Source organism: Convolutriloba macropyga, chromosome 11, assembly GCF_964194025.1.
Source record: "Convolutriloba macropyga chromosome 11, txConMacr16.3, whole genome shotgun sequence".
Taxonomy (NCBI): Eukaryota; Metazoa; Xenacoelomorpha; order Acoela; family Convolutidae; genus Convolutriloba; species Convolutriloba macropyga.
In genome coordinates this window covers 43,691,707-43,820,735 of record NC_134478.1, presented here as the reverse complement: position 1 = coordinate 43,820,735, position 129,029 = coordinate 43,691,707, and the positions used below count along the sequence as shown (strand labels likewise).

General features: G+C 35.0%; 3 protein-coding genes across 3 annotated transcripts in view; 2 read left to right on the top strand and 1 right to left on the bottom strand.

Annotated features, from left to right (window-relative positions):
- Positions 1-7,818: 7,818 nt before the first annotated feature.
- Positions 7,819-55,206, top strand: LOC142349835 (FAD synthase-like). The gene is made up of 5 exons (XM_075401639.1): positions 7,819-7,915; positions 8,041-8,326; positions 52,993-53,542; positions 53,904-54,118; positions 54,654-55,206. Exons 1-5 carry the CDS (start codon positions 7,872-7,874, stop codon positions 55,062-55,064), a joined length of 1,506 nt encoding a protein of 501 aa, XP_075257754.1. The 5' UTR covers positions 7,819-7,871; the 3' UTR covers positions 55,065-55,206.
- Positions 55,207-73,491: 18,285 nt separating this feature from the next.
- On the bottom strand, positions 73,492-77,744 carry LOC142349666 (uncharacterized). The gene is made up of 3 exons (XM_075401389.1): positions 77,579-77,744; positions 74,720-74,752; positions 73,492-73,891 (listed from the first exon to the last, which is right to left on the bottom strand). The coding sequence occupies exons 1-3, from the start codon at positions 77,655-77,657 to the stop codon at positions 73,680-73,682; spliced, it is 324 nt and encodes a 107-aa protein (XP_075257504.1). The 5' UTR covers positions 77,658-77,744; the 3' UTR covers positions 73,492-73,679.
- Positions 77,745-116,207: 38,463 nt separating this feature from the next.
- LOC142349137 (uncharacterized) overlaps positions 116,208-129,029 on the top strand; it is a 271,437-nt gene continuing 258,615 nt past the window's right edge. Inside the window, exons 1-2 of the mRNA XM_075400552.1 lie at positions 116,208-116,470; positions 120,066-120,277. Of these exons, the coding sequence (XP_075256667.1) occupies positions 116,398-116,470; positions 120,066-120,277 (285 nt within the window). The 5' untranslated portion in view covers positions 116,208-116,397. The remainder of the gene's footprint in view (positions 116,471-120,065; positions 120,278-129,029) is intronic.

Genomic DNA, 129,029 nt, shown 5'->3' with positions numbered 1-129,029 from the left:
GTAGTAGTAGTAGTAGTAGTAGTAGTAGTAGTAGTAGTAGTAGTAGTAGTAGTGTAGTAGTAGTAGTAGTAGTAGTAGTAGTAGTAGTAGTAGTAGTAGTAGTAGTAGTAGTAGTAGTAGTAGTAGTAGTAGTAGTAGTAGTAGTAGTAGTAGTAGTAGTAGTAGTAGTAGTAGTAGTAGTAGTAGTAGTAGTAGTAGTGTAGTAGTAGTAGTAGTAGTAGTAGTAGTAGTAGTAGTAGTAGTAGTAGTAGTAGTAGTAGTAGTAGTAGTAGTAGTAGTAGTAGTAGTAGTAGTAGTAGTAGTAGTAGTAGTAGTAGTAGTAGTAGTAGTAGTAGTAGTAGTAGTAGTAGTAGTAGTAGTAGTAGTAGTAGTAGTAGTAGTAGTAGTAGTAGTAGTAGTAGTAGTAGTAGTAGTAGTAGTAGTAGTAGTAGTAGTAGTAGTAGTAGTAGTAGTAGTATAGTAGTAGTAGTAGTAGTAGTAGTAGTAGTAGTAGTAGTAGTAGTAGTAGTAGTAGTAGTAGTAGTAGTAGTAGTAGTAGTAGTAGTAGTAGTAGTAGTAGTAGTAGTAGTAGTAGTAGTAGTAGTAGTAGTAGTAGTAGTAGTAGTAGTAGTAGTAGTAGTAGTAGTAGTAGTAGTAGTAGTAGTAGTATAGTAGTAGTAGTAGTAGTAGTAGTAGTAGTAGTAGTAGTAGTAGTAGTAGTAGTAGTAGTAGTAGTAGTAGTAGTAGTAGTAGTAGTAGTAGTAGTAGTAGTAGTAGTAGTAGTAGTAGTAGTAGTAGTAGTAGTAGTAGTAGTAGTAGTAGTAGTAGTAGTAGTAGTAGTAGTAGTAGTAGTAGTAGTAGTAGTAGTAGTAGTAGTAGTAGTAGTAGTAGTAGTAGTAGTAGTAGTAGTAGTAGTAGTAGTAGTAGTAGTAGTAGTAGTAGTAGTAGTAGTAGTAGTAGTAGTAGTAGTAGTAGTAGTAGTAGTAGTAGTAGTAGTAGTAGTAGTAGTAGTAGTAGTAGTAGTAGTAGTAGTAGTAGTAGTAGTAGTAGTAGTAGTAGTAGTAGTAGTAGTAGTAGTAGTAGTAGTAGTAGTAGTAGTAGTAGTAGTAGTAGTAGTAGTAGTAGTAGTAGTAGTAGTAGTAGTAGTAGTAGTAGTAGTAGTAGTAGTAGTAGTAGTAGTAGTAGTAGTAGTAGTAGTAGTAGTAGTAGTAGTAGTAGTAGTAGTAGTAGTAGTAGTAGTAGTAGTAGTAGTAGTAGTAGTAGTAGTAGTAGTAGTAGTAGTGGGGGACAAAATCCAACCTCACCTCCACGTGGTGTCCCCTGGGGGTAGGTCATGTGCTGCGGCTCTACGCTCACATGGTCGAGCTAACGAGGCACTGGTCTTCTAGTTTGTGGCGCAACTAGTCGTATCTCAGCCTTCAAACACCAAAGCAATGAGTACAATCAACCATGGCCCCGAGTCCCGGGTAAGGGGTGCTAAGAATCTCCCGAGGAACCAACTCAGAATTGCAACTTTAAACGTCAGAACACTGACCCAAGCCGGATCTCTAGAGGCTTTGAAAATGGATCTGGCGCGATACAAGTTGGATATTCTGGGAGTGCAGGAGACGAGATTGCAGGAGCAAGAAATTGATCTCGGAGACCACAAGCTCTACCTGTCTGACTCGTGGTTGTCTGGTGTAAAGTCGAGACAAGGAGGAGTGGGCGTTGCTGTAAAGAAGTCATTGATAAACAGCATCGTAGAACAAGTGGCTCTAAGTGAACGTATTTGCTACGTCAAGTTCGCGGCTCAGAGGAGAGCCAATCTAGCTGTTGTTGTCTGCTACGCACCTACGAATGAAGCTAGTCTCCAAGAGAAGGATTTGTTTTGGAGTCAACTTTCAGACCTAGTTTCCAGTTTCAAACATAGGGAGCGTATTTGTGTCATCGGTGACCTCAATGCAGAGCCTGGACACCAGTTGAATGACACCATGAGCTGCAGAGGCCCGTTTGGAATGGGTGAAGAAAATGAAAACTCTGAAAAGTTGTTATCATTTTGCACTTCACACAAATTACTCGTAGGTGGTACATGGTTCCAGCATAGACAAGTGCATCGGTACACCTTCAACCCTCCCGATCCGAGTTGTCGAAAAAAGATGCTGGATCACATTCTGTTTGCAGAGAGATACAGAGGATGTCTGACGAATGTGAGGTCCAGAAGAGGGAAAACCACAATTACCGATCACGAACTGGTCATTGCGGAAGTATCTATGAAACTTTTGTCTAAAAAGTCATGCTTCACGCCCAGAATCAGTTCTGCAAAGCTGCAAGATGAAACAACGCGTGACTTATTCACGCAGGAGGTCAAGTTACATCTTGATAAGAGCGGCGATTTCGAGAATACAGAGCAGTCTTGGGACAATTTTCGAAAAGCCCTGAACCAAGCAGCAGTGAAATGCCTCCTTCCGGACAAGCGAGTGAACAAACCTTGGATTTCTCCAGATTCTCTGGAACTTATCCGGAAACGAGCCGATCTACAGTTAAAGAAACACAGCAGCGCGGAGGCGCTGTTAGAGTTCACAAACTGCTGTAAGGAAGTCAGAAAAGCTCTACGTGCAGACAAACGGGCATGGCTTGAACGCAAAGGCCAAGAAGTGCAGAGCTTCGCGGATAGAGGCAACTTAAAGGAGGTTTTTGGGGCATCACAGCAGATTTGCCGAAACTGGAGTCCCCAGTTGACCAAATTAGTTTCAAGCACTGGCGTTAACTTACGGACGAAAGAGGAACGACTTGAACGCTGGACGGAACATTTTAGTCAACTCCTGAATCCCTCAACATTCAGTTGCAGTACGAGATTGGATCCCGAAGAAGCAGCTGAAAGCTTGCCGATTGACCTGAGCCCAATTCGATTTGAAGAAGTGCTTGAAGCTGTCCGCAGGTTGAAGAATGGCAAGGCAAGTGGACCCGATAACATTTCCTGTGAGATGTTGAAAGCACACAAGGGTATTGTCGAGTGGCTCTGGGACATCATAGATAAATGTTGGTCGACGGAAGTTCTGCCCGATGACTGGAAGGTAGCAGAAATTGTCCCATTATACAAGAGTAAAGGAAAGAGGTCAGAGTGTTCGAAACACCGAGGGATCTCTCTATTGTCAGTACCAGGCAAGGTGTTCGCTTCCGTTACTCTCAATCGATGCAAAGATTCAGTGGATCGCGTCATAAGGGAAGAGCAGTGCGGCTTCAGAAAAAGCAGAGGATGCGCCGATCAACTCTTTGCCCTGCGTCAAATAATAGAGAAATCAATGGCGTTTCAATTGGATATTAGCTTTTGTTTCATAGACTTTCGAGCGGCATTCGATTCTGTCGATCGTGAGCAGATGTACCAGATAATGAAACACTATGGTCTGCCGCAAAAAGTGATAAACATCATAAGAAACAGCTATGATGGATTCAAATGTCGAGTCAAAGCCGAAGGTGAGAAGGGACGCTTATTTGATGTCAGAACAGGCGTTAGGCAGGGTGATGTGTGGTCCCCAATCCTGTTCGGCCTTGTCATCAACTACATTTTAGCTAACTCGGTGCATGGAGGATTAGACATTGGGAGATTGGTGGCTGACTTAGATTTTGCTGATGATGTTGCTCTCGTGGGGGTCTCAGACAGTGAGGTGCAAGAAAACCTACATCGAATCGAGGCCCTAGCGGAAGCCGCTGGTCTGAAGATTAATGTGGCCAAAACAAAGAATATGGGCGTAAAATGCGACAGCCCAAATGTTGTTGCAGTGCCTAGTAGCCAACAGAACTAATACTAAGATGTCAGAACTGTCAGCGGCAATTCAGTACAGTTACCGGACGCAAAGTGCACCAAACAAGATTCTGCAAAGCCGGTTTGTCAAAGAATGTCGTCGACAAGTCAAAGTTCGAGCAACTAGAGGCGAGCCTCACCTGTGACAAGTGTGAAAGGAAGTTCAAAACAGTCAATGGCCGAAAAGTTCACCAATCGAGATACTGTGGCAAACCTAAAGCAGCTGCCACACGCGTGTTTTCCTGCAAAGTACAAGATGTTATCGGAAACGAGTTTGAAAACATAGAAGCGTTCAAGTATCTCGGATCATATGTCAGCCTCAAGCATGGAGACCTCCAGGAAGTCAATTGCAAACTTGCAGAAGGTAGACAACGGTTTGCTAACTTCCAAAATCTCTGGAAGAGCAAGCAGCTCAGCGTGCACCTCAAGTGCAATTTGTACAAAGCACTCGTTTTATCAGCCGTGCTGTACAGCTCAGAGACTTGGACTCTTTCGAAATTAATGGAGAGAAAACTTGAGAGTTTCCACTGTGGTTGTCTTCGGAGAATTCTACGTGTGTCATATCTGGAGAAAGCAACGAACGATGAAATTATGTCAAGATCGCGAATGCCCCAACTATCCACGATGATCATGCTCAAACGGATAAAATGGTACGGTCACATCCAGAGAATGGAACCAGGAAGATTAGCCCGCAGTGCCTTCGATTGGGACCCGCCCGATCAATACGCCCATGCCAGACGCGCTCCTGGGGGGCAACGGAAAACGTGGATGAGTCAAATCGAAGGAGACTGTGTACGAAACAAAGTATCGTTCACCAGATTGCAGGAGAAAGCAGCAACCGGGTCAAAGAATGCCTTCAACAATTTCGTCGTACAGCACTTCACAGAATAACCAAACAAATAACTCTTCTTGTTTTGTTTGTATTTGTATTTGTATTTGTATTTGTTGCCAACCGTGCCTTTATTTCATATTTGGAATTAAAGTGTTGAAACAGTAGTAGTAGTAGTAGTAGTAGTAGTAGTAGTAGTAGTAGTAGTAGTAGTAGTAGTAGTAGTAGTAGTAGTAGTAGTAGTAGTAGTAGTAGTAGTAGTAGTAGTAGTAGTAGTAGTAGTAGTAGTAGTAGTAGTAGTAGTAGTAGTAGTAGTAGTAGTAGTAGTAGTAGTAGTAGTAGTAGTAGTAGTAGTAGTAGTAGTAGTAGTAGTAGTAGTAGTAGTAGTAGTAGTAGTAGTAGTAGTAGTAGTAGTAGTAGTAGTAGTAGTAGTAGTAGTAGTAGTAGTAGTAGTAGTAGTAGTAGTAGTAGTAGTAGTAGTAGTAGTAGTAGTAGTAGTAGTAGTAGTAGTAGTAGTAGTAGTAGTAGTAGTAGTAGTAGTAGTAGTAGTAGTAGTAGTAGTAGTAGTAGTAGTAGTAGTAGTAGTAGTAGTAGTAGTAGTAGTAGTAGTAGTAGTAGTAGTAGTAGTAGTAGTAGTAGTAGTAGTAGTAGTAGTAGTAGTAGTAGTAGTAGTAGTAGTAGTAGTAGTAGTAGTAGTAGTAGTAGTAGTAGTAGTAGTAGTAGTAGTAGTAGTAGTAGTAGTAGTAGTAGTAGTAGTAGTAGTAGTAGTAGTAGTAGTAGTAGTAGTAGTAGTAGTAGTAGTAGTAGTAGTAGTAGTAGTAGTAGTAGTAGTAGTAGTAGTAGTAGTAGTAGTAGTAGTAGTAGTAGTAGTAGTAGTAGTAGTAGTAGTAGTAGTAGTAGTAGTAGTAGTAGTAGTAGTAGTAGTAGTAGTAGTAGTAGTAGTAGTAGTAGTAGTAGTAGTAGTAGTAGTAGTAGTAGTAGTAGTAGTAGTAGTAGTAGTAGTAGTAGTAGTAGTAGTAGTAGTAGTAGTAGTAGTAGTAGTAGTAGTAGTAGTAGTAGGGATTTGGCCATTCGATGTTGTCGGGCGCGGGGACCGTGTCCCTTTTCTTTGTCCATGGTTGCTGTTAAATTTTCCACGTATCGCTGACTAGTTCCTTTTAACTCGTTTCAAATTGTCGCCACAGAAAATTGAGCAGTCGACTTTTCAAACTCGCTGCATTTCCAAATTGTAAACTCTGTGGAAGTCTATTCACAAGAGCACAAGTTCTAAAGAATAAGCTTTGCTGGCAAATTTCAAGACGTGGTTTGGAATGGTCGAACTTCATATCGTTGTCACGTAATGAGCGTGTGGTGTTCCTCATGCAGACAAATTGGTCATTGTTAAAGTTGAAGTGACCCGTAAGAGATTTTGAAAGAAAAAATAAATCTTGTAGTTGTAGATATAAAGAAAGCGGTAAGATACGACTAAAATAAAGTAGTTCTTCATAATTTTTATTGCTCGTGTTGTTGATCCATTTCAAAGTTTTTTTCAGAAAACTTTCGAGTACTTTTGTGTTTGTTACATTAGCAAACCAACAAACACTTCCGTATAACAAAACGGGCAATACCATAGATTTGTACAAGATCAATTTAACTGACGGAGTTAGGCGTGGTGAGCTTCTTTTTAACATGAACAGAACTCCGAGCGCTTTGCTCGCGGACTTTTTATGTGGATGTCCCACTTGAGATCCCTTGTTACATAAACTCCTAACTCCTTCTGTATGTATATTTTTCTATCAAGGTTCCGGAGAAACTGGAGTGATGCATGGAATTAGACATTGAGATATGAGAGCATTTTTCAACTTTTAAGGGAAGTTTGTGTTGTTCACTCCATTTCATCACTCTAGTAAGATCCATTTGACAGATAAGTCTGGACCTGTTAACTGATATGAATTTAGCGTCGTCGGCACAGAGGAGAGGAACAACAGCTCTGGAAGTTTCTGGTAAATCATTGACGTAGATTACAAAGAAGAGAGATGCCAGAAGAGATCCTTGCGGAACTCCACTTGTAACCTTAACGCTTTCAGAAAAATGACTGTTGATTCTAACTCTTTGCGTCCTTCCGATTAAATAAGATTGCAATAATTTGATAATTTTCCCCGCGGACACCAAGATTGAATAGATTTGTTAAGAGAATACCGTGATCGACATCAAACATTTTCTCAAAGTCAGTATAAATTATGTCAATACTTTCTTTTGAATCAATTAATTTATAGATAGATTCTAGGTAAACTAAGAGTTGAACGACGCAAGACCGACCTTTTCGAAATCCATATTGAGCTTGGAAAATTGGTTCTAAGTGCCGGTAAAGACATGTAAACAAACAATGTTCGAAAATTTTAGATGCAATTGTAAGAAGAGAAACCTGCCTATAATTCTCTACATCAGACTTACAACCTTTTTTGTAGGTCCTCTTACAAAGTGCTGAGATATATACTTTTTCTAGCTATTTAACTCACAACTCATATTAGTAGTGGACAATTCTCTGCACTTGTGGAAACGGCAAACCCATCAAAAGATCAATGCTGCCAAAAACAAGGGTGCTGTACCCCCCAGAGACAAAATGGAAAGATCCCTAAAGTCTAATATTACACTAGTACTAAACTCTCCCCAAAAGTTGGTAATCTGTCGTTGAAAAAGGGAAGCTGTTATCGAAGGACGGAGCTGTAATTGTTCTCCTACGGTATATTTGTCTTTCATCTTCTGCTTCACCTTTATATAGTCCTTCTTTTTATATTCTTGTTCTTTTATTATGAGATTTGAAAAAATATTAAATGCTTAGAGCTAACCGGACCAGCCAACATTTACCCAGTGTTGTGGGTGAATGCATTCCTCGTTTAAATTCACTTCTGAGTGAGCACACTGACAGGCATCCAATTTCTTGAAGTGTGTATAGGAGAAAATCACATGCAAGCCCACCCCACACCTATAATTATTTTTAAATACATTACCTCCCTCTAAATATAAAGCTTCACTGTTTAACCTGTGAAGATGACATTTGTTGTGATCCACTTGGCCTTTTTCTCGCGGATTCGTTTCGTGTTAAATCTTGTCAGGCATTTTACGTCTTTGAGGTTCATTTTATACAGCAAGTGATATGGTTTGTGATGTTTGGCTGAATAATTTGTGAAAGAGAATTGGTCGCTTGGTTGTGGTTTTACGTTTTGAGATAGTCAGAGAGTGATAAGTATTAATTACATTATCTTTTCAGTTTCTTATAATGACTTCTTGCACCAAGGACATATGACGACTCTGTGGTTTAAACAAACGTTCCTGACCAAAATTTGGTAAGATATATTATTTCGAACAAATGTTATTTACTGTCTAAGCTGATAAGAAAGGAAACTAACGACAGAGCTACTCCGAATTATTGGCTTGATATTTATTGCGAAAACTTGATATCCTGTTTCAGTTTTCTGTCGCATGTTATGACTCCACTTTTGCGAAAACAAACAGTTGGATTAATTATTATTGGAGATGAAATTCTGAACGGACGCGTAGAAGATACAAACTCTCGATTTGCTCTGAAACAATTTTTCCAATGGGGAGCAAAGGTGAAAAGGATAACTGTATTGCCCGATGAGATTGAAAGCATCAGTGATGAAGTTGCCAAATTTGCTGCTCTGTATGATTTTGTAGTAACTACTGGTGGAATTGGACCTACAGATGACGATGTAACCTACCGGGCAGTTGCAAAGGTCAGAAAGTTCGCTTTTTGACTCTCTCTTGGGCTCATTTATTTTTCCTGTCTTTAATGTCGAGTAGTACCAGAGCGTTTATATATTCAATAGTTTTATAAGTTATTTAATTGCTATCGAACGAAGTTTGTAGCAATTATATTAGTCATGTGTTAATTATTTTTACTACTCAAAATTATTTTTACTATTTTATTTAGTAGTAATTACAGTAGTAATTATTTTTACTACTCGAAGAGGAGTATTGAGATTCTACAGATTTTTTTACAATCCAAAGTACTTGGATTGTATTGATATGCTGTCTTGTTTTAAAGATCTGTTCACACTTTCTTTGAATTTTTCACGTCAATGAGAGGTCAAATTAGAGTGGTGATTGTAGTCATGCTGAAGTAGGAAAGGGGTGTGAAAAATTGAGTAGTTGTGAGGCTTGATTTTTGCCAAATTGGCTTCAAAGTGGAGTGAGAAGTTCGTGTCAGAACAAATTTTCAGTTTTTCAGAGGAAATATTTTGACGTGCGTCATTTCAACTTGTGTTTTCAGTGTTTCTTCTCTTGAGTGCTATTAAAATGATACATACTGCGTGAATGAATCAATGGGCAGCTATAGCTTTTTATGACATAAAATATTAGTGAATATTTGAATTTTGCCCACTTCTCTAAATATTACTCGTCCTAGCACTTAGTATCATTAAGGAGTTAATAATTAGATATAAATGAATCTAATTAGACGTAAAGGAACCTAATTATTAGTGTGAGTCGACAGCTTGCGATTTTCTTGACTTTGACACTATTTGTTCTGAAAAAATTTTCGTTGAATTTTGAGTTTTTCGTAAATTTATTGATTTTTTTATCTTAACATTTAATCGCATTAGGAACATGAGTAGTGATGTGTCTTTCTGGGCAAACTACGGGGGGGGGGGGGTAATAAGTGTCTTCCCGTGAACACTACGGGGGGGACACAAGTGTCTTCCTGGGCAAACTACAGGGTGGGACACTTTGAAATTCTTTCTCCTTATTTCCCCTGCCATGCATGAAACTAATCTTAGGAAACCATTTTCCCTCCACTTGCGTGACTGGTTTGCCGCTATGGGCTTGAAGCCATTTTAACTACCACCGCTTTTGCTTTGAAAGTGAATTCGTCATATGTCTGCGCCAGGGTACTTTAATCTTGTTTGGGTCTGGGCAAACTCCGGGGGGGACATAAGTGTCTTCCCGTGAACACTACAGGGGGGGGGGGGGGGGGGGGGACACAAGTGTCTTCCCGTGAACACTACAGGGGGGACACAAGTGTCTTCCCGGTCAAACTACAGGGGGGGACACAAGTGTCTTCCCGGTCAAACTACAGGAGGGGACACAAGTGTCTTCCCGTGAACACTACAGGGGGGGGGGGGGGGGGGGGCACAAGTGTCTTCCCGGTCAAACTACAGGGGGGGGGGGACACATAGATTTTTTATTTGTTTTTCGCTGAGTCTTATGGAGGGGAGGGGGGACACTTGCATTTTTAAAAAAATCAGTTTAAGGAAACCAACCAGGAAGAACTTTAAAAACCTTGGGGGAAAAGGAGCTGTCATGTAGACACAAAAAAAAGTAATTATCATACCATGCAAAAGTCACCTAATTTTCATTTGTCTATAATGCTTGCTCAAAAACAGCATGACAACAACAATCGCGACGGTAGATTTAAAAACCATTCATGAAATCTATAAATTAATAAAAACAGACTATCCAGAACATAATGAAATATTTCTTTACTTTTTGGCAACCTGCTTGCACTTGGACCCTGATGTTAACCTCGAAATTGCACTAAAACTGAGGCCTTATGGTGGGATCATTGGAATAGATAACTCTTCATTGGATGCATATTTGAAATCATTTAAAGTGCTTCGCTTACATGCAATTCTTCATGATGCCTCTGGATTTATTGCAGAGTATAGCCAAAAGGGTCCAGGATACTCTTACGTTTTGCCTTGTCCAATCACAAACGCTTACGTTGGTCACCTGACAGGTTTATTCTTCTGCATGTTCGTGAAAACTTTTAAACGTAACTTATTCAGTTTGCTGGAATGTTGAGTCCGGAGATTGTTGTTATAGATTTTGAAGGTTTTCGACACAAAAAGAGTGGATTCATTATAAAAGAATTATCTATTTGTTCAAACAACTACTCAGACACGGTTCTTTTTTTTCCTCCAATTTCCTTCAACTCGCTGTCCTCGAGTGAGAGGAAATCGCATCAGTGGGTATCGAAGCATTTGCATGGTATTTTGTGGGACAGCGGCAGCTACCCTTACTGGTTTCTATCACAAATATTTATAGCAATCAAGATCCGTTTTCCTACTGCTAAATTCTACGCAAAGGGGAAGGAGAAGACGGAGACACTGCAAAAACTCCTCCAAAAAGACGTCACAAATTTAGAAACATTGCTATGTCCAAAAATTGAAGAAATCTTCACTCCAGTAGAGCACTTGACTTGTTCACTTCATTCATCTATACTACCATTCAAACAAAAGAAAAAGCATTGCGGAAAGAGAAAGGCACAGATGTACTTTTATTGGATAACACTACCAACTAATGAGTCGTCGTGTGGAGAAAGCAACTCCTTCAGTTCTTCAAGTGAATTTATCTCCAAATTTGACAGTATGCAGTTGCATTGCGAGTGATAACCAGTTGACAGTGACTTTTCTGAAAGAAGAAAAAATTGATTCTCGTGGACAAACTATACTGAGGAAGCAGCAAATACTTTGTAATACTGCTGAAATTGAAACACTAAAGAAATATCTTTCACTGCTGGAGTACTTTCAAATGTATCATGTCTTTACAAGAGAAAATGAAAAAACTGAAACTAACCCCTTTACCTACGCCCAAGTATCCAGTGCCAGTACCAGTACCCCTGGACGATGAGAGTCTCCCCGATGAAATCAAAGAGGTAGTCAGAGAAGGAAAGGTGGAGTCAATTGTCTACTATGGCAATGACTACGGATTCAAGCGAACTATAAAGTAAAATATAAGAAGGAAGACAAAAACTCTGAATTTATTACATACGAATTTTTTATGGTTGATGAACTAACTAAATAATAAACTAACAGAATTTTTGAATTAAATTCATTTTTGAAAATCCTTTGCTTTCAAAATGAGTCAATCAGGAGATCAATTAGATTGCGCTGGCAGTGGAGGAGCAGGAATCACTGATTTGGTTTTTGATGATCAAAACCAAGAGAGACGGTCTTGGAGGTTTTGCAATTCTAGATTACCGCGCTCTGAGGTAGTTTATTTTACACAAGTTTCGATAATAGTTTTTCTTATTGTAATTTCACTGACCAAATTAGTTTTTTTCCACCTCGATTGTGAAGAATCAACATTTTGGCTTTCATTGCTATCGCGCACAGTTAGATACGCACTTCCAAATCCTAAGTTATGATTAAAATAATCTCAACGAGTGATCGTCTCTTCATGGCAGTCTGTGGTCCTTCAGGTTGTGGAAAGACCGAAATTATTTTTCAAATGCTTCTTAAGAATACGTTTTTCCCTAATTTCAAGTCAATATACTATTTCTATCAACATGATCAACCAAAATTTCAAACGATGGAGCGTAACTTGAACATTTATTTTACCAAATTCTCGGGATTTGAATTCCTTTCACAGTTGGAAATCTGTTTGCTCGTCTTTGACGATTCTTGCGAGGAAATTTTCAATGACAAGGAGTTTTCAAAACTTGCAACAGCTGGACGCCACAAAAAGATCAGTGTTATCTATGTTAAGCATAATTTGTTTCAACAGAGTAAATGGTCTCGAACAATTGATCTCTACACAACACACATCATTTTGTTCAAATCTCCCAGATATATACAGCAGATAAGTTATATTGGAAAACAACTCAATAACACAAACTTTTCAAAAGACAGCTGTGATCTTGCAACAAAACAACCATTCGGACACTTATTGATTGATTTAGACCCAAAAACAACCGACTCACTACGTTATTGTTCAAATATTGTACCACCGGGGCCAACAATTTTCTATCTGCCATCTTCCAAAGCTGTAATTACCCACCTCACAAATGAGAGAGAAAGAGATATGTATGCTGAGGCGAATGGTCGAAATGCCGGAAAGCATGCTAAAAAAATTCATCAAAAAATCATCAAATAAATTTATAAAATTTCTCTGTGAATGCTTTCTCAATGTTATAGATGGAAACGTGCCCACAGATAAAAGTTTACTTGAAAACTACGAAACATCATTCCGACATTTTCTTTCCAAAGAGACAAGTTTGAGGAAAAAGCGTCAGCTATTGGTAAAAAATTTACATCTACTTCGAAGCATAAGTCTCTCTTGTTACCTTTACTTGAAGAAGTAGTAATGCATGCGGAAGTGTTTGTCTTGATACCGAAAAGAATGTTTGTGTCAAAACAACCGACTAGGACAGAAATTTTGGATAATCCCATTTATAAACAGAAAGCTGCTCAATTGTCACTCCTCCAACGAAACAACCCAACCGATTTTGAAAGCAAAGAGGCGACTGAACAGGAAACTAATAAAACTAATATCGTGAACAAGCGCAAAAGAAGAAGAACAAGTAGTGTTGATTTAAGAAGTGAATTGGATGATGGAAGTGAAAGTGTACAGTCTTTCTTTAGTGATGATGGCGAAATTGAGCCCTCATTGAAAAAAAGACAATCAGACTTTGACTCTATAATGTCAGAAGTAGAATTAATGGAAGAAAACAAAATCCAAAGAGCGGAAATCATCCTAAACAAGATATTAAGTTCAGAAACAGTTTCCGTTGAGGACCCGGGTGGTTTCCCTCATATTGAGGACAAACCTATGAGAGTTAAAGTGTCAACTTTTTTGTACAATTTGCAACAGCCGACAAAGAAAATTGACCTAGCCGTGTTCACAAATATTTTGCACGAACTCAAGATACCCCCGCACTTAGTATCCAACACATGCTAATAAAGTTCTCAAAGAAGTTTACAGCGATGAGGAGAAAGAAGAGGAAACCGAACAAATTCAAGGAGAATCAGAAAAACAACAAAGAAGCGAACAGAGAGGTGGAAGTCAAAGTAAAGCCTCCGGATCAAAAACTGCAGAACCAAAAAATCAAACAAACAAAAAGACAGAGCAGGAGACGAAAGGAACAAAATGGTCTAACTATAAAAGATGTGAAACTACTGGATAGACTCTATTCTAATGGTCCAGCATCATTCGGAAGTTCAAAGCGATTAAAAGATTTCAGTAAACTGCCAATGACAAAAGTCAAAATGTATTTGGAAACAAAACCATCACAAAATATCGTGCACAGCGGTTGAATTTTCCGCGATTAAAAGTAATCGTCAACGATCTGAATGAAATCTGGTCTTTAGATTTAGCTCATGTTGATAAACTTGCAAAATACAATCGTGATGTTAAATATTTGCTCGTAGCAGTTGACTGCCTCTCGAGGTATCTACGTGTTGAACCGTTGAAAACAAAAAATGCAACAGAAACCGCAAAGGTCTTCCGAAACATGATCAAACACAAGCAACCACAAAAAGTTTTGGGTTGATGATGGTACTGAGTTTTTGGGAGCTTTCAAAACACTCTGCAACAAACGAGGAATTCATTTGTATAGTACTTTCAGCGGAAAGAAGTCTGTGTTTGCAGAAAGAAACATCAGGTCACTTAAAAATATTATTTACCGATATTTGGAGGAAAAATGGACGTATTCTTATATTAACAATTTGGATCAATTCGTAAAAACTATCAACTCCCGTGTTAATCGTGTCACCAAACTTGCTCCTAACAAAGTTACCAAAAAAGATGTACCAAGACTTGTAGCATTAACTGTGGAGACACGTCGCAGTCAAAAACCAAAACTTTATGTGGGTGATTTTGTTCGAATCGTTAAAAAGGAAAAAACTTTCCGAAAAGGATACAAGCAATCTTTCACTGACGAAGTTTTTGAAATTGCCGGTATTCCGACGCTTAATCCACCTACATATTCTCTTATTAATTCTAATAAAGAAATTATCCAGGGCAAGTTTTACCAGCCAGAATTACAACTAGTACGAGAATCTCCAAATCAAAATGAGTAGTAACCGTTTTGAGGATGAGTTCACAGTACACGTTATATCATCTGCTTCGATGGACATTTTCCAGGAAAACACTTTAGCAAATTTCAGAAATTTTTTTAATGATGAAATTAATCTCACAGGAGACTGGAGAGTGGCTCTGAGTGAAATCATTTTTCCAACAAAAATTGAACACATACTTAATGGAGATTTGGTTGCGTTCAGTCTCAGGGGATATGAGGAATCACAAAATCGCGCAACTGGATCCAACGTCATTTCACGACCCTACAATGGAGAAAAATTAGCGTTTATGGCTGGCACTTATGATAGTTGCTCAACTTTTAGCAACTATCAAGAGAACAGTTGGACTGCCTAACTTCTCTTTCCGAGAAATCAAAAGCAGTGGGAAATACGAAATGATTTTTGGTAAATACGAGGGAATTACCTTTCCAAGTGAAGAAATACCCACTATAATTGGCTTTAAAGGTATTCCAGATGGTTACGGAATTCATATTGGATACAAAATGATTCCCACAACAGCGAACCGATTAATGAAAAATGATGATACGAAAGCCTATTATGGTGATTTTCCAGCAGACCTTTGCGCTGGAAAGCATTTAATTTTTATTTACACAAACATTATTGAGTATCAGTATGTGGGTGATGCGAAAGCACCATTGTTAAGAGTCATTGATTCAAAACAGCGTTTGAAAAACGGTAGCGTTTGTGAGTTGGAGCCCACTCACCGGATAGTTTTCACAAATTTAGACTACAAAAAACTATTTTCGAACACCATTCAGTCAATATCAATTGAGCTACGAACTGAAACGGGACAGTTAGTTCCCTTTTCGGGGACTGGTAAAGTTATTTTAACACTACAATTTAAAAAATTTGGTGATTAAATGGATTCCTACTACGCAAACCAAGCATCATCATTGCCTCACTTTTCCGGTCACTATAGACAAAGAGTTAGTGGTTTTGGAGCATTAGCTAGCGGTATTGGACGTGTTGCACTGCCACTTGCTCGGAAGTTTGTTCTGCCAGCAGCTAAACGCATCGGAAGAGAACTGTTGCTACAAGGCGTCCCTGAGTTGATGGATGTTATCGGTAAAAAGAAATCACCAAAGCAAGCTCTAAAGAACACCATTTCAAACACAGTGAAAAAACAAACAGGTGGATCTTTAGCCCTCCGAATGCGACGAACGAGAAGAATTAGAAGGAATTCAAAACGCTTACGCGCTGGACCAAGGAAAACAACCAAACGCAAAACCACCATTTCACGAAAAAGAGTACCCAAAAGAAGTCGGTCGGACTTCTTCGCCAAAGTAAAAGATGATCGGTAATATGTTACCAGCCGAAGCAACGCATAGTTCGTTGGATTTATTCGAGAAACCAGCTCTCCTTGTTACATTTGACGGAAGTTTTTGTCAGAAATTGGGACCGGTTTACAGCCCTAATGGACCAATGCTAGAGTTTGAAGTTGCAGGAGACCGCAACAATTTCATTGATCTCCAAAAAATTTTTCTTGAAATCAAGTGCAAGATTGTACAGTCTTCTGATGCTGATTTGAAATATGACAACACTGCTGCTGCAGTTGTGACTAAAACAGACGCGCCATACTTTTGCAACAATGTCCTACATTCACTTTTTTCTGATTGTACAGTATCTGCTAACGGTTTGAAAATTTCAAGTGCCTATGGTAACTATGCCCACAAAAGTTTCATCGAAACCGAGTTTTCTCACAATAAAGATGCCAAAAGCACGTGGTTGGCATGTCAAGGCTATTCTTATGAAGCAAACCCCGGGGGAATTGCAGCATCCGAAATCACCAGACGAAAAACTTTAGTCAGAGCATCTGCTGAGTGTACATTTTACGGAAAGGTGGCGGTTGACTTCTTTACCTGTGATCGACATCTTCTCAGTGGTGTAACACTCCGAATCTCTTTTCGGCGATCAATTGACGATTTTTCTTTAATTTCAGATGACGCTGCAAAATCCTACAAAATAAAAATTACAGAAGCTAACTTATATGTACGGAAAATGACGCTGAACGATGATGTTGTGTCAGCAATAGAAAAGACCCTGCTGTCCAGTCCAGCATCCTATCCTTACCTAGAAACGATTACTAAAACTTTTCTGGCTTCTGCCGGTTTGCAGAGCTGGAAGCAAGAAGATGTTTTTGGCAGAGAACCCATTAGAAGACTCGCCATTTGCTTAAACACGAACGAAGCTTTCCTCGGAAGCAAGCTGCTTAACCCATTTCACTATAGAAAATTCAATTTGGAACAAATTTGCATTTACCGTAATGGTCTTCCCGTTGCTGACAGTCCTATTTCAACTGATGATTCAAAACGTGTTTTCTTTAACACTATGTCAGATCTAGCCTATATCGACAATGGACATGGAATCAGTCTAGAAGACTACCCAAATCATTTTATTATGATTTTCGATCTGACGAGTACTCAGCAGGTGTCTCACGATTTTATTCACCCTGAACATACAAATTGTTCTGTATCAATTGACCTTAAGTTTTCTGCTGCCTTAGCTCATAATGTAGAAATATTCATTATTGGGGAAAAAGCAAGTACCATTTATATTGATTCGGCGCGGAAAGTTTCAAAGAATCATATTTTAACAAACTAGTGGACGAAGACAACTTGAACTCTCTAATTCAGAGATGTTCGGAACTCAAATACAAATTTTGTGGAGTTTATGCGGCTGATAATTTTCCAACCAACTTAACCGACAACAGCTTCATTATAGTCAATATTTCAACGTCTGCATCAATTGGAACCCATTGGATTCTTCTCTGCCAAAAAGATCAAAAAATTATTTTTGCAGATCCCTTAGGCCAAACTCCATCGTCATACAAACACTTGCAGAGCAGAATAGTCTCAAACTTTAATGTTAATACCGTATTTGAATTACTGAGAAACCAACCTATACAGAAAAAAAAACTCAATTTTGTGTGGCTTATTTTGTATTTATATTGCTCATATTATTTTCAGTGGACAAAAACTTGTAAAAATGAGTGATATTGATTTGCTTCATTTTGCGCTTCATATGATGTTCTAACATTACTAACCTATATTGAAAATAAATTTTTTTTTTCAAAATTTAATTTTTTCTTCATAAAGGAAACGAACACACAGAACATCAGAATCAATTTCCAACTTTCCATATCCACTAATAAAAATATCCATTACTTGACAAAAAGCACCAACATGCGGTCCAGAGAGAATCGACTGAAATCTTTTCAGAGTTTCAGTTGTTAGTTGATCAGTTTGAATTGGTTGATTTTTTTTGCTTCGATGCATTTAATTCCAAACTTTTGTGTCCAGCAAAGTTTCAGTTGTTAGTTGATCAGTTTGAATTGGTTGATTTTTTTTGCTTCGATGCATTTAATTCCAAACTTTTGTGTCCAGCAAAGTTTCGGTATAAGCAGTCAGGTTGTTGAAATTTGTTTGTGACGTTTTTCGTAAAAATTGGCAAACGCTTTTGAGTGGAAGCAGTAGTGTCTGCTTTTGAGAATCCGTTGAAACTGCTTTTTGTTGTACTCCACTGCCAGCAAGAGTTTTTGAAAAACATCTCCCTTTGCCTCCAGTGTATCCGAAGACGAGAACAGATACTTGAAAGTTGTAAAAAGACACGGAACTGAACACGGTTTTGTTTGTTTGAGAAAGTCTGCTGAGAACTCCGACACGTCGATAAGAACATGGTAATGATTAGTAGGGTTGTAATCACAGTGGACACTCTCAAAATGCATGCAAAAGGCAAAGTTCTTGAGAGAAGAAAAATTAGGTTTTTCTTCCGATATGAAATATTTAAAGTTTTTCTGAAACTGCTTGAAGAAACCCGGAGAACGCTCATACATCGCTTCCACCATTTTCTAATATATTATAATTAGTCTGAATTGTCGTGCTCGTCGTCTTTTTTAGTTTTACGTCTTTTCGCTGCTGGAGCTTTGTTAGCTTGATCGTTTTCAGTAGCTGTACCTACAGCAGCAGACCGTATTTTTGCTGACCTTTTTGACAAAAGCTCAAACTCATCTAAAGTTAGAGTAATTCGTTGTTGAAGTTCATATTCCTTGTCAACTTTTTTAAATAGCTTGAGAAATACATAGGCACCCGTATTTTCATAAGACTTCACTGTTGCGCGTATCAATCTTTTCTCTGTTCTAGAGATTTCAAAATACACGTCTCCAAACTCTGCGTCCTTATCAGCAGTAAATGGCATTTTCAAGAATTGTGTACTTAAACTGTGTCAAACTACCTGTTTTGAAAGAATTTTCGGAAATGATTTTTATTTACAAGTACCTTTAACACACAAAACACAAACAACACTTTAAATGCTTACTACTGATAAGAGCGCTCTTGGTTAACATTTAAGCTTCTGATTTGAATTTGAATGTAAGTCTAGGTTATAAAACTTGGCAATTTTGTCAAAATGTTAGACAAAACTCGTGACCCTCACTTAAACTGTTTTATTGCGTTGGTAATAAAGTTTATATTTGGATAATATTACTCAACATAGAGCAGGAACTAGTACAATTTAATGGAAAACAAATGTGACCTCTGGGTGTGTCCATAGATAAGAAAGAACTCACAATTACACAGCAAGCGTTTGATAGAAGGCTTTAGGCCTTTGATATAACACAGTCTATACTAAACAAAACTGGTTGTAAACTTCTTGCTATTGCATACATTAACGTAAACGTTAGTATACATATCAACATAATAAAACTGAAAACTATTGTGTTTAAGTCTGTGTAGATAAGACTTTCTTATACACTTTGCAACTAGTTACAAAAACATAAAACTATAACACAGACAAGTTCATGTAGAGTAAACATTCACAATTGCAGTTACAACCCTTGACCTGGGTGTGTTAAGTATTCAACAAATTTCACACACAAGTGTTGCTAATGTTGGTATTTGCCGGATTTTATTTATTCGTTTTAAATTCAAGACTATAGTTGTTCAGTTCTGCTCCATGTTAAAGAGAACAAACTGTAAAAGTGCTTTACAAATAATGTCTTACCACATTCTTTGCGAGTCTGAAGATTCTTGGGAGTGCAGTATTGTGTATCACACTCAATACGAAAACTACATAGTTTTTATACAGCAGAAGAAAAATAGCGAAAAAGGCTGTTGGAGATCAATTGAACATTGCATCATACCAAAAATGTTCGTGAATTTTGTTGCAACACTACCAGATAAATACGTATCTACAGAAGACAATGGCACGAAAACTGTGCTAACAGCTGGAGGATACAGTGTTCCTCGGAAAATGCCCCTCCTTTCCCCCTATGACATTGAGACACTTTCTCCAGACACAAAGAGACTTTTGTACCGATACGATTGTGACTGTGTGCCTATTTTTGAGAATCAACTCGACCAATTCCAGGCAATTGAAGAACTGGCTCAACTTTGGGGAATTCAACCTTCGCCAACTTCACCAGCTACTTCACCAATTGGATCACCGGCAACGAACGACCCAAGCCCCATTGTTACGCCGGAAACAACAGATACAAAACGAAAAACACTCATCGCTTCAATCATGGACAAAATGTCTTGGAATATGGGGTCAACCGAGCAGTTCGAAGCGGATTTCGATAGTTCTCTTCTTTCAGAGACAACTTTTGTGACACCAACGCAGAGTGAAGAGAATGCTACAGTATCCTTCGAAACGTACAGAACCTCAACCAACACAACACCCTTGAATTCAGAGACTCCCAAAGTATGCAATGCTCCACAGAAAAAACGTGCCAATCGAACACCACTTATAGATATATTTGAGGACTAATCTGAACTCGGAAAACTGAAACTTTTTGAAACTGTCACCATTTCTATGAACCTCTACATAAATTGTGTGCTTTAGTAATATTTTTTTGGTGTGAAAATGTAAAAAAATATCAATTTGCATTTCTAATTTTAATTGAACATCATAATGTCTCTTTTTTGTTTAGAGAATAAAACGGGAAAGAGAAGGCAGAATCAAAAAGTATTCCGTCAAGTTGTTAGTTAGTGAACGTTGGAAGAAAATCTCATATGTTAAAACATAAAAACACAGCAAGCAAGCAAAGTTCTGTTTAAAACACATATTGAAGAATGAAAGATTTTGAAACAGTAAAAAGTCAGTTTTCATATGAAGGAATTCTGTAAAAAGTGCAAAAAATCTCACTATTTAAGTAGTTATAATAAACTTTTTTTTATCCACCATATAGTAAAAAAAAAGGTTTTTAAATATTAAAAAAAGTCAATATTCATATGTAGGAATTCTGTAAAAGTGCAAAATTCTCACTACATAAGTAGTTACAAAAAAACTTTTATTTTACTAACCATAGGGTAAAAAAAAGGTTTTTAAATGGTAAAAAGTCAATTTTCATATGTAGGAATTCTGTAAAAGTGCAAAAATCTCACTACTTAAGTAGTTACAAAAAACTTTTATTTTACTAACCATAGGGTAAAAAAAGGTTTTTAAATGGTAAAAAGTCAATTTTCATATGAAGGAATTCTGTAAAAGTGCAAAAATCTCACTACTTAAGTTGTCACAAAAAACTTTTATTTTACTAACCATAGGGTAAAAAAAGGTTTTTAAATGGTAAAAAGTCTATTTTCATATGTAGGAATTCTGTAGAAGTGCAAAAATCTCACTACTTAAGTTGTTACAAAAAACTTTTATTTTACTAACCATAGGGTAAAAAAAGGTTTTTAAATGGTAAAAAGTCAATTTTCATATGTAGGAATTCTGTAAAAGTGCAAAAATCTCACTACTTAAGTTGTTACAAAAAACTTTTATTTTACTAACCATAGGGTAAAAAAAGGTTTTGAAATGGTAAAAAGTCAATTTTCATATGTAGGAATTCTGTAGAAGTGCAAAAATCTCACTACTTAAGTTGTTACAAAAAACTTTTATTTTACTAACCATAGGGTAAAAAAAGGTTTTTAAATGGTAAAAATTAAATTTTCATATGTAGGAATTCTGTAAAAGTGCAAAAATCTCACTACTTAAGTAGTTACAAAAAACTTTTTATTTTACTAACCATAGGGTAAAAAAAGGTTTTTAAATGGTAAAAAGTCAATTTTCATATGTAGGAATTCTGTAAAAGTGCAAAAATCTCACTACATAAGTTGTTACAAAAAACTTTTATTTTACTAACCATAGGGTAAAAAAAGGTTTTTAAATGGTAAAAAGTCAATTTTCATATGTAGGAATTCTGTAAAAGTGCAAAAATCTCACTACTTAAGTTGTTACAAAAAACTTTTATTTTACTAACCATAGGGTAAAAAAAGGTTTTGAAATGGTAAAAAGTCAATTTTCATATGTAGGAATTCTGTAGAAGTGCAAAAATCTCACTACTTAAGTTGTTACAAAAAACTTATTTTACTAACCATAGGGTAAAAAAAGGTTTTTAAATGGTAAAAATTAAATTTTCATATGTAGGAATTCTGTAAAAGTGCAAAAATCTCACTACTTAAGTAGTTACAAAAAACTTTTTATTTTACTAACCATAGGGTAAAAAAAGGTTTTTAAATGGTAAAAAGTCAATTTTCATATGTAGGAATTCTGTAAAAGTGCAAAAATCTCACTACATAAGTTGTTACAAAAAACTTTTATTTTACTAACCATAGGGTAAAAAAAGGTTTTTAAATGGTAAAAAGTCAATTTTCATATGTAGGAATTCTGTAAAAGTGCAAAAATCTCACTACTTAAGTTGTTACAAAAAACTTTTATTTTACTAACCATAGGGTAAAAAAAGGTTTTTAAACGGTAAAAAGTCAATTTTCATATGTAGGAATTCTGTAAAAGTGCAAAAATCTCACTACATAAGTTGTTACAAAAAACTTTTATTTTACTAACCATAGGGTAAAAAAAGGTTTTTAAATTGTAAAAAGTCAATTTTCATATGTAGGAATTCTGTAAAAATGCAAAATTCTCATAACATAAGTTGTTACAACAAAAAACTTTTATTTTACTAACCATAGGGTAAAAAAAGGTTTTTAAATGGTAAAAATTAAATTTTCATATGTAGGAATTCTGTAAAAGTGCAAAAATCTCACTACTTAAGTAGTTACAAAAAACTTTTTATTTTACTAACCATAGGGTAAAAAGAGGTTTTTAAATGGTAAAAAGTCAATTTTCATATGTAGGAATTCTGTAAAAGTGCAAAAATCTCACTACATAAGTTGTTACAAAAAACTTTTATTTTACTAACCATAGGGTAAAAAAAGGTTTTTAAATGGTAAAAAGTTAATTTTCATATGTAGGAGTTCTGTAAAAGTGCAAAAATCTCACTACTTAAGTTGTTACAAAAAACTTTTATTTTACTAACCATAGGGTAAAAAATGGTTTTTAAACGGTAAAAAGTCAATTTTCATATGTAGGAATTCTGTAAAAGTGCAAAATTCTCGCTACATAAGTTGTTACAAAAAACTTTTATTTTACTAACCATAGGGTAAAAAAAGGTTTTTAAATTGTAAAAAGTCAATTTTCATATGTAGGAATTCTGTAAAAATGCAAAATTCTCATAACATAAGTTGTTACAAAAAACTTTTATTTTACTAACCATAGGGTAAAAAAAGGTTTTTAAATGGTAAAAAGTCAATTTTCATATGTAGGAATTCTGTAAAAGTGCAAAAATCTCACTACTTAAGTTGTTACAAAAAACTTTTATTTTACTAACCATAGGGTAAAAAAAAGGTTTTTAAATGGTAAAAAGTCAATTTTCATATGTAGGATTTCTGTAAAAGTGCAAAAATCTCACTACATAAGTTGTTACAAAAAACTTTTATTTTACTAACCATAGGGTAAAAAAAGGTTTTTAAATGGTAAAAAGTCAATTTTCAAATGTAGGAATTCTGTAAAAGTGCAAAAATCTCACTACTTAAGTTGTTACAAAAAACTTTTATTTTACTAACCATAGGGTAAAAAAAGGTTTTTAAACGGTAAAAAGTCAATTTTCATATGTAGGAATTCTGTAAAAGTGCAAAAATCTCACTACATAAGTTGTTACAAAAAACTTTTATTTTACTAACCATAGGGTAAAAAAAGGTTTTTAAATTGTAAAAAGTCAATTTTCATATGTAGGAATTCTGTAAAAATGCAAAATTCTCATAACATAATTTGTTACAAAAAACTTTTATTTTACTAACCATAGGGTAAAAAAGGTTTTTAAATGGTAAAAATTAAATTTTCATATGTAGGAATTCTGTAAAAGTGCAAAAATCTCACTACTTAAGTAGTTACAAAAAACTTTTTATTTTACTAACCATAGGGTAAAAAAAGGTTTTTAAATGGTAAGTCAATTTTCATATGTAGGAATTCTGTAAAAATGCGAAATTCTCATAACATAAGTTGTTACAAAAAACTTTTATTTTACTAACCATAGGGTAAAAAAAGGTTTTTAAATGGTAAAAAGTCAATTTTCATATGTAGGAATTCTGTAAAAATGCAAAAATCTCACTACTTAAGTTGTTACAAAAAACTTTTATTTTACTAACCATAGGGTAAAAAAAGGTTTTTAAATGGTAAAAAGTCAATTTTCATATGTAGGAATTCTGTAAAAGTGCAAAAATCTCTCTACTTAAGTAGTTACAAAAAACTTTTATTTTATTCATCATATAGTAGAAAAAGGTTTTTAAGCACTAAAGAAGTTCATTTTCTGTAAATAGAATGCATTTAGTTATTCCACAACCACATTTATGGTTTTCACCAAATGACATTTGGTAAATGTGTTATCAGTACTAGTGGTAAATATCAAATCCTTAATTTCAATTGCTTTCGACCTATCTTTGTCTTATATATAGCTACAATTTACTTTTGCACAATGATAAGATAGAGTGTCTTTCATGGAATTACTTTATGTTCACATGAAACACGCTGATAATAGCAGTTAAGAACAATTTTAGTCAATGGTATAAGAATACTGCCAAGTATTCCAGAAACCTAAAAGTGAAAACTGATAATAAGGTTGAAAATAGAACGGAATTTCGATACAACCCTCGAAGAGTAGAGAAAGTCTAAAACAACTTTTGTAGAAGAGTATTTTGAACACTTGAACTGTTTCCCGAGAGAAAAGAGTATATTGTAAGTATACTGCGTTAGCTATGTTTCAGTTGTGGTAGATAACAGATATAACTAAAATTACACAGTAAACTTTTACCTTGCATGGAAATAATGGAAATGAGTAGTTCTGAAACATGAACACACCGCTTATTGGTCAAAAGTTAACATGGGTTAAAGTTGACCTACACTCCTACCAAGATTTGCGTTCCAAACCTGGCAAATGGTGTCAAAGTGCAAGCACACCCTTATAGGGAAATTTTTCTCGTGTAGAACACAACTTTCAACCAACTAACACTCCCTCTAATTGTACCAGTTAACTGTTGTTACAATTTGACTTCATTTGCTCAGTCGTTTTCTCAGTAAAGCAGTCAGTTGAATTTTCGAAAGAAAAAAATTGAAAAACTCAAAAATGACCCAACCGTGTGAAATTTGCGCAAAGGAACTGGCCGACAAAAGAAGCCTTCGAAGACACAAACAGCGCGTTCATGGAGTTCAACCGGAATTCCCAGCCTTGGAGTGTAGCACTTGTGGTTTTGAGACTCACAACATTCTGATAATGAACCAACACACCCGACGGGAGCACGGTGGAGAAGTCCAAAATCAGTGTGTCTACTGCACTCTGGTTTTCAACAACCAGAGTAACTTTCATCAACATCTGAAGAATGCTCACGGATTGTCTGTTTGGAACAGAGGCCAAAGCAATAATCAAGCAGTACCAGTACAGTCGGCAATTCGAGGTGCTCTGGAGATCTACGAGATTTAAGGTAATGATCACACTGACGTTTTGTCTTTCATGAACTCTTCGAGGTATCACATCAATGAACTTATGCGTCAAAAGACCCTCGAAGGTCCTCAGAAAGTTCAACTTTCTCTAAGCATTACACTCACTAAGGGGATTAATGAAGAAAAACACGTAACAATTTACGCTAACGCTGAAATGCAAATTGTGTACACGGATGCTCTCTCCGAAGAGCAGTTCTTTGAGTCCGTGCAGCATATTGTCAACGTGGTTTCAATGTATGCCACAAGTGGAAGTGGTTGGATTATTGAAAAGGTAGAAAAACTCGAAATTCGATTTGCAAAATTCAACCCTATTCGGGGATCAACCTATATAGCACTTCCAACTGAACTTAGCGCTCTAAAATGTCTGCTCAATATCCGAAACTTTAACGATCCAAACTGTTTCTTGTATTGTTTCACGGCTGCCTACCATTTGCAGGGGAAAGGTTGCCCCCTCACGCAACCTGGGGATCGGTACAGCAAAAAAACAAACCCAGCAACATACGCTCGCTCAAACCCTTTAACTCATCAAGCAGTAGGAGATTTCCCGATGCCGATGCCAATTGACAAAATAAGCGCGTTTGAAAGATGTAATGAAGTAAAAGTGAACGTTTTTCGATACGAAAAGAAAAGTTTGTATCCTTTCCGAATTTCAAAGCACAACTCTGATTTTGTCGTTGATCTCCTACTGATAACTGATGGTGAACGTTATCACTACGTGCTGATAACGGACCTGGTAAACTTAGTTCGAAAAGTGCAAGGGCGACAGATTGATGCACGCGCAAAAATCTGTCGCAACTGTTTTCATGTTTGCTCGAACAACGAAACGCTTCAAAAACACAAAAAACTTTGCTATCACTTCGAAACTTGTCAAGTTCTGCTACCTGAGCCGGACAGCAACAGTCTCGCTTTCAAAAAATTTCAAGCAAAAACAGCTCTTCCACTGGTTGTCTATTTTGACCTAGAGTCAATCATTGTTCCGGTATCATCAGTTGAACAAAACCCACAGACTTCAGGGACTCGTGTGTTGGACAAACACATTCCGAGCGGTTACTGTTATGTAGCCATTTCACATGGAAGTCCAAATTTGGAGTTCTTCCATCTGTACAGAGGTGAAGATTGCATGCAAGTCTTTGTGAAGCAAATGGAGACACTGGCAAAAGATATCTACGAGAAAAAGCAAAAACACAGGTACTTCACAGGAACAGTTGGACAAGCAAAAGAGCTTGCGACTCACTGTTGGATATGCGAAACTAGTTTTTCTTCGGACAACGAAAAAGTCTTGGATCACTGCCATTTCTCAAATCAGTTTCTTGGCTGGGCTCACTCAAAGTGTAACCTACAGCGCAGAACACAGAGCTTCGTCCCCATAATCGCACACAACTTGTCAGGATATGACTTGCATCATGTTGTAAAGAGTCTACATCACTGCAACCCTAACAATAAATTTTCAATAATACCTCAAACTGATGAGAATTATATCAGTTTTAGCTTTAAAGTTTGGATCAAAGATATTATGAACAAAAATCAAAACGTCATACCCATATACGAAGAACTTCGCTTTATCGATTCTCTTCGCTTCATGCAATCGTCTTTAGATAAACTAGTTCAGTCTTTGCCTGAAGACAGTTTCGATATACTCGATAACCATTTTGAATACTGTGACCAAAATGATGTGAAACTACTGCACGGTAAAGGATTCTACCCCTACTCCTACATGGACACCTTCAGAAAATTCAAGCTAAAAAAATTGCCGCCTAAGAAGTGCTGGGTCGACAAACTCAAATCAGGAAAAGTGACAATAACCGAAGCTGACTACGAAAAAGCAAAGCTGATCTTCGAAAAATTTGATTGTAGAAACATGGGTGAATATCACGATCTGTACTTGACAGTCGACACCCTACAGCTCGCCTGCTGGTTTGAGCGGCTACGAGCAGTCTGTCTGGACTCGTACAGCTTGGACTGTGCTCAATATCTATCAGCACCACACTTAGCGGGCGATGCCTTTCTGAAGATATGTCAACCCGACCTGGAACTTCTCACAGATCTCAACCATCTTGATATAGCAGAAGAATTGTTGCGAGGGGGTATGTCCTCGGTATACACAAAAAGACTGTTCACGCCAAACAACAAATATCTGGAACGTTTTGACGACACGCAAAAATAACATATGGTCTCACCATAGATGCTAATAACCTCTATGGTGGGATCATGAAGGATTTCTGCTTGCCACTCAATTCCTTCCAGACGGACACAGAAGTGACGATTGAACAAATTTTGCAAACTCCAGACGACGCTGAATTTGGATATATCGTCTGCGTCGACTTGGACTACCCCGACTCAATTCACGATGCTCACCAAGATTTTCCAATGGCACCCACCCGAGAACCTGTAGACAGCATGTGGTTGAGTAGTTACCAGTTGGACCTTTTGGAAGAATATCATCTCCCAAAAGTTTCAAAGTGCAACAAACTGCTTCAAACACTCTATGATAAGAAGGATTATACACTACACTATGTAACGTTGAAGATTTATGAACGAAACGGCCTTAAAGTTTCAAAACTGCACAAGGTGCTCAAGTTCAGACAATCAAAGTGGATGGCAAAGTATATCGAACTGAACACAAGAGTGCGGCAAGCAGCAACCAGCAAAATTGCTGAAAACTTCTTCAAACTCATGAACAACTCGGCTTTTGGAAAGTGTTGTGAAAGCATGCGAAATCGAGTTAACGCTTCCCTGGTCCGAGATGAACGAGCTCTCCTCAACCACACAGATAAGTTTAACATGAAATCCTTTAAAATTTTTGATGAAAACATGGCAGTCGTGACTACAAGAAAAACGAAAATAAACTGGGTGAAACCTACAATAGTTGGTGCTTCAATTCTGGATCTTTCAAAAGCATTCATGTTTCGATTTCACTACGAGAATATGAAACAGTGGTTCAAGTGTGAACTTTTATACTCTGATACGGACTCACTTACCTATGCTGTTGATTGTGATGACTTGTATGAGGAGCTAGCACGAGCAGAAGTCAACACAGAATTCGATTTCTCCAACTACCCTTCTGATAACGCATTGTGCAACACAGAAAATCACATGGTAACTCTCAAATTCAAAGACGAACTGGCAGGGGTGGTAATGGAAGAGTTCTGTCGCTTGAAACCCAAAATGTGTTCAATACAAACGAAGGGTATGTGTAACATTATATTTTATTAAAACAAATTCCAGTTTTGAAACTAACCAAATTCATGGAAGCGTATTTTTAATATAACAGGAACATTGAAACCTAGATTAGGAAAGCACATAGATTAAAATAGAAAATGGATTGATTGTAATGTTCTTTCAGACTGTCAGAAGAAAAGTGCAAAGGGAATAACACATGAGGGGCAAAAGCAACTAAAGCACGAGGTCTTCAAGAGAGTATTGAACAGCGGGGAAATTGTCCGCGTCAAAAATGTGACCATCAAATCAGAGAAACATGAGTTGATGACACTGGAACAAAACAGAGTTGCGCTTTCGGCCTACTGTGACAAGCGGTTTTACCTTGACCCAATAAACTCCCTACCATTTGGACATAAAAATATTAGAGAATTTGCATTTCACAATGTTATATTAAATGATTGGGATTGGGAGTCAGAAAACGAAAGCGACTTGGATTCAATTTCACAAGCAACCCCGGAAAATGTGATATCTGAAAACAATAGTTTTTCTCCCCCCGATCCAGGATTCAATCAGCCCGATTATTCAGAAAGTGAGCTTGATCAAGATATTGTTGACTGGAATGAACCCTACGCAATTTCCCCGCCAGCCCTTGACAATTCTTTTCTAGAATTGGAAGCAGTTGAAAGCGAAGCAAGCAATAATAGTGATATGTCTGATTTATCTTCAAGTAATAGTCTTATAATAGAACCAACACCAAAACGCAGACGTCTAGTATTATACAATTCAAGCAGTGAAGATAACTGATAACTTACATTTAGTTGTAGTTGAATTGCATGGATAAATTATAAAAGCATTCATATAAACTAAATACAAATTAATGTAAAAATTGAAACTTTATTATAAAAAGAAGACAAATAAAAGGTTTCTCTAACGCCGTTTTATCGGGATTCCACGACGACTAAGAATAATTTCCATGGGGGAATGACTTTTAACATGGTTAGTCAAACCATTTTGCTGGGTAAAAACTTTGAAACAAATTTTACACCTTAAAACAGGGTTTTGGATAATTAGAGGGGGCGCAATAACTGCTGAATTTTCACACTGGTGGTATCGTGTGTCAATTAAACGCCAAATTTTCTGATTGCAGTTTTCACATTGATATCTAAAATTGTTGGGGTGTATTTCTTCAAAATGAGTAAAAAGATCTTTAGAATTTAAAAGTTTGGAGCGACACAGAAAGCAGTCCAACAAGCAACGTTTTCGCCTTGGTGGCATCTGGAATTCGTATTCTGGTATTGGGTGTGTAGGTTCTGTATAACTGTGGGTAAAATGTTGAAATGGGCCCAGACCAAAACAAGATTAAAGTACCCTGGCGCAGACATATGACGAATTCACTTTCAAAGCAAAAGCGGTGGTAGTTAAAATGGCTTCAAGCCCAAAGCGGCAAACCAGTCACGCAAGTGGAGGGAAAATGGTTTCCTAAGATTAGTTTCATGCATGGCAGGGGAAATAAGGAGAAAGAATTTCAAAGTGTCCCACCCTGTAGTTTGCCCAGGAAGACACTTGTGTCCCCCCCCCCCGTAGTGTTCACGGGAAGACACTTATGTCCCCCCCGTAGTTTGCCCAGAAAGACACATCACTACTTTGAGTTTTTCGTAAATTTATTGATTTTTTTATCTTAACATTTAATCGCATTAGGAACATGGATCACAGGTTCCTAATAGAGAATACTTTTTTAAATTTTATAGCTATTGATTGCTCTGACTTTGACACTAACTGTTTTGAAGAAATATTTTCTTTTTCAAGAACCTTTTTTTTACTCCTGCGAGTTTATATCGTCACTTTGTCTTATTTCTTGGTTTCAATAATGACAGTTCGCATCAGTTTCTAAGTATGCATATGTGAATCGTTAGATGTCACATTTATTGATTTCTATTGATTACACTCTTCGTTTCCAAAATATTGGCGAATTTTTGAGTTTTGGCTGTAATCATTGTACTTGCTGTCTAATCACTTATTCTCAATAACGACAAGTCTCCTAGGTCGCTATTGAAGATTCTTTAAATAGAATTTTCCTTTCAGTGCGTAATTAATGCTTTCGGTGACTTCTATACTGCTTATGATCAAATAGTAGAAGTCAGTTCTTTGGTTTTTCGCGAAAATTGATTGTCTCATTATTTGGTCCCATTTATGACAGGTTGCATTGGTTGCTAACGAGTAAAAAGTGCATCTAATTAATTGCGTGATCTCATACAAATCAATTTTTTATTTTGACTTTTATAAAAATTGAAGGTCGATGTTATAGCCTTGCATTTCTTGTTGTTTTTCTTGTCTTGTCGCTGACTCTCAAAAATACTTTCATTGACATGACTCTCAGTAGCCTTTTAGTGCCGGTTATTTTTGGTGAATGTGTTTCCTTCATGTTGTAGCAAATTTTTTTTGACTGAGATGCCGTTTGCTTTCAAATTGTTTTAAGTGAATTTTCTAATTTCTTCCATTTTCCTTAGTTTTGCCTCAGTTTTGTGTTGTCTGCCATTGAGCAAAACACTAGATCATGGAAAATAAAATTTTCTAATTTTTTTTCTAGATTTTGGGATCATGGGATTTTTGCCTGATTTAGTTCAATTGTGCTCTAAAAATGTTAATTCTCAGGTCAATAGTTAATTTAGTTCTGTGGATTATAGTTCAGGACGTCTTGCTATGTTTTTTTTAAAGCTGAGGCAAGTTTGTTCATGACTTGAACTTCTGACTTTGTTTTTGAGCATCGACTTCTCGTTGAGAACATTGACTTCTGTTTTATAACGTTAGACTTTAACAGTAGCTGAATTTGTAATATATAGTAATTTTGAACTGCTGTTAATATTGAAGGTGAAAAGGCCACTTCGAGAATTTTTGATCCCATATATGGTCCTCTTACCTATCTAACCTACCCCCTTCCTCCGCCTACCCTTGTATCCTACTCCCCTCCATCCTACCCTCCCCCGACAACTGCATCCCAATCACAACCCCCGCAGCCCACCTACATCCTATACCTATGCGCCATACCTACCCCTGCACCTACTGCCTACCCATTCCTAACTGAAAATTGATTGTTTAATAGCTGCCGTCAGTGGGTATTATTTAGGCGTTCTCCTTTTTTCAATTCGCTTTACCTTTTGATCACGTTTTTCGTTTTACATAAGTCACAATTTTCACGTTTGATTTCTGGATTACTTCACTCACTGTTTCAACGCAATTTTTTGCTTGACCAATGACCTTTTGGTCCTCACAACGATATAAACAGCTAGCGCTCGGAGGATTAAGCTCTCATAGAGCCTTACTAGTCTCTAAGTATGCAATTCACTGAAACTTTTTTGATGAGAAAATTTGGATCGCACGTTACTATGTACAAAAATAGCACGTTCGCCTGGGGAGTAAAAGATAGAAGCCCACTAAGCTGGGGGCCAAAGAGAAAAGATCCGACAAATTCAGGGTGTGAGGGGGTGGTTCTTAGTATTAAAAATTTGACCCATCTCATGAGTCATCGCCCCTCACCCCAACCCGCCTCCCGACACCCCCATGCACCTTCCTCCAACCCGATGACTCCCTATCGTCCAGATCTCCCACAACCCTCCCCCCACATCGCTTAACCCTCCCCCACTCCGCTCACAACCCCCCCACCTTATGCTAGCATCCCTAAGCCCCAGCTGGCTGCTACCGAAGCTAACCAATCACCGGTTGTTTGAGAGCAATTTGTCCGACGTTAGTCGTTTATGATTGTTCCACTTAGACATTTTAAATATTTTATCTAACGGTTTTTCATCTCTTTGTAAACTATAAGTGAAGATATTGAGCTTAAGTGTGCATATCTCACTGTGTTTGGAACTTATTTGGGGTAGCTGAAATAAGCAATACTAGTTATAGTTTAAAGTGCGATATCTCAGCAATTAGAAAAAAATGAAATTTGTCACTTTTTCAATGTCCTTTTTGAATTGCATGATAAATGTAAAAACTGCCCTATGCGTAGAGGTACTGCAAAAAAAAAGTTGACAATTAATGGATTTCGGGCAAAAAATTTTGAGGAATTTTCTAAAGTACCTGATATTTAAGAAAACCGAAAAACAAATCGCCTGTTTGTGGTAGTGCTGATAAATTACATGCGCGCTGAAACCAATAAATTGGCTCTAAAGCACAAATATTGGCGGAAAGACTGCACTTCGTCGAAAAAGGGTTGGAGTCGCTAAGAAGGCGTACTTTTTCTGAAGGCCTACTTATTTTGACAAAGCTAGATAAATAAAAGAAATCGGCTTCCAGAAGCTATTGGTTCACAAAAAATAGTAGCAGGAAAAACTGCTCTTACGCAGTGGCATGGATATTTCAAGCATAGTTAACGTTAACAACTGATAACTTGAAGTCGCTCAAAACCTTCTATCAAGAACAACGAATAATTCAAGGTGTCACGTAACCATGCTTAAAACACTAGATTTACCACAAGGTTGTGTAATTATGCTTCTAGTTCCTGAAAAAAGTTTATCCGAGCGTGAAACTTGAATCGAAATTGTAATTGCGAGTCTATTATTGTTCTCTGTTGTCTTTTTTATAGATCTCTTCACAAATTTGAGGATTTTTATATCAAATTTGAATCATGATTTCGGTGACGCTGAAATAGGAAATAGCCAACGGTTTTGCTGCGTGAAATTTTATCGCTAATATTTTAAAGTAGAGAGAAAATAAATGGTGTTTGAACAAGCAATTTGCTTTGATAGTGTTTTTTTGTTCACATGAGGAAATTTGACGGTTTGATCAACTGTTTTGCTTGTTTTTTTTCTAAATTGTTTTAGAGTATTTTTGCGGTCAATGAAAATTCTTGGAAGCGTAGTTGAGGACTTTATGAAACGTATTTCAGGAGTTCGTTTTCTGCGTTTTAATTTGCCGTCTTCCTCAATTTTTTGTTACGACCATTTGATCACGCGCAGGACGTCAAAGGGTGAGTTGTACTCCTCTGCAGCTGAATTTCTGTGCGTGATTTCTTTTTTTACTGAAGTTTGTTTGGCCTTTTGGGCGCAACTTGTGGTCATTTTTTCAGCATTTAGGACTTAACTCCTTCAATAAAACGAGTTATGCACTCATTTTTTAAATGTAAATTAAGATAGGTGACTGCGACTAAATTTAATTTGAGTCCAACCAGGTTAGATAATTATGTTTATTTTGCTTGGGAGGCATCAGTGTTTGACATGGGATTTGAAAATAGATAGAAGTTCAAATTAATTTTAATTGAATTGAACTTTTTTTTGTCTGTTATCCTGTGTGATTAGTATATTTCGAGGCTATTGTCCGGTAGTCTGGTGGCTATGTTATTGTTATATTAATAGCCGCGGTCAGCCTCTCAGCTGATATTATTTAGGCGCTCTCATTTTACAATTCAAAGAATTTGAATTGTATTGGGGAGCTGTTTTTCACAAGATCTTTTCTCATATTTTCATGATTTTTGAAGTCTAATTGGAGTGGTGATTTTTGTCACGCCGAAAGAGGAAATGGAGAGAAAAAACGAGAGGTTTTGCGGCGTGAGTTTTCACTCGAATTATAAAGTAGAGTGAGAAAACGGTGTTTGAACAAAAACTCGCTTTCTCGATTGAGATTTTTTGTTCACACGCGGCAATTTGACTTTGATTAACTGCTCTCAATTGAAGTTTGTAATAATTATATTAGTCCTGTTGGTCTTTTTAGGCGATTTTTTGCTTGACCGATTTTTCGTCTGATCTTTTTAACTTTAAGCGGGCATTAAGTTCTCTTAAAGCCTTTCAGCTCACTAGTCTCCAAGTATGCGATTCACAGAAACTGTGAAACTGTATTGGAGACTTGTAATTATATGGTGTGAAGGGAGGTTCTTAGAGGTTGACCGAACCCCACCCCTCCCCCCCCCCCCCCCCCCGCACACACACATCAGCCCCCCTCTCACTTCACACCCCATCCCCATCCCTGCACATCGTTCTGGCCGTAAGGGCCCCGTGCAGCCAAAAGAACCCTCCTGCCGTTGCCCCACCCCTTCTCCCCTCACTGTTGCCCCCCCCCCCACTGTTGCCTCCTCCGGCAACTTGACGGCTATGTTTAAGTTAATTATGGAAGTATATTCAATATGAAATTAACACCATTGTGAACTTAACGAGTAAACTCAACGCTTTCTTCTGCAAAGCGATAGCTCCAAATCTAATCTGCTCGGTTGGTACCTAAATAATGCTTCAAATTTCTTATGTGGCGCTCGATAAAGAACTATTTGTATTTGGCTCTTTCTATTTTCCGCGGTATTTTTGTCTATCACGTTGACTTCTATTCGATCAAAAAGTTTCTGCACAATTTATTTGGTATCTACGTAATTTAAAATTTAGTATCGTCGAAAATGACGAATGTAATTTTCTTTACAGAATTATCGAATCAGCTCAAGTCAATTAAGCGCCGATTGAAAGCAGGTTACTACTTCTACCATTTTTCTATTCAAATCAAATCATTAGTCAAAAACGATCTTCAAGATTGGTATGAACTAGTTGGAAACATTTGATTGTCACTTCTGAAATCACTTATAGTACATCATTCCTAGCTTTGTTTCAACTGCTACCACCTTCGAGAAAAATGTTTTCATGCTTTTACTCAACAAGGAGTCTCACTATTGTTTGATGGCCCATGACGTTCCGACCTCACTCAATCTTGTCTCAATTGTCTACTAATTAAAGCAGAGATAGACACTGCCTTCATAGAAGTAGTTCATATTTTGTTATTTAAACTTCGATAGATCCTTAAAAAGAACAGACGGCTATACAAAAAGGGTTCATACCAGTGAGATCAAATTTCTTTATTTCACTGAATTTAACACTAACAAACGAAATGACAGATTTGGAATCAACTCTAATTTCTCAAGTAGAAGGAGTAGATAAGGTAGAAAATAATTCAATGTAATCAACTGTACAACTAACTTTACCAAAAAATGAGATTCAAAAATCAACATCTCCCATTGTCAAATTGAATTTCAAATCAAATGTTACTACGAGTAAGAAGGTAAGTAACAAGTGACCTCTATTTAGTTTCGATCATTTTATAAATTTTAAGTCTAAGACTTATAATTGAGAGCAGAAGTAAAAAATGACCTGTGCACTAAAATCACTAATCTATATTGAGAATGCAAACCAAGCTATATGATCATTAGGTAAGTCACGGTTGAGGTAAGTTATATCTGCCCAGGAACTTGCCAATCGATCATTCTATCAAATTTAATATTTAATAAAACTCACAAACGAAAATAAAAAAAGAAAATCCTGAATACTCCAGTTTCATTCAAAAATTTTTGGTGCTTAATTCCAAAAACCAAATGGAACCTGATAAAAATTCAGTGACTAAAACCACTAAACCAAAGGAAAGATGTTTGAGTATGAATCAGCTGGGTCATCTGACAAATGTGATGAAATTGCGATTGCACTAAACAGTATTGAAGGGCAAAAAACTTATTCCGAAATCTGTTATTTTGCGTGAATCAAAAACAATTCGTCAAATTGGCACAGTAAGAAGTTTAGCAAAAAACCAAATGAGTTTGAAGCCAAGTGCAAACGCTGAATTACGTCAAATTTTTATTGATGATAAGTTATCAATGGAAGACAAAGTTAGATTCAGACATGTCACACTATGGACTTATTAAGAGATTGACTAGAAAGAAAAAAACAAAAACGGTCAGAACTTAACTTTCACTACCATTTATTTGATGTGAGCTGCAGCCTTTCATGAGCTTCCTTTATGCCACTAATGCATTCATTGAGATCTTTCGTTGCTCATACTGTAACAAACCTACAGAAAAAACATAGAAGGTCGAAACTCAAAGTATGACAAATTGTTTCAAAGCAATCAACACCATAAAACTTAGAAAGGAAACATGTAGTTTTATTAGACCTCATTTGAACTTCAACAAGACCTCTCGGTATTGAGACTTAGTAACAATACATAAGAATGGACAAAATGTTAATGAAAACACGTAATGTCAAAGTCGTGAACAAAATCGGCAGTTCAGACAACCGCATAGATGCACCATTAAGTAAATACATCGCGTTTGCTAGACTCAGTTGTTCGCAATTTGTAATTGAAACGTTGATGAGTGCTTTAAAAAGGACAGACGTGTATACAAAGAAGGGTTAATAACAGTGAATTCAAATTTTTTTATTTCCCTAGAATGATAACTAGAACAAATTAACGCACATTCAATCAAATCTACTGCAATTTTGACGATATAAATACAATTTTTGTCAACGAACTAATTCCAACAAAAAATGATCCAGAAATCAACTTTAAACCACTTTCCAAAATAAATTTTGAGCTGTAAAGTCTCAAGTACCAACTTTGTTTTTACTGCGTGCTTCGCCTCTTTAAATTCTTAGGATTTATAATTTTGGACTGAAATAAAAAAAATGACAACTCGCCAATAAATCTAAATTGAGAAAGCAAATTCAAATTGAGGTCACCCAACCTAGCTACGTCAAGTAAGTGACCAAGCGAAGTTAAGTGAGAGATCTCAAGATTGCCCTTGGAACTTAAAACGATTGTTTTAACAAGGTGTTCATAAAACCACAATGCGAAAATGGATAAAATAAACAGAACAATTCTTTAGTAAAACTCCGATATCTCAAATTTGGTGTTTAAAATTTATTAAACCAAATATAATCTCAGAAACTTTCAAAAACTAAACTGCTAAGAAAAAGATCTCACGTTTTATTACGAAGCAGTTGGAACCACTTGTTAATGAAAATAGTATACAGAAGAATATTGAGGTCGACAAAACAATATTGAGGAATCAACTTTTCCATAATCTGCTATTGTTTTTGAAAAGATGTTTATAAGCAATTGCTGTGAAATGGACATATTGGACATATTAAGAAGTTTCAATGAAGCTCCCCCAAATAGCCAGTTCGTCTATAAATCCAATTGTAGAGAACCATATTTAACCAAGAAACCAATTGAGTGAAAAACCAAATATAGACTAAACTCAAATATTCGCCTTATTGATAGCAAATCAATTTGCTTCAATTTTTCACGATGATTTCCTATCAAAGAAAACGATTTTAGATTCGGATATGTCTCGTTCTTGACTTCTGAAGACTTTAATAAACCAGATTTAGGGCAAGGCAGCAAAAAGAAAATCAAATAGAACTCAAAATTCACTTAATATTTTTGAAAACATTCAAGTGTCCAGTCAAAAACCATTCGCTATGAAATCAAGCCAGCAATAAGTTTTTTGTTTACTCGGCTACTGAAATCAAAGAAGCCTTCGATTACTCATTTTGTTGCAAAAATGCATTAAAAAGATGTATAGTCAAAACTATAAAGTTTGAATAGTTGCAAAGTAATCATGCCATAAAATATTAACTAAGAACATTATTTATGTTCATTGAGAACTCGTTTGCAAGCTTTTCATTTACTCCTATTGAAATAAAAGAGACCCTTCGGTACTCATACTGTGACAAAAACGCAGAAAAAAAGCTATATTAAAAAAACTAAAAAAGTTCACTCAATTTTACCAAAATAAAGTCAGAACTCGTTAGAACTTTAGTGAGATCTGTCAGTATTGGGACTCAGTAGCAAAACAACATAAGACCAGAAAATGGTCAAAGTCTAAGTGATAACTTTAAGTTTCAAAATTATTGGTTGCCCACAGACCAATTCAGACAACAGCATATACTGCTTCGCAATTAGTATACTTCGGCTGTAAGAGAAACAGATGTCAAACGACCAGTTGAGCATATAGTTCCTCCCGCCACAATCGGAGCAATAAGAAAACATCGCGGCTGAAAGGAAGACCTCGTTAATGAGGTAATGAACTTCTGTCACTGCACTGTTGATGGTAGAAAACAATGTTAGCTTTTTGTAGAATTGTTCATTGCTCACATGATTGGATGACTAAAGTATAGAGGTTTAAAATGGATGTTAAAATTCTATTGGTTGATCCCCTAAAAAGTTGTTGTCTACTGATATTATTTTATTGAAAGAGTTAGAGCGAGTAAAAATTAGTTGGATAAATAAAAGGCTGAGAACCCGCATTTTTAATTTAATATACCAGCGAGAAAAGAAAATATTTAAGGGGTAGCACCAAAATATGATAGCCCGGCTGTTTTTATTTGACAATTTTGAACTCCGAGAGCTTCATTAAAAATTATTGGTATTGTTTGAATGTCCTCGCTGAGTAGAATTTAACTAGAGGAATTTTTGGTAATTAACTAGAGGAATTTTTAGTGATCGATGAAAACAATACTTACCAGAAGTTCTTAAAAATTAGAGTTGAGCAAGTTTTCTGGGCTGAACTGAAATATCTGTGACTTTGAAATATTGGAAGTTGGCAATTTTTTGCAATACTGTGATAGTCTAAAATGTGGTCATTTTTGAGCTACTCCCAGAAAACGGATCTTAAATCGTCAAATTGAAAAAATCTCTTGTTTTGCGCTTTCTGTGATTGCATTCCTTAAATATAACTGAGCTTTGAATTGATATGGTACCGCAGTTTTTTAAAACTGAAAACAAGTTTGAAATGAAAAGTCTAAAGAATGGAAAAGTTAAGAATGGTCATTTTTCCTCAAGAGCGCAATACAAATTCAGTTGCTCATATATGGATTGTTTTGATGCTATCAAGCGGGCAATTCGATCATAATGCGATCAAGAGAGCAATGCAATTCAAGTTGATGCATTGTTTGTTGATATCGGAAACCCGTCGGTTGCTTTCGATCACTGTATTGCCAAGAAGCTAAAAATTTGTTCTCAACTACCATTATTTAGGCGCTCTCCCTTTTACAATCCAATTCGAAGTCAGAAGTCAACTGTATGGATAAACCTATTTTTGTCGTTTTATTCGCTTCTTTTTGAATTCGAATACTGAGCAAGGTCTTATTCGACCTTCTTTTTTTCTCTGAAGCTGTTATATTACTGGGTATTCTTTCAAATCTCGCAGTTATTGGGTATCCTATCAAACGACTATCAAAAAATCTTTTGTTTTTTGTATTCATCCCGAACATTTTTCGTTTTTTTAAAGGCATCAAAAGAAGATATATAATTCTTATTGGGTATTCTGCCTGCTTCATCACCGGTGAGATCATTCCAATCTTATCTCTACTCAATTTTTTTTCTTAATTTCATTTTTAGTTCACAAACAAAAAATAAAAATGCTTTAGATTTTTTTAAAAGCCTCAATTAGAGCAAATACGCGTTATCACCATGTTTTCAAAAAAAGTTCTCCAGAAATGCAACAAAGAAGAACTAATTGCAAAGCTTTTGGAGACCTATGAAAAAATACAAGAAAAGGACAAAATCATAACAAAATTCGAAAAAGATCTTGGTAACTATGAAATGCTTGTTAACTATGACAATTTACTTGAGAGACAGTAGACGTCAAAAAGCAACAGTTGTATTGGTCCTCCAGTGTAAATTTATCAACCAAAAATGGTACCCCGATTTGCCAAGCAATTAGTTATATCTGATAGCACTTTTCGGAAAGTAAATCAGTATGACATTTCGCAGCAGACTGCAATCCACTCATTCATCTGCAACAATAGGAGACATTTATAATGTAGTTGATTGCTATTCCCCTGGAGCCAAAACGGAAACATTAATTGTACATGTCGGTGATAATTCAATTGACAAAGGTGTTTCTGGACAGGAGGCAGCGACATAACTCAAAGAAACAGTTGACAAATGTATGCAAAAATTCAAACCTCATCGTGTTGCTATATGCAAAATTGGTCCGGTAAAAGACGGTTGCTATGGAAGGAAAACAAACAACGAGGAAATATCTAAATTCAATGATAAGCCTGGAGCTTGATGGATCCTATCCTTGGTCACGGATTGCCAAGTTTTGGAAAATGCGCTATCAATTGATGATATATGTTTTGATGGAGTGCATCCAAATAATGGCGTAGAAAATATGGTAGAAAACATACGTCACTATAATATAACACATAACCTACCGGCATCACAGAATACAGTTCAACCTCGGAAATTACATAGAAGTTTGAACTTTGCTTGAGTTGAGTAACTTTTTTGTCATATTATTATCGTTTGTTTTAACTTTCTGGTTTTTTTTCGGAAATGTGAAAGACCAGGTATACCTTAAGCAACGTTACTTAACTCAAGTAAACAAGAAACATGATAATTTAGAAAATGTGCTGAATTTTTTCCAGAGAAAGCTGATTTTATTTTTCATTACGGCTGTTCGTTGTGTTTCACGGTTTCCTAACAGAAGTTTTTTGCTTCTTTGTGGTGACATAGAACAAACTCCTGGACCCTTTGATGCTTCAAAGCTTTCTACTTTGGATGATGCTATATTTGGCACTCAAAAAGGCATTAAATTTCTACTTTTCAACGCTCGCAGCATACAAAATAAGTATCAAGATATATCAAACTTGCTCCAGCAGCTGCATTCGTTACTTCAAAGACTACAAATTGACACAAAGTGCTGAATCATTTGTTTCATTTAAAAAGTATTGCAACCTTGTAAATCGAAAGTTAAAAGAAGCACAAAATCAATTTTCAGAGGAATTTTTTACGAAAATTGAAACCTCAAAAGAGAAATGGAAATTCATTAAAAAATCGGAAAGAAAAACAACATTCCAAACATCACAGAAATTGATGAGAATGGTACAAAAAATCAATATGTAACGCTTTTAACAGAGTTTTCAGCGAAATGGGCATCTACAGAGGGCAGATTGTTTCATTGAACTTCGAAAAAAACAGAGCGAAAGTTTCAAGAGTTTAACTTTAGACCTTTTACTTTGAGGGAAATCTATAAGGTTATTGACAATCTAGACATCAACAAAGCACCAGGGCCGGGATACATCAATGCTTGGGCACTGAAATCCGGAAAATATGCTCTTAGGACACATCTTCAGATTACATTTAACGATTGTATTCAAGAGAAAGTTTTTCCAACATTTCTTAAGGATGCGCACATCACACCAATTTTCAAGAAAGGAGATGTTTCTGTTTTAACTAATTATCGCCCAATTTCTGTAACACCAACTTTCGCAAAAGTTTTTGAAAGGCTTTTACTTAATCAGTTAGTAGAATATCTTGAAAAATTTGCGCTCTTCAACAAAAAACAATTCGGTTTCCAATCTCGAAAATCGTCTACTGATGCTGTGCTTTATTTTATTGAAAAAATAATAGGAAATTTGGAAAATAACAACGACACTGGTGCTGTGTTCTTAGATCTTGCAAAAGCTTTCAATTCAATTTCACATGAAATCTTTCTCAAGAAAGCTGAAAATTTTAACCTCTCTCAATCAACAATTTTACTTCTCAGATCTTTTCTCGAAAATCGAACACAATGCGTAAAACTGGGAATTGACTTATCAGATAAAATAACTATTAATCATGGTGTTCCACAAGGTACAGTGTTAGGACCTCTTATTTTTCTGTTATATGTCAACGATTTTTCTGAAAAGTTGGAAGGTGAAAATGATGTTGTTCAATTTGCGGATGACACTAGTATTATATGCAAATTTGAACGTAATGAAAATTTTCCCCAAAAAATTGAAAAAATATTAGAACAAACAGACAAACACCTGACAGAGAATCAACTCACTTTAAATGCCGATAAAACAGAGATGTTATTCTTTACAAATCATACTAATTCGGATCCAGAGTTTTCTTTTAAAGGCGAAGTTATCAAATCGGCTCATGCATGTCGTTATCTGGGAGTACAAATTGATTCAATCTTAACCTTTGAAAATCACCTGAACTCAGTTTTAAGCAAAATGGCTAATGCAATTCGTTCTTTGTATCTTGTAAGAAATCAAATACCTTTGAAAGTGAGAATTGATGTTTTCAAGTCAGTTGTACTCTCTCATCTTTCTTTCAGTGGAGTATTCCTTCAAACTCTTACAGTGAAAAACCGCATAAACAGGCAAATTAACTGGGGAATAAAAGTTTGTTATCTTCGTCAAAAATTTGACCACTCTTTTGATCTTCTCATTAAGGATCGTATCCTGCCAGCAGAATTGTTTATCTGAAAAGTCAGCCTAATGAAACTACAAACAGACATAAGACAATGGGAAACATCCGAAAATTTTAAAATGTTTTCTAGTCGCCATAACGCTAGACAGAACAAGAGAACAAATCAAATTATTTTAAAAAAGAAAACGAAAACGAAGTGGAGTAACAAATCCTTAATCTTTAAAAGCGTTCAAAAATGGAACAAATTGCCCTCTTCAATAAGAACTTTTAACAGTAAAACCTGCTTTAAAAATGTTTTAACCGAGGTTTTGCTCGATCAACACAAGAAAGTACCCGTTAATAGACAAATAGGAGCCTTCAAATCCTATTTTTACCTATAAAAACGAACAGCCACAATTTGAAGATCATTATATTAATAACAATGATGATTAATTTATTTAAAATTTTAGAGCATGTAGATATCTAACCTTAGGGTTATAGTGTGAGTAATTTACATGTTTCAAAAAAAAATGTATTGTTGCTTTGTCTTTTTTTACAAGTCAAAGAGTTTAAATTGTATTGGTGTGCTGTCTTTTTTTACGGTCTGTTCACACTATTTTTTGAACTCTAACTGTCAATGATAAGTCAGAATTGATTAGTGATTGTAATCATGATGGAGTAGTAAGAGGATCGATAAGCGAGTAGTAATAGGGCGTGCCATGGTTTCTAACTGGTTTAAAGTCAGTTGTGAAGAAGGTGTTTAAACAGATTCTTGGTTTTTGGGACCGCATTTTTTTCACGTGCGGCATTTTGAATTATGTTTAATTGCTCTCAAACGAAGTTTAGAGCAATTATATTAGTCCTGTTGGTCTTTTTTATGCGATTTTTCGCTTAATCGATTTTTCGTCTGACGCTTGTGACTTTTTGTCCTCAAAAAAGGGGTTAAACAGGTAGCGCTCAGTGGGCATTAAGTGCTCTTAGAGCCTTTCAGCTCTGTATCAGCTCAAACTGCTTTGGAGACTTATACTTGTGGTGTCTTAGAGGTTGAAGACACCCCCTCTGTTGACACCCCCACTACTGCCCCCACCCCCCACCGTACTCTTGCCCCCCACCCTTCTGCTGCCCAATCCGCACTCCTTCACCATCAGCCCCCAGGTGCACCGCTTAGTTTCCATAGTTAATGGAATGGTTATCATTTTGTTAATGACTCGAATTTTAGCAATTTTTTTAATAAAATTTAATAATTTTTTTTAAAACTTATGATCATGTTCCAAGCGTATGGATCTTTATGGGCCAGCGAAACTGTTAAAGGCTTGAAATAGGCATATTGGATAGTCTCTTGAGACAATAGAATGATGTTCTGAAGATAATAATATCACGAATTTTAGCAAGATTTTGTTATTTGCTGTTGTTATAAAATTTTTGAATATTTGTCTTTTACTGAGTTTAATGATCATTACTGGCCAACGAAGCTTTTTAAGTCGTGCAAATGGGGTACAGGACAAAAATCCAGAGTCGAACATTTTTGGAACTTCGATATGTGGAAACTTTTCTTCTGAATTTTGCACTTTCATTTTTTTTCTATATGATTTAGTTACTAACAAGGCTGGAAAACTTGAAGTTGTAATGTCGAATCTCATCATGGAAAAATTCCTAGTTCTCTCTCTCTCTCCTTAACTCTTTTGCTGATGCCACACTTCAGCGGCTGTTATGTGGCGTGACGTCAGCATCTATTACCCTAACCTCACACCCCTTCAAACAAGGTAATGCTAAACTCAAACAGTGGCTAGGTACTGACGAAGCCAACCGCCTGAGAGCGATTCGCCCGACGTTAGTCGGTTATGTTTTGCTGTTCTGTCTTCTTTTTCTCTGCGAATTCTTTCAAAGGTGATATGCGGGTTCTAATAAATCATTGTTGAAGTTGCTTAAACCTTACAAAAGAAATTACTATTTTTCAAGACTTAGAGGCTATTTGCCTTCATAAAATTTGATTTTTTAAAGATTTTGCCTGTTTTTGTTGGTCTTTCTGTTATGTTATTTAGTATGATTAATGAGGGGTATCAATGGCTGATAATTCTTATTGCTGATTTGAATAGAAATCGAACCGTTTTAACGAATTTGACACTACTTGTACCCAAAAAATTTGATATTTTGATTTCTTTTATCGTCCTCTTTTATCGTTCTGTGACTCAATAGCTCCCTTATGTGTCTCAATTTCAATCAATTGAAAGGTTTGATTCAAGTCTAACGTTTTTTACGACTTTGGTATGACTTGCTTTCAATAATTTTTATTTTTTATTGGTTTTGCCGTTTTAGTTTTATAGTTTTTCTGTCACTTCGTCTCAATAATTACGGATCCGATTGGCTTTTTTATCAAGCATTTTTGAGTAAATTTATTGATTTTAAAACTGAGGGTTTTAACGAATTCGACACAACTTGTTTTAAAAAAATATTAATAGCCACCCTCATCTTCTTAGCCGGCTTTTATAGTGCTCCTAATTTTTTTTAATTCGTCGAACAAAAAAATTTGTCTCGTTTTACCTTATTTTGCAGCTTATCGAAATCTTGCGAGAAATGTTTTTGGCTTCTCTATGCTAGTATCACTCATCTCTCATTGTGCCCAGTGCTTTTGAATAGCTGTTGCTCAACAATGCAATTCAAAATGGACAGAGTCAGTATAAAGCGAAATGAAAAATAAAAACGGGATAAACCCATAATACCCTATTTTAGATGCACGTTACTTGCACTTTGTTCTTATGTCTTAGATCAAAGCCTTCTCTAAGGCACCTTACCGTCTCTAAGGCTTATTGGTGTTGATTCTAGTCCCTCTATCCTCTCACCAAGAAAGAGGAGTATGTTCAACTAAAAAATGACATCTAAATTCTAAATAGTTCGGAATTTTAAAATGTTTTTATACATTTATCAGGTTTTTTTCCATTATTTTCTATTCTTTCAATCCCAATTTTGGTTATGGGAATCAACGGTGGCTTTTTTCTGGCAATCTGCCGGGTACGTTTAGTTTTGATAATCTTTGATTTTATGTTATTAGGCTGTCTAATAAGTCATCTTCGATTTTCTTGGCTAACAGTTTTCACGACTTTGACACTACTTTTGTAAAATTATAACTTTTTGCCCCTTTTTTGTAATTGTTTTTTTCCTGTTCGGTCACTTTTAAAATCACTTTTCCTGTTCGGTCACTCATTTAAAATAGCTCTTTTGTTCTCTAATCAGACATGAATACACTTAGAAAATTCTGTTTCACTGCTGATAGTTGTATTGACTTTGAGACCATCCGATAACCCTATTTCTCTAAAAATGAAATGAAATAAATTTGATTTTAGATTTTTGTAGTATTCTGTTCACTTTCGTGCACATCTTGGTTTAGACTTGTTCATTATCGGAGGCCCCTCTTTTGAGGGGGCTGATAGTGTTGTCTTTTTTTTCTATTCCTTGAATTGTAATTCAGGACTTTGTCCTGCCATGCTTTTTACACATTTTTCAATGACTTTGATCTTTCAAAACGGGATAAACAGGTAAAGACCAGTGGGCTTTAATTTTCATTAGAGGCTCAAAGCTGGCTTTAGTAGCCCTTCAAGAGCTTAGTGGTGCAGCTGCTGGAAAGGCCTTAACTCAAGGTTAAAAGGTCATATTGATGTTTTTGTGCCCAAAGTGCTGCAATTTTTTACGTTTTCTATTTTTGAGTTTTTTTGATTCATTAGTATTGAGTTGACGTTTGTCAAGTTTTGATAAATACAATAACTTTTTATGACCATTTTCTGGTCTATATGTTTTGGAACCCTCTAGGGCTCGATATATTCATAGTGGTAATGGAGGGGTTCTCAACATTTTAAAATATCAAATTTTGCTTTCTGTTTAAATTTATAATTGTCTAACATTTTCTTTTTTTCTTTGTTTTACTGTCATATATTCTGATCGTTTCAAGAGTTATCAAAATTTTGGTTGCTAAACATTTTTGTTATATATTTTTAGGTGTTTTTCTACTGCGCTGTAGTGTCACCATCGGCACATCTTTGAATCAACGTCATTTGTTTCTATTCTGGAAAATTGATAAAATCAACATATTTTATAAAAATGCACACTATTTTTTGACTTTTGTTTCACCGCTGATAGTTGTATTGACTTTGAGACCATCCGATAACCATATTTCTCTAAAAATGAAATGAAATAAATTTGATTTTAGAGTTTTGTAGTATTCTGTTTACGTTCGTGGACATCTTGGTTTAGTCTTGTTCATTATCGGAGGCCCCTCTTTTGAGGGGGCTGATAGTGTTGTCTTTTGTTTTTTTTTCTATTCCTTGAGTTGTATTTCAGGACTTGTCCTGCCATGCTTTTTACACGTTTTTCGATGACTTTGATCTTTCAAAACGGGATAAACCGGTAAAGACCAGTGGGCATTAATTTTTATTAGAGGCTCAAAGCTGGCTTTAGTAGTCCTTCAAGAGCTTAGTGGTGCAGCTGCTGGAAAGGCCTTAACTCAAGTTTAAAAGGTCATATTGACGTTTTTGTGCCCAAAGTGCTGCAATTTTTAACGTTTTCTTTGAGTTTTTTTTTCATTAGTATTGAGTTGACGTTTGTCAAGTTTTGATAAATACAATTACTCTTTATGACCATTTTCTGGTCTATATGTTTTGGAAACCTCTAGGTTTCGATATCAAGTTATTGAGTAATTTATAGTGGCAATGGAGGCGTTCTCAACATTTTAATATATCAAATTTTGCTTTCTGTTTAAATTTATAATTGTCTAACTTTTTCTTTTTTTTCTTTGTTTTACTGTCATATTTTCTGATCATTTCAAGAGTTATCAAAATTTTGTTTGCTAAACATTTTTGTTGGATGTTTTTGGGTGTCTTTCTACTGCACTGTAGTGTCAGCATGGGCACATCTTTGAATCAACGTCATTTGTTTCTATTCTGAAAAATTGATAACATCAACATATTTTATAAAAATTCACAATATTTTTTGACTTTTAATTGTCAATGAGAAGTCAAATTTGAGTAGTGATTGTAATCACGATGAAGTAGTAAGAGGATCAATAAGCGATTAGTAATAGGGAGTGACATGGTTTCAAAGTGCTTTAAAGTCAGTTGTGAAGGTGTTTAAACAGATTCTTGGTTTTTGAGACCGCATTTGTTTTTCACGTGCGGAATTTTGAATGATCTTTTGTTGTTTTCTCTGCCTTTCCTGTGCGAATACTTTCAAAGGTGATATGTGTGTTCTAATACATCTTTGTTAAGGTTGCTTAAACCTTACAAAAGAAATTACTATTTTTCAAGACTTAGAGGCTATTTGCTTTCATAAAATGCGATTTTTTAAAGTTTTTGCTTGTTTTTGTGTTTCATTTTGTTGTTATTTAGTATGATTAATTAGGGGTCTCAATGGCTCTCTGTTGAGGTTAATTCTTATTAATTTACTGATATGAAGGGAAATCGAACCGTTTTAAGGAATTTGACACTATTGATTTTTTCTTTTATCGTTCTCTTTTATCGTTCTATAACTCAGTAGATCCCTTATTTGCTTCAATTTCAATCAATTAAAGGGTTTGATTCAAATCTAAAGTTTTTCACAACTTTGGCGTGACGTGCTTTCAATTTTGTATTTTTCTCTAGATTTTGCCCTTGTTTCTAGTTTTTCTGTCACTTCGCTTTATTAATTATAGATCTCATTGGCCATTTTATTAAGAATTTTCGAGTTCATTTACTAATTTTGAAACTGAAGGTTTTAGCGAATTTGACACAAGTTGTTTTAAAAAGTTATGAATAGGCGCCCTCATCTTCTTAGCCGGCTATTATAGTGCTCCTAATTTTTTTTTCATCGAACAAAGAATTGTTTTGTGTTACCTCATTTGCAGCTTATCGACATCTTGCGAGAAATCGTTTTGGCTTCTCTATGCCACTCATCTCTCATTCTGCTCAAAGAGCTTTTAAATAGCAGTTGCTCAAAGCAATTCAAATTGAACAGAGTCAGTATAAAACGAAATCAAAAATAGAAACGGGATAAACTCATAAAGCCCTATTTTAGATGCCCGTTGCTTGAACTGTGTTCTTATGTCTTAGATCAAAGCCATCTCTAAGGCACCTTACCGTCTTAAAGGCTTATTGGTGTTGATTCTAGCCCCTCTATTCTCTAACCAAGGAACAGGAGTATGTTCAACTAAGAAATGACATCTAAATAGTTCGGAATTTTATAATGTTTTTATACAAGTATCCGGTTTTTTCCATCATTTTCTTCTATTCTTTCACTCCGAATTCTGGTTATGGGAATAAACATCAACGGTGGCTATTTTTTGGCAATCTGCCGGGTACGTTTAGTTTTTTTGATAATTGAGAATTCTGATTGTTGTATTTTTTGTCACTTAGTCTCTTTAATTTTATGTTATTAGGCTGTCTAATAAATCATCTTCGATTTGCGATTTTCTTGGCTGACAGTTTTAACGACTTTGACACTTTTTTTGAAAAATTATAACTTTTCGCCCCTTTTTTGTAATTGTCTTTGTAATTTCCTGTTCGGTCCCTTAGTCATTTAAAATAGCTCTCCTTTGTTCTCTACACTTAGAAAATTCAGTTTCACTGCTGACAGTGGTATTGACTTTGAAACCATTCGATAACCCTATTTCTTTTAAAATGAGATCAACTGAATTTGATTTTAGATTTTTGTAGTATAGTATTCTGTTTACTTTCGTGGACATCTTGGTTTAGGCTTGTTCATTAACGGAGGCCCCTCTTTTGAGGGGGCTGATAGTGTTGTCTTTTGTTTTTTTCTATTCCTTGAATTGTAATTCAGGACTTGTCCTGCCATGCTTCTAACACATTTTTCAATGACTTTGATCTTTCAAAACGGGATAAACAGATAAAGACCAGTGGGCATTAAGTTTCATCAGAGGCTCAAAGCTGGCTTTAGTAGTCCTTCAAGAGCTTAGAGTGGTGCAGCTGCTGGAAAGGCCTTAACTCAAGTTTAAAAGGTCATATTGACGTTTTTGTGCCCAAAGTGCTGCAATTTTTAACGTTTTCTTTGAGTTTTTTTTCATTAGTATTGAGTTGACGTTTGTCAAGTTTTGATAAATACAATTACTCTTTATGACCATTTTCTGGTCTATATGTTTTGGAAACCTCTAGGTTTCGATATCAAGTTATTGAGTAGTTTATAGTGGCAATGGAGGCGTTCTCAACATTTTAATATATCAAATTTTGCTTTCTGTTTAAATTTATAATTGTCTAACTTTTTCTTTTTTTTCTTTGTTTTACTGTCATATTTTCTGATCATTTCAAGAGTTATCAAAATTTTGTTTGCTAAACATTTTTGTTGGATGTTTTTGGGTGTCTTTCTACTGCACTGTAGTGTCAGCATGGGCACATCTTTGAATCAACGTCATTTGTTTCTATTCTGAAAAATTGATAACATCAACATATTTTATAAAAATTCACAATATTTTTTGACTTTTAATTGTCAATGAGAAGTCAAATTTGAGTAGTGATTGTAATCACGATGAAGTAGTAAGAGGATCAATAAGCGATTAGTAATAGGGAGTGACATGGTTTCAAAGTGCTTTAAAGTCAGTTGTGAAGGTGTTTAAACAGATTCTTGGTTTTTGAGACCGCATTTGTTTTTCACGTGCGGAATTTTGAATGATCTTTTGTTGTTTTCTCTGCCTTTCCTGTGCGAATACTTTCAAAGGTGATATGTGTGTTCTAATACATCTTTGTTAAGGTTGCTTAAACCTTACAAAAGAAATTACTATTTTTCAAGACTTAGAGGCTATTTGCTTTCATAAAATGCGATTTTTTAAAGTTTTTGCTTGTTTTTGTGTTTCATTTTGTTGTTATTTAGTATGATTAATTAGGGGTCTCAATGGCTCTCTGTTGAGGTTAATTCTTATTAATTTACTGATATGAAGGGAAATCGAACCGTTTTAAGGAATTTGACACTATTGATTTTTTCTTTTATCGTTCTCTTTTATCGTTCTATAACTCAGTAGATCCCTTATTTGCTTCAATTTCAATCAATTAAAGGGTTTGATTCAAATCTAAAGTTTTTCACAACTTTGGCGTGACGTGCTTTCAATTTTGTATTTTTCTCTAGATTTTGCCCTTTTTTCTAGTTTTTCTGTCACTTCGCTTTATTAATTATAGATCTCATTGGCCATTTTATTAAGAATTTTCGAGTTCATTTACTAATTTTGAAACTGAAGGTTTTAGCGAATTTGACACAAGTTGTTTTAAAAAGTTATGAATAGGCGCCCTCATCTTCTTAGCCGGCTATTATAGTGCTCCTAATTTTTTTTTCATCGAACAAAGAATTGTTTTGTGTTACCTCATTTGCAGCTTATCGACATCTTGCGAGAAATCGTTTTGGCTTCTCTATGCCACTCATCTCTCATTCTGCTCAAAGAGCTTTTAAATAGCAGTTGCTCAAAGCAATTCAAATTGAACAGAGTCAGTATAAAACGAAATCAAAAATAGAAACGGGATAAACTCATAAAGCCCTATTTTAGATGCCCGTTGCTTGAACTGTGTTCTTATGTCTTAGATCAAAGCCATCTCTAAGGCACCTTACCGTCTTAAAGGCTTATTGGTGTTGATTCTAGCCCCTCTATTCTCTAACCAAGGAACAGGAGTATGTTCAACTAAGAAATGACATCTAAATAGTTCGGAATTTTATAATGTTTTTATACAAGTATCCGGTTTTTTCCATCATTTTCTTCTATTCTTTCACTCCGAATTCTGGTTATGGGAATAAACATCAACGGTGGCTATTTTTTGGCAATCTGCCGGGTACGTTTAGTTTTTTTGATAATTGAGAATTCTGATTGTTGTATTTTTTGTCACTTAGTCTCTTTAATTTTATGTTATTAGGCTGTCTAATAAATCATCTTCGATTTGCGATTTTCTTGGCTGACAGTTTTAACGACTTTGACACTTTTTTTGAAAAATTATAACTTTTCGCCCCTTTTTTGTAATTGTCTTTGTAATTTCCTGTTCGGTCCCTTAGTCATTTAAAATAGCTCTCCTTTGTTCTCTACACTTAGAAAATTCAGTTTCACTGCTGACAGTGGTATTGACTTTGAAACCATTCGATAACCCTATTTCTTTTAAAATGAGATCAACTGAATTTGATTTTAGATTTTTGTAGTATAGTATTCTGTTTACTTTCGTGGACATCTTGGTTTAGGCTTGTTCATTAACGGAGGCCCCTCTTTTGAGGGGGCTGATAGTGTTGTCTTTTGTTTTTTTCTATTCCTTGAATTGTAATTCAGGACTTGTCCTGCCATGCTTCTAACACATTTTTCAATGACTTTGATCTTTCAAAACGGGATAAACAGATAAAGACCAGTGGGCATTAAGTTTCATCAGAGGCTCAAAGCTGGCTTTAGTAGTCCTTCAAGAGCTTAGAGTGGTGCAGCTGCTGGAAAGGCCTTAACTCAAGGTTAAAAGGTCATTTAGGTGTTTTTGTGCCCAAATTGGTGGAATTTTTCACATTCTCCTTTCGAGTTTTTTTTAATTAGTATTGAGTTGACGTTTGTCAAGTTTTGATAAAGGTCTAGGGAGAATAGAATTACTTTTTATGACTATATTCTGTTCTTAATGTTTTGGTACTGCGAACATAAACACAAAAATGATAGTAATTTTTCGATACTAATGAATATACTAATGATACTAATTTTGATACTATTTTTGGCGTTTTTTGTTACAAGTTTTTTGTTTTTTTTTTAAATATATTTTTCAGCCTCAGGGGCCATGAAACTTCCTCTAGGGTTCGATAGTAGGTTGCTGAATAGTTTATAGTGACAATGAAATAGTTGTCAACAATTTAATGTCTCAAATATTGCTTTTTGTTTCGAAGAAAATTTTAACATTGTCAAACATTTTCTTTCTTTCTTCTTTGTTTTACTGTCATATTTTCTGATCGTTTCGAGAGTTATCGAAATTTTGGTTGCTAAACATTTCGGGTATGTTTCTACTGCGTTTTAGCGTCACCATTGGCACATCTTTGAATCAACGTCATGTAATTTCTATTCTGAAAGGTTAATAAAATCAACATATTTTAAAAAATTCAATTATTATCTGGTGGGCGAAAAGTGTTGGGTGAAGTAAATTGTCGAGTTTTCAATGTTATAAGAACTTGCGTTTTTAAGCAGTTTGCCGTGTTTAATTCGTTTTGTGAATGTGGCTTGACTGATGTGATAATGGTAATGCTCTTTAGGTCGTCGCAACTTACATTAAAGATAAATTTTCGGTGATTGTTTTGAGTGGGCTGTGTCATTTAATGGAGTGGAGTCAAATGTGAGCTCATTAATTAATTTGATTCGGGCTTTTGTATGTCAATATGGTTGAACACTCATGATTGTCAATGAGCAATAAGGACGTCCTTTTTCCTGTATTTTTCAAGTGTTCGAGATTTTGTCAAATTAGCTCTTCAGTTTTTGCGATGAAGTTTCTTTGGTTTGTTTTTGTTGTTAAAGGCGAGGTTTTTGTATGAAGTCGAAAACAGAATTAAGATAATCTAACCTTTTACGGCATTTGTCATTTTGAAGCCCCTAGAGTCGATGTAGTTCACAGGATGTTTGTTTGACCGAATCATTTAGTTTTAAGTTCAGTTCTGAGCCGCATTCAATTGCTTTGAAGTTCATTAGAGAGTCATTTGACTTATGAGATATTAATTTATCATTTCAGGCTTTCAAAACAGAAGTAAAGCTAAACGACGAACTAGTTCAAGCTGTTGACGCCTATTTTGGAAAGAAAGACGAAAACGATTCAATTTATCGATTGGCAACTATACCTTCAAATTCAAAGCTCCTTTGGAACGAAAAACGTGACTACCCGATTGTTGTTGTAAACAACGTGTTTGTGCTTCCGGGAGTGCCTCAAATATTTGAACGGATTTTTCCAAACATTAAAAGCTACTTCAGAAACGGAGTTGATCATTCTGTACAGTTTAGCAAGTTTGTCTACATCGACAGAAGCGAGATGGAAGTTGCGAATGAAATTAATCAAGTGTTCAAAAATTTCGAAAGTGAAGATGTACATATCGGATCTTACCCCAATTTTGCCAATAATTATTATAAAGTTAAGGTCACAATAGATGCTGCAAATCAACAGCTCGCGGACGAAGTTGAAGCGTTTTTAAGGAACAGGTTACCAGGAAAGTCTATCAGAGAGAAGTTTGTTGAAGACTGTGTTGCTTTGCTACCTCAATCTGTGTACGAGTTTGATTCCCAGTTAGGTGAGTTACTTACTTTGTAATTAAGAGACCGATTGTAAACCCTGTTAGTCTTATGATTCATTTACCAAGAGATAGCACTTATGTAGCGCTACTATCTTAATGATTCTTTGCACTCGTTTTCGAAGCTAGGTTTTTGTAATAACTCGCGATTTATGATCTTTATGTTTTTCGTAACTAGCAAAAATGATTTATTGCGTGAAATTGATGTAAAAACATATTCTGGACCAGAAATCAGCAGAACATAAGTGGTCTAGCAGAATTAAAAATGCGCTTTTGCCGATTGTGTGAGTGAGCTTGAATTGCAATGGGACTGATAAATCAAATCCAACTGCAGAGACCATATCTTCTGAGTTCTTTTTAGTGAGACGGTCGCTGCAAGTGATAGAGGAGGCCTTATCCAAATACTCCCCTAAGAATGTGGTGCTATCCTTCAACGGGGGTAAAGACTGCACCCTCTTGTTGCACATGTATGCAGCTGTGTTGAAGAAATACTATCCTGATGAGAGGGTCAACTTGTTGTTTATTGAGACTGAAGAATCGTTTGAAGAGATGATGGCTTTCATTGAAGCCACCAAGGTACTGATTTGTTAACCGCTGATATCTTGATAAAAAATGTTCTTGAAAGTCTGGTGTTACTTAGGTTTTGGTCCAAGGGATCTTTTCCGTTTGTGCCCCCCCCCCAGCTCAGTGGGTGCATATTTGCATCTACCCAGAAGCACGTGCCATATTTTACCTAATGATTTACTGTGTAATGACATGTGCTCTGTAAATGGGGGGGAGGCATAACGTACTGGGGGGGGGGGGGGGGGGGGGCACAAACGGAAAAGATCCGGTCAAAGACCCCTGATGAGAACGTTGCTAAAGTGTGAAAATTTTTCCGGCGAACAAGCAAATTTTGCGAGAGCCAAAAAGGATTTGCTTGAAAATAATGTATTGTGGTTGTTCTCGCTCTATCTTTTTTTGAAGCTGACAAAAAAGGGTTGTGGCGATTTTCATTGTTAGTGAGCAAAAGAACCCGCTCGTTCTCAAGAATTTAATGTCAAATATAATTAGATGGGACTGATAAGCTATACTTATGGGATTCCACTGAACGACAAATCTTGCATTTTAGACACGGTATCCAATTGGTGCCTTCTACCATATCAAAAGCTCAAACATTATCGAAGGCCTCAAATCTCTGGGTCGAGAGAACCCAAACATATTTGGAATCATTCTTGGAACCAGAAGCACAGACCCAGGAGGCAAAGGGTCCTCGGAGTTCTTTCCATGTGACCCACAATACGGCAATTTTATGAGAATAAATCCAATTTTGAACTGGACGTACGCAGATGTCTGGAGCTTTATTAGGACATTGCAAGTTCCTTATTGTGTGCTGTATGATCAAGGTTACACCAGCCTGGGGTTCAAGTCAAGAACTAAAAAGAATCCAGAGTTATACCTTGAGACGCGAGGGAAAAGAGACGTATACAGACCTGCTTATACTTTGGAAAATGGAGAAACTGAGCGTTCTGCAAGAGATTGAATTGTTTTTACCACTAATTTGTATATCTTTAAAGAAATAGATGTATTGTACATAGAAAATTTCGCGAAGAGTTTGAGCAGTGGACGGAATATGAGTTATCTTTTTCTAAGGATCGTCTTTAACAATATATATTTTTTCTAAAGATGAACACAAGGAATGATTCAGAACCAAAAGTAACTTGACAAATAAGCGGTGTAGACTCTTCCGGATATTTTTTCAAGCGTAGTGGGTATAAATTATGTGCCAACCCTGCACGTGGTATATTTTAACAATGATTTACAATGTAAAAGCACGTGCTATGTAACGGAAAAGGTTTGGGCTTCCATTTGCTCAAATGCGCTAACGGGTGATGGCACCGCTAACCTTTTGCAATTTGTTGCTAATTATTTGCTCTCAAACAAAGTTTGTAGAATTTATAGTAGTCTTGCTGATTGCGATTTATAGTATTACCGACTTTGGTTTCATGGTTTTTTTCTGACCATTTGATTTATCGTGCTCAAAACGGGATCAACAGGTAAAGACATGAGGGTATTAAGTCACTGAGCTGTTCTCTTAGGGCCTTACGCCTTACTAGTCTATAGGAAGGCCATTAGCCGATACTGTTGAAGAGACAAGGACATGAATTTGTGTGAAGATCGTTTCTTAAGAGTTTGAAGCGTGATTTTTTCAAACCGCTTTTAAAGAGAGGAGTGAGAAATTTGTGTCTAAGCGGAATTTCGGTTTTTTTGAAGAAAAATTTTTTCACGTGCGCTTTGATTTTTCTTTTCAGTCTTTTTCTCTTGACTGCAATAAAAAAAGCAACACATGTTCTTCTAATTAAGTCAGTTGTCATTGTCTAAATCCCTCAAAGTGCACTAAATGCTTTTAAATAGCCGCTGTCAAACTTTCAACGGCTTTATTTAGGCGCTCTCATTTTTACAATCCAAACAAATTGGATAGCATTGGTGCTCCGCCTTTTTAAAATCCAAGAATTGGATTGTATTGGTGCTCTTGTCTTCTTTTTGTAAGATGTTTTCACACATTTTTAAAAGACTTCGATCTTTCAAAACGGGATAAACAGGTAAGGCACGATGAACATTGTTTCTTTAACAGCCCAAAGCTGGCTTTAGTAGTCCGTCAAGCTCTTAGAGACGTTTAGCTGCTGGGAAGAACTTAATTCAAGGTTAAAAGGTCATTTAGGAGTTTTTTTGTGCCCAAAATGGTGCCATTTTTCACATTTTAATTTTTCGAGTTTTTGTTCGATTAGTATTGAGTTGACGTTTGTCAAGTCTTGATGAAGGTCTAGGGAAAATACAATTACTTTTTATGACCATTTTGTGGTCTATATGTTTTGGTACTGCAAACAAACACGATAAATGATACTAATTTTGGAGTTCTCAAGTTTTTTATTGAGGTTTGAGTTTTTTAAAAAAGGTTCTTTTTGAGTTTTTCAGCCTCAGGGGCCATGAAACCTCCTCTAGGGTGCGATAGTAGGTTACTGCACATTTTATAGTGGCAATAGAACGATTTTCAACATTTCAGTGTCACAAATTTTGCTTTCTGTTTTGACGAAAGGTTTTATTATTGTCAAACAATTTCTTTCATTTTTGTTCTTTGTTTTTCTGTCATATTTTCTAATCGTTGCGAGAGTTATCGAATTTTTGGTTGCTAAGAATTTTTTATGATATATTTTTTTGAGATATGTTTCTACTGCGCTTTAGTGTCACCATTTGCACATCTTTGAATCAACGTCATGTTTGTATTTAAATAGTAATAGAATCAACATATTTTAAAACAAATCAAGGTTAAAAGTTCAATTTTAATTTTTTGAGCCCAAAATGATGCGTTTTTTTCATGTTTTGTCATTTTTTGAGTTCTTTGCTTGATTAGTCTTAAATTGTGCACTTTCAAATTGTTTTCTCTATCCCCCTAATCGCAATCGCTATGGGAATCGAGGACGGCCTTTTCCGGTAATCTAACGGGTATCTCTAGATTTTGAGCCTAAAATTGTGCAATTTTTCACTTTTATGCTCCTTTTTTGGCCAGTCATAGATTGACGTCTTTGAAAGTAGATAAAGGCCTTTTGCAAGATATAATAACTTTTTTGGCAATTTTGTTAGATATATGTTTTTGTAATTGTCGGGGCTATCCAAGAATCTGTGGAACCAATATTCACTGCTTGGTTCTCGAGTTTTGCACCGGCCTAGTTCTTAACTAATTTGGATTGGCTATTAATCTCGTCGGAACTGTCAGTCACTCGGTCGTATTAAAGAACTGTAACTTAGTTTGATTGATTTTAAGAATATCCTTAGTGATAAACTATTTTCAATCGCATGCTGAGGTTTGAAAGGCTTCAACAAAATGATAGTAATGTTGCTAACTGGTCAAGAAAGCTCAACTAACTTAAAATCTGTAGATGTGAAGTTCTAGAAAAACATGGCACTAAAGACTAAAGTTGATTGAGAATTAATTTATAGTCAATCTGAGAGCCAACGACTCTTTGTTATAGTTTCTAATGGTTCTCAATTTACTTTTGTTGCACTATCTAAGCAATTTTGTTAAAAGTAAATATGCAGTTGAATATCATTTCTAACATCATTGTTAATTGTTTCTGATTGGTTAATCAAGTAAAGTGATTTTAGTCAATCTTTACATAGTAAATATCAAATTTGTGCACTATGCTGTTGCTGACACAAGGAAGACTGATACATACATAACACTAATTGCCTCAAATGTATGGCATTTGAATATGTAGCCTGCTCAGCTTCAACTTCGTACACTTGGCACCACGGCTCTGACCATTTTTAGGGTCTTTCTGGAGCCAAGCCGGCCCGTTTAACCACATGGAGTCTTTGAGTCACTCGATGGACATTTCTTTAGTGCCGATATCCGCAGGGTTTTCGAGTTTTCGAGAATTTTTGCGGCCCTATCGGCAACACAGTTGTTGCTTCTTATGTGCTCATTGTAGCCCTATGGACGAATCTGTCCAATGATAGATTTTATCAATAGCGACGTCATTTTCTCCATAACTGGTTCCTGAGACGAACTCCGTAAACTGCGGCGTTCAGTTCGAATTTTAAATTATCATCTGTCTGATAGGTTCAACAAGGCATTTTACTACCATATAGGTCAGCTTAAACGTTGTTTCATTTTGTAGATGGGCCACAATGCATATTGCTCCTCCTGACGCGTCTGAAGATATAAAGTATTGAGATTGTGCATTCGTTTTCAAAAAAGAGTTTGTTTTTAACATCGTCTTTATATCTCTCAACTCAGGTCACCAGTCACTGAATAGTTTTGAGCGTTCTGCTGCCAACTAATTCCTCCATGGTTGTCACATCACTGCCCAAATGCTCTTACTTAGGGACTGCATTTGTACAGTAAAGGGTGATTGTTCTTAGTGAGTTGAACACCACTGCTGAGACAAATGATAGGACAATTCTCTGTCCTTGCTGGCACCACCTGCTCAGTTCCAAGACAGACAATGAAACTGTCCTCGTCAACATTCTAGTTCATTCCATGAAATGTAGATTATTGTGGTTCAACTTGAAAGCTAAGTTTCGTTGACCTGTCTAGGGTCTGCGGTCTGACTTCGTCACTTGTTATCCATTTCGTCAATTTGATCCCACCTTTGCTGAGGCTGTCCCTGACTTTCTGATAGACTTCAATTGCTTCTTGAGGGGCTCTGACATTCTTGATTAAGTCGTCAATTTAGAATTTTTTGCTGAACCGTTTTGACATATGTTCCCGGCAGAAAAAAAATCCGATCAGACTCTGCAAGGTCTCTGGTGCAGTTAAAAGTTTGTCAGTGTGGGCTTCCGCTCGATACTTTGCTGTTGCATTGAACACTCTTCTGACCTTTTAAGGTAAAGGGTAGATGACAGGATTGTGTAAATATCATTGAAGTTTTTCTGTGGTTCGATTCAGTTCAGTTTGATCGACTTTCTGATCAGATCCGGCGTTGACGTCCGTCTCAATTGTATCCTTAAAGCGCTTCTTTAGCCTATGGTACTTCTGAAGGCGTTGTTCTAGGGATTTCTGTAGTCCCATTGCAGACTAGAAGTCGAGGGCTGATCTTCAGATAATGCATCTTCTCAGTGTCACTTGTTTTTGATGAACAATGAAATCATGAGTTCATGCAATTATAACAGACCTCAAAATTTGGTTAACTTCTGTTTTGGTAATCCTCCGTATCCACTACTCATTACTGGCTGATGAATGACTTATGGGGTAGTTTGGCTCACTAGTTTGGTTTGGACTCTCCATGGATCTGTCGCGGGAGTTGTACTTGGGACTTTGACTTCTTTACCTAATCTGGGTGCTGGTGATCGTTGCTGTTGAAATGTCTTGGGCAACTGCGTTTGAGGGTCCGTCACCCTAATTGATTTAGGGTTTTCTGTGTTCTTGGGTATGCTCGGATCACGTTATGGTGCTGAAAGAGTGCAACTGGTTGAAATAGCGGGCTTGTTTTTATGTGCTGAAACGTTTGTCGCCTATTTTTGTGATATCGATAACCCAATTTGAAGATGGTGGTCTGCAGTGCCAAGAATGCCCGGCCAGTGATTTTAACCAGCTTGTCTCTGCTCTTCATCAGACTCTACTTTCTTTCGTTCGTTTTCTAGTTCTCGCTCGAGCTGTCCAGACGTAATTCTTGTAGTTGTAGACGTAGTTCTACTTCTGGTTTTTTTTCTAACTCTCTGCCGCTCTCGCAATCGTTGCTCTCTTCCTTTTTTAGCTCTTAGGTTTTTGTGCTCTGATTCACCAACTTCTCGCCTTTTCGATGAAAGTGAGCTGGCGACAATGTTATTTTCTGCCTCGGTGTGTAGCACAATGTCTAGAAGAGGTCACATATTTCTGTTCAACGTTTTCTGCTTCTCCAATTCATGTATCAACTGGTCTCGTTTGGTTGGTAATCACATGCCGATGTGATTTTTGCATACACACTGCATTCAGCTTTCGTAAGAGCTGCTCCAGTTGATTACACAATGTCTTTTGGAGTCGCTTGATTTAGCATCTTCCATCACATTTTGCGATCTTAACGTGTCCTCTCGACGAACAACTGCTTCGCGATGATTTTCATTGTTTTGGAGGTTTGTTACTTCAACTAAAAATCGCAAACGTTTACTTATCTTCCAACATACGCAGTGTCGTTATCGAAGTTCTCGAACTTTTTCGGTTTTAACAATAACATCTGCTTCTGTCTGTTGTATTCTAATCGATTTACTCTTTCTGCTCTCATCGTTTTTGTCATGTAGGCGTCTAGCTTGTTAAGATGGCTTGAGAACAACGTGAGTAAGTCAGCTTCCTCTTTCTTTAATTTGAACTGACAACTCTACTTCCAATCAACTGTTTTCCAGTGTTTGTCGTGACTTTTGCTGGCCATCGTAACGTTTCGTTCTGGTCCACCAAATAAAGTTGTTGCTGTTCGTGTTGTTTTCCAGGTCTCTGGACCAAATGATATGGCTGCTCAATTTCAATCGGACCCAATATTCACCGCCTGGTTCTCGAGTTTTAGACCGGCCGGTTTGTTCACTAATTTCGATTGTCTAATAATCTCGTCGAAACTTTTCGTCGTATAAAGGACCGTAACTTTATTTAAAGGGACTGTTTTGATTGATTTTAAGGGGCTGTAAGTTTGATTGAGGTTAAGAACATTCTTTGTGATAAATTATGTTCCACTCATGCTGAAGTTTGTAAGGCTTCAACAAAACGATAGTAATGATGCTTATTTGTCAAGAAAGCTCAACTACTTTCAAGTCTGCAGATTTTGGGATCTAGCAAAACTTAGCACAGAAGATTAAGTTGATTAAGAATCAATTTATAGTCAATCTGAGAGCCAACTGCTCTTTGTACCATTTTCTAATGGTTCTAAATACACTGTGGTTGCACTATCCAAACAATTAGGCTAAAGTAAATAATCAGTTAAATATTAATTACTGTTTCTTGTTTCTCATTGGTTAAAGTAACATGATGTAAATCAATATTTACATAGTAATTGTCCAATTACTAGACTTCTTGCATTTGTTGTCGTATGCAAGACTGATACATATTGACACTAAATGCCTCAAATGTATGGCATTTGAGCATAAATAAGCACCTAAAGGGTTAATGAATGAACAATTTAAGAAATTTAACAAAAAAGACAAAATGTCGAAGAATGCACTTTACGCACCATTTGAGCGGTAATAGCCACTTTTTTGTATGATTCGATACCGTTGATTGGGTCCATGGACAGGTTAAGCATTAGGCTAACCCTGTTCCAAAACCCTCGGTCGATTTTTGGTACAGATTTTCAATCGCTACTTAATAAATTTCATTTTTTGGCATTTTGAGTTTTACCTAAATTTCAAGTTTAAGAGTTTTGATTCTTTTCTTGGTTTTTTGGCTCATGCGTGACACCGACAATACCACACACAAACACGAAAAATGATACTATTTTTGCAATTTTTGTTTTTTGGAAATGTTTATTTTTAGAAAGTTTTCAGCCTCAGGGGCCAGAAAGCCTCATCTATTGTGATAATATGTCGCTGCAAAGTATTAGTAGGAATGAAATTGTATTCAGTTTTTTAATATCCAGAATATTAGTAATTTTTTGACAAATCTTTTCTTCCAGCTTTTTCTAGTTTTTTTGAAAATATTCGTCTTTTGTTCCCTTTTTCTTACCTAAATGGCCAGGTATCCTCTATACGGTTTGATAGTATGTTACTGCATAGTTGCTAGGTTCATTGGAATAGTTGCCAAGATATTATCACAAACTTTTGCAATTTTTTAATCTTTATGAGGCTACGAAACGTTTCAAGACTTGAAATTGGGCTACGGGATAGCCTCCGGAGACAATCAATTGGTTCTGAAGAAATTAATATAACAAATTTATTCAAAATTTTAATTTTCGGAATTATTTTTGAGTTTTTTTATTTGCCTTTTTCTAATTTTATCGATATATACGGGTTGATGAAACTTTAATAGGTCTTGCAGATATGTTACTGGACAGATTCCAGAGACAAAAATGGTTTTAAAAATGTTAGTGCTGCAACATTAAGGAGCGTTTATTAATTTCTGCAATTTTCAATATTTAGTGTTTTTTTTTGTTTCCCAATGTTTTCTGTATTTATTGGCCAATAAGCCTCTTTCAAGGCTTGTGTATGGGTTAATGTGTATATTTGATTGGGAGATATTTGGCCATTAGGATAAAAGCATCAACTTAGCAGTGATTATATTTTTGTTTGTCTTATTTGAGAATTTTAGCTTCTCAATTTTTGATTTTTTTATTGACTGGCCTTGTTCAATTGATCTGCTGGTCAGAAACAGTAGTTCTAAAATTTTGTTCAATGCTTTGGACTGTTTTTCAGGATTTGTCCTGCTATATATTTTCTGCAAGCTGTTTTACACCTTATTCATGACTGAGCTCAGCGAACATCAATTTTCACTGGAAGCCCTCAACTGGTTTTAGTATTCCTTCAAGTGCTTAGGGTAGTGAAGTTGCTGGGAAGGCAGCAATTCAAGGTTTTATAGGCCAAACTTGTATTTTTTGAATTTTGATTTGTCATTTTTTTAGTTTTCTAGCCCTGGGGGCCAAGGAACCTGAAGGGTCTGAAAAGAGAATATTGCATATTTGGTAGGGGCACTGGTATGGTTTAAACGTTTTGATATCACGCATTTTGCAATATTTGTTAAAATTTAAATTTTTGTCTGAAAATAATTATTTTCCGAGTTTAGCAATCTCTCTGGTTAAGTAAAACTTTTATAGACTTGAAATTGGATTACTGGATAGTTTCTGAAGACAATGAAATGATTCTGAAATTTCTGATATGCATTTTAGCAACAATTCAATAAAATTTGCAATTGTTTCAATTTTTTTGAAAATTTTTCATTTTCCGAGTATACCGATCTTCAATGGACAATTAAACTTTTTTAGGTGTTGCAGATGGGTTACTGTGAAGATTCAATAGACCGATAATGGTTTTGAATCTATTAAAATCCTGAAATTTGGGAACTTCCTATAAAATTTTCAATTTTCACTTTTTGAATTGTCATGGTTGTCATATCTCGAGTTTTTCCTGCTCCTGAGTTTTTTGTCTGCAGTGACCAATAAACAACTTTCAAGGCTTCTGTGTGATTTAATAGGTTTATTTAGATAGATAGAGCAATTAACAAAGAAGAGATTTTTTTCGATCTGTTTTATTAGTGTTAATAAAGTGTACAGCGGAGATTATACGAAAATTCGACAAGATCTAAGAGCTGCCATTGGGCAATGCAGATTGTCATCAAAGTGAGGAATAAGAAATGTGCTATAAATTGTGTTTATTTAACTCAGTTTACATCAAAAAGATAAAATAAAAACAAAAGCGCAATTAAAAATTTTTGTAAATTAAATTTTTGGAGGCAAAATCAAGCGTCCTGAATTTTCCCAATACAACCTAAAATTATTCTTTTTCGCTGAAATCGATGAAATTTTTGGTGACATTTTTTTAAAAGCAATAATTTCCGAAAGGAAGTAACGACTTCTTGTACTGCAATTGATTCGTTTTTGCATATTTCTTAGTGAAATGTATTAAAACAGCACTGTTTGCTTTGAATAACTTTTACCACAGATGGAATAAGGAGGCTCGGTAATGTGTGTTTGCACATGATGTTCCGACCCCGCCCATCCACGTTTTGATTTATTAGTCTACCAAATGAGGAAGAGAAGGGAAAGGTTCAAAAAGTTTCATATCCTTCAGCAAACAATTAAAGCTGGATTAGAGAGCAGATGAGATCTGCCCTAAATGATAGTAATGGACAAGTAACAGCCGAAAACAAATACTAGCAAACATTAATTACGACCAAAACTCGATGAAAAAATTTAAGAAACAGAAAATAACAAAATGAAGAAGGAATCCTATAATACCCGATCTAAACTAATCAACCTTAACTTCATTAGATGTTCATTGGATAAGATATAAGACCTCTCAATAATGAGACTCGGTGCCAGGGCGACAATAAGAGAGAAGAGGACAGAGTTCAAAAATACAATTCTCTTTTGAATACAACCAATTTCAAATTGATTGAAACGAAAGCACTTCCTATCAACTCAGCTCATTAAGAAGGCTAATTTATACGTTAAGCAGTTGAGACTTGTCGTTATCCGTAATATGCTGGACGACTGCAAAACTAACAGCGCCAATTGGGCCAACCCATTAATATGATAATGTGGAAAAGAAACAGAAAATTCAGAATGAGCGGTTATCCAAAAATCACACATTTTTTAAATAATAATTGCAAACACAAAAACCTATGGTTGAAGTTAAAACCATTATAAAGATTGGATCTTGGTCTACTGGAAATAGTAAGCGACCTATCGTTACAGAGACCCAGCTATAAAATTGAAAGAAATAATGTAAAAGTGGCATCAACTGATTTTTTTAGAAGAAATATTTTTAATAGTTCCCACAAATCAAAAGCTTTGAACTTTAAACAAGAACAGATCAAATTGCAACTGCTCGGGAAGCCAGTTGTGCTTTTTATTATTGAAGCCAAACCATAGGGCGGCAAAAACGGATAAACTCAAAATTCCACAAACAATTTATCGAAGCCACAGTGTTGCAGCCATTATATCTATAATACAATAAAAAACCATTAAAAATTTTAAACTGACGAAAGCCCTTAAATGATTTGCTTTAGTCCCTTTTGATTTTAACTGGGTCTTCTAGGTAAAGCGTTTTTGTGGAAAAGACAACAAAATGAACCACAAATACTGACCAGCATCGAAAACTCACAAAATTCTTATGAAAACACATTTCTAAGCTCTATAGACATCTATCAAAACACACACCAACAGCAGAAATGTTTAGAGCTACAGAAAATGGATGAGTTTTGTCAATAATTAGACTTAGTTACTTGCAGACGACAAAGATAACAGAAAATGGGAATAACAAAAATGATTTCTATAAGGAAAATAATTGAAAGTCTTTAAAACCGTAAACTATGAACTGACATCAGGAAACAGATTCAGCTGAAGAGTCGTGGAGGCGTTCAAAGCTTTGATTTTCATAAAAATACCGAACGACAACAAAAAGAACGACATTTAGAGGCGACAACAAAAAAAATCTTAATAAATTTTGCGAGTAGGGATGCGCAGCCGTTAAAACTGTAGGCTTTTAATTGAAGTATTTGAACAGGTTCTTTTGCGCATTTCTTCAATGCCAGTTTCCACTATATTTGGTGTGATAAGTTGAAAAAAGAACAAAAACAACTCCAGATACTGGAAAATGTGCAAAAGTTGGGAATAAAAAATTATTTTCTTAAAATAATTAACTGAAAGTCAGTAAAACTTTTAGCTCTAATCCAAAATCAGTAAATGGATTCATTTAACGGTCTATAGAAGCAATTAGGGTTTTTGATTGACAGGGATATGCCGTCTGCAAACGAAAAGAACCAAAATTACAGGCAAAGACACAAATCCAAGAAGTTTTGAGAGTACGGCTTCGCAGTCGTTAAAAAGCTATTCTCGGAAGTCATTAAAAAAGTTATTTTGCGCAATTTTTCAATGCTAATTGGAGCTATAATTAATATGATTAGTTGAAAAGGAATAAATAACCACCTCAAATACAGGAAAACATACAAAAATTCACAAAATTTTCAAATTTCGTACTGAGAAAGCCAAAAAGCATTTTTTTCAATTTTTTCTCCGCTTGGAATAAGTTTTGCCCTGTATAAATTGAGACTACGCTACATGTGGACGGAAATAAGATTAAAAATTGACAAATTTGAAAACTTATTAACATTCTCTTAAAACAAATACATATACAATACAAAATTATAAGAGGCATTAGATATTAACTGAAGGCATTTTTTAGGCTCACCTGCAGCTCGTTACGAACACATCTGAATCTTTAATTAATAAAACGTTGTCACGTGGCTGCAAAAAGTTTTACAAATGAATTCAAAGCAAAAGGAGAAAGTTTTAGAGTTTACGAAAATACATTTTCAATGCCATCTAAGCTATGAGCTTTTCTCTGAAGACAAACTATGTTTTCATATGGCCTTATTTTGTTGTAAATACGATTGATAGGCATTGACTGGGCGGCCATTTGAAATAATTCATGTCAGTAATCATTATGAAATGACAAACCTGCAAAAATTTGAAAATAACCGCCCTAATATAATCCGAATAATTATTTATTGTAAGAATCCATGATGAGTGTACTCCTAGACCTGATTCTTCTCAGCGTACAACAAAAACAAGTAAATAGTCCATATATTGGCAAAACAGATCATTTATTAAATGAAATATTTCAATAAACAACAAACAAATCATGCACTTTGTGTAATTTTTAGTCTTTTTTTTAAAAACCTGCAAAAATTTAACTTCAGAAATTTCTACAGGAAGCAAATTTACAGCTATCACTTTAAGGAGTTTTCAAAGATTGTGGCAACAGAAGTTAGGCCTCTACTTCCTGCAAATTTAAACGAAGTAGGAAACAAGTGCTGATTTGGAACCCTTTTTGAGTTAAAAAAAAGTATCAAATTCAAAAAATTTAGCGCAAATTTTAAACAAAAAGCTCGAAATTACGAATTTTAGCAAAATATCAAAAACAAAATCAAAATTTCATTAAAAATTACGAAAACCCAGAGTAGAAGCCAAAAGAAAACAGGAACGACTCTTTCAGAACTGATTTTTTGTTCATTGAGCTTCATTTGACTGTAAGTAAGGTTTGTCAATAACGGAATCTCGATATGAAAAGTGACTAGTGTATAAGTGATTTAAAAAAAACAAAAAAATTGCGAAGAGTTTTCTAAAAAATCAGCTCTCAAATAGAATTCGAGTTTTTTAGTAAACTTACCCATGAGACCAAAACTAGCATTTTTATTGCCTTTCGTCTATTATCGTCTATTAGGAAGGCAAATTTGTTTCATTTAGTAGCAGGAAAAGTAATCTTGAATTATTAGTTTTACATAAAAAATCTTAATTTGAACGAAAGTTATGCCAAAAGTGAACAAAATGTACTGTGTTCACACAAAACTTTAAACCTTGATAACTCCTCGAAAAAAACAAAATTCAGAAATATTTTTTTAATTTCGATCGAATTCTACGCTGGACCAGCTTTTTAATGATACCACTGACATTTCTCTACGATGAATATATCGAGAATATACCCCCCCCCACATGTGCGTCGGAACAATAATACAACAATTTGGCCATTGCTCACTTCTGCAGTCAAATGTGTTGTGCTAATTCAAGGAATCCTGATTGAAATGAAAAAGCTTTTGCAACATGGATACATCTTTATTAAGAAAACACTATTGCCTCACTATGATTTTTTTTTTCAAAAAGCGTATCAATGTTTCCTTCTTGAATGAACTAATTTGTGCTTTTTCTAAAAAGTATTTTAACTTGATAATATGAGAACTACTGCAATTATTCTATTATATAAAGGAGATGAAACAGAGCCATCAAATTGAGAGCCAATATCTTTTATATGGTGCAGAATGAATTGTTCAGAAAGTTTTCACTTTAGGTCGAGTATTTAAAAATAAACACGAGATATGGAGACACTAATCTTATCTAAGCAATAAACGGAGTTTGGAGTCTTGAAGTTGTCATTATAAGGTTTCGGCGTTATAGTATGACGAGCCTATTCTTAGTACCTTTTTTGTTTAAAATTAAGCTAGATTTTTTTAAGACCCGAGGGCTTGGATATATGCGCAAATCATGCTGTCCTATGCGCATTCCTGCATCAAAGATGAGCAGGAAAAAGAAACGAAAAACAATAATAATTTGGATAAAGTTCCCTATCCAACAAAAGACAAAGACTTGCAGCATGGACACAAAGTAGTTTTCATTTTTCCATAGGAAATATAGATTAAATTTCCTTTAAAAATGAAAATTAAGAATTGCACGTTCTTTGGATATTTGGTAATGTTTAGCGATAGAAATTAGAGATACAAAAACACGTGGGTTACCGAATATCTATTTAAAAGAGAAGTTCACGATTAAAGCACCCACAGTACATCGTTTTTAAAATTTGTCAGACGTTTTCATAATATTAGGCGACAGCAGCACAAGTTAGAGAAAAACAAAGTTTGATAGAATTCTGGGGCACCAAAAGTTCCCCAGAGGATAACATGTGTGGTGACATAGTATTCTAATTCTGCAAAGTACAATCGTGCCGTCTCAAAATTGTAGGCGCAATTACTCTTGCATAAGTACCTCGACATCCTATATCGGATTCAACGACTAATAATCGGTCCCAATTTACTACACAAAATTTTGTAGGTTGAACAATTTTCGAGGAAAACTAGGAGGCTTTGTAATGTGCGTTCGCACATGAAGTTGCGACCTCGCTCATCTACATTTTTCATTTAATTGTGTACCAAATGAGGAAGAGACCAAAAAAATAACATATCGTTAAACAAACTACTAAAAAAAGAAGCAATCTACATCATAGGCCGATGAGACCTGTCCTTAATAGGGCTACCAAAAAAGACGACGATACAATCTAATAATTACAAATAATAATTACGACCAAAACTCTTCCATTTTTTAAAGCCATTATTAACCAAATCAAAACGGCACCAGATAAAACTTATACTAAAGAGGATTAACCTAAACTTCATTAGAATAAATATAGGAGTTTTCCTCAATGTCACTCGGTAACAAGTCGACAAGCAATGAGCAAAAGAGCAATGTTTAATAAAATCTTGCTTTTAAAAGAATTAATGTCAAATTTATTAGATAAATTATGCATCAACTGAAGTCACTGAAAGATCATTTATTCCTCCATAGAGAGTGAACGATACCTTTCATAATCCAGAATATGTCATACGACTACAAAAAAACAACAAAAATAGGCAGAGAGAAAAAATTCAAAATTTGCACAAAAACTGTCCCAGCCAATTAAACATTAAGCTGTTCACTAAGGAAATAAGAAATAACAATGTTTGATGGCGTTTTTTTTTTCAAATGGCCAGAGGAGAGACCATTTCTGTGAAAAGAAAACATAAACCAACAAAAATGGGAGAATATGCAAAAATATCTTTTATGAAAACTCGTTTTACCAAAAACAAAGCCCATTTGAGGAAAACAAAACCGTTATAAAGAGCAAATTTTAGTCCAATAGATAAGGAATGTGACTTATCTTTAAAGATACTAAGCGACAAGTCAACAGAAATAAGACTGGCTAAGCTCAGAAATCCATTGTCTTTTAAAAACCGGGATTTCTGACAAACCAAAAGATAGAAGCCAGGATTTTAACTAGCTCTCCTTTGAGTTTATGTAGATTGTGTCAGCGGTTTCTAGGTCTCCAATTTTGGCAAACCTAAACAATGTGGACCAAAAAAAGCATACTTTGTGCAATTTTTCATAAAAAATGACTAAATTTTGAAAATGTTGTTTTTTTTGCCGAACAAATCTCCAATCAAACAATTCAGCAGCGTTCATCTACTTCTAACCGTAACAATTACACTCTTTTGTTAAAAATTTTATCTTATTTTAAATTATATTAACAAAGCAGTCAAATTTTAGCAAAAATTACGGAAAATGTGACTAAAAAAACTGTCGAAGATTCACAAAATTTAGTCCTCTATAACTACCTGTAAAAAACGAAATTCAAAAAATCTTTTAAATTCCATATTCTAGGATGTACGTGCTTTTTAATGAGACCAATCACAAAGCTCTACGATGAGTATATCGGTCGGCCAAAATTGTCTGAACAAAAAAACCCATTTTAGTATATAGTTCCTCCCTCCCCACTAAAGTGGGGGTCGGAACAATAGTACAGCTTTCTTTTTGTCAATTTCTTCTTTTTTTCTGTCTTGTTGCGATTAGTTAACCAACTTAATGAGACATCATAGTAGTTATCTCTTCCGATTAAGCGACGTGCCTTATAAATCTGTTTGTAATAAGATGCTGGAGATGTTAACTAGTAACATCTGGAAATAATTTGTGATAAGTAGTTTGCATGTTACAAAATTGTTTCATATATTGCTGTTGGCAACACCATTTGGCAAGGAGTTCATAAAGTTCCTAAAACAAAATTACTGAAAGGTTGTAATTAAATTTCAACGGCGAAAAACGTCCCGGCAGAGTTGGCACTGAACCGAGCATTCATCCCATATAACGATCATTCATCCCATATAACAATAAAGCAGCGGTATTTTTTCCCTCATTTTTCGAAAAATGGAAGAACTATTTCCTAGCCCCATTTTATTTTGTCCAGACTTTTTTGAGGGCGCCCCAGGCTAGCGTATGTATCAATTTGAAGCTCTATGCGTCTAAAATTCCGCCACAATAAGCAGTTTTCTTTTTTGGAAAAAGTTTCACTATTTTCTCACAATTTCAGGCAATTCATCCTAATTTTGCTAAAATTTCATCCACATTTAGCTAAAATTTTGATCAAATTTCAATCAAGTACAACAACTAGCGGTTCATTCGAGGGTACCTTTGTAATGCAAGTGGCTTATCGTTTTGCAAATGTCTTTATATAGTACAGAAGTACAAAAAATGCGTTTTTAGAGAAAAGTTTGCTACAAATTTTCAGACAATTTTTTGACACGTTTTTGAATTTTTAACCCTTCCCTCACATGCGTGTTAACCTTATTTTTCATCCAATGTTCAGTTCAATTTATTTTTTTAAAGTGTTTATAAACATGGAGAAAATCATCTAAATTCTGTCTAATAATGATTATTCGTCAAAATTTTTAAAATAGAAATTAAAGATTTTATCTAATTTTCGAATCTGAAAACTAACAGGAAGTTTACGTTTCAGTAAAAGCATGCACTTTTCCCGCATGCAAAATCGACTGAACACCAATAAAAAACAATTCATTCTGCATTTTGTGCTTTTTGGACTGCACATTTGAAAAAGGGATCAGATATTGTTCTTGACTTAAAAATTTTAATCAACCTTTTATGCCACTAATTAAATCGTTTCGCATGGTTGTGCTGTTAATTAAACAGACACCGAATACGATTTATTTGGGGCAGCCCCTCGTACTCAATATCTGTTATCGATTTCAATGTTCATATATTTTATTTTGTTTTTTATTGCAGTGTTTTTTTGATTTTGAGGTCAATGGGACAACTCACCAGCAAAAAGGCTAATCACACTGAAACAGCAGAGGTAACAAAAAACATTAAGACTCAGGGCGCGATGGCTATTCACGAGATAAAGGAGAAATCAGATTTTCGGTAGTCTTTAGACTTGCCATGCTATGACCGCCGCTTCTAGTTTTATCCCTTTTTCAATATCAGATTTCTGAGTCCATTGCCAGACTAAGAGTCCTTTTCGGTCTGCTTATCTTTCATGATAACAATTTTTTTGGAGTCGGTTGTTGGTGTATTCAGATTGAGTTATACTCCTGAAGATGCCTGCTTAGAAACGACAATTTTTTTCGAAACAGATTAATTTACTTGTTTTGTTTTGCTCTGACATGTTTTCTGCCTATTCTTCTCTTTTGTTCTTCTTTTTGTTGCCAGCTTCTTTGAGTTTTAAATGGGAGTATTTTTAAACAGTTCGGACTTCAATTGTTCCCTTTCTTAGGTTTTTAATATTTTTTGAATTTTTAGTTTTACGAATTAAATTTTAAAATCATATTTTTTGTAAAAAGATATAAAATTATATTTCACTATTCTTTCTTTTTTTCAGAAAGAAAAACAGTAAAGCGGTCTGGAATGCTCTCTGGTTAAATATATCGTCTTCTTTTTCACCCTTCTTGTACGTAGTTTAATGTTATATCAAAATTGAATTTTTTTGAGAGTGGAATTCTGATGTTTTGATGCTCATATTATAATTGTTATCTCTCTCGGAGGGTTAAAACGAAAATTTCAGCATAGACTTATTTTCTTTAGGGCGCGCTTTAAGCTTTTTTAAATTTAAACCGCACTGATATATAAGCTAACAAACTATCTTTCTAGTCCGCTGTCTCATAGAAAACCATCTCTCAAGATTTGAAGAAGAAAGTCCAAATTTAGTCGTATATGCGTTGTTTTTTGCTTTGCTTTTTGTTTTTGTTTTTTCAAAAGTAGAAAAATTAGTGGTTTGTGATCGTTATTAGGATTCTTAGCTCAATCTCTGATTTGAAAAAAAAACATGATTTTTGATGACATTAAAACCACAGATTTCAATACTTTTTTGGCCATTCTTTCCCAATTGTGTGAGCTCATTAGCTTTATCGTGAAAAGAACGCGTCAACAGTCATGAAATTAGTCGATTAGTCAAAATTGTATTTTCCTTGCTCGAGTTGTTTTCCAGGACTTGTCCTTTGTTTATGGATGTCTCAGCGAGATTGATTATTTTTAACTGCTTTTTCCGACTGATTATACAACTGCCTAAATACATTTTATTACATAAATATAAAAATTGTTTGAGTTTGCACTATGTTGTTTTCCTCAAACAATGTGTTTTGGTTACAAAAAGCTTGAAATGAGAAGGGTTTCACTGAGTAAACGACGTGGAGCGGTTGTTTCCTTAATAATTATTGGGTTCATTTTTGAATATCTAGATGAACACATGAAAATAGTTTTATTAAAGTTATTGTAAATTCTGCAAACATTTTTACCAATGTTTTTGACTATAATTTTGTAGGTGAGGAAATAAAAGAGTATTGAAAACAGTTATATTTAAATGGAAAATAATCGATGACTTGAGGATTGTTAAAAATTTTAATTTCTCAAACTTGTAGAAGAAGACAGATGAAGCTCATTCAAAATCGTCAGAAATCCGAATTAATTCAAACTTGAAGGGTCCATGTTTAGTTACAACACGTTTTTAGGAAAAGTTGTTTGATAATATTTATAAAAATTTACAACAAATTTCAACACGTTTTAGGAAAAGTCGTTTGATAATATTTATATTATTTTATGTGCAACTAAGTATTCTTTTAGTTGAAAGTTAATAAGCTTTTTTGGTTCCTCTGAAAACTCAATTGTTTTTCCCTGTTGTTTCAAACTTCAGCAGATAACTTTAGCTTCGTTCGTAACAGCTTGATAAAATCAATATTTGGTGCGACAATAAACGTTTCTGAAATATCATTTTCGATATATTGATATATAATATGTTTTGAAAAGCGAATATGGGAATATTCCGAGCCTTCTTGTTTCTTTTTGTGTCAAATTTGTGATTTCAAATCTGGAGCTTGAAGATATAGTGTTCAGTAAACATCGCAACCTGACAGATTTCTCAATTAACTTTTATACACAAAGAAAATTGTTAAGTTTTCCAGATATTGTTCGTTGTCTGTTTTCTGAGGTCATTGATGCTAGAGGCAACGCAAAGAATTCGTAAAGACCTCTTGGGTCTGCGGAGAGAGGTAAAACTTTTATGACAAAGTCAAAGTCTTATTATCAGCTTTTGTCATTGAGTTGCTGAGGTAAATGCAATCATTTTAAAATTAATGTTAAAAATCCACTGTTGATTATAATCTCAAAACTGTTGTTTGCCAGATAACGAAACACGGAATTGTCTTTTAAAGTTTTCTTTTGTACTAGCGTACATTAGAAATTCTAGTTTACAATTAGAATCATTGGAATTAGAAGTGTACAACTCTAGTCTACAGTTAAAAGAATTTGGATTTAAGTTCAAAAGCAATAAGAAATGCAGGGTGAAATTGACAGAAAATCACTCAATGGGTTTCATAAAACGCAGTTTCAATTCCGAATCAGTTTAATAGGATTTTCGGCTCCACCGAATTGCCGCGTTTGCTTGGTTCCAGTGACGATACCGACATCAGGCATTCTTCGCTGTCTGAGCTGAGTACTCTACACCGCTTCACAAGAAGGAAAATTGTCAATGCTATGAGGACTGCTAAGAACGTCAGGCCAACGACACCCACCGAAACGGCCACACGTGGTGAAAACTCCGTGAACACAGCTGATGGCGTGAACAAACAACAATCAGTTATAAAATTTCGATTGAAACTTCAGATTTTCTAATGGTAAGAAAAAAAAGTGATAGAAAAACAAAAAAATAGCAGTTGCCTGTTTTATGAAAGGCAGATTAATTTATAAGCGCTAAAATTTTCCAACAGCTAGTTTTTCAAAAATTTGTTTTTAACTTTGGCCCTTGCTCCACAATTCTAAAATGAATCTGATTCGGAGCAAATCAGAACAGCATTAAATCGCAACAATTACATTTGCTCGAAATAGTTTTACTCAAAAATTAAATTAAATTAGATTTCGATTAAATTTGCTCAGAGTAATTGCGGCTTTTTGCAAGCTGTGGTAGGCAAGGAAACTTGAAAAACTACCAGAAGTTGAAATACTTCATCGTTGTTGAATATTTATTACTCAGGAAAATGTTTAAAGATTAGATTTACTAGCGTGTGTGAACATTTGTGACGGAAGCAGAATTTTCAAATTGCTTCAAATTTGGAATTGTCTGTCATACTTAACCACGATGCCTGTTTTGAGAAACATTTGACAGGATGTGGTATTTGTTGTCCACCTTCAGCGTCACTGTTATCTGTACAATCTGTTGTGCACGGATAGTTTTTAGAGTTTTGCGGCGCAAGCTCAACCAGAGAACGTAAAGAATGTTCAACTTATCACTAATGTCTTCGAAAAGTAAATAAGTTTTTATGCTAATTGATTGATGCCATTATGCTCATCTTAAAATATTGTTTCGAATGGTTGCGTCTTTTTCAGTACTGGATTTTCAAAAAAAATTGGGTACAAAAAAGAAATTTCTGTGAAAACTAACAATCATTGGAGACACCGACGAAACACCGAGTACCTGAAACAGATAAAAGTTGGGGCAAGAAGCGAGAGAAACTTTGACGGCATCGTTAATTATATTTGTGTAATTTGTCATTACTGTCACAAATCGTCAATAAAACAAAATTTCGCTAAGCACACCATCTTATTGTTCCGACCTCTCTTGAGTGGGGGGGGGGGGGGGTGGGGAGGAACTATATACACTACTGGATTTTTTGTTCAGGCAATTTTGACCGAACGATATATTCATCGTAGAGTGTTGCAAGTGGTATCATTAGAAAGCTCATCCAGCGTAGAATATGCAATTTAATTTTTTTTTGGTTTCCGTTTTTACAGGGAGTTATCGAGGTTTAAACTTTTAAAAGTAGAGTGAATTCCGTTGATTTTATTCACATTTTCCGGAATTTTTGCCCAAAAGTTCAACAATTTTGCTAAAATATGTAAAAATTGTTAACAAAAACACTGCTGATTTTAATAGACAAAAAAAGCTGGCTGGTTGACTACATTGTAATTTTTTTGGCTAAAACTTTTGCTAAATATGCCAAAATTAGCCGTTTTCATCGAAAATTTCCCGAAATAAGCTTCTTTAGTCCACTTTGATTAAACTTGACGGAAGAACACATCAGAAAGCATCTAACATAATCTTTGTAAACTACAAAGGGAACTAGCTCTTCTTTGAATTGCATTAAGAGTTGTCTGGATTTAAAATTTTGCCGTTTTTGTTAACTTTATTCAATGATTATCAAAATCACACCATTTATTTTTGATCTTTTAACAAACAGATTATCTAGATCTAAAACATTTGATACAAATGAGTGTTCTTAATTGACGAAGGGCACTAAAAAGGCTGGTGTTGGTTCAACCTTGGACCGTTACAAACCAAAAATAATTCAGATTGTATTCAGTCGCGTCTTTAAAAAAAATTTGATATTTTTATGTTAACAAGAAGAGAACAACTCAAATCAAAGCTCACTGTTGATAGGTCCAATTGGCTTCCTAAACAGTTCCAAATTAATATATCTAATTTCTTCTCGAAAGATTATGGTCGTTTTGACTTCTAAAAATGTTTGAGTTTTAAATAAAAATAGCTTATTGAGACTTGCCACTATTTTACTTGTAATTTGGTCAGCTTTTAGCTTAGTGCTAGCAAAGAAAGAAAGCTTTTTCTTTGTCTTTTTTCAACTGAACTGAAATTTAATTTTTTCTGCTGTTTTACGCGTTATGTTATTGTTTTCTGGCTTTGATACTACCGGATTTCATAATTTTTTTATTTTAGGGCGATGGCCGAGTTTTTCTCGTTTTTTTTATATTATCACGTTATTAATATTTCACCAATTGTTTGTCACAATAAGACACAATTGAACATTTAAATGTCTTTAAAGGTATTGATTATGGTTATAATGGCTTCGAGACCCCTTTCTGGAAGAATTTAATGAGTTTTTTACATTTGTATTAAACTGTAGTTTTTACTTTGTCTTTTTAGTAGTATAAAATTTTCTGGATAATGACTTGTCTCATTGGGTTTTATGGAACAATATTTGAGCCAATTTTTTGTTTTGAGCAGAGAGCTGATGGCTTCCATGACTTCGAAGACAATTGTTTTTTTTTTAAAACAAAAACAATTTTTAACTGCGCATTTTTGGTCTCTTTTTGTCTATTTGTTTCCTAGTCTTGTTATTCAACGATCACATTTGACATTACTTTAGCCAGTTGGCGGCGCAAGTGTACAAAATCTAATGTTGTTAAATTATTCGTTATGAATTTACTGGCTTCGACACGGGTTTTCCGCAAAAAAATATATTAATTGTAATTTTGATTTTTGTCTATTTTTAACATTTTTGTAGGCGTACAACATAGTCCAAAAAATTACAAGTCTCAAGTGCATTGTTTGGACGAACAAAGGAATCTATTTTTTTTCTTTTCTAATGGCTTTCATGACTCTAAAAATAATTGTTTGCGAAAAATGCAAAACTATCACTTAATTTTTGCTTCTTTCTCTTTTTTGTCAACCTCTTTCCTATTCTCATCAGTGAGAAGTCGCATAGCACATTATTGGCGTCCAAGAAAGGCTATATTAAATAGATTTTGTAGGGCAAAACCTGGCTTTACGGCTTCGACAGCGTTTTCTCGCAAGTTTTAATTGAATTTTTGTTTTTTGTCTCTATTTGTTGTTCGTTTTGTGACCACGTAGAAAATTGAATAATAACAGGTCTTAATGCCCTCCTAGAAAAGCGTATCTGACCATAAGCACGTTGGATGTTTTCATAAGCTATCAAATGGTTTTCATTTCTTTGAAATGAATTGTTTTTTAAAAAGCCATTTTTTGTTTTTGTTTTTTGTTCTTTTTTTGTCTAATTGTTACCGAGCCTTTTTATGGAGTGATCCCATTTCTTTTCAAGTAGAGTAAAAGTTACTTTTTATGGTTTCAGTTTTATCTGAGGCTATATTGACCTGTTAATAAGTTTTTTTTTAAAATGGACATAAAGTTTTGGATGTAATTATTGTTTGTTGTTACTTTTGTTTGTTTTTTGTTGTTCGTCTTGACCTGCATTCTTAATAATGGCTGATCTCATCAATCTAATGCTGAATTTGTTTTTACTCCACTGAGTCCTTTTCGTTGAAGGCGATCTTTTTGCTCATACACATTTCTTTTTGAAAAATGCTGTTCGTCAAAAATCCAAAAATGTGGATGAGCGGGATCGGAACTTTATGTGCAAACGCACATTACCGAGCATCCTTATTTGTTTCTATTGTAGCTAATAAATTATTTGATAATAACCCCGCCTAATAAGATGTCGGAATTTCAATAATCTCATACCATTTTTTTTTCAAACTCTATACTTACAGCCTCTACCATCCTGCCCAAAGATGTTGGGCAAACATAAAGCTGAAAAAATAGCGCCAATGACAACATAAAAGCGCATTTTTCGTATTTGTTGAACTACTTATTGTCAAAAATTTGAATACAGATTTTAATGGACTTTTCTAACTTTTTGGCGTAATTATCTAAGTTTTGTAATTTAATTCGTAACAATTGTGTAATTTTAGTTGTCGGTACACCAATAGACTGTACATGTACAAACAGAAACAATTAGATCGATCTCGTCTATTTTGTTCACGAAAGAGACGCCCGTTTTTGAAGTAGTGCTGAACAGATAGAATAACCTCATTTGAACTAGTTCAACAAATACGTAAACTAAATTCTCGTTTCAGAGAAATTAACTGTCTTTTATTGTTTTTACGCTTGATTGAGCATCATGTTTTTACTCTAATGAGCATCAAAAGTAAGCTAGCACCATACAGTTTTCGAATTCTACTGAAAAAGTTGGACAGGGAATAGCACAGCCGTTTATCAAGTGTTGGAAAGACTTTCTACACCCCTGCTTCTCTAAATAGTGATTTTGACTGAGCGTCACATTGGCATGCAACAAAACGCTAACTAAAAGATGGGAAATAGTCCCGTCAGTCCTGTAACTTCCAATAGTGGTCCTATTCTTCCTCTCTCACTCCCAAATTCGATAATCCGCTAAAAATCGCAGGATCTTATCATAACTTATAGCTAACTAACCATCCCAATAGAAATCAAGGTAAGGTCCCACTGGGAAATGAGGGAACATCATCGGGAAAATTTACCCGATGTTATCATTTCTACCGGGAATCGACGCACTGGGTATATACTGGAGATCAAATTTTATGCTGGGTTGCGTTTTATACTGGTAATTTTCAGCGTCAAATTTGCCAGCGCAAGTGAGCAAAGATGGGAAAATACTTCAAAAAATTATGTAACTTCTCGTTGAAAACCAAAACTGGTGTGGTAAAACTATAGAGTGATAACTTATTGTTATTGCTCTAATTGTAAGTGACGTAAATCTCTCCTATGACCAATTTTTTTCAATCTACGTGGCCTAATTAAATCTCATTTTGAACTTAAATTAAATCTAACCAACAATCGGTTTTTAGATTGAAGATACGAAACGGTTCCAACAAAAATAGGAATTTATTAGTCATCGCACACCCATTGCAACCCAATTTGTTGGCTATAAGTACCAAAATTTGATGAGTTGAGTCTTATTAGCGAAATAAACTTAGTGAGATATAGTATGAGTCTATCATTTTTTGTAGATATAATAACACAGCAGATATCAGCTGAAAACAAAGCTCAGAATAACGAACCAACTTGTAGATTCTTGTTGAACGCCCAAATGAAGACAATTAAGACCATTCGAAATTGGAGTGCCCAAATGAAGACAATTTAGTTTTTGTATTGCGAAATGGACCGAACTCTCTTCGTAATTTTTTTCTCTTTTTTTTATAAATTGTCAACACAGAAGCAAAATAAGGTTTCGCCATGGAATTTTCCCATCATACCCCCCCCACAGTTTAGTGGTCAGCAGTAAAACACGTGTACACCTGAACTCAGTTTTCGGCTGATTCTCATTAAGCATGTTTCGGCTTAATGGCAGATGCAAATTTCTTGAAAATTATTTTCAAATGTTAGGTTTGTCGCCTGAATACTTAAAAGACATACTCTATCTCCATCTTAATGTAGACAGATTAATACAGTTTAATTCCTCCATTGTTTATTTAATCTCCCCAACAAAATTTCTTGACGGTTTTCTCGTGACTCAAAGGAAACCAAAAACGAAGGGACCATAAATTTTTTCTACGGACAGCTCGGAACTCTTATTTTGTTTTATTTGTAAAACGTACAAATCAGTGTTAATAACAAACAAAAAATTATCCTGAACAGCTTTTAAAGATCTAAGAAGACAACATTCTGTTTTCATTCACTATAAATAGTTTTGTAAATGCACCCGTTCAACACTGCTTCCCGGGTCACCATATACGTACATCTATGTTTTGTATTGTTAGGATATCTGGATCTTACTGTAAAAGCATTGATAGAAGATTAAAGCATTCTCCTCCCATATAACGACTGTTTTTGTCACAAGACTCTCAACCGTGGTGGAAATGGGCAACATCCACAGAAATTAGCACTTACTGGACAAGCTTTGTCGCTTTGCAGGCGGCTCTTCCTCTATTTTAAAATTGATAGGTTGACATCCTCAGAACGGCATTTATTTGGCATTTCTTCATCGATGGACTGGAATTGAGAAGTTTGCCAGAAAACATGATCAAGAGGACAATCAGAAGTTTCTTCCACCTGACTATCCAGTTCTTCAGTTGTAGTGCTGAGGTTCGTTTATCTGAAAGCAGCACTTCAGAGTTTTGTCTGAGGCTTCTTATAATTTTGATCAACTTAGTAATGACCCTACGCATACTAATGAACCCAATCATTTAAATATTTAAGTTTGTTGTCGAAAACGCACAAGACCATTTTGGTAGACTCTGTTTTGTTAAGACTGTGTTTGTCACTACTTAAATATGTAAAATGTTTTTGTAAAGGTGAAGTTGATTTGAACACATTTTTCAACTTATCCCAATAAAATGTCTTATGAACATGTTTGGTCACACTTCTGGCCCAATGTCAGACTGTTTGCAAAGTGTTCACTGAGTAGGATTTGGTTTTGAAACGATATCATACGTCAAAATATAAATCTTCAGCTCATCTGATAACTTTCATCATACTTTTACTATTGATTTCGTCATGCATTGACATTCTTTTGGTAATCACTCAAATCATGTATGTGCTTCAGTTGCACATGGTCTTCGTTAATGTCATCCGTGTTATTATCGGAAAAAAGAGAATCAGTGTCATGGAACATTACACGAGTTTTTGCATCAAACAAAGTGTTTTCTTTCTGTATAATGGAACCTGTACTGTTGTAAAATTGACCCATACAAGATAGCAGCAACCAACTAACCTATTTGTACCAATATCTCAAGTTCACTATCTCCATTCGGAAGCATAAAATTGTCAACACTTTCACAAAAACCTTTTCAAACCTGCTTAAACCGGGTTCTTGGTTGTCATTGCAACTTTGTTTCCTGTTCAATGTAGTTTTTCATGAAATAACTCTTTTTGAAATTTAGAAATTTATACAGTTTTTTGATCTTTGTTCGCTGCTGGTAACCAAAATTTTAAAACTGAAAGGGAACAATCATAGTTTTGCTTTGATTGAAGCGTTTCGTGAAGTTTGAGGGGAAAATATTGCTACTGTGTGTAAATTCCTAGGATAAATCAAGTCCAGAAGCACAAAATTCCCAGCATCAATTTCCTTAGGTGTTCGCATGATCTCAACCAAACTGATGTCTGTTAAATGAAAGCCTTCATTTGGCCGTTTTTTATCATTCTCTACGGTATATCATGATTACACCGAAAAAAGTCCATATGGGCTTGGTTTTTTCATCATAGCCATCGCAAAACTTGTTGTGGACGTTCATTAATCTTTTCTCACCAATGCCAATTGGTTCTTTGGGATTCTTCTCTCACAGAGCAACAGCTTGTCTATATCAGAGAGCAAGGCCAGTTTTCTTGAGTTGATTTCAGATTGCATCCCATGAAATTTTGGATGAACTCTAGTATTGGCAGGGGTTCAAACAGCTGACTCTAGTCTTCGAACACATCAGCCTGAACAATGACGTCAGTTTTGACAAACAACACGAGATATTCACCAAAGTTCTTCCTTTCAAGCAAAATTCAGACTTCGTTAGTATGCTGAACCTCCTCCTCAGAAGCGTCTATTTGACCGGAATGTGGATTAAAGGATTAAATCTTTGTCCATCATAAATAGAACGACTTTTCTTTGACCTTCTCAAAATTGGCTGCAAACGAGTAGAAGAGAATCCCTTTATTCTGCAGAATGCTTACATAATTTGGGAACTGTTTGGATGTTTTGAGTGTAGTTTTTCGTTTTACCCGTTCTTACCAAGGTTTCAAGACTCCCGGATAAAAATACGAAAGCTGTCAAGGAAACGAAATTTTTCGTATAGTAGCTAGTGATCTTTCGTTTTGTGATCAAAAGGTACAAAGAACGTTAATGAGATAGATATACCTCTCGCTGTTGCAGTAAACGACTGTCAATTTTGCTTCAGCATAAAACAGAATCACGTTTGTCCTCTAATAAAAGTTTTATCCACATTGTTCGCACACATAACTTGCTGTTTTCTCATAGTTTCTGTTTTCATTTTCTTTTTGTTTTTTTTGCCTGATCGTGCAGTAATTTTTCGCCTGCTGTACTGCTCTTAGCGATAGTCGCAGTTGAAAGTCTTCATCTAAAATACAGAAGTTCTGAATAAGTTTTTGTTGCTGGTAATATCTTTCAAAAGTTTCCAAAATTACTCACCCACTGATCGAGAATATGTAACTTCTTAAACCAGAAATTCGTTTTACGTTTAATATTTTCATTGAATGGCAAGTTTTTCTGCAATGGAATAAGGAAAAATTTTTGAAACTTAATTGTTTAACCTATTCAGTTAAACCTCTCCAAAAAAAATTATTTTTGAAAACAGTGGGTTAATTGATTTTGAGATAGTAAAAATTTGGTTTTGGTATTATTTTTTGCAAGCTGACAAGGAAAGGCGTGATAAAAGTAGACTTTCCAAAAATTTAACAAAAAATTATAAACAGACAAATACGTCAAAGTGTGAAAAACAAAGTGACAAAACTAAAGTGGTCGTAATTATTCTTACAAAAAACGTAGTTTTCTGGTTTTCGAGGAACTGCTAATATATTAAGACATATTCTACTGATAAAAATATGACAGTTTTTAAATGGTTTTCATTTTTTGAAATGCCTGTATTTTAAAATTAAGGTTTTCTGCCCCATCTGTTAAGTCCGTTTGTAATACTGTTCCTGCAGAAAAAAAATATATTATAACAATGCTCCTGCAGGAAAAAAGAACTTGTTTGAAATTAATTCAAACAACTGGTTGGCAGTTTTCTAGTGGTTGAAATCAATTAATTGTGATTGGAAGTTTCGCTTTTATAGTTTAAGTTTGCTTTCTTAACATGACATTCAATCTCGAGATAACATGTATCAAAGTCCTTACGGCTTAGTTACCTATAAGCTTCTTCACAAAAGCCAAACAAATACTTTTTGAGCTAGAAGTTCCTGCAATTTGCTAATTTATAATCTGAGAATTTTTAAGTAGAATTCCAGGCGAAGCGTCCGGATTTCGCAGAAAAACGTGAATTGCAAGCGACTGGTCTTAATTTGTTTAACCTCAAAAAATTTATAATAAAAACATATATAGTCAACATTGCGTCCTTAAAATAAGTGCATAATTATAGTAAGGAAGCAAAAAAATAGCTGACAATTCAATGTTTTTGAGCCAATTGCATCAATTATTTTCAAGTTTAAGAGAAAAAACTTTTTTAATAATGTTTATCTTGAGTCGATTTTAGTAAGTTTCTTTGGATGAAAGTTAGGTCCTTGGATAAGAAAACAAGCAGGCGACAAACTTACAATTATGAGAAGTTTCAAAATGAATTCTTAATGAAAAACTGTTTGTGTTTTTTTACTTTGTTTTCATTAAGACTGTTCTGAAAAATCAAAATAGGTCTTTATTTAAAACTCTACGAATAATGAGTTGATACGTTATTGTGCGGAATCTGTGGGGCTATTAAATCAGTATTCTATTTACCTGCTCTGTTTTACTTCTGGCTGCAATTAAAAATTAGTTTTCTGTGACTGATTTTGCCTTGATTTTTTTCTTCTGGATAACAATTGTTCTTTTGCGTTTGGGTTGTATTCCAAGTATTTGTCAAACAAATTTTTTACGTGAGGTTAATTAGTTTTTTCATCATTATTTATCTTCTGTTTGCTTTTGAGGCTAAGGGGAACCATTATGTTGAAAGCAAACTGCGAAGAGTGGCATTAGAAAAGTACGCTCAAAAATTTTTCATCGGTTTCAGACTTTGGTAAAAACCAAAATAATGACAATTTAAGTTGATATAAAGTTCTTGATGTCTTTGAGCAGGCCATAGGAAGTTTTGACAGCTACAAGTAATCTAAACAATGTATGCAATAGCTCAAATGTTTCCAACGACAGAACCTTAAAAATGATTAGTAACGCAGTGTGACCTATGCATTCAAATAAATAAAAAAGTTGGATGGATCTAAAAACTGATGTTTTTAATCATACAACTCACAAAGTTTTTTTAATGTTTCGAAATAATTTACTTTAAAAGCCAAACGAAAATTAAGTTTATTACTGCTCCGCTGACAGAATACTTGACGAGAAAGTCGTGTAGTTAATTGATATATGTCTCAAAAGAAATCTCCTTATTACCGCACAATGCATAATAGTATGAACAAATATGGTTTTTTGTAGACCTTTAGTTTTTGTAGAACAATTTTAGATGTACAGTAGACCTTTCAAGACTCATATTCGCTCTATATGGGGAATACCGACATTTTTGAAATAAGTTTGTGTTAGTTTTAACTGAAGACCCAGAGTTCATTTAAGAATTTTTTCTCTAACACTTGTACATTAAGCGAGAAAAAAAAATATGCAATTGACCTTTTTGTGACTTATATATCTTACATATACTCTATATAAGCAAAATTGACATTTTGGATTTTTTTCATCATATGAAACAAAGTTTTTTCCAAATTATTTCTTGAACTTGTACATTAAGTGGAAAAAAGGATGTTAAATTGTGACCTTTGACTGCTCATTTTTTCTCTATTTGAGCAATCATGAATTTTTCCTTAAAAAATTTTGTTTGTTTCAACTGATGAAACAATGTTTTGTTAAGAATTTTATTTTGCGCCTTGTGATTTAAGAAGCGAAAACTATGTACAATTGACCGTTGATGACTCATATATAATATAAATTTGCCAAATTGATATACGTTTGAATTGTTTTGTGTTAATTTTAACTTAAAAAACAACTTCTGAGAAACTATTCCCTTTAACTTGCACTTCATGAGGAAAAAATGTAGAAATGGCCTCGGATGACTCACATAAAATCTATATAAACAAAGTTGACATTTCTCCAATTGTCTTGTGTTAGTTTTAATATATGAAACAACTTTTAATAAAGAAGATTTTCTTGGATGTACAATTGACCGTTGATGACTCATATATAATACAAATTTGCCAAATTGATATACGTTTGAATTATTTTGTGTTAATTTTAACTTAAAAAACAACTTCTGAGAAACTATTCCCTTTAACTTGCACTTCATGAGAAAAAAATGTAGAAATGACCTCGGATGACTCACATAAAATCTATATAAGCAAAGTTGACATTTCTCCAATTGTCTTGTGTTAGTTTTAATATATGAAACAACTTTTAATAAAGAAGATTTTCTTGGATGCTTGCACCTTGTACATAAGAGGAAAAAACTAACGTACCATTGACTTTTGATGACTCAAATATAAAAATTAGTTTATAAAAGACTTTCATTTATGTAATTTTGCCCGAGCACTTGTACATTATGAGAAGAAAAATGATGTAAAACTCAGCATTGATGACGTGTTTTTAATCTATATGAGCAAAGTTGAAGTTTTTTTGAAACATTTTTCGTTTTAATTGAACTGATGAAACAAATTTTAATTAGAAATTTTTATTTGGGACTTGTACCTTAGGAGGAGAAAAATATTGTACAAATGGCTCTGATGACTGATCTTTACTCTACGTGAGCAAAATTGAGATTTAAAGATAACTTTCGATTTTCGTGTTTGTTTTAACTGGTGAAACAATATCTACAAGAAAAATTTCTCTCTGGACTTCTGTATTAAGATGAAAAAATGATGTAAAATTAACATTTAAGGAATTATATAATGTCTATGTGAGCAAACTTTAAATGTTTTTAAATTAATTTTATTTTATGAAACAATAGCTACTTTAGAAATTCTACACTGGCATTTCCACATTAGGAGACAAAAATAGAGTACAGACGGCGTCTGATGACTCATGTATACTCTAAATAAGCAAAATTAAGATTTTTTAAAAAAACTTTGTGTTATATTTAACTTATGAAGCAACCTTTATTCAAGTAGTTTTCCCCTGGTACGTGTATAAAATAAATAAATAAATTGAGGTACAACTGACCTTTGATGACTCATATATACTCTATAGGAGCAAAGTTGATTTGTTTTAAATAGTTTTGTGTTAGTTTTAACTTATTTTTTCTTGTGCATAATGTGGAAAAGAGTGTTTTAAAACTAATCTTTGATGACTCATGTTTACTCTATGTGAGCAATCAATATTAAATTTTTTCTCTTTGAGAATTTTGTTAAAATGTTAACTGATGAAACAAGTATTAGTCAAATTTATCTCTGGGACTTGTACAATAAGAGATGAAAAATAGAGTACAATTTACATCTGATGGCGGATATAATCTTTAAATGTGCAAAATTGACATTTGTAAATAATTTTGTAACAATTGACCTTTGATGACTCCAATTTACTCTGAAGGAACAAAAACAAAAATTTTTAAAATAATTTTGTGTTGATTTCAACAGATGACGCAGAATTTACTTAGGAATTTGTTTCTTCTGATACTTGCGCATAAAACGGCAACAATTGATGTACAATTGTTTTCTGATGACTCATGGTTACTCATGATAAGAATTATTAATTTTTTTAAAGGTTGTTTTAACTTTAACTGATTCATAACTTGATGATAGCCCTGATGATAACTTTGATATCGATGAGGAAAACCACAATTTTGAATAAAACTCTAGAGAACGTTAAAATTTCATTTATTTGTACTGAATATCACTGATTATCATAACCAGTACATATATTGTTAACTGTTATATAAACGGTGATTTTATAAAAATTTTATTAGTGCAATTTTCAAATTTGTCAAAAAAGGGAAATGTTGTACACAGTAATATCATTTTATTTTAGTGCAGTAAAATTTATATACGAAGTACTTAATTTAATGATATACCTAATTTGATGGGCACTTATTATAAAATCAATTTTAATTCAATCCGTACCCCAAGTTAACTTACATTGTTCTAATATATGTTGTTTATATTCCCGCACTGGGAACACTTTTGTTCATGACTTTATTATTTCTTGCTCTTGGAGATTCTTTCTTTTAATGTTGCTGCTCGTGAATAGTCGCTCAATTTAATCCATTTATTCTGCAAGTCGTCTTCATCTTCAAGTTCAGCAGACAAGGTTTAGCTAGGCAATTTGCCAAGCAAATCACCCTACTAGAATTTTTAAAGCGTACGCGCTGAGCGAAATAACAATCCTGATAAACGAAAGCTCTTTTGAGTCTCAAATAAAGTACAGAAATCTGTTTGTGTACGACAAAGAGTGACAAAGATGTAACTGATGTACTTTTGACTTTTGATGACTCATATATACTCTATATAAGCAAGTTTTATTTAGTTTGAAAACTTTGTGTTAGTTTTAATTCATGAAAGAGCCTGTACTTAATTTTTTTCTCTGGGACTTGGGCATTAAGAGAGAAAAATGATGTACAGTTGACCTTTGACTACTCATTTTTACTCTTTTTTACCCCTATTATGTATTGTTTGATTAGTCCAACAGTTGAGAAATATAAGTGGCGTTATATCTAAAAATAGTTGACGAAAGGTGTTAATGAGGCCCAGGGAACAGTTGAAAGCCATATAATTGTATTTTGGGGCTTCTGTTATATATTATAAGTGACATGGTCATTGCAGATGTGACTATTGCAGAGGCAAATAATGCAGATGTGACTCAAGGTAGATAACAAAGCTACTCTTTGTTATTTTAGTTTTTGACAAGTTTAGAAATTCAGAAAACAGGCCGGTAACATATTTCGCTCACCAAAACACCCCAATTCTGCCAACGAATTTGAAAGCACGTTTCAATTTTCAAAAAAACAAAGCGATTCAATTCCAATAAAAAACTGGCCTACAAATTGCTGAGCGTTTTCCGTGACCAACTTTAGCATGATTTTTGGTTTAGATTAACTTCTTGTCTGAAAATTTTTTTCATTTCATGCATATCGCCGAAAACTTTTACGAAGAAATTCTGGAACGTAACACAATTTTAGCTGGTAAAATATGCTGAAAACAATGGGTAGTTTCGAAATTTGCGGAATACTCTTGCAGAATCTTTGATCGCAGACAAGAATCAGCTAAGTAATCAGCAAAAACTATATACTTCGTTTTAAAAAAATAAAACAAAGCTACGGTTTTATTGTTTAAATTAAAGGACTTTAAGTGTAGTTTTTTTAGTATTTCACAAAATAAATGTTTTCATATCAAAATGATGAGTGACTTTCCTGCGATGGAAAGTAATTTTTTTTAAAAAAATTTTTAATTCAGTTTGAATTTTTTTGCTCCAACTCAACCAATTTTTGCTATCTTTACTGCCCTAGCGGAAAAGCACTCCCCAAAAACTGATAAGAGTAGAATTTGATAAAAATTGCCTACAAATTCTCTAACATTATTTTTTTCTGGAAACATCATTTCAGACAGCGAGAATTGTTAACACTTTTCAAAGCTCTTTGTTAGTAAAACTAAATCACAAACTTTGCGTCCTTATCATCCCATCTTTTCCTCTTGGAAACTGCAAAATAGTAACTTTCTGGTTTTTTGCAATTTTTACGTCTTTTTCATCATCCTGCAAAGTTTTTCATCCATTTTTCTTGCTATGGTATTCTTTGATCTCATTTATAAGTAACCCAAAGAAATTGAATACAGGTTTTAAGCCTCATCGACCAAAAGACTTTTCCGGTCGATTTCGAATAATTATCTTGCAAGATTTCTGCCAGAATCTTGCAAGATAACCATTCATTCTGCCAGAATCTTGCAAGATAACCATTTTTTGCAATTTAACCATTCTCTTTTGTCTTGTCAATTTTTGTTGATGATTGCCAAGACGGGCGGTGCTATAATGCAGATTAAAGTGAACCACTTTCGTTGACTAATTTCAAATTTTGTTCACGTTTGCTTTGCAAAAAACGAAGACAACATACGAAGACGAACCGCTAAAACGTGAACAATCAGAGCTTTTTATACTGAACAGCCCTCAAGTTTGCATAGAGAAGTTTAAAGCAACTGTAATCCTGCAGAATTGCACCACGAACATCACAAACACGAAACAATCTACTAGCGAACTGTAGAAGCACATTAAAGAAAAAGTTAATGACTAAAGAAGATAATTAAAAATAAAAAGTAAACAAAAACTGCACAGGAGGATGGTCTCTTTCAAATAGTCTCAGATGACTGGAGCGAGACGTAGCTTCAAAGATGGCTGAGACTAGCCTTTTCTTTTTAAATGTTATCTTTAACAGACATTCGTAGTAATAAAAATGTCCATACTTAAGCATGTAATAATTTTTGATGTACGTGTTCATTGTTCTGGAAAACCGCTGTTACAGTGGGCGTTTAGCGTTTAACTATCATATAAATAGCTCCGATTTTCTCTCATTTTCATTCTGGATCCAAAACGCCAACTTTCGTATATAAAACTATAAAAAAACCAAACCAACTTGCTCTGGAAGAAAAACAATTGGTAGTCACCAAAAATGAATCTCAATAACATTTTTGTGGCAGCTGTATTTTCAGCAACATTGTCTGTGGTTGCGGGGCAGGGGGGCTGTAAGTTTTGTTCAGTTGTTTTCTGCCAATCTATTCCTTAACATCAAATTCAAAGTTCACTCATTATCGTCGCAAATTTCTATTACAATAATTTAGAATTTAAGTATGAATAATGCTTTCTCTGCTCTGTTTTAGGCTCTGGGTGTTTCATGGGAGTTCCAGAAGATTGTAAGTGGGTAACATAAATATTTAACGTCGACGCATAATTTATTTTCTAACTATGATAAACATTTGTTGTAATTGATCAATCTTAACTGGCCTTGTTACTAAACTTAAGTTATGTCTGTTTTGTGCCTAGCTCCACTCAACCACTTGGTCTACCCACTTGGAGCTGGACTGGCTTTGATCGCCTTGGTGACCTTGATTGGAGTGGTTGCGATGAAACGTCGTCAAACAGATGCAAACAAATACGAAGGAATGGTGAAAGCCTGAAAACGGAACAGCACATGAAATGAACTGTAAATAAAAGTCATGAGAAAATCTCTGTCTGTTCGAATAGTTCGTTTTGAGTTGTTCGAGAAGTGTTCAAAACATTGCAGTCTGTTTGCTTCCATGCCGATTGTTTTGTTTAGATCAGTTGTGTAGAACTCCTCTTGACTCAAGAGGAGTTCTACGCAACTGATCTAAACAAAACAACAATCGTCGTGAAAGAGAACAGACGGCAATGTTTTCAACATTTCTTGAAACTCCGGTGGAAAATGAACTATTTGAAATATTAGCCGTTTTGGGCTTTGTGTACTAGCGAAATTTATCGTGCGTTTAATCAACAGAACCATTATCATTTTAAGCAAAATTTGGATCTCTTTCTTTTCACCCACTCCCTAGCAAAAAAAGGTTTGGTGTAAAGCTTTTCTTCGACTTCCACTATAAATTGTTACAGGTTTCTAATATAATCTGAAAAAAATTGTACAGATAGCATTTTTGAATATTTACGGATAGTCAACGTAAAATTTTTTTTGTCGCAGATGACATGAGTTTTTGAAAGTGGACTATCAAAACGAACGCCATTAGAAAAAAATCAGGTCCAATTATTAAAAAATCAAGATAATGGTTCTGTGTGTTCTGATGATTATTATAACAGTATGTACATACATTGAAGAATATATGCTTGTAATCATCTCTCCTTTTTCTTGTTAGTCAAATCCTTAGTTGATGTAGCCTAAAAATAGCACCCACTAAATAATGAGTTTGATTGTTCAATGCTATTTAAATAGTTATCGAAGTTTCGAAAACCGTCCATCTCAACACAGAGCTGTTAACAAAATACAAAAAAATGATTTCTCAGAGAAATCTTAGTTTTTTCTCTTGTCTGTAAAACTGTAAAGATTTTTTGACGATTGACTCTGACAGAAACTGAGCAGCAGTGTCAACAGAGATCTATCAGTAAAACACAAAAACTGGTAACGAAATGCAAAAAATTGACTTGTCCAAGAAATCCTAGTTCTTTCTCATGTCTAGTGACTGAGAGTGTCAACAGAGATCTATCAGTAAAACACAAAAAACTTGTAACAAAATGCTGCAAAAATTGACTTCTCCAAGAAATTTAGTTTCTTTCTTGTCTCTAGACTTGTAGATTTTTGTTGATTGACTGTGACAGAAATTAAGCAGCAGCGTCAACAGAGAACTATCAGTAAAACACAAAAACTGGTAACTAAATGCAAAAAGTTGACTTGTCCAAGAAATCCTAGTTCTTTCTCTTGTCTATAGACTTGTAGATTTTTCAACGATTGACTTTGAAAGAAATTAAGCAGCAGTGTCAACAGAGAACTATGAGTAAAACACGAAAAGCTCATAACAAAATGCAAAATGGTTACTTCTTCAAGAAATCTTAGTTCTTTCTCATGTCTATAGACTTGTAGAATTTCTGACGATTGACTCTGACACATAATAAGCAGCAGCGTCAAAAATTAACTATCAGGAAAACAGAAAAATTTCGTAACAAAATGCTGCAAAAATTGACTTCTCCAAGGAATCTTAATGCTTTCTTAAGTCTATAGAGTTGCAGATTTTTTGACATTTGACTCTGACAAAAATTTAACAGCAGCGTCAAAAATGAACTATCAGTAAAACAGAAAAATTTCGTAACAAAATGCTGCAAAAATTGAATTCTCCAAGGACTCTTAGTGCTTTCTTAAGTCTATAGACTTGTAGATTTTTTGACAATTGACTCTGACACAAATTTAGCAGCAGCGTCAAAAGACAACTGTCAGTAAAACACAAAAAAAACTCATAACAAAATGCAAAAAATTGACTTTTCCTAGAAATCTTAGTTCTTTCTCATGTCTATAGACTTGTAGTTTTTTTGACGATTGACTGTGACAGAAATCAGGCAGCAGCGCCAACAGAGAACTATCAGTAAAACACAAAAACTGGTAACGAAATGCAAAAAATTGACTTGTCCAAGAAATCTTAGATCTTTCTCAAGTCTATAGACTCGTAGATTTTTCAACGATTGACTTTGAAAGAAATTAAGCAGCAGTGTCAACAGACAACTATGAGTAAAACACAAAAAACTCATAACAAAATGCAAAAATTTGACCTCTTGAAGAAATCTTAGTTCTTTCTCATGTCTATAGACTTGCATATTTTTTGACAATTGACTCTGGCAGAAATTAAGCAGCAGTGTCAACAGAGCTATCAGTAAAATACAAAAAGCTCACAACAAAATGCAAAATATTGATTTCTCCAAAAAATCTTAGTTCTTTCTTATGTCTATAGACTTGTAGATTTTTTGACGATTGACTGTGACAGAAATTAAGCAGCAGTGTCAACAGAGAGCTATCAGTAAGACACAAAAGGCTCAAGAACGTTGAGACACCCATTGGTGTCCAATAGCACGTGATTTCTTAGTCCTCAGGTTTTGAGAAATTTTGCGTTTAAGGTAATTTGTTCTGAAGACAATCAGTAATCATTTAATGTAAATGTAACTTTTTCGGACAATCGTATTTTCGAAATAGAAGAACTAGTTGAAGCTACATTTTTTCCTGAAAACTACTTGTCGACAAAAGTCCAATTTCAAAATTATTCTTATAAACAAATTCGAATCTGCTAGTTTAACTGAAAATACTTTCAAAACATAGGGTAATTAAGTACAACATTCATAGTTATGCGCGATTATTGATCAAAATTTCTCAAAATTTGCGACTCTGCTCAATAGAATATTCAATAGTAAAGAAAAAAGTGTATAAAAGTTTTGAAATATAAATTAATGACGAGCTATTTTTCTCTCAAAAAAAGGTTTTCTTGTGTATTCAAACCTCAACTGATTAATATTCAAGCTTTTGTTAACTTCTAAAAATAATTGACACTTACAATGTTTAAATACGAAACTTAATTCAGTGGACCAGAAAAAAGCTGCGATCTTTTGTTAAAATCATTTTTTACTCTTTTCTTTTAATCATTTTTTAAAAACAATTTGGAAAAAGGATTTTTGTTGAATGCTTTTCAAATGATTGGAAAAATTAGGCCTTGAGGACACGTATATGCAGTAGTCTCTCTTACCTTCAATAAAGCTGGCAACGGTAAATATTTTATCCATCAGAACCTCAAGTGACTTCTGCATTTTTGCTATGTATTGAATCATAAACAGAGCAAATATGTGACCAAAAGATGTTGTTTAATTTTGGTAATTCGCAAGTTAATTTTTGTAGAATTCCTTTTGAGTGCTTGCCTTTCAGAATGTTTTGTGCAGCTTAACAAAGACATTTTTTTGTTCAGGAAAACACTGATAATTCCCTCTCAGATGCTCGTATTCAAAATTTTTAAATGTGCTAATAAGATTGCCATTTAAGAAAAATGGATTACGCGCTTTTTGTAATATGACCGATTTTTCATGCGAAACATATTCAATTTAGAAAACCTCAACAATTGACACACAAAGAAGGTTCGAATATTATTGTCACCAAATTCAACGTATTGATTTCTAAGTGATTATTTCACAATTTTTGCTTGTGAATTTTGTATCGCTACTCGGCTATCATTTGAGCTAACGTACAACTGATTTGTAGATTTCTTGAAAGTGTCTCAAGAGTCCAGTAATTGCAATGCTATTTCTGGAGAGCCCAAAACCAAAGGGAATTTCAGCACCTATTTTTAAAGACAGATTATTTTCTTCAGTAGAAATTGATCACATAAAATCAAAGGCAAGAATTGGGAGGAAAGAGTTGATTTGTAATCATTATTTCAATTTATTTAATTGATTCGACGCTTTCTATATCCCGGTAACGCTTTCTATCTGTGTCAGTAAAAATTTACAAACTAGGCGACGTTTTTCAACATTCTGCTCCCTTAAAGCAAAGTTTCCATCAAGTTGCAACAAATGATGACTTTTCATTTCGTTTCATAACAAAGCATGAATCCTTATAAGTCCTCAAAATGCTAAACCCATCTAAACGTTTAGGACCGACAACATTGCCAGCGTGGGCTTTCAGTGATGCTTCAGCAGTTTTAGCAAGACCACAGAACAGAATTCACAGAACTATTCAATTCTTGCCATAAAGAAGAAAAGTTTTACTCAGAATTAAAAATAGCGGATATGATTCCCCTGTGAAGAAGGCGAGACAGATAATCCAACCAACTATAAACCAATTTTTTTACACCCGCTCTCTCAAAAATTTAGAGAAACTTTACAAAGCGCAGATGGAAGACTATTTGCATGCAAAAAAATTATTCATGAAAAGGCAATTTGATTTCCAGAGAATATCCCACAGAAGACGCATTATTTCACTTCACTGGGCGCATTAGCAATGAATTCAATGAATTCAAGTTTACTACATGTGCTCCTCATGATCTCTCATAAGCCTTCGACTCAATAAAGCATGCTCTACTATTAAAAAATTGAAATGTATTGGCCCCAATGATTCATCAAAAAATTTATCAAGTTTCTTTAAGCGGTAGGATGCTGTGATACGTATGGATACCTAAATATATATCGAAACCTTTATGTGTACTAAATTATTTACCCTCTATGTCTATAATTATATCATGTGTTTTATAACTAAAAGTTATGACTTCTATTTATTCACCTATATTAAAATTCCCGTTAAGTCTACTAAATTATTTCATATTTTGTTCATGCTAGTTTATTATAAGTAATCATAATTTCATTTAGTCAATCTGAATTCAAGTTACTCTGCAAACGCTCTTCATAAACCTAAGTTAAACTTAGCAGTGGATCCGCACCGCGTTTCCAATAATCAGAATTCGTAATACACAATTAGTTGTGTATTCGCCCTGCAATTGCTAACACATTCTTGAGACAAAACATTCGCAACGCGAATCCTAAACTATTCAATAAGATTGAGTATAACATGGCGCAGTCAGCGACAAAGGACAGCGGCAAATCCCCACTTGGAATTCAACCCTTTTGGGAAAAGGCGACACTAGAACCCCCAATTCGCTGGGAGTTTTGGAGAATACAATTGAAACTCGCAATCCTCGCCCGAGAGGGAATTGAAGTGGACCTTCTCTTGGTGGACCCTCCAGAACTTGTTCTCTTACCTCCTGAACCAGCATATGAGGACGCAGTTGACAACCCGACGGCACAATCAGAGCGAGATCGACGTACCCGCAATGAGCAGGCAAAAACAGCGTGGAAAAATCAATGTCAACGTGTTATTACAGTCGGCATACTCTGCGGTGACAAACCGTGGAAGTTATGTGATCGAAAAGCATCTTCTTTGATGTACTTGAGCTTAGGCATGGAAGGGCGGCGCGTATTCAACTCAAAGAATTCAACCATCAACCTCGAAACAATCTCAACGAAGGATCTTTGGGATGTTCTAAATACAACTTTCATTCGGATCCATAATATAACTTTCGATAGATACCTCTTCCTCACACGAAAAGAGCAAAAGGGAGAACCTATTGAGAAGTTCTATGGACATCTCAAAGAACTTTCGGAAAACTGTGATCTAGGAGATAAAGGAGACACTATCATCCGGGACGTCTTTATCGCGAATATGCAAAATGAAGACATTCAAAAGGAGCTTCTTAAAGAAACAGTAGACCCGGAAAAAGCATTGGCAATAGCAATTAATATCGAGATGGGTACGCTCAACCAACTAAAAATGAATGCAAGCAAAACCGAGTCACATTCAACTGTTAACCAAGTACAACGGATGCGCATCGCGAATGCTACCCCTTTCTCCAATATGAATACAACAGCACGGAAAAAGCCTACAACCTGTCATTTCTGTGGATCTAGTTGGACTTCCGACCACCGTAATAATATTCCCGCTCGGGGAAAAAAGATGCAATAACTGTGATATTGAAAACCACTTCGCAAAGGTTTGTCGCAAACCTAAAGATCCCAATTCGTACCCAAAACCTAAGCCGCGGGTCAATAACGTAGAAAAAGATGATCAAAATGAGGATCTCAATCAAATTTCGGCCAATTTTGATCCTGTTTTGGAGTCAAACTATTCTTCAGATGAAGATAATTGTGTAGCAGTAATATCTTCAACAGATTCCGCAACTTCGGTGGACGCAACCAATCTTCCTGTAATTTTCGGCAATACATCAACAAATGTTTTGGTGGATTCGGGCAGCGTATGCACAATAATAAATGAATCCTTGGCGAACTCAATCATTTCCCATGACTCAAAGTCGAAGTGGATACGCGAAGCGAATCCTAAACAATTGAAAACATTTTCAAATGAGCCTATTCATACGGTGGGCATTCTCCAAACTTCAATTCAAAGCAGCAATTGGTACGCGAATCCAATAGAAATTCAAGTAGTGGCGGATGGACATCGTTCTCTATCGGGTAGAGATTTGTTTCCAGCTATTGGACTCTCAATACATCAATCAAGTAATCATGTAACAATCAATCAGGTAGATCAAGAATATTGCCCAATCAAAAAACAGATTGCTATTGATTATCCCGACCTAATCTCCAGAATTGGTGAGTCCAAAGTACATACAGTTCGTTCAAAATTCCACAAACATTATACCCCATAACACCGAAAAGGCCGCCGTGTTCCTATAAACTTATTAGACAAAGTATCCGCTGAGCTAAAGAAACTTTCTGAACAAGGACACATTGAAAAATTACAAGAATGTTCAGATAAAAACTTCATTTCTCCCATTGTAATTACGGTTAAAAAGGACAAATCTGTAAAATATTCCTGGTACCAGAATGGGCTTAGTTGATTATATTTCGCGACAACCTAATCAAAACGCTAAAAGTGTCAATCAATACGATGAGGAATTCATGGTAGCAACAATTTCCCGTATCCGCGACGCAATTACATCTTTATTTAGTCACGCGAATAAAATTCCTTTCCAAAAGCGGCACATAACCAGTAATTATAAGCAACAAGTACACACGACGCGCGTCCACTCTTGCAAACCTGCTAAAATTAGCACGCATAATTCAAATGCCTCAATTAATCCATTCATTCCTCGAGCACAAGTAAACAATTACAATTCTGAATTCATTTCTAACTTTAATTGCCGTGCAAATCAATTGCTTAAATCTGATAACACACTCGCATCGCGAATCCAGTCGCAAAATTCTAATTGCCATTTGATAGCTAGCTCCACACAGCAAATACTCCACATCAAAATGTCAGCAAAAAAGGCACCACAAAACAATCCACCTACTTCACCACACACCCCAAGACTGACATTCCGTACCCAATCTACCACCATCTCATCTACAAGAGCCGGACCCAGCAACACCCAAGCATCATCATCACCCGAGGAATATGACATCGAGCTCTCCCGGGAAGAGGTATTTGAAAATAACCTCAACCAGCTCTTCACCAAATCTTTCCTGGCGGTCCTCACTAGCAAAGACGCGGTGTTGAAAGAGATCCGCGATTGTGTACTGCAGGATGATGAGGCCCGTTGTAAAGAAGTGAGCACATACAACCACTCCTTTTGTAAGGACTTACATGTGAAATCTGGGTGTCTGTGTGTTGATCAACGCGTGGCCATTCCAAACTCTATTAAGGAGGCGGTGCTCGAATCCATCCACATGACGCACACGGGTAGTTGGGGGATGATCTCCCTTTCTCAATATGCATGGTGGCCCTACATGCATAGGGAAATTTTAGCAAAAACATCTGATTGCGTCCCGTGTACGGATATTGGTAAGAATCTGAAACCTATCATACCGAAGTCTAAATGGCACCCACACAAAGCTTGTCAAGAACCAAACGAAGAAATACAGATTGATTTTGGGGGTCCGATAAATAATGATAAAGATAAAGACATTTATTTCTTAACATGTATTGACCGTTATTCAAAATATCCAACAGTTAGAATATTCGACGATGCTAATGGGGTAAATGTAGTAAAATTTCTTCGTGATTATGCATATACTCATGGAATCCCGCGAACAATACGCTTAGACCAAGCAACTTGTCTTGTAGGTAAACAAGTTATAAACTACTGTAACGAAACTAATATCGACATTCTCGACGCTCCGGTCGGTGATCATAGAGCTATTGGATTGGTGGAGCGAATGATCCAAACAATTAAAAGACGTTTATCTTGCATGAAAGCCGAAAATAAAGATACATTTTCCACAGCTAAAGCAATAAAACAAATAGTCTCTGATTTACGATTAACTAAACAGAAAACAACAAAGATAACACCTTTTGAAGCTCATTTCGGTCGTCCTGCAAATACTCCTTTAAGGAATATTAGCACACTTCCATCAAGTCAAAATCTAACTTATGAAAAAATTGTTAATCACTATTTAGATGCTGAAACAGTTTCTGCGGAGGACTTGCTGGACGAAAAGGGATGGATCAGTGCCAACAGAAGTGACATCGAAATTGAGCAAAAGATGTGTCAGGCTTCTTTAGTTGCAGGTCAGCGCTATCGGGAATCCGACAACAAAGAGTCCCGTTTCATTACTCATCCGTAGATTACGGACCCTATACCAAGAACAGAACAGTCCCTTAAAGTCAAACAGGCCCGAAAACTACCACAAAATAAAAGAGCAAAACGACAGTTGGCGGGTCTGTACGAAGTACTAAAGCCTGGATCTTTCGTTACAAAGTCGTCACGAACAACGACGATCATCAACGAGCCTGGCAGAGCCCCAGTAAAGGTTCGAGATAGTGATCTCGCAAAATTTGGAACCAAAGCTGAAAGATCCACCAATTTGTGGGTATATGCTCAGCGACGCCCTGCTCCCTACGAAAAGACCACAGAATTTAAGATCGCGAAACATAGTAACGATCTTAAGAAACAGAAGAGGGGCGAAATAAAAATCAGACACCGCCAACGGGACACTACATCGGTAGTATCATCTGTAAACTCGAATGTATCGCGTGCGCTAAAAGTACGCAAACCGACCAAACCGCAGCTCAAAAGACGCCACAATGTTCTCACAGATGATATGCACGAAGATGTACCAGCTCAAGACCAACCCTTAATTTTGATTGTACCGGCTCCACCTACACCTGCATCACAAGTATCCCCCGCACAGGCACAGGACGACCAAACAAAAGGCCGCAAGCGCAATCGACCCCAATTTTATGGCTTCACAGATGCAGACATTTCCCCAACAAGTTCCCTGGCTTCATCAAGTTCCGCTCAACCAAAGAAGCGCAAGAATAAAAAAGATAAGAAAATATCAAAACAAACAGATTCAGTGGTAGCTCTTATTCAAACTGCCGAACAATCAAGAATCCCGTCACCACCCCGACCCGACTAACAATTGGGGCAAGTTTCACCACCGGACCCCAGAGTTAGATATTTTGAATATGAGCAAGAACGGGAAATGTCGGTTTGGGATGTAGAGAATGAAATTTAAGTCCAAAAACTCAGCAAAACTGTCTTAAACTACAATCATTTATTTAGTCTTGTTCCCGCCCCTCTGATCCAATTTTAATGTTAACTTTGCTTTTAATTTATTACAGTTACTCTTCAATTGTTAGCCTTTAATTTCTTCCATTATTCGCCCTGCGAATCCATTTATTTCTGTGTGTGCATTTAAATTATTCAGTATAATGTATTCAGTTTACATGTTGAGAATTTGACGCGTATTCGCTTTACGCTTCCAAAATTATTTAACAATTGTAGTACCTCTACATTTTGGGTTAAGTTATGTTCATCCCATTCAATTTCATGTTTTGTGTTGATTCTAAAAAATTGTAATTACATTAAAATTTTTTTTGTCACGAGGGAAATGTGATGCGTAAGGATACCTAAATATATATCGAAACCTTTATGTGTACTAAATTATTTACCCTCTATGTCTATAATTATATCATGTGTTTTATAACTAAAAGTTTTGACTTCTATTTATTCACCTATATTAATATTCCCGTTAAGTCCACTAAATTATTTCATATTTTGTTCATGCTAGTTTATTATAAGTAATCATAATTTCATTTAGTCAATCTGAATTCAAGTTACTCTGCAAACGCTCTTCATAATCCTAAGTTAAACTTAGCAGTGGATCCGCACCGCGTTTCCAATAATCAGAATTCGTAATACACAATTTGTTGTGTATTCGCCCTGCAATTGCTAACACATTCTTGAGACAAAATATTCGCAACACGAATCCTAAACTATTCAATAAGATTGAGTATAACAGATGCAAAGAGTAGTTGTGAACGGTAAAAATTCGGACTGGATTCAAGTACATCATGGGTCCCCTGGGGTACAGTTCTCGTACCGCTTTTAGTGAATCTATATGTAAACGATTTAGAACTAAAAACGTGTGGAATCATCCAATACTCTGATAATAATGTTCCTTTGACATCACATTGCGACCTTGATGTTTGTAAAAAGTCACTTGAGCAATAGAAGATATAATTGACTACTTTACGCCACTGGCACTTAAATTGAGTGCAGACAAAACTGAATTTATTGTATTTGGGAACGAGAATCAACCACAATCACTACAAAATGGAGAACAAAAAATTGAAGAGACAACGCAAGTGAAAAATGTGGGTGTAACTATAGAGAATAAACTCAACTATCAAACAGAGGTTAAGAATCTACTCTCGAAAAAAGCCCAAATTATTAAATGATTATACAAATTGAGAGACTGCCTACGAAAAACCTACTTCCTGATATGATTAATTCTTTAGTAATTAGCCATTTATATTATCCAGCCGTCCTATTGAGCACAGTTGATAACAATTAACCTGTTACTTAGAAAAGCAATTAAGTTGAGCAGTAAAAGGTCTACAGAGATTAAGGTCCAAGATCATCTACAGATATTAAGATTCAACAAAAAATACTACCCGTTCGCCTCCTGCTTGACTGCAGAGTAACCTGCTACCTCTTTTTCTTAATTATTAATCGAAAACTAGCATTCAATGGTCCAAATGGAGTCTTGCTACCTACCTTTGACTGCTATAAACATCAAAGAACTGGAAAGATTTTTCATCGATCAGTTACTAGGAGCAAACACTGCGATAAAAGCGTAATCCGAAGAAGTATGGATGTTTTGAATAAGTAACCAAAAACTCTGTTATTCTGCCTATGCAGTTACTCCACACTTAAAAAAAATCTTAGAGATTTTTTCTTTAAACAGTTTTTTGCTAACTTTACAAATTTTAGTTTTGGTAAGGTTTTGAAGGCGTGGCTTCAAATTTTCGTGACTTCTTAAAAGCTCTAATTATGAAATCAGTTTTGGATTTGTTTGCATTGGTAATTAATGTAAATGTAATTTCTCACTGTACTTAATGATTGAGTATAGAGAGAAATTGCTTTATTTCTTTTGAAATATATAATTTTCTTAATATTGTAATATTTGCTCATGTAACATATTACCCTAAAATACACTGCCTTGAACTTTACATTAGTCTGTAATTTCTCAGGTAATTCAGTGTTCTTTTTTTTACTATTAGCTACCAAAGAAGTGAAATTCTGTCGAGAATTCCTATGTGGTGCCACAGGGTAATCGGGGAAAATTTGCACGTGAAATATCTCGAAATTGGCTATTATACAGCAATTTGATAAATAAAGTATCAATTGTTGGCTAATGCGCTGCTATTGAATTAACAGCCTGATCGCGGGCAGCATACTTGATTCTCATGCCGCCATGAAACTTCTTTATACCGCAGAGGTCGCCATGAATTCCGTCTTGCCCTAGATATGAATCCGGTTGGTGTCACATGCATTGCCATGGATTGCAGAGTCAACTGTATCATGCTTAACATTGAGCTCAATATGAAATTGTTGGATTGAAATTTTGATGTGTCCCTATCATATCAGTCATTTGTGAGGTGAGGTTGTCGCTGCATGCATGTCCCTGTTCCGAAGCCAAATGTGTGTGCATGTGACTTGAGTTTAGTTGGTTTCCATAATCATCTGACCGTGTGGCTGTTGATTTTATGTTTGGATTTGAAGTATGACTTAATAGAGATAATCCCGTAAAGTCCAGCAAATAATTGTTAATGTTGAAAACATTAAGTATAGATAGAGTTTTTTCATAAGTGCAACAATGTAGGTAAGCTTATGTTTTTCAAATTCTTTTGTACTGACAGAGGTCAAAATTATCTTCTATTCCACAGTTTTTGAGATAAACAAAATTTGCCAACTGCAAAATGATCAAATCATTTTGCAGTTGGCAAATTTTGTTTATCTAAGCAACTAAGGTATAAAGCAACCATAGTCGCATTATTTTTGTCTACAGGTAATCAGAGTGTGAGTCAGGATTGTCCTTAAATATTTATTAATAGAAATAATCCCTCAAAACACATTGAAAATTTTAGAATAATTCTCTGAATTCAAACAGCAACCCGAGAAACTTTAGACTGTAACCCCTGTCCGTCAGTTTTGCCACTGGGGAAGCGAAACTTGAGAGATCATAATCGGTAGAGATTTTTCAGTCCTTTTTAGAATTGTTTTCCTCCAAGATTTAAGGGAAAATTATGGAAAAAATTGTCAAATCGAATGGAATGGAAATGTATTGTATTAGAACTAAGTACAACACAAAACGATGCCATGACGGACCCAGATTTTGGTTTATTTCTACAATTTTTTGGGCATGTGAGTGTCCAAATGTCACTATAATATGTTTTTCAATTTGATTCTGTAGGTGTTCAGAATAGAGGTCAAAAAAGTAATTTCAGGAGGCGAGAAATTAAAATCCTTAGTTATTACAAAATCAGACGAACACAGAAAAGCTGTTCTAATTTACGATCCACTCTATGATTACAAAGAGACGGGAATAAGTGGCAAAATATTTGTAAGAAGACTGTTGAAAATACGTCTTAGCAAATAAAATTTTTGAAAACGGACTTAGAGATACATTTGAAGGCTTCAAAGTTCACAATAATGAGATCTCTATGTTTTGTATGGCAACTCATAACGCATTGTGACAAATTTTTGAGCAAAATTGTTCTGAAACCTGACAAAGTAAATATTTTCAGAAAACTCTTCAACCAGAAATTTTGTTTTTGCACTTCTTTAGCTACATTCTTGAGTTTTATCCAGACCACCTTCTGATGAATTTCTGAAAATTGATATTGACAGTTGCAACTTCCAGATACCCGCTATGTGTTAAGAATTGAATCCAAGCTAAGCATGGATCCGCAAATAGTGTTTCTTTTGTTCTGTGAGTTGTCTAGTTTTGCTAACCTTGCTAGTGTGATCGCATTTATACGTAGTTTTTCAGTGAATTTCAGAGTGGAAGTAAAAAAAAAATTATCGGACGGAATGCAAATGGTTCTACAAGTCATAGTTTCTTGTCCACGGATTTTAGTTGGGATCCGGAGGGGTAATCTTGGACAAAAAATACCGTAGAGTTTGTAGGAAATGTTTTTCAAACCGTTTCTGCTACCATCTTTACCTATGATTGCAAATCAGACACAAGACCCTTTTTTGGAACAGAAAACGTAAATCCCGGTCGGTTTTAGGTTTCTCTTCTCAGCTTCCCCTTATGATTATTTCTTTCATTGCATCTGCGTAAAAGTTTTCCAATTTTTTTTCTCTGAAACGCCAGTTTAAAGTCAAAAATCCCAAATTCACAAAAAGGTTGATATAAAGCACTTTTATTCCTTGTTCGCTTCCCTGATAACCAGACCTGTAGTCCGCTATACTAACTTTAGCTCATGAGATGGCTGAACCTTTCTAGTTACCATCTTGATCTACATTCTAAACGAATGTCGGATCAAATATTGTAATGACCGTTGCGTTTTCATCTGGTGTGCTTAGCTTATTGAAGCTACCTTCTTGTTCATGTTGGAAAAAATTGGCTATTTATCTCAAAAAATGTACAATTCTCGTATTATTATAATGAAATTCAAGTATCATAACCACGATCACACTTTATTTGAAAAAACTATGAGGAAAAGTTAGACAGAATATATCTTCACAAGTGCTGCAAAAAAAATGTGTCTCATCCAAATAACCCTTTATTGAACTACAGGTGATCTCCAATATAAATCTTTATAGTAAAGCTTATCTAACTCGATGGTATCCTTTGCTACATTCTCCCTCACTTGACCAATGAAAAACTCATCATTAATATCACGTGACTTTACTAAAAAATAGAAATGACATAAACATTAAATCAATTTCTACACCATTTTCATTGGTTTAACAAAATGTTTAATAAGATCATATTGGCTACGAATTTTTTGTTCCCAATTGTTATCGTTTTTACACAACTGTCAGTTGCTCGATATATCGAGGATATTTTGAAGATATTTCGGTCAATTGTTTCTTTCCCATTACAATTTTCAGTTACCCTTATTCATCCAGGTTTTCTAATATTTAGCTTCCAGATCCTACCTTTTGCCCAATTCACCAAAATTAACTACCAAAAGTAGTAATTCCAATTATATCTTTTGGTAGTTTCATTCTTGTCAATGTATTCAAATGATACGGAAGCATACTTTCAATGTTCCCTAAAAAGAAAAACGCAAAAACTATTTCTTAGCAGCCTGTATAATTTGGGAAGAAAGAATAAATTTGGAGGAAGTTAACCTAAAATTTCATCAAGGAAGACTCATCGCTTACGGAAATTCCTTCTTTAGACTTTTTCTTTGCTAGATTGAAAATTTTTTGATTACATGCTATACTACAGGGTTCGGCTGGAGCGGTTGAAGCAAGTACAGACAAGGGTCCAGGATACTGTTACACGTTACCAAATTTTCTCACTTCATGTTTCGCGGGACAATTAACAGGTTTGACCTTCAAATTTTAAAAATGTCGGACTGCTACTCATTTGTTAATAATCTAACCTAGAAAAAAGAATGCCTCTCGTTGCATGTGCTATTGAACGCTTGGAAGGGAAAAAAATTAAGGAGTTTGGTGTGTTCAAGAACGGAATTGTATTGGGATACAGTTTCCTCCCACCCAGTGACTGCATACCTACTTCTCAAGCAGAGTGGAACAATAAAAATCACATGGGATTAAGTGGAACAATGGAAAACTTGAATACATTGAGTTGTCGTCAATTTTTGACCAACGTTGCTCACTTACAAGAAAATTCATTGCAAAATGGGTCGGAGAACCGTAATCTCCTCTCAAATTACTTGTCTAGATGTGGAGAATCTAGAGGATCTTGGCTGTCCAAAAGTTTCCAAACTTTTCAACAAAATGGATACTGACTGGGATTGTAGCAACTATCTGAATCGACACAAAAAAAATTTAATTGTGCAGAGAAGAAAGCTTATGCTTACGGAATATGGACTCTTGATTTTTTTGACATATAATGTTTGGATTTTCTAATTGTACATGTGATCATTCTGCAATTGATTGTTTTTGTTTTACTTTTTTTAAATCAGAGAAAACTCCCATTGGAAGATGATTAGCTGGGTGCAGATTATATGGTTGGATAAAAAAAGTAGAAAAGGACGTTTTCACAAAAATTAAAAACCGCTTTTGAATTTGGGAAACAAAAAAATTAGTTTCAAACGAATCAGTGAAATGACATTTTAAAAATTAAATTAAACTAAAAAAATACTTAAAAACTTCAAAACTGGTAAATGGCAAAAAGAAAAATCGGAAAATTCAAATTAAATAAATTGTAAGACTTTTCGAAAATTTTAAAAAAGTTCAGGCTTTTTAAAAATTTATTTGGAAATTTTATCGCTTAAAAACATCAAAAACTAAAAAACTAAAAAATCTAAAATTAAAAAAATAAAAAAAACATTGTTTGTTTAAAACTCTATGTAAAAGCACCAATTCTGAATAATTAATTTGTTTAGTGAAACCACATTTTAAAAAAATTAATTGTGAAAAAGATCCCTTCAAACATCAAAAACTAAGAAACCGTAAGGCTGAAAAATAAAAATAATCAAATTAAACACTTTTGTTGAAAACCCTATGTAAGAGCGCCATATTTGAATCTATAATTATTTTAGTAAAACCACATTTTAAAAAACTAATTGTGCAAAAAATCGCTTAAAACATCAAAAACCAAAAAACCGTAAAACCGAAAATTAAAAAAAAAATCAAAATACACGCTTTTTGTTCAAAACTTTATGTAAATATCTCCGATTTTGAATCATTTATTGTTTAAGAGAAACCACATTTAAAAAAGTTAATTGAATAAAAAAAATCTCTGAAAAACACCAAAAACTAAAAAATTTAAAAAAAGACACTCAAATAAGCAATTTTTTTGTTAAAGAAGTTATGTAAAAAACCGACAATTTCGAATCAAAAATTATTCAATAAAACGATTTTTTGTGAATGCAGAAAATGAAATAGCGAAAAATTCAGTGACATATAGTTTAATCACGTGATCCTGTAAAAAAATGAGTCATCCTATCTAATTTATCATTTAAACAATGTCTTGCTAATCCCCTTGGAGTGAAAAGCTTGGGTATCATGCTGTGAGGTACGTCTTTGAAATTTTAAATTTGTAAAGTGTATTATGGTAAAGGGTAAATCAACTACTTAATTTAATATATAGTGATCATTTTGCTAATCACTTTCGTGTGAACAGCTTGGTTATCATGCTGTGAGGTAGGTCTTTGGAAAATTGAGATTATTAAAATGTAATATGGGAATGAGTAAAGGACCCTAATGTTTTGTTATTAAGGGATTATTTTGCTAATCCTCTTCGTGTGACCAGCTGGGGTATAACACGTAGGAGATTAGATAGATAATTTTTTATTATTTAATTAGATAGGATGATTCATATACAGTTATGTTCGTCCTGTATGAATCTCAGCAATGTAACTCACAGCATGATACCCAAATTGTTCACTTGAAGGGGATAAGTAAGATAATCTCTTAGTAACAAATTAATAAGGTCATTTTTCCCCCATATCACACTCTACTAATGTAAAATTAACAGACGTACCTCGCAGCACGATACCCAAACTGTTCACTCCAAGGGGATTAGCGAGATAATGTTTAAATGATGAATTAGATAGTATGACTCGTTTGTTCATAAGATGACGTGATTAGACTATAACTCACTGAATCTTGCTTTATTTCAGTTTCCGCGTTCATAGAATGTCGTTCTCTTGAATAAATTTTAATTCGAAAATGTCGTTTTCTACTTAAGGTTTCTAACAGAAAAATAATTATTTGATTATCTTTTTTTCGTTTTTTTTTAGTTTTTGAAGTTTTTGAGCGATTTTTTGTTCAATTACATTTTTAAAGACTGGTTTTACTTAAACAATTAATGATTCAATAATGGAGCTGTTTGGATAAAGCTCTAAAACAATGCGTGTATTTTGATATTTTTCAATCGTCGATATTACGGTTCATTAGTTTTTGATGTTTTAAGCGATTTTTTGTTCAATTATTCTTTAAAACTGTGGTTTTACTAAAATAATTACTGTTTCAAAATTGGTGCTTTTACTTAGATTTTTAAACAAAAAAAGTCTGTTTTGATTTTTTTTGTTTTTCGATTTTTCTGTTTTTAGTTTGAAATGTTGTTATGCGATTATTTTTTCAAGTAAATTTTTAAAAAATCGTCTTACTTAATGAATCAAAAAGGTTGTTTTAACATAAGGTTTTCAAGAGAAATTGTTGTTTCTGGTTTTTCTTTTTTTCATTTTGCAGCTTTAAAATTTTTAATTTTTTTTTTCAATTAATTTTCAAAAAGTCATATTACTGTGTCGTCCTCAACTGATTTTTTGTTTCCTAATTTCAGAAGACGTATCTATTATTTTTTGTAAACGTCCATTTCTAGCTTTTTTTAATCCAACCGCATAATCTGCACCCAGCTAACCATCTTCCAATCCGACTTTTCTCTGATTTAAAAAAAAGTAAAGTAGAAACAATTAATTACAAAACGATCAACAATACAATAAGAATTTACAAACATTATACGTTATCAAAAACAACAAGAGTCTAAGTTCGTAAGCATAAACTTTGTTCTCTGCACAATGAAAGGCTTTTTTGTGTCGATAAGGATAATTGCTACAATCTCTGTCAGTATCCAATTTGTTGAGAAGTTTGGAAATCTTTCGTCTAACAATATCATCGAGCTTCTTCACATCTTTACACAAGTATTTTGAGAGGAGATTGCACATCTCCAACCACTTTGCAAATCATTCTGTTGCAGGTGAACAATTTTGTTGAAATATTGATGACAACTCAGTGTATTCCAGTTTTCCATTTTCAAGTTAATCCCATGTTTTTTATTGTTCCATTTTGCTGGAGAAAAAGGTTTGTAGGCTTTGGGTGGGAGGAAACTGTATCCTAGTTAATTTCCGTTCTTGAAAACATCGAACTCCTTAACAATTTTCTCCTCCAAGTGCTTAATATCAAATACAACGAGACATTTTTTTTTAGATTATTAAAAACTGATTAGCAGTCTATCAGTTTGAATATTTGAGGATGGTAAAGTTTAAAAAAACACAAAAGATCAACGCTGTTAAATATCCCACGAAAAATGAGCTGGTAAAATTTTGTAACAGTATCCTGGACCTTGTTTTAGTTGCTGCAATTGCTCCAGCAAAAATGTTTAGTATAGCATATAATGGAAAAATTTTCAATCTAGCAAAGAAAAATACAAAACCAAAAAAGCGGTTTTCCATAAGCGATAAGTCCTCCGTGAGGAAATTTTTGGTTAATTTTCTCCAAATTTATAGTTTCGTCCCATATTATACAGGCTGCTAATAAACAGTTTTTGCATTTTTTATTATAGGAAAACATTGAAAGTATGCATATAATATATATTTTTTATATTTTGGATGTTTTATAATATATATTCATTGTTATATGAAATATATATTTTATAATATATATTTCGTATAACAATGAAACTACCAAAAGATATAATTGGAAACACGACTTTTGATAATTAATTTGGTGAATTGAGCAAAAAGTGAAATCTGGAAGCTGAAAATAAGAATCCTCCATGAGTAAGGGTAACTGAATAGTTTAAGGGACAGAAAAAAAATAAATATCTTCAAAATATATTGGATATATTGAGAGAATGAAATTTATTTAAAAACGATAACAATTAGGAACAAAAAACTTCGTAGCCAATAAGATATTATAAAACATTTCGTTAAGCCGATGAATGATGTGTAGAATTTGATTTAATGTTTATTTCATTTCTACTTTTTTTTAGTAAAATCACGTGATGCTAATGATGAATTTCTCATTAGTCAAGTGAAGGACAATATAGCAAGGAATACCAGCGAGCCAGATAAGCCCATACTCTAAAGATTTATATTGGAGAACACCTTAAGTTCGAGAAATGGATTTTTGGATGAGATGATTGAGTGTCATCATAGTCATTTGACTTTTCGCGGCTCGAAGGCCGAATAAGGTCTTCGGAATTGGGCAAATTGAAGCCTTCTGATCTTTCAGAAAACGAATCAAAACGCTTGGAGAAAATGTCTTCTACCCACTAATCAGCGTCGTGATTTGTGTCACGAGAGTACGGGAACAAAATACCTTGTGGTTTTTCAAAGCTTGAAATCCTTGTTTTTTTTTCGAATTCATAATGGTTTGACAAAAAATTTGGAGAGAAAGCAATTGCTAACTTTTTCATCAGGCTAAGTGGAGGTGATGATGTCTTGTCGCCTCTAAAGTTCTTCAAAAATCCTTCGGAAATGTCAAGTTAGTAGTCTGTGTTTTTATTGTTTCTCTAGTGCAATCCATTTTTATTGTTATTGGTTACTAGTGTTTTAGATGTTGGAACTTTCTTTTTAGGAAGGTAATCTGAATCTGAATGAAGTGTTGAAAGAAAAGACGTTGAAGGAAGTAAAGGAGGAATTGGAAGTTTTTTGGTAGGTTTGTCGGCAAAAATGTCGTATTTTTGGAAAGAAATAAGTTTTTGCAGGAATTTCAAGAAATGGCAATTTTTTGACGAAATTTGGGTGTTTCTTTGGGCATAATTGAGTGATTTTAGGCAATAATTGGGTTTTTTGAGAAGAATTGGTTTTTTAGCAAGAATTGGGCAATTTTGATGTAAATTGGGTATTATTTAGCGAGAGTTGGGTTTCTTGATGAAAAATTGGGTATTTTTTCCAACAACTTGATAATCTTGCTGTGAGGTATATCTTTGGCAATTAACATTATTAAACTGTAGTATGGGAAAGGGTAAATGACCTTACTAACTTGTTTTTGAGGGATGATCTTGCTGATCCCCTTTGGGTGAACAGCTTGGGTATCAAGCTTTTGGGTACATCTTTGGCAATTGACATTAGTAAAGTTTAATATGGGAAAAGGTAATGGCCTTACTAGTTTGTAATTAAATGATTATCTTGCTAATCCCTATCGTTTGAACAGCGTGAGTATCATGCTGTGTGGTACGTCTTTGGAAAGTGTACGTCTTTGGAAAGGTACGTCTTTGGAAAGGTACGTCTATAATAAATTGTAAAATGGGAAAGGGTAAATGACTTTACTCTTTTGCTAATAAGGGATTATCTTGCTAGTCCTCTTCGTGTGAACAGCGTGGGTATCAAGCTGTTGGGTACGTTTTTTGCAAATGATATCAATAAGGTGTAATATGGGAAAGCTTAAATGACTCAACTAATTTGTTAATAAAGGATTATCTTGCTAATCCCCTTCGTATTTGTGTCAATTCAGTGACCATTTGTCTAATGACATGAAAAATTTGTGATCAAGGACTTCACAAGAGATCATTTACCTCCAAACAAAATTAAAGCGGTCATTTGAGAGTTTTCTTTATTGAATTAAAGATGGTTGTGAAATTCTCAAATCGTGGGAAAAATGCTGGAACATTATAACAATTTAGGATATAATTGCTTAATTTTCTTTCAATTTTAGCTGACATTTCAGAATATTCTGATAGAACTCGGTATTTTTAGCTCAAATTGGTCATTTATCGGGCAAGATTGGGGCAATTTTGGCCAGAATTGTGTTTTTCGGCACGAATTGGGTTTTTTGGAAATAATTGGGTGTTTTTTTTTTAGCAAAAACGGGGTATTTTTGGCTGGAATTGTCTATTTTTCGCCACGAATTGCTTTTTCTTGCTAAGAATTGGGTTTTTTTGAGAAAATTTGGTTATTTTTGGCAAAAATTGGGTATTTTTTTGCAAAAATGGGGTATTTTTTGGTAAGAATTGGGTATTTTCTGACGATAATTGGGTATTTTCTGGCAATAATTTAGTAATTTTTGGCAATAAATGGGTAATATTGGCAGGAATTGGCTATTTTTTTTCAAGGAAGGATTGGGTTTACTTTGCCAAAAAGAGAGTATTTGTTGGCGAGAAATGAGTTTTTTATATAATAGCAAGAGTATACAAAAAGTTTTCAACATATACGCATTGAAAATCATGTAGGTCGTACGTAACTGTCAATGAGTCGTCCTATCTAATTTATTATTATATTGTCTTTAACATTATCTTGCTAATCCTTTTCAAGTGAACAGCTTGGGTATCATGCTGTTAGGCACGTCTTTGAAAACTGACATTAGTAAAGATCTTACTAATTTGACATTAAGAGATTATCTTTATGATTCCTTTCGTGTGAACAACTTGGGTACCATGCTGTGAGGTACATCTTCCGAAATTGACACTAGTAGGGGTAAATGACCTAACTAATCTCTTATTGAGTGATCATCTTGATAATCATTTTCGTGTAAACATCTTGGGTATCATTCTGTCAGGTACGTCTTGGGAAAATCGACATTATTAAAGTGCAATATGGGAATGGGTAAATGACCTTACTTTTTTGTTATTAGGGGATTATCCTGCTGATCCCCTTCATGTGAACAGCTTGGGTATCAAGCTGTGAGGTACAACTTCGGCAATTGACATTTTTAAAGTGTAATAATGGAATGGGTAAGCGATTTTATATTTTGTTATTAAGGGATTATCTGGCCAATCCCCTTCGTTTGAACAGCGTGGGTATCACGCTGCGAGATACGTCTTCGGAAATTTGATGAAAATAGGCTATACTGAATCTTTATACATAGGTTCGTGTTTTTACCCCCCCCCCCCCCCCACCTGTCTTGCTCAAATATTACTACTGTTATATTTGCTTAAATTTTTAAAATCAAAAACAGTAAGCAGTGTGACTCAATTATCAGGTATTTATATTGAGCAACACATCTCTTTGTCAAGATGTTTTTCTCGAAAGTATCCAAAGAGCCAACAGTGTGGCTGGGAGTTCAGTCAATTAATCATGTAAATTGTGAGGATAGTTAATCCGATTGTGAGGTTGTTTGTTTAGGGAATTGGTCAAAGAAATACTGTTGTGAATGGAAAATCAGTTACCAATTTACGGACAAACAACCGATTTTGAGGTTGTTTTTATTTTAAAAAATATCAAAATCCGATAGCGTGTTTGGGAGATCAAATACTGAATAGGTTTAAAAAAATCGATTTTGAGTCTGCCTGACAAGGAAATAATCACATAACCAATTGGCGGTCTTGGGCAATTGCTTAGTTAATTGCGTAAAAAAGCCAATCTCTAGGCTATTTGTCGTACAGGTTTTCAATCCGTAGATTTGAATTGTTTCGTAGTGCCAATTAGTGTTCTTTACTTCGGCCAATTTAAGGGTGAATTGGCGGAGCGATTTAATGCTTTATTTTGTTATTTGAAAATTGACTATTTGAGTTACAAATTTTAGGCTGAATTGGCGGAGCGAATTCGTGTTCAATTATTTGTAGTGTATTTCGCTTAGCGAAAGATATCAAACTTTTGATGCGTCTGAATTTAGACTTTGGCGAATCGAAATCTAGTTAAGAGAGAGAGTCAACTATTTTGAATTACGAAATTGAGAAGAATGAAATTAGGCAAAATTAACAAAACTGCTTCACAATTTGTTCACGAGATAAGATTACTAAATGCGGCAACTTACAATCACGAGACAAGGTGAACAGACAAAAGATCATGCATAGGATGTAAACAAATTAACAAGTATGAAATCATAAGATTTGATCTTCAAAATTAAACTAAATGGATGAACAAATTAAAAGTAGATAAATTGAACTAAATTAAGTTAAACAGAAATTGAACCAAATTGGTTACACCAAAATAATGAACTCAAACTAAAAATGTACTATTGTACCACATTTCCCCCTTGGCGAAAATAAATAACATGTTATTTATCAGAAAATTAATAGTCAATATGTACTTGTTAAAATAATTAATACTGTAATGTTTTAATCAGAGTTTTGACTGCACAGTTTTACTCATTAATCGCTTTCACTTTCATAATATCTCTCCGCTTCGCCAACTGTCATAGACAACTCTGGTTCCTCGTAATTGGGAGAGACGTAGAATTGAGTTGGATAGGAGGTTGTTGGAGAGCGTGGGCCGACTGTAAAGTTTGACTCCTCTTGATTGGACTGTGCTGCAGCAGTTTGTATTGCTGAGCGAAAAGCAGTCTGAAAGAAGCCCCATCCCAAACAAGGACACTCATTGTTCAAAAGCAGTTCTACCAAATTCTGTTTTTTTTCGCCTGCGCGAGAGAGTTAGATATGAAGTCAGAAAAATTTGTTGGTGGGTTGAATACAGCAAAATTTAAAAAACTTTGTTCGTTTAAAACTTCGTGATAAGGTTTCGTTGTCTGCGATGTTCAACATTGTTTTTGTGTTGGACTCAACAAATTGAGAATTCGTTTATTTAGAGTTTTTTTCGTTACAAAAAGCCTTATCACTGCTTAGGATTAATTATGAATACATTTAGCTGTCCCGAAGAATTAACATTGCTTAACATTTATCAAGGAACTGATAGTATGGCTCAACGATGTGTCAATTAATTAGATGCATAACAATTTCCGATTGTTGGGTTTTTCTTTTAGGAAATAGTCAAAAAGCGATTTATGGACCCGGAAATCATTTATTTAGTTAATAATAAAGAGTCTATTGTGAGGTTTTTTGTTTCACAAAACAGCCAAGAGTACAATATACTGGCTGTTATATCAGCTAGGCAATTACGTATAAATGCTGTTTGGTAAGCTGTTTGTTTTAGGAACTGTTCAAAAAACCGATATCTTGACTCAAATCAGTGAGTTGTTTACGTACAAACAACCGATTGTGAGCTTGCTCGGTTTTTTAAAAATGGCAGAGAAGTCAAAGGAGTGCCTAGGAGAACATTAAGTATTTGCATGAAACAGTCGATTTAAGGCTGTTTGCGTAAGAGTTTAAGTAAGAGGTAATAAAATTGCCTGGGAATCAGTTAGTTGAAATCGTATTTAAATCGTAGTTAAAAACAGTCCAGCTTTAGGAATAGTTTAGTTAGGATGTGGTCAGAGGGCCAATAGTATTTCTCGGAAATCAATGAGCAAATTACGAACAGCTTGAAGACATTGTCCGTAGGCCAACGATGTGGCACGCAATTCTTCTTTTCAACTTTAGATAACTTTTTTTTTGCTTGAATAATTATTGTTTTGGCTTTATTTTTGAGATACATGAGTGTTAGTGTAAGATGTGCCTATCTAGTTTTATGATAAGTAAAACCAATTCTACTACTTTTTTAAGGCTGACAGGGAAAAGCTGAATTAATCCTCAGCTGCAGTCAGATGTTCATTTAAGTTTCATGCTTATTTATGCCTCCGTTTAATGAACGAGTAACAAGACGGCGATACTTTGGACCTGGCAATCAGTAATCCCTAGACGAGACCAAAAGTTAATCTTGCAAGATCTTGCAAGATTGTTGCAACCAAATGATCTCGCAAGTGCTTGCAAGACAAAGTTAGTCTTGCAAGAATCTTGCCAGAATCTTGCAAGAATAACTAGTTCTGACTGAAAAAACATAAAGTCCATGATTGAAATTCCGAAAGAGAGAACTAAACAGACTGCAATAGAAAAACACATTAAATAAAGTCCTAAAAATCAAACTTTGTTTTTTCAAGGTGAGAATTGCAAATGGTCACTTTTGTTAGCCTTCCAATCATTTAAAAAATCGGTTTATAGCAGAAAAGCCCTCCTGCTGAGGCTAAGTAGTTGAATTTTTAAAATTTGGGTCCAAAATTTTTGCTTTAATTCAACTTTTCTCTCAAGCATTAACGGAAATTCTCATATCAATTTTAACTTCGATAAGGTATAATGTCAAGAGTCAGGTATAAAAGGTGTTCACTGTTGAGCGGGTTCCCGGCCAAAAAGCGTGTATTAAAAACGATACTGCTGAATGTCTTGAAGAAATAACGCATAATAACAGTTCTGATACGTACTAGAGAGATAGATCAACTGTATGCTTAATTGTGTTTTAGAAACTTCGGATCTATTCTGTTTCACCCCCCCCCCCCCCCCCTCCCAGCTTAGTGAGCATAAATCTTTCATGACCCCCAAACACACGTGCTATTTTCTAAGGTGCTATATAGCAACATATATTTTGTAACTGAAGTCGTAAAAAACACTGGGGGAACATAATAGATCCGGAACTTTCATATTTTTATCTGTGCCTGCCAAAAAATGGCTATAGAAATCAAACTATTAGGCAATTTCAGGCTAACCCATCACTTTTTTTTACCTGAAGTAGTAACTTTGCTGCCCCCTTGTAGCTGCATGTGCAATTCGTCATAATTTGTTGAAAGAAAACCAAATAAAACGAAATTTGTTATGAACACATTTTTAACACGAAAAAAAATGAAATTTAATTTCATTCTTATATAATATATACATCAATTTATTTTAAGTTTATGCTGATTTGGAATCACAGTTTTTAAAACATCAGTTTATGTCTTGTGGCTTCTTAAATTTGTTCCCTAAAAACAAGGGCTGCCTTTTTGAAAAAAGCTGGCTTTCAATCAAAAAGAAGCTCAGTTAACACTTACAGCTCCTGCTTGTTTAACTTCGAGTTGTCGTAACACTCATTAATTTTTAAAGAAATGTATGTGAGCAACAATTGCATCTCCGTGATATAATTTGATAGCGATCTCTCTTCATGCAGATTATTAATTTTTAGTTTGCGTGGGTGCTTGCTTACATGTGTGTTACCGGATCTGTGTGTCATAATAATTCAGTACTAAATCTTAGAATCTCCATTATGATTTTTACTGCGACCAGATTTCTGGTCATAGAACTTAAACATTAGACAGTTTTTTATTATTGTTCAAACATCTAAATTACTCGGAATATAACCCTAAGGTTAGATATCTACATGCTTTAAAATGTTTGAAAAAATTAAACATTATTGTTATTAATATAATAATCTTAAAATTGTGGCTGTTGGTTCTCATCGGTAAAAATAGGATTTGAAGGCTCCTATTTGTCTATTAACGGGTACATTTTTGTGCTGGTTGAGTTGATAGAAGAGTTCATAGTAAAATTCTGTATTATGAATTTCTTTTTAATATAGTGAATTTTTTCTCTGCATTAATTCTGAACATTAAGATTTTTGAATTTATTCTGAACACAATGACTTTTCCAATAAATTTTTTCTGAGCAATCTGACAAAAAAAACTTCAGCCTCATGAAAAAAATCAATGGGAAAATTAATTAAACAAATATTCGTGCTCATATAGAACTTTCGTGCAATATAAAATTATAACGTGAGGAAAATTCATTAACGAAGTAGATAACTCTTTTTCAGCACGTCAGCGTGAAGAAATATTTTTTTCTGTTGCATTTTGCTCTATTATGCTCTGATTTACGCACTAAAAATCAATCGCTATTTAATTAATTGATACATGTGAAACCTGATTGAATATTTGTTGTTGTTCACGATTGTATTGATAAAAAAACAACGGCGTTAATTCTGTATGCTTTTGTTTCGTTTTGAGAAGCAAGCTGTCAATTTTTAATAAAGAGATCATTAGATGTAATTGTATAAAGATCATTTGGCAAATTAAAAGTTAAACGAGAGAGCAGATTTAATGAAGTTATTATATTGATTGGAGCAAGAGAACGGAAAGAAAAAAAACTGATTTTGGAACAGCCACGTAAGATGTGTGGCTTTTTCCTACTTCTGGCTATTATGGCCAGCACCTCCTGTTTTTCTGCGGTCTCCGCTGGATCATGTAAGTCCAGAAAACAACAGAATTTTTATGAGTTCGAGGCATTCCACGCTCAGGTATCAATAGAATATTTGAACGTAAACCTAATCTTCCCTTTCTATCCAATACTAATTTAAATACTTTTGTGTGAAAAAACATCGCTCATAACCTATACCTCAGACATTTGAGAATTTTTATCGTGTAAGATCTTACAAAGTTCTTACAGGAAGAGTTCTTTCTTCCGTTCTATGGCAAGCAAGGTACCATATATGTACTTGTTAAAATACAGCATTTTTATGGGAAATTTGTAAGCATAAAACGTTCCATAAACACGTTCCATAAAACGTTTTTATGGCCGTTTATGGTAAGTACGGCAACATAAAAGTAAAGTACGAGTTTTGAAATTTTATGCACAGAAATGTTGATACGAAATTGCAGGTGCCCTTTGGACTGTTTATCAGTCAAACTCAAAACTCGAAACAACAATGGATAGAGTCAACAATTTTGACATAGTGAGGCGATTATCGATGTTTCTTGCACGAAAAAGTGATTATCATTCTCACATTAAGCAATACATTTCCTAGCGCATAGCGAGTTTAATAATTACAAATGTTTGGCCCCTAAATTACCCAAAACCAACTAAAGGGTTGAGGCAGTTAGCACAAATTAATGCGGGTATCCTAAAATAGAATCGTCAATATCTTGGCAGTTGAAACCTGAGTTTTTTCCACGACACTTTGGTAGTTGTTTTTGACGTCATTTTTAGCGAGTATCATTTCAAACTTCGACCTTAAAGCAAACACAAATAACAATAAGATGACGGTATGAATTTGGCATAAGTTGTTCCATTGCTCATTTCATATTCTCCAACCATGAAATATACGTGAAGCATAATTGCTGATCGCCAATTAGACACAATTTAATGCCAGCTTTTTGAGTCATGAAATTTTTGCTAGGCATGGAAAATGCATCAAATAAAAAAATGTTTTTATTTCTTAACTCTTGCTGAAATGAAAGAAAAGTTGTAAAAAATTAGGAGTTTCACCCAAGAAGTGGAAAGAGATTCCTGGGAACATCGGCATATCGCCGCAGAGCAGAGGTATACCCCTAAAAATCAGTCTTAGTAAAAATCGCTTGGAATCTAGATACCTAAAATCTGCAAAAAATAGGATACAAATGTAGTATCTATTTTTCACAAAAGTGGTTCCGCTGATTTTGAGTGTCTCAATATGTCTACGATGCGCAGTTTTGCCTAATTTAGTGCGAGCGTTTGAGCTTTTAAAAGGTGACTAAAAGTTTTGATAATAAAGCAAGTAAAAGAGCAAGTAAAAATTAAAAGCTTAATAATATAACAAAATGACTGAAATAAAGGTACATTCAAAAACACATGTTGCGCGATTCCCTTCAATTTTGCTTGAATTTGCTTCAGCATCTATTTTTTGCAATATTGTTACTTTTTCAATATATTAAAATTGGCAAAACGAAGAAAGACACACAGATTGGGTAGATTTGCCCCTGATAATTTGGGTATACCTCTGCGCTGTTAAGGGTCTAAAAATTAGTACGTATAAAATTTTTCTCGATGAATTGGAGTGCATGACCATTTTGTGGCATCAATTTAATAGTTAGACGCTCAATCAGAATTTAAGTTTTAAGTTTATCGCAAGTAATGAAAAAAAAACACACAACTGATGAATTTTCTGAAACTCGTTTTCAAATATAGTAATCAATTTCTCAGAAAAAAAACTTTGAATAAAAGCCTCTAGAATAGATAACATGCAGTAAGACTTTGAAATACCCATTTCTCGCTAAATCAACAGAAAGCAGATTATAATCAAAAGAAAAAAATATTTTGGCCAATTTCTAACTGCTAAATTGTTTTAGTCGCAGAAAAGTAAATATGAGCAAAGGAAAACTGTTTCTCAGAATTCAGCTCGATCGAAAGACATATCAGTTAGGTATTTAAAAGCGCGTTATTTTGGTGTCCGATATTTTGTACGAGTCATTAGCTAACAATTAGATTTTTCACGCAACATTATTAGACAATCTTGCTGGCGATTTTATATAAAACGGTATAAAGTTACCTCCCCTTCTAAATTGAGTTCATAAATGCACAGAAATAACCTAGAGTCATCGTTTTTTCAGCGTTTGCGTCAGCTGTATGTTTGACCAGAGTAGCTGATAAACTTGGCAACGTAGTTTTCGAAGGGGTGATTTGTGATTGCATATTTTCATTAGTTAACAGCAATTCAGCGAAAGTGCGCGTTAAAATTTAAATGAAAACTTAATACTATTGTTAGTAGAATAAATTTTGCCGAATAATAATGTCTGTGTCTTTTTCAACAAAAGTTTATTTACAGATACTGCCTCAATAGTCTGAATAGAGAAACAAATACAGTGCAGATTTTTGATTGTTTAATCTGACGAGTACTGAGATTCATTGAAACACCAAACCATAATTTGTGACAGATGTAAAAGACAGATTGAAAAAGGAGTATTGTGTGGGGTAGAAATTTTTTGCATGGGCCAAGATTTATTGTAAGGATAAGAAGATTTACAAATATACTTTGAATTCAATGCTTAGAGTTAAATACTTAAAAATGTTTATAATCAGTTTCGGATTTACACTGGCCCGCAATTGAATAAAGTAGCGTGTTTCACTTCTCCTTGGAAGGAATTATTTCACAATGTGGTGATAATTTCCTCTATTTTAAGTCTACAGCTTTCATTATGCCGTAGTCCACAAGACAAAAAGAAAAACAACGAAAAATTTGCGAGAAATTTTTGGGTTATTCGGATGTTAACATAATAAATTGTCCGCATCTTTGATGTTGCTTCGGTGTTTTTTGTTTTTGATTTGAAATTAACAAAGCTATGTTTGATTTCAAACGCACAAAAATTGTTGATGCTCCGTTACTATAATTGCTTATTATGAGTTGTTTGTTATGCAGTATTGTCAAAGTTTTGATACAGTTACATTCATAGAACTTCAAACGTACATTTTGGACATTTTTTTAAAAAAATGCACAATTATGTCACTTTTTTTCCTAATTCGTTGACAGCACAAGATGAACAAATACGCACTTTTTGTTGAATTTTTTCTTATTTTAAAGTACTACTCACATGATGGGTGAACAATGATGGGGAGTCGGTTCATTCAATCAAATTCAGTGAGTTTCGGTGTAATCATAAGAAAACAAGTACATATAAGGTTGGTTTTTCTTTTTTTTCTCGGCTGAAACCAGACATTCCGAACTGTTTCCTGCGTTTAAAACCAAACATACTGACGATACTGTAGAAAAAACGTAGGTTTTTTTGTCGTTTTTGTCAAACTCCAAGCAAATTTCCAAAGTTTAAAAGCAAGCATGTTGTTCACATTGATGAAAAAACGTAAAACGCCACGCTTAAAATTGACATTTTCCGGAATAAGAGTTAAGTGGATTGGTATTTGAAATGACTCGTCAAAAATGTGTAGGCTTCTATTTAATTAAGCCTGTGTGTTTTATTCAAATTACTTCAAATTATCAACATTTAATTGTAGTTAAGTTTTGTCAGAACATCGAAATAATGAACAAAATCAGCACGATGTTTGATATTAGAAAGCGTGTTGTTTGTTTAGACAATATGGCCCTTTTGAGTGATTTCGATACGTACAAGTTCTACCTTTTCTTCATTGGACCTACGGCACCCTCACAAGCACAATTCAAAATTACGACTACAGAAGGAAAAATAGCAACAGAATACGAGACCATAACATCGCCCAATGGTACCAATAACATCGATTGCCCGGAATATCCTGGCTTGGTCAGCACTAACGAAGGCGAAATGAAGGTGATAATATCTCCCACATTTTTTGAAAGAAAATGGCAGAACTTTTATTCTAACCCCACTTTTTTTCTGTTCAGACAATTTGTAAAATTTTTGAGGGCATCCCAGGCTAGCATATGTGGTATCAATTTGTAGCCCTCTGCGTTTCTGTTCGCACTACAAAGAGAAATTTCAGCTTTTCTGTAAATTAGCTTTTTGGGACCTTTTCTACCCACAATTTCGAGCAATTTAAATTAAATTTTGATCAATTTTAAGAAAATTTTTGTCAAAATTCAATCATTTACGACAACCAGCGGTTTTTCGAGGTTAACTTATCGCTACAAATGTTTTATTGTTTTGTCAATGTTTCTATATAGTAGAGCAATACGGAAATAAATTGAGTTTTTTGAGAAAAAAATTGCGAAAAGTTTTTTGCCAACTTTCAGACATTTTTTAATAAATTTTTAACCCGTCCCTCACCTGTGTTAATGTAACGTTTCATCCAACCTTCTGTTTGTTTCAGATAATAGGTTAAATCTTGATTAACAGAGCGAAAATCATTTGGGATCTGTCTATTAACCGTTATTATTAAAAAAAAAAATTTTTGAAAAATAAAAAAGTTATGAAGAAGTTTCAAATTGAACCTCAAAAACTCAGAGAAATTTTAAATTTACTGATAGCATGAACTTTGTCTTCACGGCCAGCACAATTGAGTGAACGCCAGAAACAACAAAGACTCATTCTACATTTTGTACTTTTTCGGACGACTTTCAGCTTTGAAACGAAAATCAGATTAATTTTTGCTTTTTTAAAATTTTGATCACTTTTTATGCAACAAAAGATTTTTTCAAATTTGTATCAATCATTAAAACCACAATGAATCTGGGTTGTTAGGAGTTGTCAGCAATTTTTGAAACAGCTACTATTGAGTTCCAATTAAATATAAATTGGAATTTTCTTTAATGTGCAGTCATTTTTGAAGAACTTATTTATGAGTAATGTTTGACGACTCTGAGTTCAATTTTTAGTTCAATTCTAGATAACACATCAGGTAACAGAACTGGTAATAACACTGAAGCATTACAGGTTCAAAAAATCTTAACGATTTAAGGCGCGAACGGCTTTTCTGAGATAAGAGAAAAATCAGATTTTCGCGAGTTTTTGTGAACGTGCCGTTCTTTGAGTGCTGATTTTAATGTTATCCTTCTTCAATATCATATTTCGTTTTTTTATGAATCGTTTTATAGAACCGTTTTTTTATGTGCAAGTTAATGGTTTCTAATCTTTGAATAAGCTCACGAAGCTCTTTTTTGGCACCAAAAAAATAATGCCAAAATCTAACCACATCATAGAAGACGTACCACGGCGAAAGACGAAAGATTTCGTTTCCATTACGCAGAAACTAGTGTAGATGAATGGATCAACTTTAAATTGGACAGCACTAGTAGTCAGACAAATGTAAAGAAATCTGCAACTCTTCAGAGTAATTGGAAGGACGGATACGTGAAATGTGACACATTAATCAACCCCAGTGTTGGTATTGTGAGGAGACTGGTGTGCAGGTCTCTCCTCAGGAAGTTCAGCCTTGATTGCTTGAATGGTTGTCGTACAGAATATTCTGCTGAAAACACAGTCCAATTAAGTGGAACGTAATAAGTAACGTTATTTGACAACGACATAAAACTCCTGTACTGATGGCGGTTTTCACGTGATTTTGCCGCAGAAAAATTTTAACAAAAATATGATGGGCATTTTGGGCCTTGGTATTTGTAGCAGAAGAGCTGATGAACCTCAACTCCATCGCATTAACTACGATCTTCACATTATTAACAGATGACATGACAGTGGTCGTACTTGAAAATGACGGCCCAGCTGATAGTTTATTTTGATAAAATTTATGCGTTGATGTTGCTAATCGTTGAAAGTCTATGAGGATAAACATTTTTAGCATCTTGTAAAACTGTGTTGTATTAGCTGTTACAACCATATTCTGGGATTGGGGCACTGCTTGAACATAAGGTTACGCCTTAAATTTGAAAGACTTTAGAGTCGGCCACTACTTTAGATTGCTGAAGGCGAGTCTTTTCTTTAAGTACCAGACGCTCTCAAAGGCTCTTACGCAAAAGGCATCTAATAGATTTTTTGACAGCGGCTTAACATTCCGGTACTTATTCAGATTTTTCACGTGAGTATGCCGCAGAAACAGTTCATCAAAATAATGACGCTCGTATTTGGCCTTGGTATCTTTACAAGAAGAGTTCAGAAAATTTAACTTCATCAGATTAACTAGGACCTTCGCAATATTAATAGATGATGTAGTTGTGGTTGTACTGGATAATGGCCCAGATGATGCGTTGATTTATTTTGATTAGAACCCTTTGTTGCTGTTGCTATTCGTTGAAAGTCTATGAGGAAAAACATTTTCAGCTCCTTGTAAAACAGTTTTATCTCAGATGTTACAACCATTTTCTGGAATTGGGGCACTGCCTAAACATATGATTGTCCATTACTTTTGAAAGACTTTTGCGTCGGCCACTACCTTAGCTCGCTGAGCTAGAGTCTTGTCTTCAAAAACGCGACACTCCCAAATGCCGTGATTACCCTTACACAGAGTGCATCCAGTGGATGGAGGGGGTTGTCCATTTTAAACCAGTTGCTAGAGCGCCCTAGTTTTGTTTTGTCAGCGGCAATATTTTTAGAACAAACTTTAGTTTTGACTACTGAATTGGTCTTATCATCAGTTGTTGACTTTGGTGATGTTTACCGGCCATAATGAGCGACTTTTTGTTTCAACCAGAAATTGAAGTCGGGGATTGGTGGCTTAACGAAATGGTTTTGATCGTGAAGAATGACCAAGACTCTGTGAATGGAGAAACAGCTTTTGCACGGCCGTTTTATGGAGTGAGTTTTTCATGTCAGCGACGTGTGAAGGTCAACTTATAAGACGCAAGATAGTGGTCGTACTAGATGATGGCCCAGTTGGTGGTTTTCTTTGAGTTTTTGTTGTTATTCATTAAACCATGCGTTTTTGTTGTTATTCATTAAAAGTTTGTGAGGAAAAAACCTTTGAGTTTTTTGTAAAACCTTGTTATATGAGCTCTTAAAACCATTTTCTGGGATTGGGGGACGGCCTAAACATATGGTTACACCTAACATTTGAAAGATTTTCGCGTCAGCCACTACGTTAGCTCGGTGAAGGTTTTTTTTGTATACCAGACACTTCCAAAATTCGTGATTACGTTTACACACAAGGAATTTAATGGATTGAGGGGTTGCCCATGTTGAGACAGTTCGCATGCCTTAGTACAAATGTTGGCAGCAAATATTTTTGAAGAAAATTTTCTTTTGACTATTGATTTGGTGTTATCCTCAAATGTTGTCTTTGATGTTGGTCGGCCAGATTCCTTGGGTTTTTGCTTCAAGTCACTGAAGATGGGGAGTGGCGGTTTTATCCGATGGTTTTGGATCGCAAATATTACTACCTCTTCAGAGTAGTTCGAAGGACAGATACGTAAATTTGGCCAAGTTAATAAACCCTAGTGTTGTTATAGGGAACAGACTGTTATGCAGGTCTCCCATAGAAGATTCAGCCAAGATTGGTTGAATGGTTGACGTGGAGAACTTTCTGCTGAAAACACCGATTTAATGGAACGTGATTAGGAACGTAATTTGCAACGGCATAACGTTCCTCTACTTATGGTGGTTTTCCACGTGAGTATGCAGTAGCAACAGTTTAACAAAAAAGTCAGGCGCAAGCAGCACGATATGATATTTAGTCTAATCCTGAACTTTCACCACCCATTGGGGTTGATCAGAAGAATGAAGGAGATCTTGATGTCCATTAATAAGTGAAAATTGAGCAATGCGGCTTCTCTTTTATTACTGTATTTGTTATCAAAGATATCCCTTCTTTCGGCAACTATCCCTTCTCTCTTTAAACAAAGCAGATGCGTTAAAATCAGTAGGATTGGCAATGCTGTCGTGGATACTACCAAAACATTTGTGTGGTGGTAAGAGAAGGAACAGAGAATTTGTTAAATGGATAAATTTTTTTATAAATACAACTTAGCAAACGTAATCAGAATCTTGCGTGGTTCCAAAACAAGCTTGGTTACCGATGATGGCGGAGTTGTAATGTAGTTATCAGTTGGTTCCTTGGCTACATCGCCGAGATTCATTTTATCTGTGTCGTCATTTTTTGTCTCGAATGTGCAAAGCTTTGTTCCTAAGAAGTTAGGACCTCTCACACAGCTTCCTTATATCAAAATCTCAGCGTACATTCAGCGTAATCCAACATTGACGATTTTATCTGTGGTGGCGACGTATGACTTTAGAATAACATTTGTGTACTCCAATGTTTAACTCAACTGGTTGGCATAGAAGATCGGTTGCTCATTAGTTATGTTTATCCACTGCAAAGCGGTGTTATTATCTGTCCTTATGATTACTTTATCCACAGTAAAGATCAATGCTTGACTTGTTTTCTTTTTCACTGTGCAGCAAGGAGAGCGACTCACAGTTTTGACTTGGTAACAGCCACTACCTTCATAGGTGCAACGCAGGCTTTATGTAGGACGAATGTCAGCTCTATTTTAATCCCACCATGAAGAGAAAATAATTGTTGCCCATCAAATGCTACGGCGCTTAATAGGCTTTTAAGTTTTTACCAAATATGTTAAATTTAAGCTGATGGAACGTTCCTGAAAAGCGCTTTATTATTATTGTGATGTTGGCAAGCTGTTCAATGTCAACGCAACACGCAAAAAATCTATCATTTGTTTATTTGAGTAACTCATCATTCGAACGTTGTTCAGTGAAATGCCAATTGTCCTAAGTACTAAACGTGCTCCCTCGGTGAAAAACTCTACGATACCAATAGGGTCATAGAACTTAGACAGTAGATTTAGTACGAAGCTTTTATTTAAAACTTTGTGATGGCGATGCTGGTACCGTTGCTAACAAAAATTATATCGTTATTGTGATCTCACTTAAGCCCGAGATAAAGTGAGGATGCTTTCTCAGATGATATCAACAGTTGTCTTTCAGTGAATTGAGGAGACCCCTCAATTTTGCCAGCCCAATCCCGTACAGAAAAACTTAGTCAGCTTGAACTCATCTAGATGAAAAAGTTAGACCAATCCTCTGACCTATTGGGTTTTTTGTTAGACTTCACTGAGTCTAGATAATTGCTCATTTAGAAGTTTTTAAGGACCGGTTTGGTTGCTTCCGAATGTCTGCTGGCGATAGCAAGTGCCGTGCTTTGTAGTAGTCCTTTGCACAAGCGGGCGAGTCTGTAGCCCCGAATAAATAACGTGTGTAATGATTGTCCACCTTTCTTGACGCAAGGCTCTCACGCTGAAAAAGTTTAATGATGGCTGATCACTCGATCGAGCAACGAAGTGTGCGAACATTAACTATTCATTTGCCGAGACTGCATATGGATATTGTTGAAACCTTTTGATTATAAACGAGGTGCGAGTAATTCTGGACTAGTAAGTAAAGCTTTGTTTAAAAAGCACGGATGATTTTAGCTGCCCTACTGAGAACCCTACGGGCCAGTGGTGCAATAGGTACAATGATTGGATCAACCATCCACATTTTTGAGAATCGAGAATCGTCACTACATAATCATCATCTAAATCCTTGATCAGTCCTCAAAACCATCATCTAAGTCCTTGATCTTTGATCAGTCGCTTCTACAAAGATGTGAGCTGCATCAGCAAGCGGGATTGATTACTGGGAAGATCGACGTTAACTTTAGCTCAGAGCGCTCCCACGACATAACTCTTTCCATCAATCACTGCCGTGTTTTCAAGAATCTGATGCATACATGCATCTGTGGTTGTTCGTGGGTATACTTGCTTAGGTGCCCCGTGTAACTTAGTGTCATTCAAATACATTAAATGACTGGCCAGTTCAAATTTTTTCCCCATTTTAGCTTTCAAATAGGTAGAGACCGAACCTGTAGACGACGGCAACGAACTGCTCAAAACTCAAGCTATGGATAGGCTGCACAACATTCTAACTGTGCACTTCCTGTCAAAGTTTTATCTCGACTTTAATAATCAATTGGTATGCTATTTAGAGAGGCCAAGAATTGTGCAATGCTTTTAGTCTCATTGATGCCTGTGCCCTCATTAGGTTTTTCCTTAACATAGGTTCTCACTTTGAGTGCCTCAAAATTTTAGTGTTTTTTTTTGATGTAACATTCTGTTCAACGGTCATGATGAATGGGATCTCCTCGGTTTTTATCCCTTGACTGTTAGCAAAAGCGATACAATTTGCAACTGGAGTATTATTACAAGATTACTGGCCAAAACAAGAGTTAGTGCAAATGATATCACACAAAAACAAACCTTTGGCATCCCAACCAGAAGGTTTGGTCAAATTTAACTCCATCTTTTTGGCGTTCATGACGGCCCAATTGGTGATTTTCTTTGATGTGAACGTTGCTGTTGATATTCGTTGAAAGTTGATGAGGATGAAGAAGAATCTTTTCAGTTCATGGTACAATTGTGTTATGTGATCTGCTACAACCATTTTCTGGGATTGGGGCACTGCCTAAACCTAGAGTTGTCCATTACATTTGAAAGACTTTTGCGTCGGCCACAACTTTAGCTCACTGAGTGCGAGACCTTTCTTCAAATACCCGACACTCCCAAATGCCTCGATTACACTGACGCACAATGCATCCGGTGGATGGATGGGTTGTCCATTTTAAGCCAGTTTCTAGAGTGCCCTAGTTTTTATGTTAAGAGCAAGTTTTTTTTGAAGAAACTTTGGTCTTGACTACTGATATGGTGTTGTCCTCAGTTGTTGTCTCTGATGATGTTTACCGGCCATTTGAACGACTTTTTGCTTCATCCAGAAACTGAAGTCGGGGAGTGTTGGCTTTAGCAAATGGTTTTGGATCGTGAAGAATGACCAAGACTCTGCCAAATGGGGAAACAACTTTTGCTCTGCCGTTTTAACGAGTGAGTTTTTCAAGTCAAGGACGCTTGAAAGTGACTTATAGACTCTAACAACTCCAACTTGAAACTACAGCAGAATAGTTTAGGATGTTAACAATTTCGTTCATCTTTAGTGGTAAAAAATTGATGAAATTATTTAAGTGTGCACTGGCAACTGCCTGTAGTTGACCAAATTTACATTCAAGTGTCTAAACTGAATCCATATACATTACAGCACAGTATGCCAACGCATCGATGCCGCTCTGAGCCTTTCAGTTGCACGCGTTTCTAAATATGTCAACCTTACCTTATCAGCCATGGACTATGAGTCTCTTAGGCGTTTAAAACATCCAGATCGTTCATTTCATTTCAGGGGTCACCACTGTACTGTGATAATTTCCTCTCGAGCGATGAATGATTGCTCTAATTGCACCCACCATCTGCTCTGGAGTTGACAAAGCAGTTGACGGGCGCATTTAGAGGAACGATCCATTGCTTGATTAGATATTATCATAATACAATAGTGACACCTGAAGTGGAATGATTGTTTTGGATATTTTGGAATTTAATTTGGAATCTAAAGGAGGAGCTGAAGGTGTTGAATGCGCTGGATCACCTCTAAAAAGTTTGTTCAGAATGTCAGCTCCATTTGTTATAGTGCTGTTTGGAGTGACAAAGGCGGGGCTAAAGCCGGTGGAAGAACTAAAGGGACTCGTAGGAGCTGGTTGAGCACTTTTGTAGGTGCAATAATTTGAGTTGGAATTGTTTACATAATTAAACGATTCGAGGTTTCTGGGACTGGGGAACTTCGGTGGCGCGTTCCGCAATTGTTGTAGACCCGCTGAAAACGTTAAATGCAGAAGACTGTGCCTGTTCCGGCTTTAGGTGATACTGATGATTACACTTGAGGAACTTCTGGTGAAGTTTGAATATTATGCGCAATCTTGACAGTAAGTTAATTGTTTTTCCAATTGGTAGCCTACTGCTTATTGCAACTGTGCTTGTACATGTGCATGGAACAGGACTTCGTGATTGGCAATTGATATTGCCGATGAGGAATTTATCTACGTTTTTAAATTTTCAGTCCCTTAGGCTTTTTAGACAATTTGGCAAAGAATTATTAACCCAACTTGAACTTAACCCTTGCTCGCAACTGAACTCTTATCATTTATTAAATCACTCAAGTCATTAGTATAAAAACTGCTAACTGGTGAGCTATCCATCAGCTTAAGGTCAATAAGAGCTGCCGCAGCCACTGTAAGGGTGACATTCCTTCAGTTCTGTAATCGCCCTTTGTTTAAATTGCAAATTGAGTGCTTAACACTGTTGCCCGATGCGAGGCGTAATTCAGCTTCACTCTTCTTAATTACCTTCCCTTTTTTATGCCCGCCAAAATTAATTCTTCTTTGCAAGCAAAACAAAGTGCTAACTAACTAGTATTGTTAAAATCAGGAAATGAACCTGACATAACTCCAAAGCAAGTTTAAGTCATACCAAAGCGAGCTTAAAAACTTAATAACTAACCGGCCTACTAGCTAAAATTTAACTTCTACGACAGCAAACCTCAACATACACAGCACCATCATACAACGAAAACGTGCAAAGAAGGAAGACAGCAAAACATTAAGAAAAAGGACGGAAACAGAAAAATTGAAGTCGGATTACTTGTAGAAAAAGTGCACAAAATCTTTTAAGTCAATGTATGGGGAGACCAATCCTTTTAGTAAAGCTCTAAATGGATGGACTTCAACAGCAACGCAAAACCTGGAAATATTCAGGCTGTCAAAGTATTCAGTAAGTTCCGCTACTTCAGAAGCACCACATGT

Excerpts from the sequence above, each read along its gene's own strand:
- LOC142349835 (XM_075401639.1), top strand. The coding sequence starts at position 7,872 with ATGACGACTCTGTGGTTTAAACAAACGTTCCTGACCAAAATTTG. Across the intron at positions 8,327-52,992 it reads CCTACCGGGCAGTTGCAAAG|GCTTTCAAAACAGAAGTAAA; the intron begins GTCAGAAAGTTC and ends TTATCATTTCAG. Across the intron at positions 53,543-53,903 it reads CGAGTTTGATTCCCAGTTAG|TGAGACGGTCGCTGCAAGTG; the intron begins GTGAGTTACTTA and ends AGTTCTTTTTAG.
- LOC142349666 (XM_075401389.1), bottom strand. The coding sequence starts at position 77,657 with ATGCGCTTTTATGTTGTCATTGGCGCTATTTTTTCAGCTTTATGTTTG. Across the intron at positions 74,753-77,578 it reads TGGGCAGGATGGTAGAGGCT|GTACTCGGTGTTTCGTCGGT; the intron begins GTAAGTATAGAG and ends TATCTGTTTCAG. Across the intron at positions 73,892-74,719 it reads CGTCGGTGTCTCCAATGATT|CTGTGTTCACGGAGTTTTCA; the intron begins GTTAGTTTTCAC and ends TCACGCCATCAG.